Source organism: Cryptomeria japonica, chromosome 5 (genome assembly GCF_030272615.1).
Source record: "Cryptomeria japonica chromosome 5, Sugi_1.0, whole genome shotgun sequence".
In the NCBI taxonomy this organism is placed as follows: Eukaryota; Viridiplantae; Streptophyta; class Pinopsida; order Cupressales; family Cupressaceae; genus Cryptomeria; species Cryptomeria japonica.
Window position 1 is genome coordinate 782,991,143 of NC_081409.1, and position 144,179 is coordinate 783,135,321.

A 144,179-nucleotide genomic window follows, 5' to 3' on the forward strand; every position below is an offset into this window, starting at 1 on the left:
TACATGCATGGATTCAACCTTTGAAATTTTAAAATTTAAAATGGCCCCACGCAGCTCTTTTTCTTATTAAGCATTGTCTACAAAGTTGTGTATAAAATATTCAAATTGTATTCTGGGATGTTATATAAAAATAAACTTATTATATTATTGATGATATTATAATCATTGAGTACATATGATAAAACACAATACATAATCATTTGGCATTTCTTAAATATCATTAAAACACTTAAGTTTGGTCTAAGTTAATGCCAAAGGGGATAAAAAATAATTTGAGCTCAATCACACAATCATCAAAAAATATTATGCATGCCTTTATCTTTATACTCTCCTCTTTAGCACTTGCACCCAACACAAACCTTATAGTGCCATCACACACTACAACACATGACACTATGTCTTGCTTATTGTGTGCTCCCATGTATGATCACATGTAAGATCACATAAACACCAATTGAATTCAAGAACTCTATGCATGGACAACTTTGGCCAAATTATAGGACACCAACTACTAAGTAGTTGAAAGGCCAACAATTTAGAATGATGCATTGCATTTCTATTTATTGTTTTGTAGTTGTAATGCATTGTATTGTATATTTCCATACATCTCTCACATTGAGGACAATGACAAATATTGTATTTGCATAGGAAAACTAGTCTGAAGTGTTGCCCAATTTGGTCACGAGAATCTTCATTCCTTAGCATGACCTTTTTAAACATTCATTGTTGTTGTGAATAGAAGTGTGACACATTTAGTAAAGGCTTCAACTTCAATTGTGCTTTTAATTTATTGTCTTTTGTCTTTCTATTGCATATTCTATACACCCCATCCTTCATAAAAGTGGTTTGTCTTTTGGATTAAATCAAGTGAAATTGTCCCAACCTAATTAAATAAATATTTCTATTTATTTAATTATCCCATTTATTTCTATTAACTTAACGAATCTTTATTTGTTTAATTAATTCACTTATCCCCTTCTAATCTATTTAATATCCCAATTTAATATATATTTTTATTTATTTAAAAAACCCTTTTTCCTAAATTATTTTATTTATGTGGCCCCTCCCTCTATTAATCAAATAAGTTTTTAAATTTATTTAATTAATTCATTTAGCTTTTTCCCCTCATTTATTTTAACCACTCATTTCATTTCATTTTATTATTTCTTCTACCTACCCTTCAATCCTAACTGACCATTTATCTTTCACACCTTTTAATCCTATCCCTTCATTTTTAAGATGTTCTCTATATAAGAGGCTTCTTTTCCTCTCATTTTCCATATAGCAACCTATCAAGGCAACCTATCAAAGGCAAGATCAATGGAGATAGAAGAACGATGAAGATCAAACCCATTGAATGTGTGAATGGTATCATTTGATTTATTTTATGATTTTGCATATTTTATGGTTTTTCATTTATGTTTTGTTGGATTTCACTGTAGATCTAGGGTTTTTTGGTTGAATCTTGTTAGGATTTACAATATTGAGAGTTCAAATTCAACACATACAATCAACATCATTAATTCATATATGAAGATAAATACCAATATAAAGTTTATAGAACACAAATATAAAATTTATAAATAGTCAAGTCCATAAATGTAAAGATGTTTATCAACATCACCAATTCATATATTAAGTTAAATACCAATATGAAATTTCATGTTGAAATATGTAAAAATGACCTTGAGTGAAGGATAATATCAATTTGTTAATTTATATTTTATATTTTATATTTGTAACTCCTTAAAAAAGTCTTAAATAATTTGAAACTTCAATACCATGGTTCCCGCTCGACTGTTTCCCAGATCCTTCCGTTAACAAGTTTCAAATTTCGAAATAGTCAAAATCACGAAGGGAGAGTGTACCAAACTGTCAGAAGCCACAAAAAAAAAAGCGAAAAATGCAAAAAATGCAAAAAATAGAAACGCACGGCAAATTTTTCCTGACACCCGATCATCCTCAAATCCTTAGCATGAATTTTACAAGCTCCTTTTTCGAAGTAGGTGTCTAGGACATATATAAAACCGCAGTCATTGGGATCGTCTGCATTTAATTCCCTGCTTTAAATTATGACGAAAACTGCCTCCAAATTATTCGCCACAAATTTAGTAGGCTCCAAAATAAATTTAATTTTGCCTCGAAATTCTCGGCTCCAAAATCTACGGCGAGAAACGCCGAAAGCTTCCGACAAGTAACATTCCATTACCTGAAATATAGGGATCCGATAACTGAATTAAAATAGAATATAATAAGAGTGTACAGTTAGAGACTAGGAGTCCTAAAAATATCATGCACCGCCAGTAGAAAGTAGAAATAAATAGAGATATTGCATGCATAATTTAGTGGAAGTCTTGCTAGAGTTGTACAGTTTATATTTATAGTAGATTGCTTTTCAGTTAAATTTTTTAAACTTAGGGATGTTTTCTGCTATAAAGAATTGCCGCAGGGGAGCTCAATTCTAAGGTTTGTTTGTAGTTTTTATGCTAAGTCGTGGCGGTTTTTAGGCTGAGATTGTTTGAATTTGAAAAACAGATTTTTTTTTTGAATTTCCATATGCTTTTATAATTTATATTGTTTTAAAGATTTCTGCTAGATAGGGGCTTTCATTTTTTCTCCGAGATTTGAATTTTTATGCTTGCCGTAGGTGGTCATGTCTACGGCTAGTTGTGGCTCAAAAATGGCGCGGAAGAGGGCGGTTAGAGAGGGTAATGACCCGCTAATTGTTTACCCTGCGCGGAATAAGAAGGCGAAGAAGGAAAGTGGAGCGAAGGGGAAGGAGAAGAATTTGATGGAGTCGAAGAAGAAAAATGTGGTGGAAATTGTGGAAGAAGAAGGACAAGAGGAAGTGAAGGTTGCAAGATCGATTCCGGAGACAACAAGAAGGTACACAATGCACACTACTTTGCAGAAATTGAAAATCATAAATATTATATGTTTTTGTGGCTGAATTTTGTAACTGTATATTTGCAGCAGACCTGATTTTTCTAGTACATAAAGATGAGTTGGTATGCTTTTGGAAAATACTATGCCGGTTTTTTCATCAACTTTTCCATATACACTTACCATATCATCAGGACGAGGAAAACAAATGTGTTGGAGTTAAGCAGTTATATTAGTGGTTTCCTTATACATTTGATGAAATATCTTAATCATCAACATAGTTTTACATTTACCTGAGTGATGGACCCTGTTTCCGAGGGATGGAAAATATTTAAGTTGGCACTGATGCGAAAGGATGACCAACAACTCCTAGTCATCCCTATGTAATAAGTCGGATTGAATAGTCTTTTTGGTCATGAAAAACCATGAGCTATTTGGCATCTGTTGCGGATTAATAACAACTTTCATCTCTGTTCCATCATTTGAAACTCGCTGTACAACTCAGGCAGGTGTGCAACCATGCTGCGGATTTAGGATTCATTGCATTGCTGTTGTAGTTATACATCTGATGAATATTTCTTATACAACAACATACTCTCCCTCATATGGACCCTGTTTCTGAGGGATAAGAAAATGTAAAGTGTCACTGATCTGAAAAGATGTCTTCACAGTTCCTAGTCATCCCTATGTAACTTATGTGATTGAATAGTTTTTCGATTGGATTTAAATAAAAGAAGAGCATTTTAGTTACAACAATTTACAATGGATCGGAGGGTGTTTGAATGTATGGCTAGGTTTCTTGGGGTTACATAGGCCTGGAAGTTTGCCTGTGACGACCCTTCCCCTCTTTTTTTCCTTGCAGCGTGTTGGATCTGGTGGTTTCTGTTGTGGGTTTTCTCTGGAGTCTTTTAGTTGCACTTTGTTGCTGTTTGGAGTGTTTTGGATGCGATGGGTGGAGGGCAACGCTACCTTCCTTTGTGCTCTTTTCTTTTAAATCAGTCTTTTTTCACTTTCTTCTGTTGATTTCCTTTCTATAGTGAGCTGGGTGGCATTAGATAGGACTTTGGGGGATCCCCCAACCTCTCCTTTAAATAGATTCTCAATCCGGAGGAAACTTCTAATGTAGGACATGAAAAAGTTGTGTAGTTCCTTTTGCATGCTGAAAATGAGACTAAATATGAGCATTGTGTGCCTAATTGTTCGAACCCTATTTAAGGCAAAGCAAGGATTGCTTGGTGTTAGTTATCGATCTTGAGTCAATTGTGGATTATGTTGTTGGAAATGTTGTTGTCATTGATGTCAAAGGAGGATGGAATATAATCATTGTCATTGAAGGAAATCACATGCCAAAGGCCAATGGTCACTAATTGCCCCATTCATGCGTTTGTTTGTTGGACGACTCACCCTCAAGGCAGCGTTGAAAATTATCAAATTGGCTGATCTTTCTTGTGAAAATAAAATTAATATAATTTGAGTCTTTGTGGCATGGGCGAACCTTCTTGGTGTGGTCAACCAACTTGGGAGAAATCAAAGTAAAATTTATTTATGTGCAAACTTGGCCAATCCCTTTCAAAGGATCACCTCTGTTGAATGAAGAGGCATATTGGAGTGGTATAAATAGATTGGGATGGAGGTTAGAAGGAAAACAATTAATGTAATATCCTTCGTATTTCAAGCAGATTTTGAAGAAGAAAATAAATGTGAAGAAGTTGCAAGCAGATTTTATGAAGGAGACTCAAATGGTCATCATCTATTGAAGAAGCAATATTCAAGGATTTTTTTTGGTTCATTTGGAGGTTGGTGCCTCTCATTAGAAGAGATTGGTGTCTCCTGCTAGGTTGGTGCTTAGTGGTGGGGATTGGTGCCTACAAAGATTTTATGTGTGTAATGTTCCCTTCTTGGGCACTTCAGGCATGGTGGTCGTTTCAACGAGTACCCATCAGCTAACAAGTTAGGGTTAGGGGACTGTTGATGTGTGTTTAGGCACATAATATTCAGAATAAAATACCAAAGCACTTTACCCTCTCTTGAACAAAATCACCTCAGATGCTAAGGGTAAGATCAACTAAAATGATTCCAAGGTTTATACATGTCAGGTCTTGACGAGTGGGTAACTCAATGGTCGATGTGAATTGTTGTTTTCACTCGGGGACTTACACAAATGTTCAAATCAACTTCATAGATCTTGGATATGCGGAATAGGTGTGCTGATAACTTAGGATATGGCAATGTAGCTTTGGACTTAAGACTTACTGAAAAAAAATGGGCAAAAGGAATAGGGTTCAAGAAATCTATTCTAAGCCTGGGAATGTAGGAAATGATGAACAAATTCAGTGGAATCGAACTAGACAAGGTCTCACAAACAGATTTTGACACGAGCTTAGTGCAATCATCTAAGGTATACTTATTGATTTTCAAATTATTATCATCAAACATTGACACCATCCAGGTTGATGCATATCAAGGGATGCACAATAATTGAAGTTAAGCTTGCATAAATTTTCAGTTGACCACACAAGCCGCACTTACCAACGGCAAGGGGCTAGTGTTATGGATTAAGGATTCCACACAAATATACTCAACAAATCTTCCACTCAATCTAACAAACATGGAAACAAATTCTAATCTAAAATTCTAATCTAACTTGGAGGAATTGAGAACTTTGAATGCAAAAAAAACACTTGAAAGACAAAATCACCATCAAGTCCAACAATGATTTATATTCAAATAGCTGCAGCATATACCAACAATTCTACAAAAACTCTCCCTTACAAATGAGAGGCAATGGGGTATATATAGAGGCTCATACAAAACAGATGGCCAAGATTAAAACTAAATCAAGGGCCAAGATCATGCCAACAAAACCCTAGAATTGCCCTAATTAGGGTTTACATAAAAAATGGTGCCACCAACATATGGCCCAATAGAAAGATATCTAGTCATCAAATAGGGAATCTTGTAGAAGATTCCTCCCTGCATCTCTCTCTCCTAGCATACTCCAAGAATCTAGCCAATACAAAATCTAACTCCTTCATGGAAATGCTAGGTAAGGTATCCTACTGTAAATCAATCACGTCCAATGCATCTGAGCAAGCATCCAAAGTGTTCTCCCAATCTGGCATGAACTTTTGCGAACCATGAACATGAATCAACAAAGAGACCAAATCATCCATTTGACTCTTCTTCAAAGAGTCCAACTGACAAAAATACATAAGTTTCATCTTGTCTCTTAATTCGGCTAAGTGTAAACCACTAGCATCACTGACATCAACCCTCAATAACTCCTCTATTGAGGCGAGGATCTTCAACTGAATTGATCGTTCCATCCTTGCACAACTTAGTTGTGTGCTCTCATAAGCTGATTTCTTCATGGCCAATGAACAATACCAGCCATGGAAATCGTATCTATCTCCACAGTGCACAACATTCTCCCTAACCAATGTGGACTTAGGAACCTTCTTCAAAGCTCTGAGGCGTGGAATAGTCTTCTCCTGAATAGGTCTAAAATCTTTCCAAACTCCTCCAAAATACTGGATTCTGAACATGAGCCCTGTTGTTCTGTTGAATGCGTGGACAAACCGAGTAAGTAAATCATCCGCCTGTCTCTTTGTATTCTCAATCCATTTCTCCACCTCCGAGAGTGTATTTCTCGTTGCTTCATAATGTGAATATAGTCCACGATCAACTGCAATAGGGGAAATAAGGGTGGGATTCTCACGCCTTACCCCTGCAATGTACTCTCTAAGTTTGATATTCTCTTCTTCGTACTTCTCCTTTTCTTCAATCTCTCTATTCAATCTCACACTGATTGCCCTAAGGTTTTCACCAACCTCCTGAAATTCCTGCTCTTTTGTAGTACAACCAAGGGCAACTGAAGTAATCTGGAAGTCCATGGGAGTAGCAATGTCTGCCGTCACACTTGCAATGGGAACAACCACTTGCGCAATCTGCAATCCTATCTCATCTCTAGATACGTGTGATAAAATCTCCGCTCTCTTAAGCTCTTCCTCCTTATTGCTCCTAGATAAGTAGTCATCAATGTCATCAATAGGCTGTGCCTCTATTATTTTCTTACTTTTCTCCATACTCTTCATCAACCAATCAGGAATAGCGGCCATCTCCATACCATCATCGAGACACATATCTTGATCAAGCCCTCTCAATGCTGAGACATCATCATCATCATCATCATCATCATTAGAATTATTCCTGGTCAAATCATATACATTCTTTCCCAAGTTAACCTCGAAAAGGATAGTAGGGGATCTCGACCGATCATCATCCTCATTAGGTGGAGCAGATGTCGTTGTGGCATGTAAATCTTGAATATTCTCTGGTAGTATCACTATGTTAGAACATTGCTCGAACTCCCTATTCTGTTTTGGCATTTCAACTTCCTTGATTGATGAGACACTAAGAGGTGGTGAAGGAATGATAGGCGAAGGAATAGTAGTCTTTTGTTTCTTCTTCTTGACCTCCTCAATCTTCTTCCCTCTAGCCTTGACTTCTCCTGGTGTGTTCTTCCTTCTCTTGGGAGCTTGACTCTCCTCATCCGCATGAATCCTGACATCATCGATAGTCCTTTGATCATCCTCAGAAGCAGATTCCTCCTGTTTCATCTTTTCATAAGTGAAGGTAACACCCATATCAACTAACTTATTCATTTGAATATCTACCCATGCTCGGGAGAAACTCAAGACCTCTCTCATCAATACATTCAAATCTATTTCTTCTGATTTTGACCAATCGCCTTCTTCATTTCATTTTCATATTGTGGATGCGTACGATCCCTACCATCTAACACTTGGTCAGGAATGAGAAAAAGTCCACACGTCCTCATGAAATCCATTGACATCCTGGACCACATTCGTCTCTTCACTGCTCGCTCGTCCATCAGGTTGGCCCAATAATTTTCTATGTCTATCTTGTGGATGAGCTTCTTTCCCCTGATCCTTCCAACGTTCTTATCTGGATCAAATCTTTCTCTTTTTTTGTATGTTGCAAGTTGATAGAATGCAAGCTCCTCACTTGTGCTAGTTGCTAAGGCAAATTGGCAAACCTCCAACGTTTTTCCAACTGAAATAGGAAATGTCATGCATGTTCTGTGCTTTTCCTTCTGATAGAATCAAACTCCAGAAGCTGTCTCACCACTTCCAACAAGATCACTCTGTTAGAAGGATACCTAGGAAGCTTGTAGGGTTCATATTGAAACCCATGAATCCTAAGGTATGTGAAAGTGGGAAACTGTATATACCACGATTCATATTTCTCTATCAGCTTTGTTGTCTCCTTGGACAACCTCTTGTGGACTCCACCTTGCAGCATCCATGTGATGTACATTGTGAATACATCATTCACTCTCTTATAATCTTCAATTCTATACATGTTCAGTTGTGGATAACACTCGTAACTCCTGAATTGTCCTTGTCCATTCTGGATTTCACCTCTACAAATCAATCCTTTTTATGTAACAAACTGTGCAAGCAGGTACACCAAATAGGAAGTCATTGCGAATGACTTGGATCGCTCTACATTCCTCAGCTGAAAGTCTAGATTGTCACTTATGATTCTAGACCAATTTATTAATGTTCCTTTTAGACAATCCTAGATGAAATAGAACATCCATCCATCGTATATTGCACCCTGCGGCATCCCCATCATTCGGTTAAACAGGAATACTAAATCACTATATTCTTCTTTGAAGTCTGTGCACATTAGTGTCTTGGGTGCCTTGGAATGATGAGTCCTAGGCTTGATCATCCACTCTTTATTCACCACGGTCTTGCACACATCCACTTTTTTCTTATATTGGTCTTCATATTCATCTTTAGTTATATCCTTCATGTCTACTCCACGTGGAATTCCAAACACCTCAGCAATCGCATCCTCACCAAGGTAGGCAATGATGACACCCTTAGGAGTCTTGATCATTCGGGAGCGAGGATCATAACATCGTGCAAACTCTAGGATAAGCTCATTGCACTGTATGAATTGCGAAAATCCAGCGGCCTGATAAATGCCACTCTTCATAATGTTCACATAGATTGGGGAAGGGATCTAGCTTCCAATTTCGAACATACGTCATCGCATCTAGTTCATGTTCAGGAAATGCATGTTTGTGTTTGTAATCTCCTTCCATCTAGATGACATCTTGGATTCTGGATAGAATCTAGTCTCGAGTATCTTCTGCTGTTCTCTCATTTCCTTGAGTCCGGACTTCGACATCGTACCTGTACAAAGCTAGAAGTTAGAACTTAGGAAAATAAATAATATTTTTGACAAAATTCCTGACTTCTTAATGTTTTAGACTAATTTTGGGTATGGAAATCAGGAAAATAATCCACTCTTGATAGATTTCAACAATTGAATACGAAAATGTGACAAGGTTGGGGTCTAAAACCCTCATTAAGTTCATCAAAAATCAATAACTTTCTGGCCAAAGTCTGAAAACGCCTCCTTATACTTAGAAATTATGTTCAAATTAGAATGCAAAGGAGTATACCGGATCAACAATGACTAAGGAAAAGGTGTGAAAGGTTGTGTTTTCACACAAAACCAAGTTTGAAGACACCTTCCGAAGTCAACAATGGCTGCCAGCAAATCTGAAGACAACCTGCAACTTCACAAATTAATCTCTAAAAAACATGTTGCAATCACCCAAATATGCACAAATTTGATGATGAAAGCAATCATATCCAAGAATGTGGGTATGGCTGGTAAAGGTTTAATTTTCTGACGACAAGTCTGAAAATGGATTACTTCAGACTTACCAGCACTTTGGAAAATTATTAAAATCCCTGAAAACGATCAACAAATGACAAAGGAATGGATTCCAAGCAAAATCGCCAAAGGTGACAGGTGGCTGGAAATGAAAATCTCTGAGGACAGCAGCCAATAATGGAATTTGTAGACCTGCAACAACTCTGAATAACTCTGAAAATGGACTGAAAATGACCTCCAATTAGCCTTTAGACAAAATCACCTAAGGCACAAATGGGCTTGGAACACAATGTAGGTCTGAAAAAATGAATTTTCCAGCCAGCTATGGAGTCACACAAGTCTGAAAATCTGCAACCTCAGGTCTGAGAACAAAACACCAGCAAGCTACAACAATGGCAGCACACACCCAAGGAGGAAAAAATCGCCAAATTTGGAGGTAAGAACCTCCAAACGCAAAAATCGCCTTCTCCACCAAAATTGCCAACTTAAAAAAAACCGCAATCCCTTCAAATTCGTGGCAAATAACATCAATGGCAGCCACCAAGAAAATCGCTAGGTTAGAAAATGACAAAAAAAATGGCAATGAAATTAATCTTCAATCAAGTGTGTCACTTGGACACTTTGCCAAAAATCGCCAGTTGGAGGAAAAATTGCCCTTGCATGAATACACTTGGTAAATATAATGATTAAATAATGCTGGGATCTCCTCCTTTAAACTTGCTATCACCATCAACTTTCACCACACAAGCAATGTGGGATAAAAAAACTTGTTCTTATACTTGCCTGGCAAAAATCGATTTGCTTCAAGAAGGTTAAAAACATTAAATGTTCATTGCAAATCATTAATTGTTATTTTATTTATTGTAAATAATTGTTGCTTTTCATCAAAAAACAATTCAATGAGGCTCATTTATTAAAATATTTCAAAATTTAAATTAAATGGCCAATTGTGGAAAATTGATTTAGGTAGGGATTAAAAAATCCCATTAAAAAAACATTAAAAATGTCAAAATTGTCCCCTTAGGGAAAATCGATCCCAGTAGGGATAAAAATCCCTATCAAAATTCATCAAAGTGCACAAAATTGGGGTCCACAGGAAAATCAATCTTAGTTTGGAATGAAAATTCCACTTAAAATTTCGTCATTCAACACAAAAATGCCCCTGGTGGAAAATCGATCCTAGTCTGGATGTTCATTCGGACATGAAAATATTAAAATAACTCAGAGGAAAATTTTCTTGGGTCTGGAATGAATATCCGCACAAAAATCCTCAAAATCTTGTCACAAAAGGCTTGGTGGAAAATTGATCCAGGTGTGGAGTGTTGAGACATGGACCAGCTAGGACTCGAACCTAGGACCATCCATACAATGCTAGAGTGCTCTATCACTAAGCTACTGGCCCCTCTTGGACCAGTCCATCGTCGGTCCGGGTGTGGCTTATTTCCAACATCAACACCCCCCCTTAAGCCACACCTCTCGTGTGCTTGGGGCTCCTAGCCTGGACCTGGCTCTGATACCATGTTGAGACATGGACCAGCTAGGACTCGAACCTAGGACCTTCCATACGCTGCTGGAGTGCTCTACCACTGAGCTACTGGCCCCTCTTGGACCAGTCCATCGTCGGTCCGGGTGTGGCTTATTTCCAACACCAACATGGAGTCATCACAAACGTCATCCGCAACTTTATCCATACTCCTAGTGGGAAAACGAGGGTAGTTAGGACAAAATACTAACACTTAGTCAAAATTATGGCATCTTGGGGAAAAACGACCCTAGTATGGATTCTCAATGGTGGAAAAATGGGTCAAGTTTGGATTTTAGGGGAAATCCATGTCCAGTCCGGATTTTGAGTGGGGGAAAATCATGGGTAGTCAGGAATATGAGGGGAAAACCACCTCTAGTGTGGAATTTTGACCTTTTAACCCCTAGAATATGGATTTTCATCCGGAAAATGTTGATTTTTCCACTCAAAATCACTAGGAAATTTCAAAACTCAATAAAATTCAATTGGACAATGCAAAATCAATTTGAATAACTTCCTAGGAGTGAGAAAACAACTCCAAAAGGACTTAAAATACCTTAGCACTTTAAAATCATGGACATGGACGTTCAAAAACATGTTAACGCTCAAAAGGTCTACACTTAGACAAAATTAGGATCATTTAAAATCTCAACTTTACGCGCTTGATCCTATAACTTAAAAAAAAACCCTAAACGACACTAGGCATGATCAAAACTCCGAGACTCGGGCACGAGAAACTCAAAATTGCCCACTAAGTTGCCAAAACCCTAAACTAACCAACGTGAGAAGCATGAAAAGAGGGGGTCCCTGTTAGCAATGGGGTGATGTGTGAAAAAGTCACAATAGGGACTCATGGTGATAGTTTGATCCAACTTATTCGACGTTGAGAGGTGTTATATTGATCTTAGTTAATTGAGATTTGCATTTTACCACTTTGTAGAGTGGATTTGGAAAATTTGTTGATATTGTTTGTAGTAAGTTTTAAGGTGGACCATTTACTTAGCTAGTTGGCATTATTTCTATTTTGGGATGTAGGTTGGAGTAAATGATGATGACATTTTAGGTTTTAACATGGTCCAGAGCATTTAATTTAAATAACATTAAGCTATAAAGTTAAATTAAATAACTAACTTTAACATTATTTAATTTATTAATATTTGCCTATATTGGTGCCCAAGGTTAAAATTAAAAGTGTCTTTTGCAATTTTTGAATAAAGTGGCCTTATAGGGTTTGGCACTAACATTGGGAGACATGAGGTGAATTTTAAATTAAATTAAAAGGTAAGCCCAAAAAGGTGGCTCGGGATTTTGGGAGGCTATTTATTTGGTAACAATGGTCAAGGGGATAATTTTATAAACAATAGAAATGCAAATCAGCAAGCAAGGACAATTAATTTCAAATGCCTTATGCGAGTTATCTCACCTAGAGTCCAACCATAGGTTGACAATGAACCCCAAGTTACCGATTTTGCAAAATCAATTTATGTAGGATTGGATAGATGGAGGTCCATATTTTTAGGCTGCTATATCTCTTAGAGATTGCATAGATGTCAAAATGAAGCATAGATCTTGTGTTGGTGGAAGAACGAATAATTATGATGCAAAAAAAGGTTGGGAAACTAACCCTTATTATGACAGGTCAGGGAAGACTTCAGCTAGAGCTTGGGTGTAGAAGGTGGACACTTATTTTCAGCTTAATCCCATGCTTGAAGATGAAGCTATCAAATTTGCTGCTATTCACCTATATGGTATTGCTCACGAGTGGTGGCGGCATGGGATGATCACTATGGGTCATGATTAGGTTACTATTTATGTTGAATTTACAGAGAGGGTTATTGATAGATTTGTGAAGAAGGATCTAGATTATTTCAAAGAGTTGGCTTATTTGAATTAGTGGGGTTCAAGAGATGCATATGTTACTGATTTTTAGAGGTTATCAATGCTGGTTGCAAATATTTTCATAGAGAAGACTCATAGTTTTGTTCATGGATTGTCTATTAGATCCTTTAAGAGGTTGGATTAAAGCACTCATGCTGGTTGCAAATATTTTCATAGAGAAGACTCATAGTTTTGTTCATGGATGGTTTATTAGATCCTTTAAGAGGTTGGATTAAGGCACTCAATCCACCTACATTGCAAGAAGCCATTAAGTAGGCTAGGGACATGGAGACCTCTACCTTTGGAAGCAAATTTCAATTTAAGGGATACTCACAAAAAACAATGAGGACAAAATCAGTCAAGAAATGAATCAAAAGAGGTTCAATAGTGAGTAGTTGAATGAGTTCTGAAAAAAAAATTATTCTTTCATTGTAGGGAGCCATGAAACCCATCTCATTAATGTAGTGTTAAGGCAAAGGCAAAGCAAATAGAATACTTTTCAGCGGAGCAATCAACATCAAGAAAATCAGATCAACAGTTTGATTTAGAGAGCAAAAAGTTTATTAGAAGAGGAGCAAGGAAGTGGTGGTACCATTGCCCAACTCTCTAGCATCCAAAAAGCAATAACATTTAAGTTATAGGTGTACTATATGTGCCACGACTAATAACTCTCATTTGATACAGATGCTACACTTAAGTTTATTGATGAGGGCCTTGTGGCTAGGAGAGGACTTTAGACTGAAGAACATGAAGGCTTCAAGGTGATGGTGGGAGTTGGGTATAAGCTCACTTGTACTCCCAAGATCTCCAATTTGAGCATACAGTGAGGAGAGTATGAGTTGAAGGATGATTTTTATGTAGTGAACCTTGGTGACATTGATGCGGCTTAAGGGATGCATTGGATGGAAACACTTTTGGAGTTCACTTTCAATCTACAAAAGATGGAGATGAAGTTTGAATCAAATGGGAAGAAGATAGTTTTGAGAGGTATGCTAGATGAGGCGTTGAGAGTTGCATCCTTCAAAAGGAGGGAGTGGTTGATTAGACATGATCAGGTGGAGTGAGCAAAAGAGTGTGTCATAATATCCACAATTGTAAATCAACAAAAGATCACTTATCTAGATTTTTCAGAAGTTGCTATCAAAGCATAACAATGTTTTTCAGAGTAGACTACTTGGAGTGCCACCTTAGAGGGGGATTGAGCATGTAATAGAACTGCAAATGGTGCCAACCTAGGAATCACTATGTACAAGCCTATGTACAAGCATCTGAAGAGGCATAAGGATGAGATTGAAAAGGGTATTAAAGAATTATTGGATATGGGGCACATTAGACCTAACAAGAGTCCTTTTGCTTTAGTAGTAGTTTTGGTGAAAAAGGATGGCACAATGCAGATGTGCATTAATCACAGGGCTCTGAACAAAAAGACAATAAGCATGTATCCTATTCCTAGGGTCGATGAGGTGCATGGTGAGGTCAGGTTACCATTATATCAGAATGAGGAAGGAGGATATAGAGAAGACAACTTTTCAATGCCATTTCGGTCACTTCATGTTTTTGGTGATGTCATTCAATTTGACTAATGCACATGCCACTTTCCAATCTCATATGAATTAGGTACTATGGAAGCAATTAAGAAAGTATGTGTTAAATATTTTTGATGATATCTTGATTTAGTAAAACTTTGAAAGAACACTTGAGGCATCTTGAGGAGGGATTGAACATATTAGAGAGTGAGTCCTTGTATGCCAAGGAGTCTCAGTGTGACTTTGGCATGATAGAACTTCTCTAACTTGGTCATATTATCAATTTAGAGAGAGTTAGAGTTGATGCTGAAAAGATCAAGCCTATTGTTGAGTGGCCTACAACCATGAATCTCTCATAGTATAAGAGATTCTCTTGTCCATGTGGGTTCTACAAGAGATTCATTAAGGGGTTCTCATAGATTCCAGCCCCACTAATGGATTTAACAAAGAAGGGAGCTTTTGAGTGGTTTAATGCAGCACAAAAGTGTTTTGATCACTTCAAATAGGTGATGTCTATATGCCTCTTTGCAATTCTAGGTTTCTCTAAGCCTTTTATGTTGGGGTGTGGTGCTTTTGGAGAGGGGATAAAAGTGTTGTATTAATGTAGTAGAAGCATCCCATAGCTTTTGAAAGTAGGAAGTTGAGAGGTGTGGAGAAGATTTATTCTATATATGACATGAAGATGTTGGCTATCATGCATGCGTTGGCCAAATTCAAACCTTATTTGGTAGGGGGCAACTTTATTATCAAAATACTAGAACAACAAAACATAGCATGAAGTGGGTGAGTAGACTTCAGGCCTATGATTTTGATATCGTATATGTTAAGTGACAAAAAATTGTGGTTGCTGATGCACTTTCGAGGAGGCCTCATTTGTGCTCATTAGTTGAGATCGCCGCTGATTGGAGAGATGATTTTAATAGAATATTCTAATGTTTCTTAGGTTGTAGGATTCATAGATGACACTATTCAAGATGATAGGCATACAATGATAAATGAGCTGATTATTTACAAGAAGAGGATTTATTTGGTGCCCAATTCACAACTTAAGGTGAATATATTGAAGACTTTCCATGATACACCTATGGCTGGTCATTCGGGATTCTTCAAGACTTGGAGAGGTACACATGGAAAGGACTTAAAAAGGAAGTCCTTAAGTATGTCATTGAGGACCCCATATGTTAGTAGATAAAAAATGAGCACTCTTATTCAACTGGTTTGCTTTAGCCCTTACCCATTCCCAATTAGAAATGAGAATGCATTTGCATGGACTTCATCACTGGGCTACTTAAGGTACAGGTTAATGACAATATATATTTAGTAGTGGATTGATTGACCATGTTTGCACATTTCCTTGCCTTTTTGTAACATACATTGCAACATAGGTAGCATATTTGTTCTTCAAGAAATTTTTTAGACTTTATGGGATGCCTAGAAGCATAGTAAGTGTTAGGGACAACAAGTTCCTAGGTCTCTTTTAGAAGGAGCATTTCAAATTGAGTGGGATGGACTCACTTCCAATACTAGTTACCACCCACAGAGAGATGGGTAGACGAAGATAGCGAACAAATGGGTGGAAGGGTATCTCAAAGAGTATTGAACAACAAAGAGCATGGGTGAAGTGGCTGATTCTCAAAGGGTATTGTTTATAATTCTACCTATCATGTCAATCAGGATGTCACCATTCATGGAATCGTATGGGTATGGACTATGAAGCACCCAATTTTATTGGTTTTCTCTTTGGGGATAGTCTAGTTCCTTAGGCAAGAGATTTATTATAGGAGAGTCAGAATATTATGAAATCATTGAAGGAAAATTTATAATAGGAACACAATTAGCAAAAGTTGTATGTTGATAAACATTGCATAAAGTGTAGTTTCAAGGTGGTTGACATGGTTTACTTGAAGCTTTGGCCATACATGTAGTTTACTCTCAAGAAGAGTGGGTCAAAGAAGCTTAAGCCCCACTTCTATGGTCCTTTTAGAGTCTCCAAAGGATTGGAGAAGTCGCGTATGAGCTAGAGCTACCAGTTCGCTATAGAGTGTCTAGGTTCAAAAAAGCCTCCGAGTGTTATGTTGTTTATTTATCAGAGTTACTGTTGTTGGATGAGGAGGGGAAGCTAATTTTGATTTAGAATACTTTTATTGACTACAAGGAGCGTACTTTATGGAAGAGGATCATCAAAGTGTGGAATAATTTTTGGTGAGGACGCCATGTTGGAAAATGAGCATATTGTTTAACATCAAGAGTTGGAATTACTTGGGGAAGGGGAGGGCAGATTGCAATGTTCCCTTCCTAAGCATTTCAACATGGTGATCGTTAGCCTACTCAGTGGGTTCTTGTAGGCTATTGAGTTATGATTAGGCGACATGTGGTAATAGTTTGATCCACCTTATTTGGCTTTGATGGGTGTTGTATTGAGGATAGTTAGTTGAGATTTGCATTTTTCTCTATTTTGCAGTGGATTTGGACAATTTGTCCATACAATTTTTAGTGAGTAACTTGGACATCAACTTGTCTAGTTGGTAGTATTTATGTTTTGGGATGTCGGTTGGAGTAGGTGATAATGATATTTTGGTTTTTAATGTGGTCCAAAGCATTTAATTTAAATAACGGTAAGTTATAAAGTTAAATTACATTTTTAACTTTACGTTATTTAAGTATTGATATTTGACCATATGGGCACTTGTGGTTAAAATTAAAAGTGCTTTTGGCAAATTTTAAATAAAGTGGCCTTGTAGTGTTGGGTGCTAACATTGGGAGACATAACGTGTTTTAAATTAAATTAAAAGGTGAACCGAAAAAGGGGGCGTGGGCTTTTGGGACGCTATTTATGCGAATTTGAGCCCATTTCTCAATATGATTGGATGGTAATTTGTAAGTAGATTTGGGTGGATTGAACTTGTTCATTCCTTTGCTTTGTGAGGATGAAAACCCTTGTAAAGGACATTCTCATCAATAGTGAAAGACCTAACTTGGAGAATTTGTGTTGGTTTCTGTTGACGTGTATTTTGTACACTATCAAACACAGAATAAAATACCCAAGGGTACCTTATCCTCTCTTGAGTAAAGCCTCTGATTGCTGAAGATATCGCGAAAAAGGATCAATCAGGATGACTCCAAGGTTCTTCGTTGTAGGATCTCTACGTGTGGATAAGCTCTCTGTGGTATGATGTGATTTGCTGGAATCACAAGGGGACTTACATTTGATGATTGAACGTCTGATCTGCTTTGAATATTGCTGGAACACAAGATTTTACTAGCTTAGATTTGAAAAAAAAGGAAAAAAGATGAGGGTGAGGAAAGGATCTAATCCTAATACTAAGAATGTAGGAGCAATGAATGATCTTTGATGAAATTCTAACTAAGTCTTGTTTTGACATCGCAGGACCATCTCCACAAGGTTAGTGCGATCTTCGAAGGAAAGCTTTATGATGTTCAAATCATCACTGTAGGCATAGACACCATCAGGCTGATGCATATCAATGAAGAAGCGACAATTGAAGTTAAGCTTAGGTTGAACGATTCCAGTTGACTACGCAAGGGAAGTCTGCAATCAACAAACTGCTAGTAGTATGGATATACGAATTTCACCATCAATCAAGCACATTTCTTCCACTCATCTAATAACATGAAATCAAATATGAGAAGTATAGAGACCATGCAGATTGTCGAATCGACCCATAAATTTCACCATTTCTTCAATGAAGTTACAAGTCTTTTACAACAACATCTTGGCAACAATCTTTGCCTTCTCTCTCTACTCTACTCTAATTGCTATTCTAATCACCTTCTAACTACTCTCTATTCACTAACTCCTTTCTATTATTTCTATCTATCTGCTTCTATATCCCTTTACAAATGAAGAGCCGGGGCTTATATAGTGCCCTCAATACAATTCGATGGCTTAGATCAATTTGAGATCAATGGCCAAGATTCAATAATGAAAACCCTAATTAGGGTTTGTTACAACCATTACATAACATTTAATGCTCGACCAATGAAATAATTGTATTGCTTGGACACATGTCCTCTCTGGAAAATTCCACCAATGAATAGCCGGGGTAGGTACATCAAAGTTTGTGCCACCTTCCATGAGTTAGGTACATTGAATCTGGACATGCTGAGGTGGATCAATCTGACTGGAGAAGTGATGACTAGGATGCCACTTCGTCTGACACTTGTAACTTGGTAGATATTCAACTTGATGTTGTTGAGAAGCTAGCTTTAATTAATTCATCTGGAACTATCTGCTTCTTCAACCAACCCTTTGCTCTGACTTCTTGTGTCCTTGATTTGCAGGATGATGATGTACCTCGCCTTGGAACGCTAGATTGGAAGAGGTCGTCCTTGTTGATGTTTGATCGAAGAAAGCCATCCTTGTTGATGCTAGACCGGAGGAGGTCGCCCTTGTCCTTTCTTGATCTTCTTGGAGGAGACCGTCCTTGATTTGGCTTGATTTTCCTTGATGAGATCTCCTTTTGATGCCTACACAACATATTAAAGTTAGTCTTTTGGGCATCAAACCTCAAAGCATGAAATTTAAGACCTTTCAAAGGTAAAACTTAAGATATTAATTTAAAAAAGTCATGATAAGTCAAGAACTATACATTTTCAAATTAATCATGAATGGAAATTGGATTTTCAAGACTTAGATTTTACAAAATTGCAATGGGATCACAATAAGTCCTGAATGAGATCTTCAAAAAAGTAATTCTTCATACGTCCTCCTTTGATTGTTTAACTACAAAACCTTGAAAAATGAAGGAAGAAGACCGGATTTTGATGGACAAGCTTAGATTATAGTCCTCCCTTAGATGAATTACGCCTCCTCTAGCTTGGAAAAGAACTCCACCTTCCACTAGCTTCTTCAAGATCTGGAAATTCGCCATCAAATGTCTTCAAAAATCTGGAAATTATCCTCCAAACTAGCAAGAAATTCGCCTCTCCAATTTGCTCCTTCAATTCGCATTTAACACAATGAATGAATGATTTGCATTTGTCCACAACACTCCTCTCTTATAGAGCGCTCACCTTCCACAACCATGAGGCCGACTTAGCAAATAAAAGGTGAAATAATAAATAAAACCTCAAAAGGAGTAGGCCGACCTAGCAAATAAAGGCAAAATAATGCCTTGTGCGCTCAACTTTTAATTTTTTTTATTTCACAAAAATTAATTTTAAATGCCTTTATAATAGAAATTCGATTTTTTGAGGCCCAAAATTAATTTATTAAATGCCAATTTAATTAATTTTCAAATATCTCGAAGTTGGCAAATTTGGCATCTAATGCGATTTGGAGGATATTAACGCCCAAGTAGAAAATAGTGAATGCCAATAACCTCGCTCTGGTCCCTTGGAGAGGGACAAGAGCGCCTTTTCACTTTTGTCCTCAATCCTTCATTTTTTAATTGCCAATTCACGTTGTGGGGCTAGCAATGATCCCTTTCGTCCCTTCAGTGCATGTTCAACTCGTTTTTTGCAAGGCAAAATTGATGTTCTAGAGATTTTCGCCCTGGTCCTTCAGTGAGGGACAGGAGCGAATTTTGCATTTGGCCTAGGGTCACCAAGTTTTTGGAGTCAAACCTTTGTTCATCATGATTTAGAAAACCTTTCCAATCTTGCTCAACTTTGCCTTAGCATAATCTCGGAGGGAAATTGTTGATTTTATAAAAATCGCCCTGGTCCTTCAGTGAGGGACAGGAGCACTTTTTGAGTCCATTGCGCAAATTCTTGATCATATCAACCTCAAATTACCCTCAAGGCGTAGAACATCATTCCCCACTCCTCCTTGAGTCCTGGAAACAAAAATAGCATTTCAAAATGTTAGGCAACTAGGCATATTTGAAGATTTCGCCCTGGTCCCTTGGTGAGGGACAGGAGCGCTTTAGCCAATTGTCATCGAAATTTGTGGTCCTTGCAACTCCATTCCACCTCGAAGCACCTCAAGTATCATTTCAAATTCACGCCTTGGCTTAGATTTGTCCAAACTTGGCGAGAAAGACTAGATAACATGTTTTTCACCCTGGTCCCTTGGAGAGGGACAGGAGCGATTTTGCAAATCCAAGCTTATCCATCCTTTGTTAGCCTTCCAAATTATATTCAATGGATAAATCATGTTTTCCTTGGTCTCTTCAAATCATAAAATTGTCTTGATCTTGCAAGAACAGTGCAAATTTGAAATTCAAGCTCCGGTCCTTCAGTGAGGGACAAGAGCGAATTTTGTCTTCTAGGCCAAAATGCTTCACTTTTCACCATGAAATGTCTTGGCTAAGGAAGTTATCATCTTGTTACATGCCATGAATAAGAGTTCAAGTCCAAGAAAGGTCTAAAAATGTGTATATAAAGAAAATCGCTCTGGTCCCTTGGTGAGGGACAGGAGCGCTTTTACCTTTCTAGACAAATACTCCATCATTTCATTGTCTTTGATCAAGTCTGGATGCTCTATCATGCTCATTTTGTCCTTCACCATGCCTTTGATGTTTCAATTTGACCAAACAAGGCTAGGAATGACTCAAATAAGCCCTTTCGCCCTGGTCCCTTGGTGAGGGACAGGAGCGCTTCGCCTTGGACCCCTAGAGAGGGACAGGAGCGCTTCGTCTTGGACCCCTGGAGAGGGACAGGAGCGCTTTTCGCTTTGGACCCTCAGTGAAGGACAAGAGCGCTTTTTGACTTTTTGAACTCTCTATCAGGATAATTTTTATGGAATATAACATTTAAGTATAAGTTATACTTTAAGTTATATTCCATATATACATTCAGGATGTTTGAGAGTGGTTTTAGACCTCCAGGAGTTATATAGCAAAATCTAGTTTTTGGAGGTTTTTCAGTTTCCAGACTTAGTCAAATTTCAGGATCAGGACTTTCAGACTTAGCCAAATTTCAGGATTAGGACATCACTTAAGCCGGACTTGCTATCCTATTGATCTCCCCGACAGCACTCAAAATGCAAAGGCTAACTAACAAAACCCTAAAAGACCAAAAAACAAACCCTAAAAAGCAAAAAAGCAAGGGTCCCCATTTGCAATGGGGCGATGTGTGAAGTGGTCACAACAGTTTCATTGAAGAATCACAAATGGGCCTTATTGTTAAAGGTTTTAGTTTGCAATCTCCATTTATAGAGCATATAAGATCAAAATTTATTGCAGAGGCAAGGAGGGAAGCATTGAAGGTCTAATTTGCAGTTCATACCTCTTATTTTGCTTGCTGTACTTCATCATAGCTTGCCATATCCATATAGTCCCTGGCTGTACAAGTTTGAGAGGGGTGGGTGGTATCTAGATTTCTGGGAGATTTGTTGAAGCTATGTTGCCACCTAAGGTCTAACATTTGAGAAATATTTAGTTTGCAGCATTCAAAGCTCATTTTGGGAGGTGGTGTCTAGGATTTATGATGCGAGTTTGTTGCTTTTGTGCTATTTATCAATATTATTTGTAATCAGCAAATGGGTATGTTTGATTTTTATTGTAATGTGATTTCACTATCTTGGTATCTTAGTTTTGATGGTATTTTGTACTTTCAGTTCTGGGTATTTGTTATATTTTATTTGGAGAATTATTTGAGTTGTTTCATTGCTGCAAATAAATCTATTGCTATACCAATTTTCGCATCTTTGTCTATTTTTATAAAACAAATCAAAACAAAAAAGAAAACCAAAAAAAACACAAGGGTGTATATAACAGTGTCCTCATCGATTGGTATCAGAGTGAGTTCCTTCAAGAATAGTCAAGGTCCTCAAAGATTTCCTTCCTTCATCTTGGGAGCACATGTGGCTAGTCAAGAAGGTCCTCAAATAGAGCTCCATTGTTTGATGGAATAAACTATGTATTATGAAGCATAAAGATGCAAACTTATTTAACGGTTGGTTGCTTTGATATTTGGCAATCAATAGTGAATGGTTATGTAGCAATGGATCCAACTGGAAAGAAGGCTAGTGAAAACAATGCAAAAACCATGAATGCTATTTTGTGTGGTCTATGTGAATTTGAGTCTGTCAATGTAATGCATCATTACTTGGCGAAATAAATCTGGGACAAACTTAAGAACATCAATGAAGGTGATGACAAAGTTAAGAAGGCCAAGCTTCAAACCTATAGAAGACAACTTGAGAGCTTGAAGATGGAAGACAAAGAAGAAATTGCAGCCTATCTCTTTCGTGTGAATGAAATCGCAACACCATATTTGAAGACTCATTGAGTACTTGATAAAACTTACTAAACTTGGGAGTTGCTGAGCTTGATGAGCCAAGTCGACCAATAGTTTATAGGAATATGAGATCAACTATATTTGTTTCCTTGTCTTATTGCAACATGGAGTGGCTATTATCTATGAGAAAGTTAGTCAGGTGAATAGTAATCTGAGATCAACTATATTTCTTTCCTTGTTCATTTTTTTGACATTGGTGATGCCTTATTATTAGTTTATTTCAATACCAATTTCTATTGTAGTTGTGCATATTTAATAATGCGTGGAAATGCCATTCTTCTTGTATTTTAAGAAATTTGTCCACTTTTTAATTTCTTAAAGATGATGTTTACATGTGTTTCCTTTTCTGAAATGTTGGCATTCCACAATGTTATTAGATTTGTCAAACATGGGTAGGATCTTTCAAATAAATCTAACACATAGGAGCCATAAGGTTCCATTATGTCAAACTTCTGCCTCCTTTCTGTTGGATTGGATTACAAAAAGAGGTTTTGAAGCATTGTAAGGTAGGAAATTGGCTGAGAGGAATTATAAAAGTGCTTAACAGGTATACTTCTCAAGTTACATGGTTTTTCTTGTAGTATAGGTGGCTCACAAAGACACATTACCAAATTTCTAACTATTTCTACAGAATGATCAACCATCCAAAGAATTTTCATGCATGTCCTTATAGGCCTTCCTATTTTCAACATTTTGATATATATTATGGCAGTCTTTGCCCTTGAACTAAGTTCTTTATCAACTTATTTTAATTTGTTGATAGCTTTTGTTTTCACATGGTCCCTTGTCATATAGGATGTGCTCTATAATATTACAATTCAATAGTTTTGGGTTCACTCTATAGATAGAATCCAGCCTGTAGCATGTATTTAAAAAAAATAAAATAATTAATGTTAGAATTTATTTGAAATTCTGTCTTAATATTGTAACTTACTGTAAATAATTTTTGTTGTCCTAGAATTTTTAGACTGCACATATTTCATACATGTTGCTCAATAATAAGTAGAAATTTGTTTGATTTCAATATCTTCATCACAAGTTTGTTGTCTTGCTTAATGTACAATGATTTAATCATTTAAATAACATTTAATTGATTGTATGTTAAAATTGGAGCCTCCCTTGTCTGTTTTTAGCTAATAAAAAACTTCACAATACAGGTATCAATTGGAAATATTGGATGTAGCTATTAGCAGGAACACAATTGTTGTTTTAGAAACAGGTACTGGGAAAACATTGATTGCAGTGCTTCTTATAAAGCAAATTGCTAATAAGTTAAGGGATGAAGGTGAGAAAGGTATAATTGTATTTCTTGCACCAACAGTTCAATTAGTTGCGCAGGTAATTCTCTTGTGCCAATAATTCGAGTAGTTGCAATATTTGTATTACTTGCAAAAATGTAACTGGAATTTAAATGTCTTATTTGCCGCTAGTCTAAATGAAAAGTTATAGCATTTTTTTTTTGAAATTTCCAGCAATCTGATGTGATTAAATACAATACGGACTTGCAAGTGGGGTGTTATCATGGTGCAAAAGACATCAATATTTGGAATGCTGAAAAATGGAAAAGAGAAGTAGAAACAAATGAGGTATTCACAATGATAAATGCATTGTTTTTTATGCTTTTTACTATTATTTTGAGTTCTCCCTTTCACACTTTCAAAGATATAATTGTTTTGTTAGTGACAAGCGTTAGATTTTTTATGAGTTTTAGATCATTGGGAAAATTTCATTAATGTTAATGTATTTGAACTTGTGAGATTTATCTATGGTAGTAGATGGCCATATCACTTAAGTTTCTAAAGGGAATAAGTTTACTATACATGGGCGAAAGAAGAAAGATTGATAAAATTTGTCAACTCCCAACCATTGATGGTAGCTGCTTTTACGCTGGAACAAGAATTATAAATTAGCCTTTGGTAACTATATTTTCAACATGTCCAACATGGGGAAAGAATATCCATGAGTTACAAGTTCCAATTTCAAACTTTAACATGTACTTTAAAAATGAAATAGGAAAATTCTTCACAAGTTTGGAAAGGCATTATATTCTATTCAAGTGTTATATTGTCGTTCTTTTGGTTGTCATTCAAGGTGATTTTATTTGTTGTAATGCACTAGATTTAATGTAGCCTTCTCTCCCTTAAATTCAACTTCTCTTTGTTCATTAATATCCCTTCTTAAGTCTTCTTTCTCACTATTATCATTTTGGTCAAATTATTTTTTTTGAATCATGAAAGGATTAAGGAATTTCCTCCCTATTGCCTTTTCAACCTTTTTTAATTTTTTAAAAATTTATGAGGTTAATAAACATGTGAAGTCTTGTTTAGAAAGCAAATCATTGAGTTATTTCTTTGAAAGAAAGCCAAGTTCCTTTTGCAGTCCATGATGCATAGCCCTTGGTGCTCCTAATTTTATATAAACTCTAGGGTAGCATACATGATTTGTAACCACCTTGTGCATGTGACAATGCTTAGACTATGCGGTTTACATGCCCTTCCTCTTTCTCGATACAAACCTGTTTCATTTCTTTAATTATATTAAACATCTCTTTATAATTACAAACTTTCATCACTTTATCGACGTACATGATTGTATTTGGGTGCTTTACGTCCTTTCAGTCACAAACTATTTACATTATTTCTTATGGTAAAATTTAAATGATATACCATTCAAAATAGGAGACAAGTCTTACAACTACATAAAGAGATCTGCACATAGTTACATTATTTGGTATTGAAGCAAGAAACATTTCCAAGTAAAATTTTAATTAAAAGCATGCATGTTATTTATAATTGAATAATTAGTTGAGGATCTATTGGTGCTTGTTGATGTGGCTAAAATCATATTGCTACAACTATATCTGACCAACGTAGGATAGAATGTTCTCACTGAGTATCCTATCCTCTCTTGTATAAGGAATCCTTAATGATGTTTTAGTTGATCAAAGGGGACAACCTAAAGGTTCCAAATGTCAGGTCATGATTGCGGGATAACTCAACGGTTGATGTGTTTTGCTGGGAGCACAAGGGGCCTTATGTTTGCAACAAGTTGTTCTGTATCCAATGATGCTGTGATTCTCAAGCTGAGAAATAAAAGTAAAGGAGAAGGGTTTAGGATACCTAAAATTAACAAGATTGGTGTGCGAGTAGACAGATTCGACATAACCAATCCCTGCTTGGCCAGAATAACTCACAACCTCGCAAGAATGATGCAATCTTCAAGGGAGACTTAGAGGATTTTCAGGCTGCAGGTGCATACCTAAGCACCCAATTCTGGCGCACAGCTCAAACGGACACCTGCAATTGAACTAAGCACGATTTTAAAGGCTCAGACTAACCATACATAGGGATACACAATCAACATATCCCCAATGGTATGAACCCGAATCCATCAAATACCTACACACCAAAAAGGATCTATCTAAACCTATTGAAGGAAACCATGCAAACAAAAGAAAACCAAGATAACAAACACCATATCTTCAATGTTCATATATTGATTTTGGCTGTCATTACAACAATTTCTGCAACAGTTCTAGTCCATTCCTAACTACTAAATTCTAACTTTCTACAAAAAAAACTCTAATCTGTTCTAATTGTCTAACTCTAAAAATCTAACCCTTTACAAGAGAAAGGCCTCTGCCTTTTATAGATTTTACAAATTGAACCAGAGGCCAGGATTGATTGCATCCAAAGGCCCTGATCTGCCTTCTAGAACTTGGCAGCTTTCACCCATGCCCATTTAATCATCAGTTATCCTCCCAACCATATTTCTCAACTACAGACCACTATTTGACATCAATTCAGTCAATTTGGTAGTTGGAGATAACTGACCTGTGTCCCTTTGCTTTGAAATATATTAAATAGGGTCCACACGTAGTTATGTACAATAAAGCATTTCAGTTTTGCAAGTGATTTTTTGGAATTAATTCCAGCTATGTGTTTATGAGAATGCATATTTATAGCATTCTGTGTGCTTTTTTGTCTTCAATCTTGTTGGTTCAAGTGGTGGCGCGCTTCCCCATGCTTCATCGCTTCGACCTTGTGCTATGCAGCGTGTTCTTGCATTGGCAACGCTTCCTGGGGTTGATTGTGATCAAGTCCTCAATTTTCGCTATAGATTGATGCTCTAGCTTTTCTAGCGACGTCGTCGACCTGCAAACAATCAATTTTTGCATGGAGTTTCTTGATGAGGGGATGCGGGGATGGGTATTAGGGATGTGTGGGGACCAAGGGCATAACTTTGGAGACGATGTGGGGATGATGGCAAAGTGGTGGTGGTGGTGGTGGTGGTCGGGGGGGGGGGTGCTGATATAAAAATATAGGTGAATTGAAATCTTGAAGACAAAATATGCAATATAACATCTCTGTGAGTACCTATTGACGTGTATTTTGTACACAATCATACACAGAATAAAATACCCAAGGGTACCTTATCCTCTCTTGAATAAAGTCTCTGATTGCTGAAGATGTCGCAAAAAAAGGATCAATCAGGGTGACTCCAATGTTCTTTTATGTAGGGTCTTTACGTGTGGATAAGCACCAGTGGTCGTTGTGATTGCTGTTTCATCAAGGGGCCTTACGTATCCGAATTGCAGGAACAAGATTTCCTAAACTAACAAGTTCTCAAAAAAGATCAAAAGGTTAAGGTTTGCAAGGGATAAATTCTAATCTAATCCTAAGAATGACTCGATGTAGGCTTAGACTTGGCAGGATTCGACCAATTTCAATATTGCCATGAAATAACAACTCAACTGAAATTTATGCGATCTTCTAAGGTAACAAATGATTTTTCAATTCATCAAGGATCAAGGCACATGTCCAAAGCTCAATGACTATTGAAGGTTTAAGTAATTCAAGTCTCTTTAGTTGACCACACAAGGCGTTCCCACAATCAGTAAGAAGCTAGTGGTTTGGAATGTGAATCTCACCAAGGATCAAGCCCAACACTTAGTCCTTCGAACTTAAATACTACTTTGATTGAGAATGATTCAAGAAAGTAAACAACCATGAAGATAGCCACGAGAATTGCAACAAAACACCATAACTTCAATATTTTATTGATCTCAAAGCCAAAATAGACAACAATTGCTTGGAATTCTTTCTTCAAAGCTCAATCTTTCTACAAAATAACTTGCTTCTCCAAAAGCTCTAAACTCTAATTGGAAATCCTCTAATCTCTCTATTTTCTCTAATGACAAAATGAAAATGAATGAGGGTATATATAGCATCCTCAATTACAATGAACAGCTCAGATCAAAAAGAAGATCAATGGTCGAGATTATGACACCTAAACCCTAATCAGGGTTTATTACAAATAGCCCCCTTTTTATTGAACAATATTAAATGCATAGCCAAATATTTAATTTGGCACAAAAATCTAGGAGACAGACCAATGACAATTAAGGTGCCACATCATCTATAACAACCTCTCTTCTAGAATCTTATTTCCTTTCCAATGCTCTTTCTTAGCATATGCAATGAATCTAGACACGATTCCTTCGATCTCAGCAATTGGAATCTCGGGAAGATTCCTCATTCGTTCCTCCAAGTGGATGACCTGATCAAAAGCCTTGAGAAGAGCAGCGTCCCATCTAGGTTCAAGTTCTTTGATTTTCTCAATCAGGAGCATGGTAGCAAACATTTGATCCCGTTGCTCATTTGTAATAACATTCTCATCTTTGCAAAAGATGACCTTGACTCTTTCTTCTAATTCTTGCAAATCCACATCTGTCTCAACTTCGATCCTCCTGCCAAGAATAGTACATAATACTTCAAACACCTTGTCTTGGATCGGATGGATAATCTCTTCAACTTGATTGCATTTGTTACTGATGTCCTCAAAAAGAACTTCCTTCATCTGGAGTAAAGTTGACCACTGGAGTAAACTATGGGGTCCTCCATCCATTATCTTTTCTTGTGCTAGGATCTTCCTTGATGTTTGCCTTATTACTTGCAGGACAGGAATGATAACATCCTTAGTATGAGCGAAAGCAGCTACAGTTATCATTAGGTTGTGGATGATCTCAAGAACCTGGATAGCTCTGTGAATGGTTTGCATCATTCTTGTTGCAAATTCAATAGCAATTGTATGGGATTTGTCAATCCAAGAGCTCATAAGCTGGACCAAACTCTTGACTCTCTCTGCCTCACCAACTGATTCAATGGGAAGTGCCTGCACAGGAGATACTGCCGGATCCTGACGTCCCAAAGGCTGATTGAGAGGCTAAAGCAGCCTCTCCATGCATCGACCTCTCGCTCAAGCTTTCTATTTTTTTCCATTTCTTCTCTGAGCTTATCTTTTAGTGCCTCAAACAAATCGGTTGCCTCATCCAGTGTCTGTTCAGCTGTGAGTGGACCAAGCTCAAATGTTTCTACATCATATTCCTCTGCGAGGATCTCACCTTCTTATTTGTCCACCGCTAGTGTAGCTATCTGCAACTTCCTAGATCCCGTCTCATCTCTGATCATCTTGGACATCTTAGTGGCCTTCCTCTTTTCTGTCACTTCCTGAGAATTTCCAACAAGGCTTTCTAAATCAATCACATTATCTTCGTCTTCGATCACAGTCACCCTTGTTAATCTCTCCTTCAACCAATCTGGAATGGCAGATCTTGTTTCTCTAACTTGTATCTCTTTAGGCAATGTTTCTTCTCCTTGGGAGGGAGATGTCACTTCATCACCATTCTTGTCTTCATGTAGCTCATTGACTTGGAGAGATCGACTTGATGAACGTTGAGGTGCCTGTCCTTCTTCATGTTTATCATTGTGTACCATTGATTCCATAGATTCCTCCATTTCAAGTGTCCTCTTCTCTTGTCGAGAAGATGTGCCAGATGAACGATCTCGATTGGCCTCTTGCTTCTTCTTGGAGGTTTCTCTTTTCTCAGGTCTCTCTTTTCTCTTTGAGCCTCTAGGATGAGGATTGCCTTCACTTGCGCTTCGAAGGTTGCCTTCGCTCGTGCTTCTGGGATGAGGATTACCTTCACTTACACTTGCTCCTCCTTCTCCTGGTCTTTCCTCCAAAGTAAAAGTCATAGATATGTTTTGTTCTCTCAACTTTTGATGTTGCACATCAACCCATCTGTGAGTACAAGACAAAACTGGAGCCATCAAAGCATCTAGATCCAAAATCTCAGGTTCATTCCAATCTATCTTCACTGCTTTGCTTTCTCGGTCATAGGATGATTGGAGATGTCTGCCACTGTCTTGAGCTTGGTCGGCCACTCTGTAAATTTTGCATTTCCTGATGAAGTCTAAAGGCAATCTAGAATGCATTTTTCTTTTTACTTCAAAATCATCTGAGAGATTTATCCAGAAGTCCTCTACCTGAAACTCGTGCTTGTACTTTCTACCTACTGTCTCTTCTATATACCCATAAGGATCAAAACTCTCTCTCAAGGCAAAGAATGAAAATGAATATAAGGCCAACTCCTTCTCTGCGTCATCCATGGCTAGAGCATTAGGACATACCTCAACTGAATTTCCTAGTATGATAGGCACAGGAACTCCATTTCCATGCCTGTGTCTGAATGCCTTCGCATAAGCTGCCAACTGTCTAGTCACCTCAAGTAACACTATTCTGTCTGTCGGATATCTCGGCAACATGTAGGGAGGTGAAGGACATCCATGAACTCTAATATAAGTAAATTTTTGAAATTGGATGAACCAAGCACCATACCTCTTTACAAGCTCTTGTGCATCTTGAGATAGTCGATTGTGAATCCCGCCTTGCAATGTCCTGGTGATATTCATCGTGAAGGTATCATTGACTAACTTGTAGTCATTTCCTGGTGGATGATGCAAATGAATATAGGAATCACAAACTCTGACTTCCCCGGGCCCTTTTCCGATCACTCCTTTGTGAGGTAGTCTTGCATATTCAAAACTCCTGATCAAGGCATACATGATGTACGAGCTCATGTGGAATGACTTGGTAGCCTTCAGTCTTCTTAACTGCATGTCCAAGCAATGGCTAATCATTCGAGCCCAATGAATTGTTCCTTTTCCTTGAACTATCACTTGGATGAAGTAAAACATCCACTTCTCAAAATAGAAGGCTTGAGGAGCCCCTGTGACTCGGTTGAGTAATGTTATCAAATCTTTGTACTCCTCCTGGAAGTCGATCCTATGTGGTGTGTTTGGGATCTTGCTCAGGCGAGGACGACTCTTGAGTAACCAATTCTTGTTGATGATGCTCAAGCAAGTGTCTAGATCATCTTCGTACATGGACCTGGCTCCTTCTAAGCTTTTATAAATCATATCTTTGTGCTCCGGAAGATGGAGAGCCTCACTTATAGCCTCCTCTGGAAGATAAGCCAAAGTGTTTCCTTCCTTGGTTACGATAGATCTCGACTATGGGTCGTAATGGCAGGGACACTCGATCATCAACTCATGGCATTGGATTGCTGGAGGGAAGCCGACCGCCTTGATAATGCCACTTTCAATTATTCTCCTCGCTACAGGTGATGTCTTGCCAATGTAAGGGACCTCTTGAAACTTCTTCACATTGAAGTTTCCCAAGTTGGTATCTCCAATGTTGCTCCACTTCGAAACGATCTTGGTCTCCAATTCTTCATTCTTTTGATCCTCCTTCATGAGGGCTGGACGACTGGTGGATGCTCCTGCCTTTGGGGTCGCCATCGTGATACCTACACAACATTTCATAATGAGCAATAGATTTCGCAATGTAAAAATATAGACTAGATTAAAGTTTAAATTTAGGAAACTTCATGATAAATCTTTGAATTATCATTTCCTAAATATAACGATGCAATTTGGAATTCAAAATTCAAAATTCAAGATTGAGACTAGGACGATTCAAAATTCAAAATTTGGACAAGGGAGATCTTGCCATACCTCTCTTGAGAACTAACTCTAAAAAAGGATGCAAAATTAAGCAAGTTTGCTAGGCAAAATGTGGATCGAAGTCCTCTAGCAAATGTGCCTCCTTCAACAAAATGGTCTTCCTCTAGTCTTCACAAGCATTAACTTTACCACCCTTTGGGTCTTCAACGCCTTGAGGAAAATTCGCTCCTCCTCTAACCTCCAACAAAGTTCGCACTCCTCCTTGGATTAAAATTCGCACTTCTCCCTTGATGAGATTTCGCTCCTTCTATTGCTTCTCCAAATCGTATGTAAACAATGATTGAATGATGGATTAAAATGCCTCAAAGTACCTCCCATATATAGGCGCTCACCATTGTAATCTCCCATAGGCCGACTTTTGGAAATAAGACCAATAATAAACAAAATTTAAATAAAAGGAGAGGCCGACTTTTATAAAAACATTAAAAAAGTATCCCCAAGCGCTCCATTTATTTAATTTAATAATAATTAAATGCCTTTGCAATTAAAATTTTGATTTTTTTAAAAGGCTAAATTAATTATTAAATGCTTTATGCGAACTTATTAAATGCCAATTTTAATTAAAAATATTTCAAAGTTTTAGCGGATTTAGCATTCAATGCAATTCAAAAAGTATTGGCGCCTAAGCATGGGAGATATTTAGGACATCAATAATATCGCTCTAGTCCCTGGGTGAGGGATAGGAGTGCCTCATGCATTTTAACCTTGTATTTCTTGTTTTCCACGTTCAAAGTCCCATCTTGGACGTCCAAAATAGCATTTTAATTGGGAATCTTGAGCTTAATTTATTCCTTTTGTGGAAGGAGTGTGCCTTAAAGTACTTTCGCCTTGGTCCCTTGGTGAGGGACAGGGGCGAACTTGTCTTTTATCCTCGATCCTTGTCTCTTTAATCGTCAATTCATGTTACAGGGCAAGTGATGATTTCATCCATCCATTCCATACGTGCTTAACTTGTTCTTTGCAAGGCAAACTCGATATTCTAGGGATTTTTCGCCCTGGTCCCTTGGTGAGGGACAGGAGCGAACTTTACCTTTTGCCTTTGGTCTTTGTCTCTTTAATTGCCAAATCGAGTTGAGAGGTAGGCAATGATCTTTATTGTTTGCTTCATGCATGTCCAATTCGCTTTCTCGAGGCTAAATGAGCTCCTCCAAGGATTATCGCCCTGGTCCTCCAGTGAAGGACAGGAGCGAATTTCATACTTGAGCCAAAAATTGTCATTTCTTGTGGATGTTTCCTTTTCCATCGTTTTCCAAAAGGCGTTTCTCATTTCGTAAAACCTTGCCTTGGCGTGATTCTGGAGAGAGATGCTTGATTTTATAGAAATCGCCCTGGTCCTCCAGTGAAGGACAGGAGCGATTTTTAATCCATGGTACAAATCTTCAATCATATCAATATCAAATTATCTTCAAGGCGTAAAACGTTGTTCCTTATTCCATCTTGAGTCTTGCAAACGGAAGTAGCACTCCAAAATGTTAGGCAATCAGGCAAATTTGAAGATTTCGCTCTGGTCCCTTGGAGAGGGATAGGGGCGCCTTAGCCCGTTTTCATTGAATTTGGTGGTCTTTATTACCTTGTTCTTCCTTAAAGCATTCCAAATGTCATCTTGACCTTGTGTCTTGACTTGGACTCGTCCAAACTTGGAAGGGAAGACTTGATAATGCATTTTTCGTCCTGGTCCCTGGGTGAGGGACAGGAGCGCCTTGGCCAATATAGGCTTCACTTGTGTTTTGCCAACTTTCAAAATTGTCTTCAACGGGGTGATCAAGCCTTCCTTCCATCATCTCAAACTTAAAACTCGCTTTTCCTTTGCCAAAAACTTGTCTTGAGGGAAAATCGCTCTGGTCCCTTGGAGAGGGACAGGAGCTTCCCTTAAAATTCGCCTTGGTCCTTGAGAGAGGGACAGGAGCGCCTTAGCCAATTTGGATTGATTTTTTTCATTGTGGTCTATTCAAGTTATATTCAATGAGCAAAACGTACTTTCCTTGATCTCTTCCAAATCGCGAGATCATTTAAATCTTGCAAGGATAAGGCAAACTTGGAATTCAAGCTCCGGTCCTTCAGTGAGGGACAGGAGCGATTTTGTCAATTTAGCATATTTCCTTGTTTGCCAATTACTCAAATTATATTCAATGGACAAAACATGCCCTCCTTGATCTCTTCCAATCAAAAAATTGTCCTGGTCCTGCAAGGACAGTGCAACTTTGAAAAACAAGCTTCGGTCCTTCAGTGAGGGACAGGAGCGATTTTGGTCCTTTAGGTCAAATCCTCATAATTTTCATCTCAAATTTCCTTTGCTGGGGAAGATACCATCATTTCGCAAGTTATGAACAAAAGTCCAAATCCAAAAAATGTCCAAGAAGGTGTGTTTGAAGAAAATCGCTCTGGTCCCTGGGTGAGGGACAGGAGCGAACTTGTCTTGCTAGGCCAAAAGTTCAATCTTTCATTGCTAACGACTAAGTCTGGATACTCCTTCGTGCTCATTTCATCCTTCATTGCGTCCTTGATGCTTCAGTTCGATCAACTAAGGCCCAAAATGATCTAAGTAGGCCATTTCGCCTTGGTCCTTCAGTGAAGGACAAGAGCGATTTGGTCTTAATCCTTAAAAACTTGTCATTTTTGAGTCTGCAAAATCTTCAAAACCTTCAATTTACGTTCGATTGCATCCCTTGGCGACCCTGCACAAAATAATTAAGACAAGTCAATAACCAAGATGCACAAAATATCAATTTCGCCCTGGTCCCTGGGAGAGGGACAGGAGCGATTTTGCCCTTAGAGGCCAATATATCAAAAATTTAGGTCTTTAGGTCACTTCATCATGCAGGGTTAGGTCGTCTCCAAGTCCAGGAATCAGTTACCTTGCTTCCAAAATTTGGTCAAATTTACCTACACAAAATGTATAATTTAATCATTAAAATGCTAACACTTTAGACCTAACTTGAATTTGCCCTCTAAATCCTGACTGGACCCATCCTGAGACACACTTGATTTCCTGGCAGGCTCATCTTATTTCAAAATTGCAATCTACGGGAGGAGGCTTAATAGTCTTTCAAAATTAGACTGGACTCGACTTAAAAATATCAAAAGGAAACCATAAGGCTTAACCCTAGTCCAGACGACTCACTCACTTACTCAAAACCCTAAAAGCAGAGAGAAGAACAGGCAAAGCCGAGCAAAAAAGGAGGGGGTCCCCATTTTAATGGGGCGATGTGTGAAATGGTCACAACAGTACCCCATGAAAGGCCAACTAGTTTTCAGTAAGTGAAAGGTTGCAATCAATATGTAATGGGATGTGCCTTATAGCAAGCAACATGGCAGCGTCCTCTGTTAAGGTAGTGAAGGTGGTGCTGTGGGGCGACATTTCCGCCAAGTCCCAAACTCTCGAAAAAAAAGGGAAACAGTTTTTTTTGGGGGGATGTGTACCCATGGATCATTGTTTTTAATTGATTTACAAGTTGCTACTTGATCTACTTTTTCCTTCTCACTAATGAATGGTATGGATACACTACTCTTTACTAGGCAAGCTTTGATGTCTTGTATATGGGTGCCATATACATGGGACTTCTCTTGAATAAATGAGCTTGAATACTTGATACATACCCATTACAAATTATCATGTCCCTTCCTTGGTCGTTGTATATATCCTGAATAAAGTAATTATTATAATAATTTCCAATGAATGATTATTAGAAATTTATTTATTAAATATTATTATTACTAGTAATATTCATGAGATATTCAAATGAAAAATAAATTAATAATATAAACATAATTTACATATCCGTAATTGCATCTCAAAGATTGGAGAAGATCGATACACAACATAAATATCGATCTGCTTCATACATAACTGACGATGATGGTGAGTAGCAATTGAGGATCCCATAAAGATAACCATAGCAGGACATAGCGATGGTCCATCACTATTGAATAGACAGTACAATCAATCCTCATCGATATCCAATAAAGGAAGATGCTACAAACTATATCAATAGATTACGGATTAAGAAGCTACAGATTATTTCCATTACGAATAGGCAATCAATCACCATTGGGGAACCAATTATATCAATGGAGGCAATTGCCGTCATGAAACTCATTTTCTACATTCATCGTTGTATGAAAGGATAGGAAAGAAAAGTGATTAAATTAAGACACATAATGATGACGTAAGGAGGACGATTAGTTTATGGGTGCGATTTGAATCCTAAATGGAGTTGCCAATAACTAATTAATTACTACGAAGTGATGCGATTCATAGTGTTAAGGAGTCCCGAACAAGGAGGTGTGTCTCGTCGATAAGAAGAGATGCAACCCCTTTCATTGGTAAGATATAAGATAGCCGTGGGGGAAGATGGTTCATATCAGAAGAGAAATGTTATTAAGTTACGGGCAGGTTCGTCCTTGTTCTTGGTGGTATGCACGATGATATGCTCGGTATGACTGCTTAATATATGAAGCCTGATAATGTTCTTATGCAGAATTTGATAGTGATATAAATATAGTTAATAATGATAATATATAACAAATCATATATATATATATATATATATATATATATATATATATATATCATAATCTGAGAATAAGTATCTGAGAATAAATATCTGAGAATAATAATCTGAGAAGAAATATTTGAGAATAAAGTTATTCTGAGAATCTGCAGTAATATAACATCTGAGAATAAATAACGTATAAAAAATATATAAAGATATAATTATTTATATTAATAATAAATATTAGAATATAAATCAGATAGAATCCTTAAGTTAGTATCAGAAAGAAGCTTATGTTTCTCTGTTATCCCTGTTTGGATTCATGTGAAGATAGTTTGGTCTCTGAAAGATCCCTGATGGATCTCTTTTGCTAATCTGCTGTAATTTTTATTATTTTAAATTGATTTTTCCCGTTTATTAATATTTTCTTTCAGAAATAGACAAAAGTTGCAAAAGGGTTGGATTCTTTTTGTGTTTTGATGAAGTTTCAACAAGTAATAAATGAAGTACAAGTACATGAACAAAGTACTGAAAATGAAGTTCATATACAGCCAAAACAAATTCGATTCAAGTCAGATTTCTGAATATAAAATCAAATATTTGACCAGATGAAAATTTCCAATAATTTCAGGAAGATTACAATCAGGAATGAACCCAACTTGGATGTTGAAAGAGTAATATAACCAGGAATGAACCTGTTGCAAGATTCCAGCCCTCCAAGTGTTGCATGTGGGAAGGAAAGTGGCTGCCAAGTACAACCGTACGGCTGCCAAGTACACCCAACTGGATAGAAACCCCCAAACCCCACGCTGAACTCTGTCAGAATCACTGAAACCTCCAAAAAGTGTGCCGTACAATCTCTAAGATGCTAATAACTGCAAGCAAATCCAAACCACTGTATTGGGGGCTACGTCCTAAACAGGCAAGGCATTGGGGTTGGCGTCCCAGATGCTGAAAAGCTCTTCCAGAGCCAAAATCTCAAATCCAATATGTAAAATGTGTAGAAGATACCCAAGAATGAGGTCTCAACTTCCTTATAACACCTTCCCACTTAGCTCGAACCCTAAAAGTGACTCAATGTGGCGTTTAGGGTTAAAATGTTATATTTCTCATTTTAAGTTGCCAAGTGCATAGAAAACGACCCTTTTTCAAATATAAAGAAATCCGTTCACAGAAAGGATTTGAGTCAAGAGAGAAATATTTAGAAAAGTCCAAGACCTTTCCAACGAGCTATTACACCAAGGGATACGCATCCAGATGAGGCCAAAAACCCCTTATTACTCCAAAATGGCTATAAACATAGCCTTATTTAAATAATAAACGCTAACTTAGGAAATATTAAAAATATAACCCAAATAGCTGCAAAATGCTGAAATGACACCACAAACCATAAAGTCAACCTGCCACCTGTCTGTGACTGAAGTCGGAAATCAAGGATCCATTGGTAATCTCATCCCTAAAATCTAGGGATGCTCCTAGAAACTAGGAAACAAACCCAAATCCTCTGAAACTGAACCCAAGGAATAATCTCAAGGAGACCCAACCCTGGGTATGGTCATAACCTCCTAAATAGTAGGGATATCCTCCATAAACGTAGGATCTACCTCCTAAAAATAAGGAACTGCTCCAAACTGATCAACTACTGCCAGAACACCAAGTCCCAAACACTGTATAACCACACTGAGTCTCTATCCATCACTGTCAGCCTACAAGACCCCATAATAAGCTGACTCACATGTCTCTGCTAGACAGAGCTAAAGAGGGGACATGACACTCGTAATCAATTTAGTTTAAATCATAAGTATGTTGAGATGGATTAATTATGGTTAAAATAGGCTAAATCCTAGTAGGGGACATTACACAAATCCAAATATGACTCCCACATTCAAAACCTATTGTACCATTTGAACGTATTGCCATAGGGGAGAATTTGGGTTTTTGTTGAAGTGAGGTTGTGTTGACGTGTATTTTATACACCATCATACACAGAATAAAATACCAATAGGCATCTTATCCTCTCTTGAGAAAAAGCCTCTAACTGCTGAAGATTCGCATAAAGGATCAGTTAGGATGACTCCAAGGTTCTGGTTAGTAGGGTCTCTACGTGTGGACAAGCTTCCAGCGGTATGATGTGATTTGCTGTATCCTTCAAGGGGTCTTACGCTTCCGAAAGTTCAGGATTTTAACTAAACTAAAGAAACTTTTCAAGAAATAACAAAAGAGTAGGGTTTGAAAGAGGTCTAATCTAGCCTAACCCTAAGAATGACTTAGTATGGACAAGACTTGGCAAGATTCAACCAACTTCAATTTTGCCATAAGATAACAACTCAATTGAAATTGATGCGATCTTCTAAGGTAATAAAATGATATTCAATACATCAAAGATCAAAGACACTACCACGAAAGTACATATCCAAGATACAATAATGATTGAAGATTAAGGGATTCAAGGTATTCTCCAGTCGACCACGCAAGGCGTTCCTACAATCAGCAAGAAGCTAGTGGTTTGGATTACGAATCCTACCAAAGATCAAGTCTCACACTATGTCCTTCAAATTAACACACTACTTTGATTGAGCATGATTCAAGTAAAATCGAACAACCATGAAGATAACCAAGAAAGTTGCAACAAAACACCATAACTTCAATATTTCATTGATTTCAAAGTCATCATGTACAACAATTGCTTGAATTTCTCTCTTCAAACTCAATCTTGCTACAAAAATAAAATTGCTTCTAACTCTAATCTCTCTAATACAACAAACTCTCTCAAATCTAACTATTACAAATGAAATGAAAAATGAGGGTATAAATAGCATCCTCAATTACAATGAAAGGCTCAGATTGAAAGTAGATCAACGGTCAAGATCATGACACCTAAACCCTAATTAGGGTTTGTTACAAATGGCCTCCTTTTTACTGAACAATATTAAATGCATAGCCAAATATTAAATTTGGCACAAAAACCTAGGAGACATAAACCAATGACAAATAAGATGCCATGTCATCTATAACAACCTTTCATCTAGAATCTTATTCCCTTTCCAATGTTCTTTTTTAGCATATGCAATGAATCTTGATACGATTCCTTCGATTTCTGCAATTGAAATCTCGGGAAGATTCTTCATACTCTCTTCCAAGTGGATGACCTGATCGAATGCATCTAGAAGAGTTGCGTCCCATGAAGGTTCAAGTTCCTTTGTTCTTTCAATCAGGAGCATGGTGGCAAACATTTGATCATATTGCTCGTCTGTAACATTTGCGTCCTTGCAAAAGATGGCTTTGATTCTATCCTCTAATTCCTGCATATCCACATCTGTCTCGACCTCGATCCTTGTGCCAAGAATGGTACGAAGTACCTCAAATACTCTGTCTTGGATCGGATTGATCACCTCCTCAACTTGGCCACATCTAACACTGATGTCCTCGAAAAGAACACTCTTCATATGGAGTAAGGTTGACCATTGAAGCAAACTGTGAGGTCCTCCATCGATGATCTTTTCCTGTGCTAAGACCTTCCTTGATGTGTGTCTTATTACTTTCAAGACAGGGATGATAACATCTTTGGTATGAGCAAATGCGGCTACTGTTATCATCAAATTGTGGATTATCTCAAGAACCTGGATAGCTTGATGAATAATCTTCATCATCCTTGTTACAAATTCTATAGCCACTGTATGAGATTTATCCATCCAATTACTTGTACGTTAGACCATGTTCCTGAATCTTTTTGCCTCATTGATTGATTGAAGTGGAAGTGCCTGTACTGGTGATCTAGCTGGATCCTGACGTCCCAAAGGTTCATTGAGATGACTGAAATATGTCCTCCATGCACCTCTCTCTCTCTCAAGCTTTCTATTCTTCTCCATTTCTTCTCTAAGCTTGTCTTTCAATGCTTCAAATGAATCGGTGGCATCATCTAAAGTCTGCTCTGCTGTGGATGGTCCTAACTCAAAAGTCTGTATATCATATTCTTCTGCTAGGATCTCACCTTCATATTTGTCTACTGCCGGTGTAGCTATTTGCAGTTTTCTGGATCCAGTCTCATCTCAAATCATCTTGGACATCTTGGTAGCCTTCCTCTTCTCTGTTACTTCGTGTGAGCGTCCAACAAGGCTCTCTAAATCAATCGCATTGTCTTCGTCCTCTACTACGATCACCTTAGTTAATCTTTCCTTCAACCAATCTGGGATAGCTGATCTTGTTTCCTGAACTTGTATTTCTTTATGTACTATTTCTTCTTCTCTGGGAGGAGATGTCATTTCATTGTCCTCTTTGTCTTCATCTAGCTCATAATCTTGGAGAGATCCATCTGGTGACCCTTGCTGCGCCTGTACTTCTTCTTGCCTATCGTTTTGTACCATAGACTCCATGGATTCTTCCACTTGAAGTGTTCTCTTCTCTGGTCTAGAAGAAGTACCGGATGATAGATCTCTGTTGGCCCCTTGCTTCTTCTTGGAAGATTCTTTCTTTTCTGACCTTTCTTTCCTCTTCGAACCTCTTGGATGGAGATTGCCCTCACTGGCACATCGAAGGTTATCTTCACTTGAATTTCTAGGATTAGGATTGCCTTCACTCACACTAGCTCCACCTTCGGCTGGTTTCTCTTCCAAAGTGAAAGTCATGGCTATGCCTTGTTCTCTCAACTTCTGATGCTGTACGTCAACCCATCTGCGAGTACAAGACAAGACTGGTGCCATCAAAGTATCTAGATCCACGACCTCGGGCTCATTCCAATCCAACCTTATTGTTTTGCTTTCTCGATCATAGGATGACTGGATATGTCTGCCACTGTCCTGAGCTTGGTCGGCCACTCTGTAAATCCTGCATTTCGTGATGAAATCCAAAGGCAATCTAGAATGCATTTTTCGTTTCACTTCAAGATCATCTAAGAGATTCATCATAAAATCTTCTATTTGGTACTCATGTTTAAATTTCCTACCGACCGTCTCCTCTAAATGTCCATGTGGATCAAAGCTTTCTCTCAAAGCAAAAGATGAAAAAGAATACAAGGCTAACTCCTTCTCTGCGTCATCCATGGCTAAAGCATTAGGACATACCTCAACTGAATTGCCCAAAATGATAGGTACTGGAACTCCATTCTGATGTCTGTGTCTGAATGCCTTCGCATATGCTGCCAACTGTCTTGTTACTTCAAGTAACACAATTCTGTCTGTCGGATATCTCGGCAACATGTATGGAGGTAAAGGACATCCATGCACTCTAATATAAGTGAACTTGGGAAACTGAATAAACCAAGCACCGTACCTCTTGATTAATTCCTGTACATCCTGAGATAATCTGTTGTGAATCCCACCTTGCAACGTCCTTGTAATGTTCATCGTGAAGGTATCATTAACTAACTTGTAGTTACTCCCTGGTGGATGATGCAAGTAGGCATAGGAATCACAATCTCTGACCTCGCCGGGTCCTCTTCCAATCACTCCTCTGTGAGGTAGTCCTGCGTACTCAACACTCCTAATCAAGGCATAGATGACGTATGAACTCATGTGGAAGGACCTAGTAGCCTTGAGTCTTCTCAACTGTACGTCCAAGCAATGGCTAATCATCCTAGTCCAATGTATCATGCCTTTCCCTTGAACGATCACCTGGATGAAGTAGAACATCCACTTCTCAAAATAGAAGGGATGAGGGGCTCCTGTAACTCGGTTGAGCATGGTAATCAAATCTCTATACTCCTCCTGGAAATCAATCCTGTGCGGTGTGTTCGGGATCTTGCTTAGACGGGGACGACTCTTGAGTAGCCAGTTCTTGTTAATTATGTTTAGGCAAGCATCTGGATCATCATCGTACATTGATCTGGCTCCTTCTATGCTCTTGTATATCATGTCCCTGTGCTCTGGAAGATGGAAAGCTTCACTTATAGCTTCCTCTGAAAGGTACGCTAAAGTGTTTCCCTCATTGGACACGATCGTCCTGGACTGTGGATCATAGTGACGAGCACACTCGATCATCAACTCATGGCATTGAATAGCTGGAGGAAAGCCGGCCGCCTTAATGATGCCACTCTCGATTATTCTCTGGGCGACAGGTGATGGCTTGCCAATGTAAGGGACCTCTCGAAACTTCTTCGTGCTAAAGTTACCCAAGTTGGTATCTCCAATGTGGCTCCACTTCGACACGATCTTGGTCTCCACTTCTTCGGTCTTCTGATCTTCTTTCATGAGAGCTGAATGACTGGTGGATGCTCCCGCCTTCGGGGTTGCCATACCTACACAACATTTCATAATGAGAGACTAAATTTTGCAATGAACAACATAGATTAGAGAATAATTTTTTTAGGAAACATCATGATAAGTCTTAGAGTTATCATTTCCTAAAAACGATTGAGCTAGGAATTCAAAATTCAAAATTCAAAATTTAAGCTATGACGATCAACGATTCAAAATTTAAAACTATAAAACCAAAATCGCCATACCTCAGAAGAGAACTAACTCTAGAATGCAAAATGAATAAAATCGCCTAGGCAAAATTGACGTTAGATGGTCTTCAACGTGATCTCTTCTTCAAAATAGCAATTTCGCCACCTTTGATATGTCCTTGACGTGATCTTCAAAGCAACGTTCCTCTTGTCAATTTCACCACCCTTCAAGTCTTTGACGTGATCTCCAAGTTCGCTCAAATGTAAACTTCAAGTTCGCACCACTTTTGACAATCTTAGGGCCACCTTGCTTGAACTAAAATTCGCACCACCTTTGAAACACAACTCGCACCTCTCCTTTGTCTTCCTCAAATCGCACTTGAATGATGAAATGGTAATGTGAAAATGACGATCTTCACCACCCTCCTTTATAAGCGTTTACCTCAATTACCACCTTAGGCCGACTTTTGTAAAAAATAAAGCAATTTAAATGATTTTTAATAAATAACAAGGCCGACTTTTATAAACCAAGCGCTCCCTTTGATTTTTTTTTATTAATTTAATAATTAATTATCAAATGCCATCGTTTTTAATTTAACAAATTCGATTTTCACAAGGCAAAAAATAATTAATAAATACCAAGCGCAAATTTTAAATGCCATTTAATTGAATTTCAAAAATTATCGATTTATCATTTAAAATAAATTCAAAAATATTTGTTTGAGCGCCAAATTTTGAAGATGAAAGATACGTACCTCATCGCCCTGGTCCCAGACTGAGGGACAGGAGCGATCCATCATCTTGGTCTTGATTTTTGCATTTTTGACGTCCAAAGTCTTCATTCTTACGTTGAATTTGGCATTTTGGCTAGGTCCTTCGAGCTTGATTGACTTGTTTGTGTGAACTAGTGTTCTTTTAAGGTGACATCGCCCTGGTCCCTTGGAGAGGGACAGGAGCGAACTTCATGCTTTCTCCTTGATTTTGCATCTTCGATCTCCAATTTCCATCATGAGGTGAATAATAACATTGTTTCTTTACTCGACACTTGTTTCACTTAACTTTTACAAGGCGCATTTGGTGTTAGGAGAAATATCGCCCTGGTCCCTTGGAGAGGGACAGGAGCGATCCTTGTCTTCTAGCTTGAAATTCATCGTTTTTGATTCTAACTCCTCGTTCATTGCCTTCCAAATGGCGTTTTAGACCCTTTGCAACTTGTTTTGTTATGATCTTCGAAGGATAATAGGTGTTTTGGCAAATATCGCCCTGGTCCCTTGGAGAGGGACAGGAGCGATCCTTGTGTCCTGGCTCAAATTTGCAAACTTTTGATCTTTGTTCTTCGTTCATTGTCTTCCAAAGGACGTCCTTGATCTTGCCTATCCTTGCCTTGTCTTGGTTTTGACGGGACATGAGTGTTTTGATGAAAATCGCTTTGGTCCTTGTCCAAAGGACAGGAGCGATATAGGCTCTTTATACAAATTGGTGGCATTTTGACGTTCAAAACTCTTGCATATCATCTTCAAAAGACACCTTAGACCTTGTATGACCTTGCACAACATTGACTTAACGTGATTTTTGCATGAATTGGCCAATATATTCAATATGGCTCTGGTCCCTTCCTGAGGGACAGGAGCGAACTTCAACATTTTGAGCTTGTCCTTGCTTCAACCAACTTGTAATTACTTTCAACGCGTGAAATGAAGTCCCTTGATCCTCCTTGGTCGCTTGAAACATGATCAACTTTAAAAATCTAGGCCTTTATGAGAATTTCGCTCTGGTCCCTTGGAGAGGGACAGGAGCGAACTGGGTATTTTAGTGCAAATCCTTCAATTTGATGATCTTTGTAACTTTGTGCTTGATTAGGATGTCTTAAGATGTCCTTGCCACCTTGTTCTTCGACTTGGAGCGATTTGAATTTGAAGAAAAGGCAATATAATCATTATATCGCTCTGGTCCCTTGGAGAGGGACAGGAGCGATCCTAGTCCTGTAGGCTTCATTTCAATTTATCATCTTCAAAACTTATCTTCAACGGATTCATAATGTACCTTTTCACTCATCCATGCCTTGGAATCGATTGTAACTCAGCAAGAAATTTGTCTAAAACAAAAATTGCTCTGGTCCCTTCCTGAGGGACAGGAGCGAACTGGGTATTTTGGGTCCCTTGTTGACGTTTGGTAATCTTCAATTTGTCTTCAACGGGTTCAACTCATCTCCTTTCTTGCCTTCAAACATAAAACTTGCTTGATCTTCGTCCAGAACATGCCCTATGAAGGATTTCGCTCTGGTCCCTGGGAGAGGGATGGGAGCTACAAAGAACTTCGCCCTGGTCCCTGACTGAGGGACAGGAGCGATTTTTGCATTCTAGGTCATTCTTCTTCATGACGGCACTTCAAGTTATATTCATTTGATAAAACACATCTCCTTGGACCTTTTCAAATCATCAAGTCGTTAAAATCCTACAAGGACAAAGCAATATTCGATTTGTAGCTCCGGTCCTTCACTGAGGGACAGGAGCGATTTTGCTCCTACAGGCCAAAATATCAGGATTTTACACATTTAATCACTTCACAAGGCAAAAACAAATCATTCCCCAAGCCCAGGATCAAAAATCAAAAAAGTCAAAATTTGGTCAAAATTACTCAATTGGACAAAATTCACGTTTCATCATCAACACTTAGAAAAATTTAGACTCTGCATTCAAAAATTCCAATTGAAAATAGACCATTTTGGCGAATGCATTTCATTCAAAATTTACATCCAAAAGCTCTCAAAACTGACTGGATTCTGGCCTGAAAGACGGTAACTAAAACCCTAAGGCTTGACCCTAAATCCAGACAACTGACAAACTAACAAAACCCTAAAAACGGAAAACGAAAAGCGAGCGAAAACGAGCAAAAAGAGGGGGTCCCCATTTGCAATGGGGCGATGTGTGAAATGGTCACAACAGGTTGGCCCATAGCATTATAATTGGTTGCCATTATGGCAACAAGTTCGTTATACAACACATTCGAAACACTTTGAAATAAAAAAAGCTATTTAGAACCTAACTCATTGAAATTTTTTAAGCAAATGCCATAGATTCATATAAGACTGAAAACAAAACAAGAATTTCAGATCATAACAAGGGAGCTCATTTATAATAGAAAAATGCAGGGAAAACAACCAAAAAATAAAAAAAGCCATCTCTATTACAAAAGTACTCCTCTATGATGTTGTTGGTAGTGAATGGTCTATTGCTTGTGTAGCAATAGGAAGCCAATCACTTTGGAACCTTGTTGATCATTTTTCAACTCTACTTTGGTTATGGTGTGTGAATGAAATTTCAGCAAGAATTAATGAATTTTGTCTTTTGCACGTGCAATGTGGTAAACTACTTTGAGTTTCTATTTCAAATGCCTTAGAATGCACTTTTTAGAATTTAAGTGCGTGTTTATGCATACAAGTGAAAGCCAAATTTGTAAAACAATTAAAAAAAGCCAAAACAATTATAAAATCCATCCTTTTAGCTGTATTTGCCATAGCTGCCTTCAAATTTGCCTAGGTTTTGATTCCCCTGTATTTATCCGGGATAGATCCACAGGTTAAAAAGCAACCATTGGCCGCAACATTGCCAGCACTGAACCAAGATCAGTATGGAGAATGGATTGTACTGTATCCTCCTAGGTAATAGGGATGAATCGGTAAAACGGATGTATATGTGTGTGTGTGTATAACTATATATACATGTATTAGATATTCAAGTGTATATAAATATTTAGGACAAGAGTATATTTGAGTATAAACCCACCTGTGAACTGTTTGTGAAAGTTTCACACACTTCATGTTCTGAATGTTCCTTGAAATTTGTGCTATTGATTGCAGGTCAGATGCACATTTCCAATTTTCAGAGCAGATTTAATATAAATTTTAAAATTTAACAATAATTGTAGAATGAAGTGATATAAATGTATGGTATTTTTCTGCTTATGCCATGAGTGGGAGATGTTTCTGTTTAGAAACAAGGTGTAAGTAATCATTAACATTTCCTCAAGTAACAAATGAAATTTTAAGGTTATAAATTTTAATAAATACCAAAATCTAAATTCAATCTGATTAATCCACCCTGTTGTACCCATTCCACATATAGGAGAATGGAAGTTTATTGAAGATACATTTAAAAAATATATGAAATGCACATGTAAATTCTGTCTGTATTTCTATGTGGCTTAAAGTTTCTTGGATTTTTTTTTTTGTATCTGAAGTTTATATTAATATATAGTCTATATAGTGTAGAATAAACTTGGGGTTTTCTAACTTATACTAGAAATTATCATAATTGATTCCCATTGACTGTTACTGCTCTGTTCCATGTTTAAGCAAAAGATTGCACAAGACCCTGCTCAAAGTGTTTATTTAACCTGGTTTGAGAATTGGGGGGGGGGTGTGTGGAACTGATCTGCCTGAGTATTCTGGATTAGTGCTGAATGTTTTGAGTTAACAATATGAACGATTTTGTAGGTACTTGTGATGACTCCTCAAATTTTATTGGATGGCCTGCGTCTCAATTTATTAAAGCTAGACATGGTTCACCTGCTAATCTTTGATGAGTGCCATCATGCATGTGGGCACCATCCATATGCGAAAATAATGAAAGTATGTATGGGTTTTTCATACCGGATTCTGTGTGAAAAATAATATTTAATTCTTTGTTATTTGTCTCTTCTCAATTTATAAACTCATTCGGACCATATTTTCTTGTTGAAGGAGTCTTATTATGGATCTCAGCACAAACCAAAAATATTTGGAATGACTGCATCACCTGTCATGCGGAAGGGTGAGTTCGGTTTTCAATATAAGAATAAGTATATAAAATATGCACTAGTAGCAGATATGTAAATATGGTTTGGTTCAACTTGGGATGTAATGGCTTGTATGTGTTTCATATTGTAATAACATGTATTTCTAGCCATTGTGTGTCTGTAATCACATAAAATAGTGCCAATTGTTATACACTAATCTGTCGAAGGTATTATTTGTGCTGTTGATATAAAAGTTATGCAGTTGGAACCCATTTTGTAATTGTGCCTTCGTTGCATTGTGTATTTCAATTTTGTATTTGTTTAAAATAATGGCATAGATATTTTTCTAATTTCCTCCATTTTGTTTTCCTTTGACAATGAACATTCAGAATACTTCCTGTCTAATATGGTGAAAACAACTGCCAATTGTATAGTAATAATAAATGTTATGAAGTCCATGTATAGCTTGGATGAACTTGGATAGATCTGTTTTGGATCTTGCTTCGGTCTCGTCAAGGTGTGGTGTAGACTATTCATTTGGTCCAAGTATTTGTGGTTATGTCACAGACTTATTGAGATGTAATTGGGCTGTACGTTGAGGACTACACCAGACCTTGGGTGAAACAAGGGTAAATCTAGAGGGTTTCTTAAAAAAAAATACTAAACATACCTTTACTAACCACTAAAAGTGAACTTTTGGAAGATTTTGTATCTTAGTTAGAAGTGATGAAGTTATTAAAAGTGAGATATGTAATAAAAGTTCCATTGACTTCAATGCCTTAGTTTGAAATTGATGGTGCCTAGCCTTCAGTTTGCTTTTAAAAGAAAACCAAAAAAATTGTTTTGGGCTTGTGCTTGTTGGAAAACCAAAATTTTTCCCCAAATAAATCCTAAGTAATTTAATTTTTTTTCATTTACCAAGTCAATTCCGATTCTAGTAATGCTACTGTAATCATAAATAAAATATTTTGATTTGTCTTTGATAGAGATGATTTTAACAATTTGCATTGAATTATCAGTGTATGTTTATGCCATAGTTACATGACTCAGGTTTAGCTCAGACTCGAAAAGCTGGACTTGGACTCGATACCTAGAGTCGAGAAATTGAAAAACCTAAGAAATTTAGAGATTTTTAAGGATTCAAAACTTGTTTCATGCACCCTTCAATAAATAAACCTTAAAGACACAATAAATATTAAACTCATGGAATATGAAATCCATGGCATCAAAACAAATATCAAAACTAAAATTATAAGTCTATGACATAGAGGAGCTTGCATTACTGGATCCCAACATCACAAGTCATTCATTGGCATCTAAGATAGGTCTTGGATGATGTAGCCATGATATTTGCTTGTGTCTCAGTGAGTGGTGTGTATGCAAGTGGGGAATTTATTATTAATTTTTTCTTGAAGCTTTCTAAATTTCATATTTTTTTGTCAAGCTCATTAACTAAGAGGAATGGTTGAGTAAAAATATGAATGGTTATGTTCTATTATGACCTTAGCTAGGGTACTAATAAATGGGATTGTTCAATGAGTTGTCTATTTAAGGCATGATTGGTACATTTTGCATTATGAAAATGGCATTTCTTGCCAACTTTGACTTAATTTGTATTTAGCAATACAATGATTAGCATGCAAACTTTTCCTATGGTGGTCCTTGTATACTAAACATGTTGTCCAATGTATGAAACAAGATAATCCTTGATTGTGGCTTTGATTGTGAAGATGTAGAGATTTGCAACAAGGGATATGTATTTTCTAGATTTTTATGATCACAATTCATCATTGGCCTATTTCTTGCTTAGACTTATAGTTTGATGGGCATTTGGGGGCAACATCGAAATGGGTTTGAGGGGTAGTGTCCCTCATGGGGGTGTAGGGGCATGTCATAAACCAAATAAGCATTGAAATTTTGTAAGTTTATTTTTAATCAAATTAATTTGATTGGTGAGTCTTTGGGTTGAGATTTGGCTAGACTTAGCGAGTTTGGTGATTCCACTATACTCGATGAGTTTGGCGGTACTTGTGTACCGAGTCTCCCAAACTTGACTAGGGTGGGTTGTGTTGATGGGAAAATTCAGCACTTCCGTCAATGCAAAATAAAATGCATCGAGTACATCCTACTGTCTCTTAAATAAGGGAACTTTGTATGCCTTCAGACTGTCCAAACAAAGTAATCTCAAGGTTCCTAATGTTAGGTCATGATTGTGCTTAGGATAACTTAGTGTTGATGTGATTTGTTGGTATCACAAGGGGACTTACTCATCTGACAAGCTGGCCTGGATTTGATATAGTATGATGATTGATGCTTTAGTTCTCAAGCTAATTGAAATAAAGAGAAAAAGGATAGGTTTTAGAGAACCTAGGAAGAATGATGATAATAGCTGGTGCTATGGATAGACATATTTCACATAAAAACTAGTTCCTACTTAACCGGAGATAAACTCACAACTCCACATAAATAGTGCAATCTACAAAGGGAATAAAAGGATTTCAGACCATGAACATTCATTAAATACCCAATTTGGGCGCAACTTAGATGAACATTCACAGTTGAACTAACAACAGTAGAAGGCTCAAACTAAGCATGCACAAAGACCTATAGTCAACAAGCCTCCAATGGTATGAACTTGAAATCAATCTGATACCCTCACACTTCACCATTAAAATCACTGAATATCAACTATCTTAATGATAAGAAGCAATGCAAACAAGAGAAGAAAACTGGAAAAACACCATATTTCAATGTGTTATTGATTTGCTTCAACTGCCATTGCAACACGTTTTGTTCAACAATTTCTACTCTACTTTATTTCTAACTTTATTTCTAACTACTATTCCTAATTCTACTAGCTTCTTTGTAACACCTTACAATGAGAGGCATTGGCCTTTAATCGATTTCACATTCTGAATCAATTCCCAGGATTCAATCCATTTAATGGGCTAGATTTGCTCTCTAGAAACCCTAACAACATTCAATCAATAGCCTCAACAACTCCCAACCACCTTTCAATTACTTTCCAGCTGCTTTCAATTAACCCCACTAAAAGACAAATGCACAGGGCTCAAGACACAAAAAGATAAACTTGGTAGTTGAGTGAACAACTAACTTTTGACCCCCCTCTTGAATTGCATTAAATTGGGCCCAAAAGTTATCATTTTACAATAAAATAATTGCAATTACAACAATTTCTAATTCTTGTCATCTCCAACTCAGACCCAACTTTCAACTTTCTAGTTTTGCATGTCTCCTGTAGCATTCTTGTGTCTTGTCACTGTTTTCGAGAGGTTTGGAAATGGCATCATCCGGCCTTCTGCAATGTGGTAGTGGTCTTTAGCTCCTCATGATCACATCTTCAATTGGGCTCTGCAGCACGCTCTTCATTGGTGCAGCTCTGTGATCCTTCCTTCAATCTTGTGCCCTGGATTTCATCAGTCCTTTAGCTTGGTGGGTGGTCTTCATCTCTTGGGCTCCTTTTGTCTCTCGGGCTCCTTTTGTATCACCTATCCGCTATGGACAAACAAGCTCAAGAATCAATCACATTTTCATGGTACTCAATGCTCACTCTCACATTCATTCTCCAGATGTCAATCATTCCTTGAAGGAACTCAAATTGATTAGTGTAATGACTCCACTTTGAAATAGAATTTAATAGTAAATAATAATAATAGAATTAAAATTCAAAAGAATAAAAATAAATTTTAAATTAAAATGTAAAAGAATATAATTAAATATAATTAAAATTTAATTAAGCTAATGAATGGTCAAAAGACACGGAATGAAAAGTTGTGACTCCCTCAAACATATGATATAAAAGGGAGAAAAGAATCTCATTTGGGAATTTGAAGTGCAGATCTGATTTAAATAAGAAGTGCAGATCTGATTGTCAAAGGTTGTGCCCCTTTCAAAGGGCAGAAATAATGAAGAGTTTCACTCTTTCAAAGGGGGTTAATGGTGAAAGGGTGTGTCTCTAGCCAAAGGGCATGCATGGTGAAGAGGTGTGACCTCCATCACATTGATAGATATAAAGGAAAGGAATCAAAGCAGCCAGTGACATCACCATGGATCAGATCAAACTGTAATTAAGTTACAGGCAGTAACATCTTTGTTCTTGGTGGTATGCATGGGGATGAGCTTAATATATGACGCCTGATAATGTTCTTATGCAGAATTTAATAGTAATATTAATATAGACTGCAATATGTATGACAATGTAATAATGCCTTTCTATTACTAACTGTTCATATGATGATTAAGTAAATTATATGATGGAGTCTGTAATACCTTTCAATCTCACCATCCAATCATGAATGGAGAATACAAGTAAGCAAGAGCACTAGGCTCCAGCAGGCACACCAACCCCAAGTGTGGGCCAGGAGGCCAAGTTGACGAGGTCCTTGGTGCTCTTGGGCTTGTTGGAGAGGGATAGACTCGAGGCGCCTTGTGTGATTCTCCTTGAGCTCCATAATGGGGACAGGTGTAGGGAGAGAAAAGGTTGTTGAATCCTTCATATACACACTGCATTGTTTGCAATATATTAAGAATGACGAATATATGTTCTATTATGAAATAATGGAAATGTTGTCTAATTTGTTGTGCAGCTTCTAGACGAAGCTTTAGTTGACAATAGTGGTCCTCTATTGTATTTACTATGCACTAAAATTGTGATTTTAGGACAGAATTTAAGAGGGTCCCATTAGGGGACATTACAATTAGCCGCCTATGATGCAACTTTTCATCTTATTGAGCATTATTCTGTAATCATGTCCTAGAGGATCCTTTTGGACTTGGGAAAGTAATCCAAGAAGAGACAAGGGTCAAACTCGGCACAAGGAAGTCCTTTAAAAACAACACCTAAACTGACCCTGCATGCTACCACCAAAATTAGTGAAAAAAATCCAAACTTCGGATCTAACCTCGGGGTTAGGAAGGCTCTTTGGATTAAGAGCTGTTCAGTTTTATAGTGCCATCACCAAATTTCGGACTTTGGAACAGAACTTCAGGCTGAAGTTCGGGGTTAGGAACTCCTTTAGGAACTATGAATATTCTGGTTTTGGTTGAAAATACCAAACTTCAAGCCAAAGGAAGAAATTTGGGCTGAATCTCGGCAAAAGGAAGCCCTTTAGGAGTAAATCTAAGTCTTATTTCACCTGCTACCACTGAACTTTATGAGTGAAAGGTGAAAGTTTAGTGAAAACTTCTGCACTAGGTCAGGTTTTGGGATAAAGGCTTAATCCCTTTTCTCGTGCTACAACCTAACCTTGGACTGCAACTCAGGTTTCAAGGAACTCATACCTTGTTTGCAATTCATTCTCTTTGGCCTCTAGCCCTCTTGCACATAGATCTGATATCACCTTATGTTGTTCATCATTCCTTTGCAACTTTGTTGTCAATGTTTATGACCTGAATCTTATTGTTTGTGACTGCAAAATCTGATCTTAGAAGCAAACTCAGGATAAACCTTGGTCTAAGGAAGATCTTTTGGAATAGGCCAATTCCCACTTACTGTGACATCACCAAACTTTAAGAGCAGTGTCAGAATTTCAGCCAAAACCTCAGCACTATGTACCTTTTAAGGATTAAAACTTATTTCAACTTACCCCTCAACCATTGAACTTTAGGACGAACTTAAGTTTTTAGGGGAAAAGTTCGGTGTTAGGAATGTTTTTAGAATAAGGTCTAAGTCCGATTTTAAGTGATATCACTGAGTTTGCCCTTTAGAACTTAGGCACAACAACATTCTTCGGGTTCTTTAGAGTCCTTCTCCATGCTAAGATTGGAGCAAACCTAGTACAAGGAAGGTTTTGGATGAAAGGCCAATTCCAACCTTGACTAAAAATACCAAATTTTGGAGGTGTGAGACTGGATGACTTTCTGGAGAGGTTTTTAATATAGCTGTAGGTTCTGTAGTATACCAGTAGGAGTTTCAGACATTAAACCCTCATTCCAGCGGCTGCCACCTCAATTGGGGGATCCGTACAACCTTTCTTTCCCAACAACCATCATCTGAGGTAGTTGTCGTACGATATTCAAGGAGTTTTGTATGCTGAAACATCATTTCCATTCTGCATGTGATCTGATCCATCTGTAAAACAGTGTTTAATTTCATATCAGCCTTTTCGGTATGAATTTGTGAGAGTATTTTGCATCGAACAAACTAATATTTTGGTATCCAGTTTCATATCTACTTATTGTTTTTATATATTCTCTTTTTGCTGATTATTTATTGCTTTCTTCAGTAATTATTGTCATGAATATCAGTTCTGCCCTATCAAACAATTAATTATTCATGATAAGGTGCATTTAAGGGCTTGATACATTTTGACCAGCTGTTACTCATCAGATCTGCTCATATATTTATCCTATTTCTGTCATTTGGGAGATCCAAAAATCATATCAGCTTGTGAGTTATTGGATTTGCTGTTTGTAGTTTAAGTATATTCATTTTGTTTGAAAGGGTTTTGCAAGTTTGTTGGTTTAATTATATTGCTGATCAGCTTTATTTTCAGTAGGATTTGGTGTGTCTATATTTTGTATTTTACATATGTTTCAGCTTGTGCACATCAGGAAAATTTTCTATTTTCTTAGGTTGCATAATTGGGTACATTACACATAAGAACTGAATGAACCAAAGAGTTAAGACTTTTGTGACCTTTGTTGTTTTAATCTAAGTCACCAGGTTCAAATTCGAATTCGAAGTTTGACAGCTTTGAAATTCGAATGAAGTTTGATGAGGAAAAAATTCGAAATGTATAAAATTCAAATTAAATTCGCCATATGTAATTTTTTTAAATTTTTAATAAATATATGTAATATATCTATAAAATTGCCTAAATAGTTTAACATTGATAAATAGATTTGAAATCATTACAAAAAGATGACACATTTATAAAATATAAACCATAGGAAACATATGCTTTCACAATTGCAAAGATGTTCTTTTGTCAAAAAGGTACAATAACAGTCAAAAACTTTAGAACTTTAAAATAACTCTAAGTCATCAAGAGCACTTGGCTGGGATGCCAAATCATCATCATCTGTATCACTACTTAGTTCATCATCTGCAAAGTCAGGCTCATCAGCATCTGGCATTGCTATGCCTTCAAGAGTTTGTTCTAAAGAAGTCTTCTTTGCTGATTTGTTCATCAACAATTTCAAATTGCTACGAACATAGACAAGATCTCCCAACTTTCCAGTCAGCAATTTGTTCCTTTTTTTGGAATGGATGTGGTCAAAGCAACTCCAGTTCCTCTCACAAGCTGATGAACTTGCTCCTTGACTCAAATTTCGAATAGCAAACTCTTGCAGTTCAGGAGCTGATGATCCATAAGGGATCCACCATCTATATCCAGGCATTCGTGGCGAGCCATATTTGGCTTCTGCCCCTCCAAACATCCCTTCTCCTCTCTTGTATTGCCAACTTTGATCTCTGATTAGTGCTGCAATTTTTGGATCTGGTACATACCTGCTAATGGCTTGGTAAAGCCTTGCCATGATTTCATCTTCTATCAATAGAAAACAACTTAGGCTCCAAAAAGCAAGCTGCTGCATGTAAAGGTGTGTGCATTATTTTCCATCTACAATCAATTGTCTCCCATATCTGCATATATTTTGCTTATTCATTATTTAGTGCCTTTTGAATAGATTCCTTACATCGGTCCATGCTTTCATAAAGAATGCCAAGGCAAGGAGTGTCACCATCAACCATACGAAGCACATCAACAATTGGTTCACATACAAGCAAAACTTTTGCTGCACTTTCCAAAAAATTGCTGTTGAGGATGATTTGCTCATGTTCTTCCCCTTAGGGCCTTTAGAAAGCATTGGACTTTCCCACTGATTGGAACAAATAATAGATCTCAAAGCTGCTTTTTCTTCAACCACTCTTTTCAAAGTGATATAATACGAAGCAAATCTTGTTTCACAAGGCCTCAACAATTCCTTTGATGCATGCTGCCTATAAATACTCAATGTGAGACGATGATTCCGTATGAAATTTGTAATTGCTCTCCCTTTATGAATAACTTCATTTACCCATGGGAATTTAGCCAAGTCATGAAGCAACAAATCGAGACAATGGGCTGCAGATGGGCTCCAATATATCTGTGGGTACTTCTCTACAATCAGCCTCCCAGCTCCCACACAATTTGCTGCACTATCAGTTACCACTTGAACCACATTTTCCACTCCTACTTCAAGAATGGCTTCTTCTAATATTTGAAAAATATACTCTGAAGTTTTCTTGTGGTTCATGGTGTCAATGACTTTAAAAAACACAACACCTTCAGGACAAGACACCAAAACATTAATCAATGGCCTTTGACACATATCTGACCATCCATCACTCAATATAGTGCAACCTGTTTCCTTCCAAGTGGCTTTGACATCAGCTAATTTTTCAGTCACTCTGTCTTTTGACCTCTGCAAAAGAGTTGTCCTAATAGCCTCTGAACCTGGGGGTGTGTACCCTTTGTCAAACTTTGCAATTTTCTGAACTGCATTACGGAAATGAGGATTTCTCGCAACATTGAATGGAATAGCACTTGTGTAAAACAAATCAGCAACTGCATCATCCACCTGTTGTTTCTCTACTGGTTTCCAAAAGTTGTTCAGTGTTCCACTTTGTTTTGATACACTCACCAGTTTGGATTGCACAGAAGAGGAAGACATGACAGATGTGAATCTAGATATATCTCCTTCAATTCTCTGTTTCTTTTGTGCCTTCTTCATTTTGCCTACCGTTGAAGCAACCAACTCTTTTTCTAGAATAGCTTTAAGTTCTGGAGTCGCACCTATACATGCTTTAATTCCTTTTTTTTTTAATAATAGCCATTTGTGACCTTAATTGGGAAATTCAGCTGCATCACTGTATTATTTCTTGCATGACACTTATTATGTCTTGAGATCCAAGAGCTAAAAAATAATGAAGACTCAGACTATGTGAATACTTTGGAGTAGTGCAAAGGAATTAGGATTATATGAGAAAGCAAGGTTTTGTGCATAGGTAATGGAAGAAATTTGTATCTTGTTGTACGATGTACTGTGGTCAACTATACTTGACCACTACACATGTCACTATGTTCTTAGCTTCTGCTTTATTTTACTTAAAAACTTTCAGTCTCTTTAATATGGACTTGTCATAGTTTGTAATATGATGCCAATTGTAGTACGATGTTGTGGTTATTGATATTTTGAATTAAATTTGCAGGTGTTTCTTCAAGTGTGGATTGTGAGGACCAAATTGCTAGACTTGAAGACATCCTGGATTCAAAGGTAGTTGCAAGGTGGTTTTGGAGTATAATTTTCATTTGTTTACAAGTGCGACCATTAAATACTCTTACGGTTACCTTTCGCCTCCAGAGCTTTATTTTGATTACACTGATATAGCATATCCACACAGGTATATACATTGAAGGATAGGGCCGAACTTGATTTGTTTGTGCCCACTCCAAAACAAGTAACTAAATTTTATCGTAAGCATCATTTGCAGGATGATTCCCTGCGACTAAAACTGGCTTCTCTGAGAGAAAAGGTGATAAATTCTCCAATATATTTTTGATATCTATCTTGAGTTGTATAATTATGATGTTCCAATCAGTTGTTTGTATCTCTGCAGAATATTCAAAGTGAATTGTTTCCTTATCAGTTCAAGGATGAAGAAAATTTTATGAAGAAAATGAGGAAAAGAATTTGGAATCTCCATGGAAATATTGAATATTGTCTTGAGAATTTGGGATTGTATGGTGCTTATAAGGTATGATGTGCATTATGATTTGGTTTTGAAATAAACTTACTTAAATGATTTTGAAACATAATCTGTATACTTCACTTTGTTTTATTAGATTTTTTTAAATAAACATTGTCCTTTTTTCTTTTTTGTTACTAGATTTCTGATTTAGACTATGTATTAATAAACTAGCATACATGATTCCAAAACATGATTTCGGGTTTTGAAATAAACTAGCATACATGACTCTGAAACATGATCTGTATACTTCAGTTTGTTTTAATTAACATTGTTCTTTTATTTTGTTACTAGATTTTGTTTTAATTGACGTTTTTTTTTTTTTCGAATTAGTGACTTTGTATTAATAAATTATTATCTTTTGTCTTTTGAGTTATTTGTTTTGCTCCTTTTATTATGATTGTTCTTTTGTTGTTCCATAGTTGTTCTTTGGGGTTAGTCCTTATGTTATTTTAAAATCATTAATTTATTCGATTATTAAGTTATTGACTCATTAATAAATTTTTTTTTGTTTTTTTTAATTGTTTTTCACTTTCTATTTTTTATTATTTTATTTCTTCTCTTTTTCTATCCCTCATTATTATTTTGTTGTTCCTTCTTTTTTACTCTAATTGTAGTAGTGTTTTTGTTTTTGACTCATTATTAATAAATTAATTTTGTATTTTTGGTAGTTTTTCACTTTTCGCTTTTTATTATTTTCTTTCTTCTCTTTTTTTATTTATTTCCCTCATCATTTTTTGTTCTCTCTTTTTACTCTAAGTGTACTAGTGTTTTTGGTTTTGTTGAACCTTTTCAGTTGTTTGGTAGCCTTTTCTTTTTCATCTTTAAATTTCTTCTTTTTCTATGCCCGCTCATTTAGTCTTTTCTAATTTTTTTCTCCTTTTCTTTATTTTATCTTTCTCTTTTAATCATTATTATTTATAATCTATCTTTTGTCTTGTTTATGTAATATTTTATTATTTTATTTATTTATTTTTCCTTTTTTTTTTCATTTTATTACTAAATTATTAACAATCTTAAGTCAATAATTTATTTTTTGTCCATTGTCTCCTATTTATTTATTTGTTTTTATTGTGTGTTAGGAGTTTTTATTTCTTATTTTGTTTCTTCGTTTTTCTTTTCTTTGTCATTTCATTTAGTCCCCCCTTTGGTTTTTGGTTTTTGGTTTTTTCCTTGGTTTGCTCTTTTTTTGATCTCTCTTAGTAAGTATGATATTGTATTTTATTTTTCCTCTTGGACATTTTTCTTCTTTTGCATTTTTTTTCGTATTTTCCACCCTCAAACGTTGTGCCACCTTTTCTCAATTTATGTTCATCAGCTCTCTTATGTCCTGATGATGGATCACGTAGTGTGATCTGAAATGTTGATGGTAACCAAAAATCTAGTAACAAATCAATTATGGATTGTGGAAATCTGATATCATTGATTGTTCTTTCTTTTTGTAATCAATTTCAGTAGAGATAATTTTAGAGTATTATATTTGCAGCTGTTTATACACTATGACTCATAAGGATGGTAAATGAGAGCTAAACAGTTTGGGATTCATTTCTATTTTTTCTTGTAGGTGGACATCTTTTTAATAGTCAGAGTCAGACTACCCACATATGACATGTGGAATTGATTTTATTTGGCGAGTTCTGTGTATATATTGTACATGACAAACTTTTTTATTATTATGCTTAATGTCTAAACAAGATTCCCTTTTTTCCTAATATTAGCATGATTTTAAACTCCTGGTTTATTAACTAATTTATCTCTACAATAACCACTTTATGGGTTTTAATGGTATCATTTGATTTATTTCTAAGCACAGTTCATGTTTACCTGTTACAGAATTAAGAATATTGTTATTGATATTAAATAATGAATAATTTAATCCAAAAAAAGATTAGTTTTCATACATGATCTGTGTCCCTGTTTTTCTTGTGAAGGCTACTCAACTATACCTTGCTAAAGACAGCAGACACAATGTATGTGATATAGATACAATAGCTGTAGAAAATGTGCAAGAATCGAGGGATGCATTTCTATATGATGTCTTGGAGCTTCTAGAGGAGGCACTTCCAGCTGGTATGTGTGTTCATTACATTTACATGAGTGAAATTAGGATAAAAGTCTCATTACCCTGTTAGATAAGTTAGCTGTTGATTTGAAACTTTTCTCTTCTGAAAGTATTTCAAAGGTCAGTATTTCCATTCTGAATATAGCAGATTGTAAAGTAGGAAAAAGGAATTATCAATTTATCAGTGAAAAACAATGTTAATTTTGTAACATGGGCTTTAAATTTTTCAAGGTTTATTAATGAATATAAAAAATTATGTGAGTACTGTTAGTTTTTAGCAATTGGATTAGCAGTATAGAACAGAAAATCAGAATGCAAAGTAAATCACCCTGGGAAAACCTCTCTCTTGGAGGAAAAACCCAGCAACCAAAGATCTCAGATCTGATTAGATTAGATATAGCCGCAGATTACAATACTGCCCTTCTAGGGCATACAAAGAACTTATATGAATCACAGTTCAGGTCAGACTTGAACAATCGCCCAGATTGTTGATTGCAGATCATGTGAGGGAGTTCACTTACCCTAGAACAAATGTAGCACAGCCTGAAGTAGGTTCAGCAGCATTGGAGCAGGATCGGCAGCCTTGGGGCAGGCTTGGCAGACCTAGGAATAGGTTCGACAGACCTAGGAAGATGTTCATCCAGCTAGAAGACAATTTCGGTGACTGAAAAAACTAGATTCGGCAGCCCTGACAGGCTTGTAACATGATTCGCCTTGCTTGGAATATATATCGCTCAATGCATAGGGGATTTGCTTCACCAAGGAGATCAGATTCGCTGCTTATCTTGTGCAGACCACAATTACATAATTCGCATATGTAGCAGAGATGTGACGCTAGACTTGGATATATTTGTAACCTCAAGTCGCTCCCCTTTTATATGCCTTAAAACACTTGAAGATCTAGGTCGGCTTTTGAGAGATTGGCGCCAAGTTACATAATTAAATTGCAAATTACATAGGGCTTGCCCCAAGTTACAAGTTACACATTCAATAGGTCCTGACCTATTGAATTACAAGTTACATTAACCCATACGCCTAATTAGGGCCACACGTTGCATGAAGTCCTTTACATGTTGCATAGGAATTTACTTTACCTGCTCAAATAGGGCCCAATACAAAGGCAAATTGCTAAGGCCGAAGGCCCATTAGTAATTCGGCTGACTAGGTTGGCCCACCCATGGGATCCAGCCTAGCTATACATCAATAAGTACAACCTACAATCAAACAAGAAAAATTATGTGAGTACAGTATACAATCAAAAAAGAAAAACTATGTGAATACAACCCACAATCTTTCATAAACACAAATGATATGATGAACTGAGATGTTTCATTCATCTTTGGTATCCTTAATTTATTTATTCTTTTTTGAGGACACTTTATCCAATTTGAGTGTTTATGCTGACTACTACTCATGAAGAGGTATCCTCAATAGGAAGTTTCTCCCCTTTCCCTGCATGGAATGATATATAAATTTGTGCACATGGTCTGAAATGAAGGTGCACCATTTCTATACTAATTATTTTATTTATGTTAAAGTTATTTTATTGTTAAATCAATAAAAATCTATAAAAAAATAAATTTAAAAATAAAAGAATTTTAACATTAACAAAATAAATACTACAGGGTTAGAATTTTTCACCAATACAATTTCTGCAGCAAACTTTTCAAACATAAAATTATTTATTTAGGCTTTTAAAGAATTCTTATCTAAATAAATAAAATGAATTTGCATAAATCTTACAAATTTCTTTATGTAAAAGATATTTTATTTTTAAAATAAATAAATAATTATAAATAAAATAAATTTAAAAGTAAAAATAAATTTAAAAATAAAATAACTTAAAGAGTACTAAAATAAATACTATAGGTTAACATAATTTCTGCAGCAAACTTTTCAAACATAAAATTACTTTTTTAGGTTTTTAAAGTTCTCATTTAAATAAATAAAATAAATACTATAGGTTAACAGGATTTCTGCAGCAAACTTTTCAAACATAAAATTACTTTTTTAGATTTTTTAAAGTTCTCATTTAAATAAATAAAATAAATTTAAATAAATAACCTAATAATTTCTACAGCGAAATTTATAATAAATAATTTATGTAGTGAATTTATAATAATATAAATTATAATAAAATGACTTTTACATAAATTCTATATTAATTATTTTATTTATGTATGAGCTATTTTATTGTTAAATTAATAAAAAAATATAAATAAAATAACTTTGACATTAATGAAAATATATACTATGGGGTTGAATTTTTTATTTAATATTAATAGGATTTCTACAGCGAACTTTACAAAGACAAATAAAATTATTATTTTTTTTTGGCAGCAAATGTTACAAAGACAAATAAAATTAATTTCTTTTTCAGAAATAAAATAAATACATATGGCATATTATATCAAAATAAAAAAGTATGGAGCGTGGGAACAAAGCGAAACACAAGAGTTGCAAGGAGCAAGAGCGGAATGACAATAGCGAGCAGAATAATGGCACCAACAAGGTTGAATCCCAACAGACAATTGAGGTGATAGCCACAGGCGTCCATGGAATGGAGAAACTAACTACAACAGTTGGAGTGAAGAAGTCGGGAAAGATATCTCCATGGAAGATCTACTCAGTCGGGCAAAAAATAATATGGAAAACCTTAAACATGGATGGATGGCGAATTATAACACACAATGGGTATGTTAAGGTGGACAGTGGATTGACAAATGTGATCAGGCTTTAAACATGGAAAATCAATATACAATAAGGGCCAATTATCAAGTGAACCTGAAGGGGAAATGGCCAACACATAGACAGACTGACATATACAGTTACAAAGGCAATGGCAGAATCACTCAAAGAATCAGAATAGGTTACCCAACCAGAGGTAGTATCGACACTTTGGGTAAAAAAATAGACTATTGGAAATCTTTAACAGAAAAGGGTTCAGAAAGGAATGGGTGGTCCAAGAAAAATGACACGATAAATGCGGATACTTCTAATAATTGGAGAAACAAGGGTAAGTTTGCGCTCGGGCAAGATGGCGAGACTCGAGACCTTGGAAGGGCAACACCAACCAACCCAGTGAGAGGGCACACCGAATCCCAATCCAATAAAAAATGGTACATGTCTCTAACTCATTCAAATCAATGAGGCTAAAATAAATCACGATAGGGAAAGGCTTCAAAATGTAGGCATTCTTATTAAATGGGGTGGAGGACTTATGGATGCGGGTAGAATAGAAAACTGGTGTTATCAGAATTGGGGTCCTCAGACTGGTGTTTATCAAAAAAAGAAAAAAGCCCTAAATAGTGGGCCACATTGCTTTGAAAGCGCTGGAATGCACCTAATAGAATGGTATCCACATTTCAATCCATGGAAACATAAGATCAATAAAGGTCCAATATGGATCAGATTATACAACATCCCTGTGGAATACTGGAACATTGAGATACTGAGAAATATTGGTAAGGATTTGGGTAATTTAATATGTGGATCCAATTTTAGAAGATAGGGTTTGGGGAGCCTGTGCTAGAATGTTAATAGACATACTCTCCCATCAAAAGGTACCTTTGGAAATAGAATTGCATTCAAAGAATGGAATTTGGATACAATGTGGAGATAGAAGATTTTGAGATTCTTTGATCCAAATGCAAATCCATATTGCATGACAGGCTAGATTATAATGGTACGGTCGAAACTAACAAGGCCAACTAATATGATTAGAAACTGTTTCAATGTATGTTAGAAAAGGTAGGCAGCCTAAGTAACAATTGGTATACAAGGCTGAATGGAGAGTTGGATTTGATGTTGGATCTTTTAAACAAAGAAGAGAACAAGATGTCTTCCCCAAACTACTTTTCCTTGGAAGAAATGTGTTGCTTCCAAACTGATCAAGTTAATAAGAAGCACACTCTGACCTATGAAGAGCCTTTTGATGACAACAGTGGAAAGGAAGTAAACTTTATCAAAATGCAAGAGGAAGATGTTGGAATTCAGGAATCTGAGATTGAGAAGGAAACTCAAACAAGAACTGATCATGCCGCTCTTGAGGTGGGAAGCAGTTATGAGTTAAAACTGTATCTAGAACAGTGTGATGATGCAATATCAAAGAATCCCATTATGGAGACAGGAGACCTACCAACAACTCCTATATGTGAAGGGGAGAATGAGAATAAACTAAGTGTTGATAATGAAGATGTAGAGCAAGATGAGGGTGAACCTGATATTGAGGATTCCAAATCTGAGATTGAAATGTGTTATGAGAATGGCTTTGTGAACATAATGGTTGAACGGAGTATAATGCAAACTCAATCCAACATAAAGTAATCGATTATTGAAGGGAAAAAATAGAGAGGGCAAAAGTCCAACAAGGTAAAGTTAGGAATGGAACATAGGAGATACCCCTTCCTATGGAGCCATGAAGCTCATTACATGGAATGCTAGGGGCTTAAATGCCCTTCGCAAATGGTGCCTAATTCGGCGTCAAATTGATACATGACATTACACAATTTCTCAGATTGGGCAATAACATCATGGCAAAAGTGATAGTTGTAAGTTTTGCAAATTCATCCTTGAATTCATAGAAGTAGGCTCTCACAAGGCAGTTCTCATATTCAATCAACTCCTCACGCAAGATAAGCAATTGGGGTAACTCATTAGGTTCGTGATTTATCCAAATGCAAGTTGTTTTCCCATAACCCCCATAGTCAAAGTCAAAATTGCTTTCAGAACTAGGATTAAGGAAAGAGACAACTTGGCATGTTTTGGGCTCGAGTAGAAACTCTTGGTCGCCATCCCGCCGTACATTGCAAGAAGAGAGATCATCAACTGCTTCCAGAGGTCGCCACTTGTGATGGATCATTCCATGGGCATCCACAACATGTTGATTTTCAATTGTAAGTTCTTGAATCCTTTGGATTGGAGCTAGCGTAACCTCGAATTGCTCTTCATTCTTCACTTCCATGGTGACGACGGGCTTAATATCTTGCATGAACCACGCATCCTTGTGATTCTTGATGAACATATCTTCAAAGATTAGAGTTTCCTTGAGTGATTGATCTTCAAAAATTTCCTCTAGTGGTTGTTTAAATATTGATATTGATGGAAACGCCAACTCGAAGTTTCTTTCACTCGCTAGCTCCATTTGTTCACCTTTAGGGACACCTGAAAGTTCTTCCTTTAGGATGACTTGACATCCTTCATTTGATTCTCCTTCTTGTGGTAAGGATGGATGCTCACCAAGGATGTCATCATCTTGAATAGTATAACACTTAGTTCCTTGTTTTTGGGATGATGAAGCATCGAACATCTGATAATCGCTTGAGTCATCTATGCCTTCCACATCGTTTTCCTTCTCAATCTCTTGATGATCCTCACTAGTATCCATGTTTTGTAGAGCTTCATGCATGCCCTTTTCATTTGTTGAATCGGAATTTCTAATGCGAATTTAACATGTTTTCTGCAGTTTCATTTGAAAAAAAAAATGTTGACGGGGAGTCAACAATTTTTGGCATTTTTGGGGAAGGGAATCGGCATGCTCCGCGATTTTTTTAAAAATCGCTATTTTGGTGAGTTTTTGCCATTTATTGCTTCTATGATTGGAAGTTAAAATGAAAGGTAGTGAAGGTGACGTGCATAATGGTCTTGAGGTATTGTGTTGCACATAAGACAAAGTCTGGAGAAAAAAATTGTCGGTTTTTCGACAACTCTGGAGGACTCAGCTTAAGATGAATTTTCCCTGTAGATTTACTGGTGAGTTCTCACAACTTTGTAAACTATGATCTGGAGACACAATTGTATACACATGCTATATAGTGATACAACATAAAGAATATGCAAATTTTTTATTTCTGGGTTCAGGAGTGTAAGTTGTTTCAGTCCTGGGAGTAGGTTTGGTTGAAAATGAAATATGGACTGTTAAAATAGAAAAAATAATAAGAACGCACAAAACACTTTGGGCTGAGCTGGAACTTTTTAAAAATCTGGATCTGAAAGGATTCATGCGATATCTTGAAGGATTTTGTAAATATGACTAACATATGCCTAATTTAGAATCAAACTTCTAGCATAGTGCTATGATAAAACCTGAGTAAAAGATCACATAACTTGTATTCTTAGTAAAAGCAGAAATTTTTTCGTGAGCATTATTAAGATACTTGGATAGCCTGTGCATAAAATATATAACAAAAGCAAACGTGAGCAAATTATCTTGCAGAAATTTTCATATTGTCCTGTTGAGCATTTGCAGAGAGACATTTTGAAGCCTAAAATTTGGATTAAAAAAGTACAGTGCATTAAGATTTTGATGGTGGGCTACAGAGAGAAGTTTGACTATCAATTCAAAATTTCAATCTGGTACCACTGCAATTATTCCCTAAGCTTATTTCCTAGGCCGAGAAGATTAGGTTGTTTCAGTCCTGGGGTGTAGTTTTGGAAGAACATGAAATATTAATTTTTTAGAATGGAAAAAACAAAAATAGTGCTGGAATCAAATTCAGTTAATCTGAAACATCTGGATCTGGCAAGAATTAGTAAATATGGATAACGTTTGCCTCATTCAGAATCAAACTTCTAGCATAATGCTATTATAGAATGCAGAATATATAGCACACTACCTTTATACAAAGTAATTTGAGAGACTGTAAAAATAGAAATGTTGCAAAAAGTTTGGATTATGTACTATGGAGCATTTCCGAAAAGAAAATAAAAATTCTGACCATAAAATTTTGATAGAAAATATTCAGTTATGGGCTGGAAGGAGAATCCTGAAACAACAAAAATATTTTATCCAAGTTTGTTTGTAGATTTTTCATGTGTGTATAAAGCTTAGGGTACGATAAGTAATAAATTTAAAATGTGAAAATGGCAAATTACATTGAGTTATGATTGTTCACATGAATTAACCATTACCGTTTGTCCATTGAAATGATTCAAAGTATATAGTATTTGCTGAGTGTGATTTCAATTTTGAATTTCAGATGTAGATAAATTATTTAAAGAGCCTACAGGCATTACTGTTGCTGTTGAAAGAGGGATTTTATCTCAGAAAGTGCAACGATTAGTGCAACTTCTTCTTCAACATAAGTATGCGATTACAGTAATTGGATAACATGATACCTTTTTTTTCTTTATTTCTTTCTATTTGTTGCATTGAAGAAAATTAATAATTAGTTTTAACATATGCAGGAATGCTGAAGAGATGCACTGTATAATTTTTGTGGAACGAGTGATTGTGGCTGCAGTAATGTCAAGTTTGATGCAGCAAATTGATTGTCTCTCATTTGTCATCAGTGATTATTTATCTAGCGCAACTCCAGTATTGGGTAGAAAAAAGCAGCAAAAGACTCTAGACCTTTTTTCTGCTGGCACGGTGGTTTTAGTCTTCCTAAGTTATATTTATATTTGTCTCTTTAAAATACTGTTGATTATACTGAAATGTCGAGCTTTTTGGGAATATTATTGTGCAGATCAATGTTCTAGTTGCAACTGATGTTGTTGAAGAAGGTATTGATGTGCAAGGTTGTCGTTGCGTTATTCGTTTTGATTTACCAAAAACAGTACGCAGCTTTATTCAATCTCGTGGCCGTGCTCGTCAAAGTGGATCATATTTTATCTTACTTGTTGAGAGGTAGGTAGCCATAAATATGTGAAAATGAAAACAATAACTGCTTTACTAGTTCATTCTGCTTTTGAAGTTATTTAGATTAAAATATGTTTCTGATAAAAGAGTTAATAATATTGGAAACCCTATATTAATTTGAGATGGAATGAATGTATAATTTTCTTCAATCATTGGTTTTGGTCTTGGTATCAGATTTGTAGTCCAAGCATTTACTAGTGGCTTTTGCAGTCTGTGGTTTAGATATTATGGTCATATAGAAGCACATTTGACCAAAATCTTTGAGATCTTGTCTCTGCTAAAGGTGCCAAGAAATTCAAGAAAATATCATGATATTTTGATAAAAAGCAGTTAAACAATATTTGACTGAAATTCTATAGAATATGGAGAAAATTGAAGAAATTCCAAGAATATACAAGAAGATCCATTAAATAGTAATGTTTGGGTGATATATTTGTTTCTTACTCTATTAATGCTTGTGTACTTTAATTTTTAATTCCTTCTTACCCTATCGCGCTTTTAGGGTTTTTCTGTTTTGGGGTGTGCTTTCACTTTCAGCAAATCTTTGAGGCTTCCATTGCAATTTAATGGAACATTGATCATATCTGTTACATCACTTCTAAAATCAGAAGATATATTTTTATCTTCTGTAATGCCAAAAAAATTGTGAGAAAGATATTTTCTTTTTTACCATAAATTTGCATTACTAGCATAAAGTTTATGCCTTATGATTTGTAATGTCCCCTTCTAGGACCAAGTCCTCTGTTGTTTCCCATTGTCCTATTGTTGGGTTCCTATATTAAAATTGGTGGTGGTTAGGGGACTCTAGCTTTCGTGGAGAGATCAATTTTAAATTTCTTGGCTTTCAACCTAAGTCACAACATTCAGTGAATTTCCTGGTTGAAATTCGAATTTTGGTGAATTTCAAATATTTATAAAAAATACGTTGAAGTTTGGCTATTTATTCGTATGGAGACAACGTCAATTTTTTTCGTTGAAGTAAAAGTTTAGTAAGTGCTTTTTACTGTTTTTGGAATGTTTCCAACCAATTCTTTTTATAAAATGCTGCGCTCCTGCCCGAGGATACACAACTCAGTCTTGAATGATAAATTTAATTTGGAGCTGGAAGTGAAACTGGCAACAGTTGAGTGCTGAGACTAGTTGAGAATTTCATTACCCGACCTTGTGGCGGATTGAGGGAGAGGTTTGAACTACTACTGCTGCCGCTGCCATGTCCAAGAGAGACGATTTCATAGCACTCTCGAGCTCTTGCCACCGTTATGTCTGTTTTAGAATTTGATATACTTTATATTCTACATTTATTGATATATTTTATAAAACTTATAAATTATATTGATATATTAAAATTTTTAATAATATAATTATATAATTTTTAAAATGTTATACTTAATTTTTATTTTGATCGGGAAGGTACCAAAGCCATAAATGGCTTTTGATTGGAGCCATGAACCAGTGAGGCCACATTTTGAGGGACCTCATCCTTAGAGCTGTTTGGCATTAACACCCTTATATCTCATTTTTGGCATAGTCCGCTCCTTATCTCTCCGCTTTGCTCCTTATCTCTCTTTACTGCAACCTACATCCATAGGGCTTAGATGCAGGCCTACACAGGCTTATATGGATTCGAACCGTGGTTGCCATATCAACACGGCTTGCAACTAACCGTTGCATTGTGGAGTCATCCCCTATAATGTTATATTTAATTAGGCATATATTGTTATCGAAAAAAAATATTTATAAACACACACACACAGATATATATATATTGTTATCGAAAAAAAATATTTATAAACACACACACAGATATATATATAGATATTTATTTTTTTATTTTTTATTTTCGTTTTATAACCAAAGTCTTGACTTTTGATTTGCAATCATGATTTTACATGTTTCTTATGGTTTATATTTTACAAATGCGTCATCTTTTTATAATGATTTCAAATCTATTTAGCAATGTTATACTATTTTGATAATTTATTGGATATATCTGTTATATTTTAAAATATATAGAAATTATATAAGGAGAATTTAATGTTTGAGTTCTTTTCCGAATTTTTACCTTTGCCAAACTTCGTCCGAATTTTATGGTTGCTGAACTTGAATTTGAATTTTGTGACTTGGCTTTCAACAACAATGTGGATGTTCAGTTGGAATTTCAAATGTAATTTATCTTGTAGTTTTTGTTTTTGTTTTTGGATGTCGTTTCAACAAATCTTCGAGGCTTTCATTGTAACTTGAGTGAACATTGATCATATATATTACATCACTTCTAAAATTTGAAGATATATTCAATCTTTTAGAATGCCTAAAAAATTCCCGAGAAAGATATGTTCTTTTTTTCCACAAAATTGCATTACTAGCATAGAGTTTATGCCTTATCATTTGTAATGTCCCCTTCTTGGATCTAGTCAGCTGTAGGCTAATTGGTGGTCATTAGGGGACTCCAGCTTTCTCGAAGAGCTCAATTTCAAATTTCTTGGCTTCCAACGATATTGTGGGTGTTCAATTGGTATTTTAGTTGGTGGCAATACCCTTTGCAATGTTTTGGCCTTATGGATTTTTCTCCTTGGTTCTTTGTCATGTCCCCTCTTTAGTTTGTCTAGTAGAGACATGTGAGTTAGCCTATTATGGGAGTCTCATAGGTTGGCAGTGGTGGATAGAGACTCACACGGGGTATTCAATATCTGGAGTTGGTGTTTTAGGCAGTTTGTGGGCCATTGGGAGCAGTTCCTTGATTTTAGGGAGATTCCCTACTTTTTAGGAGGTTGTGGCAGTTTCCATATTTGAGATTCCACGGGACCATACCATGGTTTCAATTTCAGGAAGATTGGGCGTGTTTCCTAGTTTCTAGGAGCATCCCTAGATTTTAGGGATGGGACTGCTAGCGGCCCATCTTGTCCGACGTTAGTGACAGACAAGTGACAAAGTCAGATTCATGTTTGGTTGGTTATTTTGGGCTATTATTGGATCTATGGAAATATTTTAATATATTGAAATATTTCCTAAGTTAGCGATTAAATAAATTAAAATAAGGCTATGTATATAGCCATTTCAGGGGTTTATGGCTTCATTTGGTTTGATATGCCTATGTGTTATAGCTCGTTGGAAAGGTCTTGAACTTTGCTACATGATTCTCACCTCCCGTAGTCTTTTTAGATGCTTGAAGCTATTTATTCGCAATAAAGTGATATTTTTCTATAGTTTGATGCCTTAATTTGGAAAGTCACTTGAATTATAAAGCGCAAGCTTTATTATTCTTTAGGGTTCGACTTGCAAAGGGAAAGGAGTTATAAGGAGATGAAAACCTAATTGATAGAATCTTTGATCATTTTGAAACTTGCGAATTTGGGAATTGCTCTGGAAGAGTGATTTTGGTCTGGGACGCAAACCCTAGGTTTGAGCTTGCTAGGACGTAGCCCTCAGCAGGCGTTGACAATGGATTTATCCAGGATTGCATAGGGATTGTTAGAGGTAGAAGACACATCTTCTTGGCTTGAAGATTCAACGTGCATATTGGGGGTTTCAACAGGGCGACTGGTCTATTTCAGCTGGCACGTGATTTGCAGCAGCTTCCACGCCTCCTTTGAAACCACGCCCTGTTTGTATGTTGGCTTGAAGGGTTGTATTCAGTTTATTTGGTCTTCCTTGTTCGTTGCCAATAGTATTCCTCCATCTGGCATCAATCCAGATTGAGAACAGCTCCAAATAAATGTATGGATTCTTGCTGAATACAAAACTAGGTTATTTGCCTAGTATGATTTGCAGTATTTTCAGATTGCTTAAGTGTTCTTACATATGAACATTGTTTACTGTTTTATTTCACAGTTGTTGCTATTTATCAATTACTTTACTTATAACTTCAAAACCCAAAAAGAAACAATCCCTTTCTGCAACTTCTGTCTATTCTATAAGATCACTGGAAAATTACAAAAATATAGTATGTTTAATTAAGAATTTACAGCAGCAACAGCAAAAGGATCCATTTGGGATCTTTCATTCTTGGAGGACATTCCAATTTTATTAAGTGTCTGACACCCAACATCATTCTTTAGCTTTAGTTATGCCTCGGCTTGATCAGTTTCAGTTTCAGTTTCTAGTTCCTTGGTTGGGATTATTTTTAATTGTTGCACTAAAGTTATAAAGTACATTTTTCAGTTCAAAATCTTTGGGGCTTATTGTAGCTGCAGTTATTCATATACATATACATATACATACATACATATATATATATGTGTGTGTGTGTGTGTGTGTGTGTGTGTGTGTGTATACATATTATATGCAAAAATTTAAAGAAATATACAAAATTACAAAGAAATATACAAAATTACAAATCTAAATATATTTAATAGTATGCTACTTCGTCATTGATCAATGCCAAATGCCAATTCAATTGATAGTTCAGGTTTTTGCTTTAAAAAGGCAAAAAAATAATAATTTTTAATGTTAAAAGTCACTTTGATGTGACTTAACCGAGCTGGTCGCTTGGGTTCACCCAAGTTCGCGTTCGAGTTCATCGTGGGTCCGGCCAGGGTTCATCGCAGGGACCCTGGGGTGAACCATAGTCGGACCCACGACGAACCCAACATGGACCCGGTTCATACTAGGAGGCCAAAAGCCACAAACCCGACAACTTAGGTTGGCTCCAAGAACTTACAGCCACCATCATTATTTCTCTTTTTAAACAAGTGCTCTCCAAGAATGTTGAAATTCAAAAAACGGGGCATTACACTCGTGCAACTCAATAAATAGAGCCGCTACCTTTTGCAACAAAGACCACTTCAAATTGTGTTAGTGTAATGACCTCTTTGATTTTAAGTTTAGACCATATTACTTTCAAAACATGTTGTAGTTTAGTATTGCAAATATCGTAAAATTCATTGGTGACATACAAGATTTTTATGCTCTTACCTTTGAGCTAAAAGATAGGTTTTCTTTGAGTAATTTCTTTCAGCAAAACATCAAAGAACAAATTGTGTAGTCTATATAGTAGCTCAAAGTTTGATAATAAATTTTGTCTCAAACTTTGTTGTTGTAGTGACATGATTGCTGGTTAATTCTAAAGAGTGACGATATTTAGCTTCTCCTATATTTAAGATAACAACTGCTTAGTGTTCAAAGATGAAGTCTATTGGAAGATTACATTATGTAAAATGTCATGTTTATGATAGTTTCGTATTTAGGGCTTATTGTGTGTGAAATTATTTTATTTTTGTGTAGAACATCAATAGTTTCATTTTATATTTATCATTAATAGATTGCATTGCATTTGCAGGGAAACCCTTGTGAGTACTTTTGAGTAAGCGCTTTATGCTCTTAGATTTGAGTCAGTAGTAATTTTATGCCTACTTGCTATTGAAATTATTGTTCAGCCTACTTGTGTGTTGATTTGGCAAACTGAATTGGTATTAGTCGTTAGTGTAGGGTTTGTATTGCAACCTTTATTGATGTGGATGTTGTGGCTTTATATGCAAGTTGCAATATTGTCATTTAAAAAATCTTGTTTATAAGTTTTGATCCAATTTTCATGCACACAATCTTTCTAGTGTTTGCTTTTTAGCTAGAAAGTGTATGTGTTGAAATGTAATAGGTTAGGCTGTTTGTCAATGTCATAAAATATAAAATCCTTTTGTTTGTTTGTGTGGAAAAACTATTGTGGCCTTGTGCTCTTATGCAAGAACCAAAAGGTAGGGTAGTTTTAGTTTGTGGGCATTGCATGAGCAAAACATAGAAAATATTTTGTGCATAATATGAAAAATTAAAGTCATCTACATTGTTAGAGTTTCAAGGTTTTAGTTTGGTTTTCATGACAAGGGAGCTTCCTAGGCACAAGAAGAAATTTTTGAAGCTGAAATGGTCATTGTCTATACCTATTCACAAAAATCCAGGTCTTTGTATTACAATTATTACGTTCCATTTCAATTATACCTCCCTCGTTGAAGAAGCTTTTGGTTCCAAAAAGGCGTTCATTTGGGACATATGAAATTTCATCCCATTTTTGAGATCTCTATGTATTAGCTTGTGTAGAGAATCCAATAGATAGAACTCTTGTGATTCTGGGAGCATGCTACGATTGATGCTATGGGTTAGTAATAATTAATAATTTGTGCTTGCTTGCTACACAAAAGAAGTGATACAATTTTGTTACATGCTATAGTGAATTTCTCTTGCTTTATTGAGGTGGAATCAGCCTTTCTGAACATTGTCAAATTGATATAAATTCTTGAGGTTTAATCAAATGCATAAACAAGTGACAACAATTCAATAATATTTCCCTTTTGCAAATCCAATAGTATTTTTTCTGCAGCACCATAAATCCCAATGGTTTTTGGTTTGCCCTAATACCAAATTATTGTAAATTGAGAACAAAGAAAGTGCACAAAGCTCTAACACCACAAATTAGTCATTCATCTTCTACATCCTATTTTTACATTCAACAACCTTACATCACAACTTTCAACTACCCAACAACTATCTAACAACTAACTAATAATTAATAACTAACTAGAAAGTAATATATAATAATTTAACATTAACATGGAGTATTATTTATCATATTATTGTATGCCATCCCCTAATAATTCCTAATACGCCCCTTTAGTGCTGACCCTGACTTCATTCTGGTGCTACAGTATAACAATCAACTTTTGTTATATTTGGTTTCTACTGATAATGTATCCAATTACAATGTGCAACTAAAAATTTATTACACGCTTATGGCTTCAAAATCCTTATACAAAATGAAAAATATAAATTAAACTGGTTGTAACCATTTAAATATATTTGTCTTTGGATTTGGAGCTATGAACCAGTGAGGTCACAATTGTAATGTCCTGTTCCTGAACATTGACAACTTGGTGACTATTAGCCTATTCAGTGGGTTCTTGTAGGCTAATGAGTTTTGGTTAGCGAACTCTTGGTAACTGTTCAATCTAGCTACTCACAAGTGAAAGCAACAAACACAAAGGACAATCTTTATTCATCAATTTTAGATAACGACCCTGACTTTAAGGCATGCACAATCATGCAGTGCTATTGATCATCACATATAAACAACCTCTAACACCTCTGTATCTGTTAAAACCAGCTGAGAAGGATGGACTTAATTTATACTGTCCAACGTATTCTATACATCTTTTACTTTCTGAGACAAAATATTTGTCTGTTGGAGCAATGCACTCAGGTAGAAGAACAGTTGCCTCTTATTAAGCTTGGTTGTTCATACTTGATAGGGTTTTAACAATGGAAATCATTGTGTTTGTGTTGCATTTTTTTATTACAGCTCTTTAACTTCTTTGCAATTTCATTGAGATTTGGAAATCCAAGTAGGACACTAGATGATTTTACTTTTTCCATAGTTTCTGATTTGTTTTGGCTGATATTATGGATCAATATATCAGAAAGCAGATTTGGAAATTTTCTATCAATTGTTGTGTCAATGTAGCGAATGTTAGACATTGAAATTACATGCGTTCAAATATAATGGCTAAGGAAAATGCAGCATATTTTTATACACTTTTGGCAGTGCTTGTATACTGGTATTTGATTTTGATAAATATTCCCTTGAGATGTGGCTTGTGTACTTCTGATATATCTCATGAAATATTTGCCTATACAACTTTATGAGCAATGGTTCTTTCTTGTTTATTATGAATCACACGAGAAATTTCTATCAACTGTTTTGTTGACATAACCAGTGGAAGGTATTGTAATTACTTCTGTTTTAGTTTGGTAGCCAGTTTAGATATTGACATGCAACATATCTTTTTGTGGGATGCAAAGTGATAACGAGAAACAACAGCAGCTTTTATTTGATATAATCAAAAGTGAGGAGTCGCTGAGGGAGATGGCTATGGATAGAAATCATACTCCTCGTATTCAAGATCATATAACAATTGAGACAGATGTGTATTTTGTTGAATCTACTGGTGCTACAATTAATTGTGATGCAAGTATCAGTTTCATATATAAGTATTGTGCGAAATTGCCTGGAGATACGTAAGTAACTATCATCATCATGATGCAGCCTATATTTCAGTTTACTTGCAATATTCCAGATTAGTCTTATCTCATTATTAAATTGAGCTAATACTAGAATTTAGTTTTAGTGTATGAATTACAGCTCATGATGTAAAGTTTTGTGGCTATAGTACATGCTGAAGTGTTTGGTATTCTACTAACTCTGAGATAATTGGTTCAGCTATTATTCACCTAGACCAGAGTTTATTTCTAGAAAGGTGGAGGGCTTGTACCAGTGTATATTGAAGTTGCCACCTAATGCACCTTTTCATGAGGTAATTAGTCCGCTGAGTGCAAAACTTCTACATGCAAAGCAACTTGCATGCTTGGAGGCATGCAAAAGTTTACATAAAGTTGGAGCTGTCAATGATTATCTTCAGCCAGTTACAGAAGTGCTGCCTGAAGAAGAAGACATCATGAATTCATACCAAAAAATATGTACAGATGCAGGTAAGAAATGCTTAATTATTTTGTTTTATTGCAAAACAAGAATTCTGTGATAATTTATCTACTACTTGTAGCTAATGAAGCAGGGAAAATTTTACTTTTACATTCAAGTTCTCTAAACTGCTACATGGTTTCTTTTCTTCTCTTTTGTTTTTGAATATTTTTAGACCCCTTTAATTTTTGTGGAAGTTATGGAACAGCTTGAATTAGATGTCAAATTAAATGTGGCATTGAAGGTAATTGAATGTGTCACCTTCAATAGAGTTACATGGTATCAACAACATGCCAATAATTTACAGATTTTTTTGGCATGGTATGCTGTTATGTTTAGCAGGCCCATTGAGTTTTATTAAGAGGATTTACACTTTTATTATCAATTCCTGTTCTTTGTATCTTTCCAGATCTTTAACCCCATACTTTTATTTATTTTAAAATTCTTCACAAGAGGCTGAATATTATGTTTATATTCTTCTTTAACCACAGCACACACCTGCAAGCTGAATGAAATTGTACATTCCCTTACCTGCTCAAGTTTAAGCTCAACCAGACCATCCAATCAATACAATGCTGGATCTGGTGTGAGCATGGTAAGTGAGGGCCTTCTCTTTATGTCAAACCCATAGATTCAATTTGATGGTTTTAGAAATTGTTAGAAGACAACAGGCAACATTACAAGTGATGATGACGTGACTATAACAGTAAGTGATTAAGACTTGAGACTTTATGTAAGTGGAATGCACTGCGACAAATATTGGAATGATCTTATGCAAGTGCCATAGTTTTTCCATGTGTTGATGTGGAAGGGTGAATGATGACTGATGAGTGATCCTTGGTGACAGATAGACATGATGGTACTACCTTAATGATTGGTGGATTAGGAATCAATTGCCTTATGAAATTTCCTAGGAGGTGATGTCCTTCTATTCTTGACTTAGATGCACAATTTAATGTTTTACTTTTAGCATATGAAACAATGAATGATGGCAAGTGCAAAATGGTTAGCATGGATTGGGGGTGAAATTTAAGTTCTGAACAAGGCAGTTAGTGAGGATTTTACTTGGGATGGGACCTTATGGTCTAAAAGCCAGAGTGTGTTTCTAAAACTCAGTTTGAGAATGTGTCGAAGGGCGTACCCAATTAATCAAAACTATGTGCCAAGACCAAATACTTAGAATATCTGCACAAAGTAGCATGAAAAGCTAGAAGTCTAGAGTGTGCACTTTTCATCATTACAATTTGCCCCAATTTGTGCATATGAGTCAATATACTAATGCGGAAAATAAAAGACAAACCAATTGGAGGCAAAATAATTCAAGTCATTATCCAAAGTCAACCCGTGAACTGCACATGTAGTTGAAAGCAATTAACAGTATTATCTCGTTTTAAAGGAGAAAGGTAAGGCATCACAATGTGATAATGGTTATATGGAAAGTAAGCATGAGCATGATAAACATAATAGAGAGCATGATCGACCTAAAGGAGATCATGAATATAATAAATTGAATTTGGTATATCTTGCATGTGAAAATAGAAGGTGAAATATGCACCAACTTTTGGGCAATTATTTATGCATGTAGCTTACAAAAACAAATTAAGCCTTGAGGTGCCAATATCAAATGAAAAGCATGGAGATGCATGTTGTAATGTCCCCTTTCGGGATGTTCCTAAATATCGCCCTAAAAATCACAAGTTTAATTAAAATAAGAAATATAGCTCATTAAGATACAACTTACCAATTAGCAATTTCCTTTCCAACATAAACTTTGGTTTAAACCCTGCAATAATGTTAGTCAACTTTTGAAATGTAATGCATAAGGCCAATTATTTCCTAAGGGTTAGGGTTCCAATAACTTATAAATGCATATATGATCAATTGCACTAATAATTAAATGGAATTCTTTATTCAAATAGAAGATTAAGATTTTCATGATGTATAGGGTTTCCAGAGATGGAGAACGTGGCAAGTCCATTGGAATGTTTACTTTCAGATCTAAGTTAGAGTTTGTCATGCTTTTGAGCAAGATTTTTTTCATTTTAGCTTTTATTGTTGAAAGTGTTGCACTTAAGCAGGTTCTTAATCAAAATTCAGTTACCATAATGCTGATGTGTCTTTTGTACACGACCAAACACGGAATAAAATACCAAGGTATCTTATCCTCTCTTGAACAAAGTTTCCTTGAATGCTAAAGATTTCACCTAAGGATCAATCGAGGCAACTCCAAGGTTCTTGTATATAGGGTCTCTACATGTGGATAAGCTTAGTTGGTCAGATGTGATTTTGCTGGAATCACAAGGGGACTTACGTTTGATGACCTGAGCATTTGATTTACTTTGGATATCATTGGAACGTGGGCCTTTACTGATCCTTGATTTTTAAAAAAAGGAAAAAAAGGATAAGGGTTGGAGAGGAACCTAACTCTAACACTAAGAATGTAGGAGCAATGGATGACCTTTGATGAAACTCTAACTAAGTCTTGCTTTGACATGCTATGATCATCTCCACAAGGTAGTGCGATCTTCTAAGGATAGCTTTATGAGGTTCAGATCACCACTACAAGCATAGACACCTTTAGGTTGATGCATATCAATGAAGAAGCAATAATTGAAGTTAAGCTTAAGTTGAATGATTCCAGTTGACTACGCAAGGCAAGTTTGTAATCAACAAACCGCTAGTAGTATGGATATACAAATTTCACCATTGATCATACAAATTTCTTCCATTCATCTAATAACATGAAATTAAATTTGAGAAGTATAGAGACCATGCAAATTGTAGAATCGACACATAGAATTCACCATTCCTTCAATAAAGTTTACGTGTCTTTTGCAACAATGTCTTGACAACAATCTTTGCCTTCTCTTTCTACTCTACTCTAAAATGCTATCTACTATTGAGCTACTAATTATTGACATCTCTCTTTTGCTAACTCCTAATTACTCTCTAACTATTAACCTTTACAAATGAAGAGCCATGGCTTTATATAGAGAGCCCTTTATAAATTGATGGCTTTGATTGACTTAGAATCTTCAATCTTAGTTCACCCTGATCCACACTTGGCTTTACACAAAATTGAGAGAAAAAGGAGATTTTGGAAATTTCGCTCTGGACCCTTTGGAAGGGTCAGGAGCGAAATTCATGTCTTGAGCTCATTTCTTCATTTTTTCAACTCCAATCCACCTCAAAATGCAAGGACACATCAGTTCACTTCCATCCACGCCATAAGAACCAAGGTCTTGACCTCATCTAAGGGACAAATAGGTGTTTTCAAGAATTTCGCTTTGGTCCCTTTGGAAGGGTCAGGAGCGAAATTCACGATTTAGGACAAAATCCTTCACTCCTCCACTTCTAATCATTTCCTAAGGCAAAAACATGTCAATCCACTTCCAAATATGCCCAAAGAACTAAGATGTTGGCCAAAACAATGAAGGAATGAGGTTTATGGAGAATTTCGCTTTGGACCCTTTGGAAGGGTTAGGAGCGAAATTCACATTCTAGGTTGATTTCACACTTCTTTGATCCAATCCAACTTCAAACTTGATCACACTCACCTCTCCTTACCACTGTCAAGTCTATTTGCCATCTACTTAGCTCAAAATCCTCACTTTTCAATGCCTTAGGCCAAATAGGGGGTCAAATTGAGGATTTCGCTCTAGACCCTTTGGAAGGGTCAGGAGCGAAATTCACCTTTTGGCTCAAATCCTGACTTCATTTTCACATTTCTTCATCCAAACAAGTGAATTGCCTTCAATAATACTTGGGACATAGATTAGTTCATAGTTTTAATCAATGTAGAGTGTCCTATAGAGGAATTCACTCTAGACCCTTTGGAAGGGTCATGAGCGAAATTCCTATTCTAGACTCAATTCACCTTGGATTCGACTGGACTTTGCCTTAGACTCAACCCTTTGATGCATTTCCTTTCATAACTTTGCAAATTCGCTCAACCACTCACTGACTTAGGTGAAATCTTAGGTCCTTTGTGAAATTTCGCTCTGAACCCTTTGGAAGGGTCAGGAGTGAAATTTGACATTTTAGCCTCTTCGTCAGGATTCATATATACTTAATACTTTAAGAAAGATATAAGGAAATGTCACTTATACTTTAAGTTATATTCCATATATATTGTCAGGATGTTTGAGATTGGTTTCGGACCCCTACAGGAGTTATAATGCAAAATCTAGCTTTTGGAGGATTCTTCAATTTTCCAAACTTAGTCAAATTTCAGGATCAGGATGACATTCCAGACTTAGCCAAATTTTAGGACATTTGAAGATCAGGATGACATTCCAGACTTCTCAAGGTGAATTCGCTCTAGCCTTGATGTAAGGGATGGGACCTAGGAGGACATTATGCATTCAACCAAGGTTTGATTTAGCAACTTGAAGTGCGATCAGATAGTACACAAAAACACTAGGAATGATCTAAATTACCCCTAATCACTCAATTGACCCGACTTCTTGAGTAGATCCACCTGACCAAGCAGACCCTGCTATCCTAATGAGCCCCTTGGCGACCCTCCAAATGCAAAAGGTCAATAGACAAGAACCTAGAAGACCAAGAAAACTAACCCTAGAAAGCAAAAGGTAGGGGTCCTCATTTGCAATGGGGGGATGTGTGAATACGTCACAACACATAATCATGCATGTTCACTGTTGTTGGTAAATTAATTAAATAGATCCATTTGCTAATTAGTTTTTGAGTTTTGTTTCGTTAAACTCTTTGCCCATCACGGATCATTACGCTACAAGTATTTCTAGCATGATGGATCACAAAAATAGAGTCAGGTGACTGCGTGATTCACTGTTTGTTGCACTTTGCATTTTACCATGCATGTAGAAATTTTATATTACAGATTTTTGTTGTATATTTTGTACAAATATGTGTTCCTGGAGCTTTAGGACCGAGTTGGTGCAAATTGTATTCTTATATTTAAACAATATTCATAAATTTTTATCTACCAAAATTGGATAACTATAATCATGTAGATATTGATGTTTGGTAGTTAGTTTGTGGATGTTTACTGTAACAAAATATACAGATTTTCATTTTTATGGTTTAAGAATTTGGCATAAATTAAAAAATGTCTATTTTTCTGACAATCCAAGTTAGTTCTGAATATGGGACTTAAGACTATGGTCTAGTTGAATTAAATATCTTTTGATGACAACCAAATAACACCAACTGTTGGCCTTTGATTCAAGCTTAATTCAATTCTTCGACCTAACTATTTTTAGCAAAAATAAATTACATGGATGTTTTTGGACATGTAAGAGTAAATTTAGTAAAATATTCTTTTTCTTTTAGCTTTTGCTATATCTAAAAAATCTGTCGGGCAGTTTGCTTCATCTTGAGAGAATTGAAGGAATGGTTGCTTCTAGATCACAGTAATTAGGATTCTGGTCTAAATTCTATATTTCAATCAGTCAATCATAAACTATGGAGGTACAATGTTGCAATTTTCACATATCATATTTAACTTTAAAAAGTTCCAGTTTCAGAACAGTGTGAAGTTCCATTCCTTGTACAGTGAGCTTCAGTCATTTTATAATTAAGCACTGTTTAGAAGATTGACTATAACAAAGCAGACACAAAACAGTCTCGTAAAAACGGGATATATGTGAATCCTATTTGAGCAAGTAGTTATTTTAGTATCTCTGTCATTGCTTTGTCTTTATATATTCGCAGTTATCAGTGCCATAACATATGTGAATAAGATTGAGAATATATTCCATGACACTAATAATTTTTTTATTTGAACATTTATTTACCTTTTAGTATCTGTGATATAAGGTACAACAAAAAGAAAAGAGTTGCATTCTACCGTTGAAGCAAACACATTGTTTGGTAGCTGGGGTGAAGAACAGAATGTGGTAACTTTGCAAGTCTACAAGCTTGTCTTTTCATCAGACTTCAATAATGAGGAAACATATACCAACTTTGCACTTCTAATCGAAGCGGTTCTAGATGATGACGTTGCAACTGCAGAGATAGATTTGCATCTAACTGCAGGTAGAGTTGTTAAATCAAAATTAGTGCGAAGTGGAGAGGTTAAAATGGACCAAGGTCAGGTATGGACAAGATAACACTTTAGTTTCAAACTTTCAAGTTTTAATACATATTCGGGATATTTTTTTGTAACTAACACAATCTTTTAACTTATCATATGTGGCTGGATTTCGCTTGTTATATTCTATCACAGCTGAAGGATGCAAAGGCTTTCCAGGAAATTCTGTGCAATGGAGTATTTGGTAAGCTTATGCGCCGGAATAAAGGTTCAAAAGGATCAAATATCCTGAAGGAACATAATTTAAAGATCATTGAAATGAAAGACCTATGGTCGAGTTCTGAAATGTACCTCCTCCTTCCACTTGAATCAGAGAAAAGTGGATTTAGTGAAAGTGTGGCAAGCATTGACTGGAAATGCATTAGAAATTGTGCCTCAGGAGCAAGATTATTTAAATTATTATGTACTATTTCTGAGAAGGATAATAATATAAGGGAAGCTCTACAGGACATTTTGATGGAGAGGACAACTCTGTTGCAGTGTGCAGCGGGTAAATCAGAACTTATTAGTTTGGCAAGTGGAACTTGTGGAGCTTCCGAGCTGATAGATAAAGTGGTTATTACTGTTCACAGCGGAAAAATATACTCCATTGTAGAAGTTATTCATGACAAAACTGTCATGAGTCCTTTCCCTGGGTATAGGAATCACAAAGCAGATAACTATGGTAGCTACTGTGATTATTTCAATAAAAAGTAAGTATTTCTAATTTTTTGGTGACTTAACACTCTTGCAATGAAGTTTATTTGAAATTTTCTAAACGTGGTATTGTGTGATGAATTTATAGATACGGAAAGAAGTTGAAACATTTGAATCAACCACTTTTACGGGTGAAGCAAACTCATCGGCCTCACAATCTTCTTACCCATCAGTCAGAAAAGTTAAAAGGTTTGAGAATTCCTTGCTAAGAAAACTCTATTTCTTTTTTGTTTTTTTTCTTTCTCAAGATAGAGGTTGTTACATAAATTGCTGTGATTGGATTGGATGCAAGCCAGCCACTTGAAATTTGTTAGTCAGAGCTTATTTATGCAAGCAGACAATGTTAACAACATAATTATGTTTTTGTCGTCTCTTCTTATTAATCTATTTTTAAGTTTGTGTTAGGTTTGCAGCACGCTGCTGTTTGATTTATGATGCATTATTTTATATTAATCTATTGTATGGTTGATTGTTCTTTTGTTTTGATTAAATGTCTTTAGTTTTATCTGTTTGTGTGAATTGTGTGCTTATTCAATATCAAAATTTGAAATGCGTGCTTTATGTCTGAAATCTCTATGTTATGAGGATACATATGCATGGATGGAAGTGGAACGTTGTTCTGAATACTCAGTATCTTTGTGAAAGTTGGACAGTGATAAACAGAAGTAAATAAGGTAGTAAAGCTTTCTTAAAGATTGAAGTCAAATAAGGGCACAAGAAGCAGATTGCTTTTAGAATCTTAGAATTTTATGTACCAAAAGGGTTGCCAAGAAATTTCCAACATAGACTGCATTGATAATGGAGTGCATATACCATTTGAAGTCAAATAAATTTATATAAAAAAATTAATATCCTGAAAGTGAGTGGTTCCAATTTAAGATGCTGAATCTTCTAAGTGAAGATACTGAAAAAGCGAGACAATCTGAAATGTCCCCTACTAGGTTTAGGCCTGTTTTAACCATAATTAGCCTATTTCTATGTGCTTATAACTTAAACTAATTAATTAGGAGACAATTCTATCTTAACATGAATCAAATCAGTGATATTCCATACTTCAATCAATTAATTTATTAATAAGTAAATTGTTCATCTATCTTACATCCATAGTTCTTAATGCAAGTGTCAAACCAATTGTAATGCTCCTTATTAGGATCATCTCCTTTCCAACTTAACAGGAAAACATATTCTTTTTCCTGATATTAACTTAAGAATTCTTTAGATTTATATTCTAATATGTATTTGTCAGATCAAAGCATTATTTCTATATATATATATCTCTATATTTATTTATATATGTATTTATATTTTTATATATATTCATATATTTCCTTCTATTTTCAGATATTATTAATGACTGCAGACTAGTTACTCGATAGTATTGTAATAATTTATAATTATTATATCATTATTAATGTTCATAATATTATTAAAATTCTGCATAGGAACATCAGCGGCCTTCTATATTAATCATCCATACTAAGCACGTCCCTATGCATACCTCTAAGGACGAGGAGGACACTGCCTCTAACTTAATAACAGTTCTGATCTGATTCCATCCATTCGATGGTTGCAGATCCTATATATTCATTCTTCCTTCCCTTACTGAGCATCTAACTAACACTGGGCTTTTTCCTATCCTTGCTGGATGCCTAATAATATTAGTTATTAGTAATAACTGTGGCTGTAAAGGCAGACAGATCTGACATGCGTCGGATCTGGTCTGCCATTATATGTAAAATGAAATATGACTCATACTTATTGCAGTCTATATTAATATTACTATTAGATTCAGCATACCAACATTATCGGGCTTCATATATATGGCATACGTATTAAGCACATCCCCTAGGCATACCCCGAGAACAAAGATGTTACTGCCCGTCCCTTCCTGTTCGATTGGACAAAGTCTCATGGCACAATTTATTATTTATTTAGATAAATTGTCTCTAGTAAATTTCAATGCTCTTTCTGATTTGGAATACCTTTAAATCATGCGTCCCTACTTGGCTAGATTTGTAGCTCGTCTGAGCACCACAGATCTATATTCAATATTGAAAACAAAATCTTCTATGCCTCTCTAGGATTGACGTCCTCTTCCTCTTAATATGTTGCGGAATGTTCTTCATCAGTAGACGTGTCTTTTAATACTCATCGGTTGCTTCCTTTTCATTATAATCATTTCTCCCTAATTCGTTTTTAAATAGCTGTGGAAAATTTTATTTCAAATGTTTCTACAGAAGCTAGTGCAAATTAGGCATAATTTTGAACCCATACATTTGCAGTGGTTTATTGAAGTCAACTTCCCTTTGGCCCCATATCTTTGTGTGGCAGCAAGTTTATCTTGGATATTTATTGGAGCTATTAAGTTTATAGGGTCAAATTAGTGAAAACCTGTTGCTGTACACAAAGCAACTTCTTAATATACACTTTGTAGATGACACAACTTTAATACTCAAGCTTAAGCAACAATCAATTGATAGTACATTTCTTTGTTTGGAAACTATTTATATAGTATTCGTTGTAGTGGTTAATGAGGTGAAAATAGAAGCACCCATGACTGAACCCTTGAGCTGGATTATTAGATAATGGAAGATTTTGAAACTAGGTTAAATTGTTTTCTGTTTAGGTATTTCTTTTGGTTTACATGCTTGTGTAGGTGATTGATGGAGATGGATAGTGCCTAAAGTTGTGACAAAATGACAATTTTGGCTCGGCCTTTTGTGAAAATTATGGTTTTTTGATGAAATCCTAGTAGTAGGGTGCATATTCTATTCTTCTTTACGAATCATTTAAAAATACCCTAGAAATCATTAGAAAGGATTCCAATGAAATTGATTTGGTATAATTATGGAGGGGAGAAGGAATTGATTTCTTTTTGTTGGCACAAGGTGTATGTATTGTTCCTTGGTAACAAGGAGGCTTGGGCTACCATATAATAAGGCTCATAGATCTTTGTAAGCATATTGCTAAAAGTTGTGGCATGGGTAACTTCTTCGCACATATTTCTTTTTCAACAATTCCTTACAGCATGTCACATTCAAAGATCTGTGGACCTTTTTCACCTTTCTAATATTGTTTGCAATGCCAATTTGTGGCTTTCTCATTTTCTTGGTTGGCAGTTCGAGGTGTATATGATGCATGGGACTTTGGCTCAATGTCTATCAGGACCCATTACTCACTTTGCGGGCAAGTTGAACTCTTACCCATTATTTCAGATAAGGGATTCGAAAGAAAGAAAGATTTCATTAGGGAGACCTATGGAATTACTGGCTACAAAAGTGGCACCATTCTTGTGAGCTCAAAAGAGTTTGAACGCTCACTATGACACATAAATTAGCATTTTAAGAAATGTGAAGATGCCTGAATTTGTTTTTAAAAATCCTAATTTACTGGTTGGGTACATGGTTTGGTATGGGAGGCCACTACCATTTTTATCTAGGTTTAACATGACTTGGTATGTCCATACTATATAAAAAAAAGTAATGCTAAAACCACAAAAAATCAGCCTTAATTGGCATAGTATGCTCAATTAAATATGGAATAGAGCTGATAATTTATAAATAAACATAAATGTTGAAGATGAACCAAAACAGTTTATGTATGTTTAAAATACAACAATGCTGTAACAAGCTTCCTTATTTACCCCTTAAATTTTTTCCTTTCCTATTAACGTCTCAATGGTTTAACACTCCCAGATATTGTCTAACACTGGGCACCTTTACTGAATGCAATCTCCAACATGCCATTTTAACAACTAATTTGCAGGTTCCTTCCTTGTCAGTAGTATAAATTTTGCAAGATGTTTATGTTTGTTGTAGGTGAATGTTTTGCAATTAAACATGTTTGTCACAATCCTTTGAAAGCTTGACACATGGCTCAAACAAGGAAAAACTCAACACATACAACTCAAACCAAATATTTCATTAAATCTGGAGAGATTACAGAGCATAGGTAGTTTTTTCTAACCTTCTCATAATGCTGAGATTAATAACAGAATGGTTGCATCAAATCTGAAAAATAACAAGAAATCAGGACAGCTGCTCAAGCTTAACTGAAATAAGTGATTCTCTACGAGCAATGAGGGACTCTTTGATGAAGACCAGAAATCACCATGGCCCACTTGAGCAGTCCCAACTCTTGGCACAGGTCTGAACGATGCAGAGTCAGCAACAGTAGTAAAAGGTGGCTGGAAATTGGCGTGTATGATGAGTTCTGCCCCACAATATTATATTTTCTGCTCCAACAATAATTCCCAAGTTCCCATGGCTTCTCCTTAGGGGCGGTCAACACATATGACTGAGAATTAGACTACAACCCAAATGCTCTCATTACCAACTATCCAGTGACCCATGCATCCAGCTATTTCTTTCTTTTGTCTTTCTTGTGCTTGTCTTGTTTGACAGAGACAGTTGAGCCGATATTTCCAGTACTTAAATTAAATCTTTCACATAATAAATAATCTCCAACGTGAAGGTATGCAATAATGGAATGACCCAGCTTGACCTCTATCGTATTCGACCTATTTGCCTTTGTCCTCCAGCTGTCCTCAAGGAGCTCGACCTCTCCCAAAAAATCACCCTACAATCTGAAGATGCAAAGAAATAATCCACTGCCGAAGACCCTTTATCGATGATTATAATCGTAATAATTTCCATCCAAATCGCATTCCATAATATAAGAACCACAAACACTTAAACTGAGAAATTAGCACACCAAAATCGTGGTATTTATTTCACAAATTTTCTGTAATTTAAATCCAAAATCTGCCTCCAACTGAGACAAGCAAACCACCGCCCTGCGATGATCTTTCACACCCGAAGACAATGACCTCCAAGGAAAATAAGCTCTCATAGAGCTCTGCAACTTGAAACCTTGATTCCTTAAGCCATCTCTTCTCTTGTACCCGATAATGCTTCCATCGCCCCCAAAAAACTATTTCTTTTCCCTCCTTTACACACCAAACCCAACTATCGCATTGATATGGCCTCCCATACACACGCCATACATAAGGAGGAATTACTATTATTTCTTTTAATTTTGATGGGGTCCACATATTGCAAGAGGGAAATGAAATAATATCGAACTCCCCTTATGATGCTTAAAAACATAATTCCCTTACAAAATAACAACATTAATAGATATTAACATATTTCATCTATTTTGAATTTGGATTGTTAATTTTAAGCAATCAGATATTAATTTGAATAATCAAGTTATAACAGAACAGTAACAGCAATAAAAACACAAGACAAGACACACCAATACCCTGGGAAAACCTCCCTCTTAAAGTTGAAAAACCTGTTGACGTGTATTTTGTACATTGTCGAACACAGAATAAAATACCCAAGGGTACCTTATCCTCTCTTGAATAAAGCCTCTGATTGCTGAAGATGTCGTGAAAAAGGATCAATCAGGATGACTCCAAGGTTTTTTGATGTAGGATCTCTACGTGTGGATAAGCTCTCTGTGGTATGATGTGATTTGCTGGAATCACAAGGGGACTTACATTTGATGATTGAACGTCTGATCTGCTTTGAATATTGCTGGAACATAGGCTCTTACTAGCTTTGACTTGAAAAAAAAGGAAAAAGACGAGGGCGAGGAAAGGATCTACTTCTAATACTAAGAATGTAGGAGCAATGAATGATCTTTGATGAAATTCTAACTAAGTCTTGTTTTGACATCGCAGGACCATCTCCACAAGGTTAGTGCGATCTTCGAAGGAAAGCTTTATGATGTTCAAATCATCACTGCAGGCATAGACACCATCAGGTTGATGCATATCAATGAAGAAGCGACAATTGAAGTTAATCTTAAGCTGAATGATTCCAGTTGACTACACAAGGCAAGTCTGCAAACAACAAACTGCTAGTAGTATGGATATACGAATTTCACCATCAATCAAGCACATTTCTTCCATTCATCTAATCATCTACCATCTAGGATTGAAGATTCAACAAGAAACGACACACTTCACCATTACTTCAATGAAAATGGAGTTTGTTTACAATCAATGGCAACAATTTCTTGCCTTGTCCTCCTATTCTATTCTAATTGCTATTCTATCAACTAGCTAACTACTCTCTATCTACTAACTGCTTCCAACTCTCTCTCTATTCTATCTTTCTTCTTTAGAAATGAAATGCCAGGGCTTATATAGTGCCCTCAATACAATTCGATGGCTTAGATCGATTTGAGATCAATGGCCAAGATTCAACAATGAAAACCCTAATTAGGGTTTGTTACAACCATTACATAACATTTAATGCTTGACCAATGATAAAATTGTATTGCTTGGACACATGTCCTCTCTGGAAAATTCCACCAATGAATAGCCGGGGTAGGTACATAGAAGTTTTTGCCACCTCCCATGAGTTAGGTACATTGAATCTGGACATGCTGAGGTGGACCACACTGACTGGAGAAGTGATGACTAGGATGCCACCTCATTTGACACTTGGTTGATACTCAATTTGGTAATGTTGAGAAGTTAGCCTTAATTAATTCTTCTGGAACTATCTGCTTCTTCAACGAACCCTTTGCTTTGACTTCTTGTGTCCTTGATTTGCAGGATGATGATGTACCTCGCCTTGGAACGCTGGATTGGAAGAGGTCGTCCTTGTTGATGTTTGATTGAAGAAAGCCATCCTTGTCGATGCTAGGCTGGAGGAGGTCGCCCTTATCCTTGCTTGATCTTCTTGGAGGAGGCCGTCCTTGATCTGGCTTGATTTTCCAACTCTGGGATCTCCATTTGATGCCTACACAAAATATTAAAGTTAGTCTTTTGAGCATCAAACCTTAAAGTATGAAATTTAAGACCTTTCAAAGGTAAAACTTAAGATATTAATCTGAAAAAAGCCATGATGAATCAAGAATTACACATTAATAATGAATGGAATTTGGATCTTCAAGACTTAGATTTTACGAAATTGCAATGGGATCACAATAAGTCTTGAATAAGAACTTCAAAAATGATTCTTCATACCTCCTCTTTGATTGCTTAACTACAAAACCTTGAAAAATGAAGGAAGAAGACCGGATTTTGATGGACAAGCTTAGATTACAGTCGTCCCTTGGATGAAGTACGCCTCCTCTAGTTTGAAAAAGAATAAACTCCACTAGCCTCTTCAAAAATCTGGAAATTCGCCTTCAAATGTCTTCAAAAAATCTGGAAATTGTCCTCCAATCTAGCAAGAAATTCGCCTCTCCAATAGCCTTCAAGATGGATTTCACCCTCCTTAGTCTCCACACTTTCGCACTTTAGAAGGGATGAATGAATGATTTGAACTTGAAACAATGCCCCCCCTATTATATAGAGCACTCACCTTCCTTCCTCCAAGAGGCCGACCTAGCAAATAAGCCTTAAAATAAAATATAAAAAAAAACACTAAGAAGAAGGCTGACTTGATAAATAAAGACAAAATAATGCCTTGTGCGCTCAACTTTTAATTTTTTATATTTCACAAAAATTTAATTTTAAATGCCTTTATAGAAATTCGATTTTTTGAGGCCCAAAATTAATTTATTAAATGCCAATTTAATTAATTTTTTCAAATATTTCGAAGTTGGCAAATTTGGCATCTAATGCGATTTGGAGGATATTAACGCCCAAGTAGAAAATAGTGAATGCCAATAACTTCGCTCTGGTCCCTTGGAGAGGGATAGGAGCGCCTTTTCACTTTTGTCCTCAATCCTTCATTTTTTAATTGCCAATTCACATTGTGGGGCTAGCAATGATCCCTTTCATCCCTTCAATGCATGTTCAACTCGTTTTTTGCAAGGCAAAATTGATGTTCTAGAGATTTTCGCCCAGGTCCTTCAGTGAGGGACAGGAGCGCCTTTTGCATTTGGCCCAGGATCATCAAGTTTTTGGAGTCAAACCTTTGTTCATCATGATTTAGAAGACCTTTCCAATCTTGCTCAACTTTGCCTTAGCATAATCTCGGAGGGAAATTGTTGATTTTATAAAAATTGCCCTGGTCCTTCAGTGAGGGACAGGAGCACTTTTGAGTCCATTGCGCAAATTCTTGATCATATCAACCTCAAATTACCCTCAAGGCGTAGAACATCATTCCCCACTCCTCCTTGAGTCCTGGAAACAAAAATAGCATTTCAAAATGTTAGGTAAATGGGCATATTTGGAAATTGCGCCCTGGTCCCTTGGTGAGGGACGGGAGCACTTTTGCCAGTTGTCGTCAAAATTTGCAATTCTCTCATCTCAATTCCACCTCAAGGCATTTTAAACATCATTTCAAATTCGCGCCTTGGCTTAGATTTGTCCAAACTTGGCGAGAAGGACTGGATATTAGGTTTTTCGCCCTGGTCCCTTGGAGAGGGACAAGAGCGATTTTGCAAATCCAAGCTTATCCGTCCTTTGTTAGCCTTCCAAATTATATTCAATGGATAAATCATGTTTTCCTTGGTCTCTTCAAATCATAAAATTGTCTTGATCCTGCAAGAACAGTGCAAATTTGAAATTCAAGCTCCAGTCCTTCAGTGAGGGACAGGAGCGAATTTTGTCTTCTAGGCCAAAATGCTTCACTTTTCACCATGAAATGTCTTGGCTAAGGAAGATATCATCTTGTTACACGCCATGAATAAGAGTTCAAGTCCAAGAAAGGTCTAAAAATGTGTATATAAAGAAAATCGCTCTGGTCCCTTGGTGAGGGACAGGAGTGCTTTTACCTTTCTAGACAAATACTCCATCATTTCATTGTCTTTGATCAAGTCTGGATACTCTATCATGCTCATTTTGTCCTCCATCATGCCTTTGATGTCTCAATTTGTCCAAACAAGGTCAGGAATGGCTCCACTAAGCCTTTTCGCTCTGGACCCTTGGTGAGGGACAGGAGCGATTCGCCTTGGACCCTTGGAGAGGGACAGGAGCGCTTTTCGCTATGGATCCTCAGTGAAGGACAGGAGCGAAATTTGACTTTTTGAACTCTCTATCAGGATAATTTTTATGGAATATAACATTTAAGTATAAGTGACATTTCCTTCTATCTTATACTTTAAGTTATATTCCATATATACTTTCAGGATGTTTGAGAGTGGTTTCAGACCTCTAGGAGTTATATTGCAAAATCTAGTTTTTTGAGGTTTTTCAGTTTCCAGACTTAGTCAAATTTCAGGATCAGGACTTTCAGACTTAGTCGAATTTCAGGATCAGGACATCACTCAAGCCGGACTTGCTTATCCATGTGATCCCCTGGGCGACACTCAAAATGCAAAGGCTAACTAACAAAACCCTAAAAGACCAAAAAAACCAAACCCTAAAAAGCAAAAAAGCAAGGGTCCCCATTTGCAATGGGGCGATGTGTGAAAACGTCACAACAAAACCCAGCCACAAAGTACAATATGTATTATCTCAAATGTAGGCAATTACAAGGCAAGTGTGCTTATCTCAGGTTGCTGTTCAACCAGCAAGTTAGCAGATCAGAATTCCTCTTATATGATAATGGAGATTGCAGCCCTTATCATCAACATCTAATTCGCACAAGGCAAGTCTTCATTAACTTCGCAAGATCTTGATAGCATCACCTAACAGACAACCTTCACACAATGGATGAGGAGCAAGTTCACACGAGAGAGGGAGAGAGATCGCCAAATATTGGAGAACAGATTACAAGTGTTGATGATGATTACAATAACTTCATTTGCTGTTGGTTTTATATCCAACTTTTAGCGCTTAATACATGAAGTCGGCTTGCTTGTTTATTTATTTAAATTGCATTGATATTTTACAATTTACATTTTACTTGCCTCCACGTTACATTTTTGGGTCCAACCCAAAAGTGCCTCCACGTTACACGTTTGGGTCCAGCCCATTTATTTGCCACCACGTTACATGAGAGATAATACATTTGACTTTAACAATATTAAAGTGCCATAGTCAGGTATCCGAACTAGCTATTATTTTCAACACTCCCTCTTAGCTAGAGTGGAGAACTGCCACTTGTCATGATCCATTCATGACTCTCATCTTGCATTGCCTGCAAGGATGAATGTATAAGCTTCATAGGGTATACTTGCAAGAAAACACATAAATATCATGAACTCATTTCATGATGTCCATCTTCCATTGCTCGCAGAGGATGGATCCACCTTGCATTGCCCGCAAAGGGTGGAGGAGGTCTTACACCTTATTCTTCTCCCAGAGAAGGATACAATGTCACCTTGCATTGCCCGCAGAGGGTGGAGGATGTAAACTAAATTGCATCACTAAGATTGAGACTCCTTCTCAATCAATGTCATCAGTGCTAGAGGCTTGGTGAGAACATTTGAAACCTGTTCATCAGTGCTGATATATTTCAGCTAGATGGCACCTCTTTGTGCCATATCACGATCATAGTGATAATGAATTTCCACATGTTTTGACCTGTCATGAAACAGGAGATTATTAGACATTTTAATACAACTCTGATTATCATAATAAATAACAGTGAATTCCCAAGGTTGTCCAAACAACCTAGCAAGAAGCTTGCGAAGCCAAACATCTTCTTTAGTTGCCACACTTGAAGCAATGTATTCAGCTTCTGTAGTACTTAATGCAACTGAGGACTATTTCCTACTGGCCCAAGAGATCATAGCAGAACCCAAGCCAAAACAAATTCTTGATGTGCTTTTCCTGTTAGTAATGCTTCCAACCCAATCAGAATCAGAGTAGCCTTCCAAATTGATTACTGTGTTGATTGGATACTTTAGTCCATGGCCAACTGTTCCATGCACGTATCTCAGGATGTGCTTGGCTGCCACCAAGTGGACATGCTTTGGCTGGTTCATGAATTGGCTAAGTGCACTCACTGCATAGCAAATATCTGGTCTAGTGTTGACTAGATACATCAAGGATCCAATCAACTGCCTGTACTCCGAAGGATATGCAAAATCAGAGTTAGATGCAAAAATACTCAACTTCTTCAAGTTAGTTTTCATAGGAGTAGACATAGGTTTACAATCCATCATACTGAATCTTTTCAATATATCAATAGTATATTTACTTTGACTTAGAATAATTTCATTATGTCTTTGCCACACTTCTAACCCTAGAAAGTAATGCATTAGACCTAGATCCTTAATTTCAAATTCAGTAGCTAATTCTTTCTTACACCTAATGATGAGACTATCTTCACCACTTAGAAATAAATCATCCACATATAAAACTAGAATTAGCATTTCACCATTAAATACTTTAAAGTAAATGTTAGGATCAACATCATTTTTATAAAACCCTAAACTAACTAAGTACTTATCAATTCTTTCATACCAAGCTCTAGGAGCTTGCATGAGGCCGTAGAGAGCTTTCTTCAGTCTGCACACATGAGTTCCTCTATTATGAATCTCATAACCTTCAGGTTGTTCAATATAGATTTCTTCTTCAATAACACCATTAAGGAAAGTAGTCTTTGCATCCATCTGATGTAACTTCCAACCTTTGGCTGCAGCGATAGCTATAATAGTTCTAATGGAAGTATGTCTAACAGTAGGAGCAAATGTTTCTTCATAATTTATGCCTTCCTTTTGAGAAAAACCACGAGCTACAAATCTAGCTTTATATTTCTCTATACTACCATCAGCAGCATGTTTAATTTTAAACAACCATTTGGAAGAAACAACAGACTTCCCTTTAGGTCTAGGTACAATATCCCAGACATCATTCTTGATGATGGATTGATACTCTTCGTCCATAGCTAACTTCCATGTTTGTTGGCTCATAGCTTCTTCTATGCTAGATGGTTCAGCCTCAATGATGTTGCACATCATTGCAACATAGTTGGAGAGTTTCTGAGGTCTCTTACTTTCTTTGAAAGTGCCACTAGGAGCTGCAAACTTTTTTGCATCTTGAATTGTTCTTCTAACCCAAAGTGGTGTCTTTTCTTGCTAACTGCAATATCTCTAGGTCTATCAGTTGGAACCAGAGGCTTAGGAGAATCATCATGCTCAATAGGTTCAGGAGGCTCAATAGACTCCCTCTGAATCTCAGGGTTAGTATCAATATCCATATTTTGAATATCATTGACTTTTATCATTATCAATAAGAGAACCTTTAGATTTAGATTTCTTGAAAGCAATATTTTCTTCAAAGGTAACAACCCTACTTACCTCAATATATCTTTGACCGGGAATGTTGATACGAAATGCCTTGGAAGATTCACTCTATCCAACAAGGATACCCTTCTTCCCGAAAGGCTCTAACTTAGTCCTCTTTTCCTTTGGCACATGAACATAGACAGGACTTCCAAAGATCCTTAGGTGGCTAATATCTGGTTTGACTCCAATGAAAGCTTCCTCGGGAGTTATGTTCCTTAGGACACGATGAGGGCATCTATTCTGAATGTACACTGCAGTCTTGGATGCTTCAACCCATAAGAAGGTCTGCAAGTCCTGATCGTGAATCATAGCTTTGACAGCTTCAACAATGGCTCTATTCTTTTGTTCAACTACACCATTTTGCTGAGGATTGTAGGGAACGCATAACTCCCTCTTAATTCCTGTTTCTACACAAAAGTCATTGAAGCCACTTGAGGTGTATTCACCTCCATTGCCAGATCTTAACACTTTAATCCTTTTACCAGACATATCTTCAACTAGAGCTTTAAATTCTTTAAACCTACTTAACATTTCATCAGATTCTTTAGATTTTAGAAAGTAAATCCAAGTCTTTCTAGAAAAATCATCTATAAATGTAACATAGTATAGAAATCCGCTAGGTGAAGGAACAGGCATGGGTCCACATAGATCAAAATGAACAAGTGCTAATTTTTCCTTAGCTTAACTTTCACTTTTATTAAATGGACTTTTAGTGTTCTTACCTAGTGCACAACCTTTGCAAGCATCATCATGAAATTGATTAAGTTTAAGCATACCTTTAACCATCTTTTCAAGTCAAGGAAGTGCCTGATAGTGAAGATGGTCGAGCCTTCTATGCCATAGTTTGCTAGATGGTTGAGCTTCATGAATGAGTGCTCGAATAGGGTTAGCTGAAAGCTTATACAAACTATCATATCTATTTCCAATAACACGAGCAGATTTAATACTAGATTTGTTAGGCCATGCAAGTACTTTACCCTCAAAAAATGCTATTTGATAACCTTTATCTTCTAGGGCAGAAATAGAAATTAAATTCCTCTTAATTCTAGGAACAAATAAAATATCACTAAGATACAAGGACATGCCAGATTCTAAATTTAAAGAAGTGCTACCAAAACCTCTTACCGAATACTGAGCATCATCATCAATTACCACATGAAGGTTGGACTCTTTCTCCATCAAGTTTGAGAGATGCTCTTGATATCTCGTGATGTGTCTAGATGCACCATTGTCTATCAACCAAGTGTTACTATCGGTTGGCACATTACTAGACAAGGCAAAAATGAAGAGATAGTTTTCATTATCCTCTGAGTTTGCAACTTTATTCAGGTTGGCCTCTCCTTGCATGGGCGGATTTTGACATTCTTTGGCATAATGTCCAAACTTGTCGCATATGAAGCAACGGACACGTGAAAGATCCCTTGGCTTCTTCCTTGAATCGTAAGCAGGAGTTTTGAAGTCTTTATCTCTTTTGAAGTTCTTCTTCTTCCAATGGCCTCCCTTTCTTCTAACATGTTGAGATGCAAGCACATGTTGATCTGCTCCATGAGTGCCTTTATGCATTCCTCTGGCAGCAAGGCGTGACTCCTCTTGAATGCAATTTGACCGGAGGCGATCGAAGGAAGGGAATTTAGCTCTTCCACTTATGCTTTGAATGAAAGGATCCCAAGAGTCAGGAAAACCATTCAAGGCAATCATGACAATATCCTTGTCCACAACTTCGCTTCCAATGGCGCTGAGTTGGTCCTTCAATTTAGAAATCTTCATGAAGGACATGACTGAATCTCCTTTTCTCATTTTGACTTGAAGAAGTTGCTACCTCAATGTAAGCATTCGACTGATGTTGTTGATCTCATATATCCTTCAGTTTGGAGATAACTGGAACAAGATGATCCTTCACGGGATCAATAAAGAACTTCTTTGCCTTGAGAGCATTCGTCTTGAATTGATTTAGTTCTACTGGATCCGAAGGTTCAGTCAGATCCTTGTTTTCCACAAACTGTAACAGCTCTAATTCTTCAAGAGCAAGGAGGACACGAACCTTCCATGATGTAAAATTGAGGGCACCTTCAAGTCTGTCCTCTACTTTCAGACCTGTAACCATCTTGCGAAACTAAAACAACAAACTGCAAGTGAAGGACAACTAATAATCTGATTATTTTGAATGAACCTAAAGCTTTGATACCATGTTAATTTTAAGCAATCAGATATTAATTTGAATAATCAAGTTATAACAGAACAGTAACAACAATAAAAACACAAGACAAGACACACCAATACCTTGGAAAAACCTCCCTCTTGGAGGTGAAAAACCCAGCCACAAAGTACAATATGTATTATCTCAAATGTAGGCAATTACAAGGCAAGTGTGCTTATCTCAGGTTGCTGTTCAAGCAGCAAGTTAGTAGATCTGAATTCCTCTTATATGATAATGGAGATTGCAGCCCTTATCATCAACATCTAATTTGCACAAGGCAAGTCTTCATTAACTTCGCAAGATCTTGATAGCATCACCTAACAGCCAGCCTTCACACAATGGATGAGGAGCAAGTTCGCACAAAGAGAGGGAGAGAGATCGCCAAATATTGGAGAGCAGATTACAAGTTTTGATGATGATTACAATAACTTCATTTGTTGTTGGTTTTATATCCAACTTTTGGTGCTTAATACATGAAGTCGGCTTGCTTGTTTATTTATTTAAATTGCATTGATATTTTACAATTTACATTTTACTTGCCTCCATGTTACATGTTTGGGTCCAGATCATTTATTTGCCACCAAGTTACATGAGAGATGATACATTTGACTTTAACAATATTAAAGTGCCATAGTCAGGTATCCGAACTAGCTATTATTTTCAACATGGATGCCCCCAAAAAGTTCAAAATAATTAATTAAATGCGTTTAAATGTGACTTTAGAGTTTTTGAATTTAATTAATTAATTATTCCAACCTCCCCCCCAGTATTTACATTAGTCTACGGAGGACCAAAATTGGCTAACGTCATTTGGCGGCTAAGGATTAGTTAAGGGACATTATAAATACTTAGTGGACAAGTTTGCAACTAATGTGAAAAGATAATTCTTTCATATTGATCAAATGGTTTAGTGTTTTTCAAGGTTATCAAGAGACGGGGGTACTTGGAGATTTCAGAGATTGGGACCAGTACTAGTGCAACTAATTTTCAGAAATAGGAGACAAGGGTACTTGGAGACGCCAATTTTTTTAATATAATTTAATGATTTCGAAAAAATATCATGATGGAGAACTTTGAAAACAAGATTAGTGGTGAAGTTTAACATTAACTTTGAAATTGAACAAAAATTAAAATTAAAATTGCTTATACTGGCGGTACCATAACTAGTCTAAATGGTTTAGTGAAAGTAAGGTAATATAGGTGTTGAGCACACTCAATATTGTCAACTACATAGTAAATACAATTTCTCTTTAGACCATTACAAAGACAAGAAATCAATCATACAACTATTTATGACCCTCTCAAAAAATCTACACTGTTAGTAGATCTGATCACCATAACTTTGCATGGATTTTTGTCTTCATGTGACATGGTTTCCTTATTAATTATTTCCCTATGGCTTTGCTTTGGTGCAGGCTTATTTTATTTATTTGCTTTCCTTTTTCACCTTTTACTTCATTTTGCCCTAAGTTTTCTAGTAGGAGAATCAATTTCTGGTTCAAAGACTTCAGAGATGGTAGGAGATAGCAACTATAAGCACCATGTGTCAAGAAGTTTCCAGAGACATCTCCAGTATTGGAGCCGCGTCTCCCTCATCGAGACGTGTCTCCAAGGGTAGGGGATGGGTCTCTTGGTAAAATGGATGTTTTGATTTTAAACTTTTTTTTCATTGTTTATTTTTACTTTTTGTGGGGTTTGAGTATAGCTTCGTTGTGTGCACGTTATGACCATTGATTGAGTGTTTTGATGCAATGACAACCCTAGATAGGATTGAAAATTTGCACACATTTTTTTAAAACATGGTAATGAAAGACATTTAGTGGCAACAATACATAATATTCTCTAGCAATGTAAATTCTCCTAGATCATAGATCATGTATGTACTATATGTTATCTACAATTTTACAAATTGATTACATCATAAGATAAAATAGTGCTAATAGTTAATGTTACCTAAAACATACCATAATTGGTCATGTAGATTCGTCTTAATCTGCCATGCTTTGACTCGAGGGGTGCAATATCAACCCTCCAATGTGAACACAATCCCTATCCACCCCTAAAAACATTCAAATTATGTTGAAGTGCATAGTGGTAACCTTTTAAAAACTAGTTATGTAAGGTGTTCCTCCTATTGGTAAACTAGGATAACAATTCCATGTCACTACTACATAGTGATGCTTGATATGTTACCTACTTATGCTTAATTAGAAATTCTCTTTCTTGCAATCTATCGAACAACTACTTGATTATATTGTCACTAATGTCAAAGGTGTGTTGAAAAGAGAATTGAAATGAAATACTAATCAAGCTTCTAATTATTCATCAGATTTTTATCAGCTACCTGGTTGTGTGCTTGAGCTACTTGGCTACCTTGTTGAGCTATTGGTTGTGTGCTTAAGCTACTTGACTACTTGGTTGTGTACTTTAGTTACTTGGCTACCTGATTGACTCTTCCAAATGTGTCGATAAAAAGAGGCCCGATTACTTCATTTATGGACTGTAGTCTCTTGAAAACGGTGGCTATTTTTAGTTTGTCTTCATCTCATATGCATCAAAAATAAAGTTATATTTGGTGCTTTTAATTAAAATGATTCCTCTTAGTGCGACGATGGTTGTAAGTGGGGCAGCTTCATGCCTTTATATGTAATGTTTCTTTTCTTTATGAAGAATATGGTATTCGCTGATTGGTGTGCATGTGTGGAAGAAGATTCTCACGTTTTTTGTCATCACTGTTTCAAAATGTGTCGTGCTGATTTTCATTTTATTATTTTTTGGTGAGACTACTTTGATGTATATATGGTAATTCGCTAATGGTACATGATTTGATTAGTATTGCATTTTTTAGTTTGTGCTAGGAGAAGACCTATATGTGGACATAGATAAAGGAAATACTTGGAGCTTAATGTAGCCTCATAGTTGCTGCTGTATGATTTTTGACTATTACATTCTCAATGTCAGATTATTATTTGTAAGTTCTGAGCAATATTCAAGCTAGCATAGAGTAGTTTTTGCAAGCGAAGTGGAGACTTCATGGAGAATATATGTGATTGTAGTGAAAATACGGATTGATGGGGATAGGCTACAATTGGTGCATGGTCTTCAAGTGACAGTGTGGAGGAATAAGTTTTTCAGAACCTTTAGTTGCCTCATGTTACAAAGTAGCTGAGTAGTTGCTGTAGTATCAAAGAAATAATACTGCCTTTGAACCAATACTTTTTCAACATGCTGAAGATAAGAACTCAAGAATCATTTTAGGGAGTGTTGCGTAATTTTTATTTGATGTTTGAAGTGCTAAGTGGATTCTAAAAAGTTATTTTTTAGTTGCTCATTTGAGTTGGTGCTCAACTGAAGTTGGTGCTTCAGCTGGGCAGAGTTGGTGCTCACTTGTGTAATTTGGGTTGGTGCCTATTTTGTGTGCTGTGGTTTTTTAATTAAAAGGATTTTCTACGTAAAATTTGATATTTGCATCTTGATGTTTACTCTCTCTATGTTTTATGTGATTTCTAGTTTTAAAAAAATTTAAAATACTAATTCACCACCCCCTCTCAGTTCTGTCCACTTTTCACAACTAAGCAAACATGGTGGTTCATCACTTGCATGCTACTGGCCTTAAGGTCCATGTTGCTACTAGTAGAAAATCATGCAACCCTCTAGTGTCCAGTAGACATCCATTGCTGACATGCGGCTGGCCCCATGGCGCACATGCTCTTGGTGGACACTGTTCAAGCCGTCAAAGTACTACGGGGTATGCATTGATGGCATGCTATTGGCATTATTGGTGTTTTGGGTTAAATCTGCAGGTTTTCCTCCGTCATGGCATTGCCATGCCTCTTAAGAAATGGCTGACCTCTGTCCATCCACGCCCTTTGCCATTCACATCAAATGCAGGTTGTTTCTAGCCATGTGAAGTGCAGACCTCCATTAATTTAAGTTTTTGTTCCAAATTGACGCCCTCCTGTTCACGCCTATGTCTTCTCCCATGAAAATGCTCTCTATTTCTTCTTATTCACTTTGTTTTATGTCCCCCAACTTAGGCATCAATAGATAATATTTTGCTTGTTATTTTTATATATATGTAGTGCCCTCTTTCAAAGTTTCTTCATTTATTTATAAATGCTTTCATTTATGATTTTTATTGAATGAAACTAGTCTTTTTATATAGGTATTCAAATAATTTTATTTATACTTATAATTTAATTATTTAGCCATCTGCAACTATACATGTATATTTTATTTATTCAATCAAATATTCTTGAAGATTCCACTAATATTTTATTATTATTATTACTAAATGCCCATAATTGGTCAAAATTTAATTAAATTATTATCTGTTTGGTAGAGACATAGTTGGAAACCAATAAATAATGGTGATTAGATGAATGTCTAGGGTCCTAGGGTAAACAATAGCTCCAAAACAAGTCCCTCTAGATTCGGTTATTCACCCAAGGAATTTAATAAATATTGCAAGTTCATTTCAAATGGTGTAAAAATTTAAGTTTTTTGAAAAGGTTAATAAAGTTCTTCACACAAGGATTGCACTAACTACATGTCTCTTACTAAAGGAACCACAAAATTCGCTTCATACTGGACCTTGATACCTGCACCCAACGACAAACTTCACAAAAGTCAACAAACACATTATTAGTCTGGACTAGTCTAGAAGAATAAACACATTAATTACCAAATAACATAATAATGATAATAGTTACATTCAAGAATATTAGAAACAAGGTTCACAACTGACAGACACTCTCTCTCACACATCCATATAACAAAATCCAATGCTACAGCTGTATTCCAAATAACATTGTGGTTAGGGTCATTTAAGGGAATTAACGAGGTTTATAGTGTATATGACATTTGGTTGAGTGATTCCAACCATTGATGCAGCATGGGTATGTGTAGTACCCAGTAATACAGTTGAAATCGTGTTTTCTAGGGTTTGTCCCCTAGAGGCATTGAAACTAAAATTATTTTAATAATTATATGACAAAAGATTTGTATGGTACTGTGAAGCACAGCTCAGCCATATCATCCAGATTGAACAAACATTGGCTTGCCATAGAATTTGAAGTGAGATAGAAATGGAGGTTTCACTCTGTACAAAAATTGAGTAAGTTTTTGGGAACTGAAGGTATTGAGATGGTAATTTCAAAATCATGTTTTAGAAGTTAGAAAATGGTTGTATTTCAAGTTGTTTATGCGTAGTTGTTAAAACGAGTGGCAGTTATTCACTTCTGAAGATAGACTGCTGCAAGGACACTCTAGAGTTGCGTATGTGCCCAGTTTGATATTATTTCTATTATACTGTTATCCTGGTCAAATCCTCTTCAAAATGACTTTTGGTTATGTGAGCTATTAGATATCCTTGTATAAGGAGGTGTAAGGAAACATTTTGGGCGGACACTTATATTGGCATGGGATGAATGGAAACTTTCAGGCACTCCATAGAAATGCAAGTTAAATATTAAGGATAAGTGGAGGATGCAAAAGGATGATCATTGCTATTTGGTTACAAGGCCTAGATACTTTCTTTTGTTGTGTGCAGGGGGAAGTTTTTCTATTGTTAACATGATGTAGCCTTAATGGAATTTATTGTGAATTTGAAATTCTTTTTAGTAATATAAGGTGCATTTCTTCTAAAAACTTAAAACAGCACTAACTCAATTCAATACATGGACAGTAATGCACAATAGAGTAGATTTTATATAAAGTGGTTGTATGAAGCCAAAAGTACCAATTAAAGAAGAGATCCTTCAATGTGGTAAACTCGAGAAAGCAAAAATTATAATAATGAAAAGATTATTCCGGGATTGATATTATCTACTAAGCTAGCAAGTGTATTAAATTTGTAATTATAAAATCAACCGTCAACTATTTATAGATTATGTGTGTCAGATGTCTGATTACATATGATAAGAGAACAGCTATGGGCATGCCGCCGCATAACAAACATAAGCATGCTTGGAAGTAGAAGGTAGCTTGTTTGCTTTCAATAATATAATTACATACTTTCCCTGTGAATGTTAATCCAAGGGCATATGGTTTGCCTCTCTATTAGACAATCTGAGAAGCCTGAACATTATACTTCGATAAATAGAATTGGATAAGGGAGTTAAAATGTGTAAAATAAGAATATCAAAATAGTAAAATATTTTTTTGTAAAGAAATGCCAGCAACTATACCGTTTTAGAATAGGAGATTAAACAAATTTCTTTTGGAAGCTTGGAATTGTATGTACAGACACATGAGGAAGGTTTGCTACGTCAGATAGCTTGGATAATGCTATGGAAAAAAATTAATAAGCTTGATGTTTGCTTTCCATAGCCTGGTTGCTTCTTTCTGATTCAAAGGTATTGTGTATTTTGATGATTTGACAACTGCAAATGCAATCATCTTAAATTAGTTACGGATATCAGTTTTTTTATTCTGATCTACTTCGTGTTGTCAAATCCCTTCGTTTTGATTTGAGAGCTGTTGAGTTTTTTAGGTTGGTATGTCTGTCGTGTGATAAGAACATTTAATTGATGTCATTTTTTATAGTAGAATGAGCAATGGATTGCCATTTGATATGAACAGAGAGAAGTCTTAACTCAAAAGTTGATGAAGTCAATTATGTTGAGCTTCCGCCTGAACTATGTTTGGACTTGGGCATCCAAACTTCTGTGATTAAATCCCTGTATTTTCTTCCCTCTGTGATGCATCGTCTGAGTTCCCTGATGCTTGCTAGCCAGCTGCGCAAAACAATTAGGGAAGATTTGCCGAAATGCCCTATTGTACCTGCTGCACTGGTAACTCTTATTACTAATTATATTAAAATGATTTGCGTGTTATTTTTGTATGTTATAGATGATTTTCTTTTGGTTTTATTACAATGCCTATCTTGTAGTGTTAGTAACATCTTACTTTGTTGTTCTGGTAGATCATGGAAGCAGTGACTACAGCTAGATGCTTAGAAAGCTTTTCCTATGAGCGCTTGGAGTTACTGGGTGATTCATTTTTAAAATATAGCATCAGTCGCTATCTATTTTTGAAATATGAAAAGAACCATGAAGGGCAGTTGTCAGCACACAGATCCCGAGCTATTAGCAATGCAACCCTTCATCGTCTAGCAATTTTCCGTGATTTACCGGTATTAAGATATTCTATTATTTGCTTTAATAACCAAGTATAGTAAAATAGTTTTAATAATTAATTACATTTCTTATTTAAGGTTCTCTCAAAATAGGTTGCTTGTGTGGTTTTTAACTTTTTTAACATATGTTTGGGAAATTTATCTGTTTTTGTTTTTCAATTTGTCAGTTTCAAATTTAGACATTTTTCACTATATCTAGAGCTTTTCTTTTGGTGCTGATGGGACAAGTGGAAAAATACTTTCAACTCAGTGCATTAGATTATACTGGATAAGATATATGATCCTATCACAGTTTGGAAATATGAATACAAGGATTGACTTAGACTATCTATTTAAGTGACAAAGGCATACTTAGACAGGGTTTATAATGAATCAACAAGCATTCCTGTTATCTAGTTCTTAACTAATTATTTAATTGTTTTTGGAATTAGTATATATATAAGATGCTTTTTTCCAAAAAACAATTAAATAATTAGTTAAGAACTAGATAACAGGAATGCTTGTTGATTATATATATATATATATATGTGTGTGTGTGTGTGTGTGTGTGTGTGTGTGTGTGTGTGTAAACTAAACTTTACACTAGCTGATTGAAAGAATTACAAGGAAATTATTCCCTAAGACAGCAACAAATGAGAGCACTTAGGTGCTCAAAGTCCCAATTGGATAAGAATCGACATTTAATGAAATAACACTAACTTTGCTTTTGAAGTATAGCTGACTATTTCATAAGAAAAATTATTCTTTCCAAAGTGTGGATGCATCAAAATGAAAAGTTCTTCTAAATGTAAAATAATATTGAGGTCAAAATTTTAATATTTACTTGTAAAGATAGAATTAAAGTTCTGGAAAAACACTACGTTTACAGATTTAATGCATTTCTATAAATTTGACTATGATTTATTACATTGTATTTCTATATGATTGTTGCAACCTAATGAAACTTTTAATATTGTTAGCATTTGAATTCACACTTTCCAATCAAACACAAAATGGAACAGGTGTACGGTAATATTTGTTTTCAAATGAGGAGGAGCACCTTGTAAATTAAAAAATAATCTAAAATTGAACAATATGTACTTGCAATTTACAATCTTTACAATGACTTTTGGGTTGGTTTATGTTCGTGTTAAATAAAACTTAAATGTGCTTTTAAAGTTTTGCCCAAGGTAGAAGGCTAAGATACTCTTTCAACATTGGGCAAACGATTTTATGTTTTTCTACCTTATTTATTTATATTTATGAGAATAGGTGTAAGCTGCCAAGTCAAAAACAAAGATCAAGCGTGGCAAGGGCAAATAGAGTTTTGAATAGGCTAACACATAAACATGAATGCTATGTAGGCCATGGTACAAAGCCATAAGCTACACCATTGAGTTCATCTACTTCACAAAGCTTGCAAATTCACATAAGCAATTCAACTCTTATCGCACATAATGAAACATCTTATTAAACATATATAAATAAGATATGCTGATTCGGGTATGGGTGCGGGTACAATGGTATATACATAAACTTCAAAATTATAAATTCTAATTATAAGAATGATACTCATAAATCCATAATTGCCAATAAGCAATTTTTTTAAATACCTCATAATGTTCATAGATTGCAAAAATGATAATGTTTAAGTCTCAAGATGTCATTAAACAATGATAATTCAAATTGCAATCAATATTTAATACTCATATTCATCTTCGTTAGAAGCATCAAGGTTAACATTTGGTTCAACTTCATTTGAACCACAATCCATTAGATTGCCACTCCCCTTATCTGTGTTTCTGTCAAATGCAAGAGCTACTATTGAGAATTAAACAAGTTGAGCAATTGTAGTATCTAAATCAGCACACTCAGGGGCTAGATCTTTGTAATATATATTATTATTTTGTTGCTTCCATTTATGGACATTTTTTTTTCAATACATTCTGAAATTGCAGGGAATAAAATTAGTTTATGCTTCTTTGGATTACATTCTTAATTGACATTACGCTAGTAATTTGTTGTTGTTTGCTGTTTCATCGAGTTTTGCAATAAATCTTGATTGAAAATAAGGGGTTGCAACACCTGATTTTGTGATTTTATTGTGTATGAAGAAATATATTCAAGATGAACCATTTGATGCTTGTCGTTGGGTTGCTCCTGGTATGCTATGCTGGAAATCTGTTCCTTGCCATTGCAATCCAAAAAAATTTGAAAGTAATGAAAATCCTTCTATTGAGAAGGAAAATAAAGTGGTCAGAATTGGCAAAGCTTGTGACGAAGGGCATCGATGGATGTGCTCGAAAACAATATCAGATGTTGTGGAGTCACTTATTGGTGCATATTTAGTTGGAGGTGGTCCAATCGCTGCTCTTGAAGTTATGAAGTGGATGAATATGGAAGTTGAAGTTGAAGCCGAGTTACTAGAGGCAGCATTTGATCGCGCTTTCGTTTATCCTTGTGTCCTACGGAGTACAAATTTACATGGCTTGGAGGTGTTATTAAGATATGAATTCAAGAACAAGGCCCTTCTAGTGGAAGCGCTCACACACGCTTCGCAACAAGATCCTGAAGGAGGAGGTTGCTACCAGGTAATCCTATAATGAAAAGGTTATGGATATAAAAATGAGCTTATATAGTGAAAGGTTTTCTTACTTGGTATCGTTTTTTCATGTGCTTTTGTCAATCATAATACTTCTAAGAAAAAAGATGGCAAGACAACAAGTTAAACTGTTTTTTTTTTCAACTACCAAAGGAAGTTATTCTTAGAAAGTAGAAGTTTTGGTTTATTTTTGTCAGATTTAAGTGTCATTAGTTTAGAGATATGCCCTTGTCTCTCATATATTTACAGTTAATTTCATTTCTTGCAGTTTGGCAGTTGGATACAGGCATGCTGTTAATGTTTTTATATTTGATTTAGGTTACACAATAAAAATAGTATTTTTGAAATGAAGTTTATTTTTCTTAGTGTGCAATAAGAAAAATATTTATGATGAAACTGTGACATACAGAAGAGTTAATGTTAATATAAAATCTATATTTGTACAGCGCTTAGAATTCCTTGGGGACTCTCTTCTTGATTTTCTCATCACATTTCATCTCTACTCAACATACCCAAGACTCTCACCTGGAATTTTAACAAATCTGCGCTCAGCAGCTGTTAACAATCAGAATTTTGCTCGGGTTGCTGTGAAACAAAATATTCAGAAATATCTCCGTCATGGTTCAGGCACTCTTTTGAATCAAATAACAGATTTTGTCAAGGATGTTGGAGAATGTAAAGTGGGGCAACACAGGTTCATCTCATTTGGAGGAGGAATAGGAGGTCCCAAGGCAAGTAATATCTTATAATAATGTGATTTACTTTAATTGAATCATTATGTGATGCCTATTTTCCAGAACTGTTTTGTTGCTTTTTTTCTTTAAATGATATGGAAGACTTTTGTTATAACAAAAAACATGAGAGGTAATTAAACATTGCAATGAGTAATTTCGTAACTGTTTCTTATTTTATTACAAAGCATATTATGGGAATCTGGTAGACAGCTCGGTTCAATTCACACCATCCTTTTTTTGAATGCAGGTATTAGGGGACCTAGTCGAAAGCATTGCAGGTGCAATCTTAGTGGATACCAAATTCAATTTAGCATGTGTATGGGAGATAATGAAACCTATCTTGTCTCCAATTGTTACACCTGAAACTCTAGACTTGCATCCACTGCGAGAGTTGCAAGAACTCTGCTGTCAACACGGGTTTTCTCTAAAATGGAAATTTGTTAAACGAGGGAAATTAACTGTGGCCACTGCAGAAGTCCAACTTGAAGAATCACTTATAGTTGCAACAGGCTCAAAGATGAACAAGAAGACTGCAAAGATGGTAGCTTCCCAGCAGATGTTGACACTTTTGGAGGTGAGTTGAAGCAAATTTGTCTGAGCACCGAACTAAGAACCATAATAATTAAAGGAATATCATATATACTCTGAGAATCTGAATTATTTTCTTGTTCTATCTATGTTTAATATGATACATGTGAACAAGCATGATTGTAGTTTAACATTTCTATTGGTAATACTGCTTTTTGGGCGAATAGGAAAGAGGCTTGAAACATGACAATCAATGGCAGATGTCAATGGACTTGGCCTCCAAAGTGGTTCCAGAGAAAGGATCAAATCCTATTACTTGTGGAGAAAAGATTTCTGTTTCAGAAAATAATGATTTTAAAAAATCCGAAGATAAGTTTTCTAATCAGGTTCTGGCTACAGATAATGGAATTGATATCTTAAAGATAGAGCAGACAACTGCTGGCACTACACATCTGGATACAGGAGAATTGGACATGGATGTCATAGAAGATCAATGTTGGAGAAGAAACCTAGATCAAGAGGATGAAATGCACAGATTGGAAGAGGGTATTAGTCTATATGAAAATGCAGGTAGTTATAGAATGGATCAAGAAAGTGATCTAAATCAAGAACCCTCGAAAAAGAGACAAAAGCTTTTGGAAACATCAGCAGATTCCAGAAAATGTGAAGAATGTATTAGTGGAGAAAAGAATGACAATATGATATGTAATATCAAAGACAGCTCTAACCAGAACTGGTGTCCTGATGGTAGGTTGTTTTGAATAACTTAAGTTTTAAGCTACCTCTTGATTTTATATAATGATGATATGCAGCAAGATATTTATTGTGCAATTCTAATTAATTAACTGTGCCAATAAGACTTAAACTGTAAAGTAGTGAAGTAGCCTTGATTATTTGGAGCATGTTACAATATCAGCCTTTCTGAATCCCCTTATTATTAGCTAACTTCTCTCAGACATCATTGGGTTCAGACATGGGAATAAGTTTCTCATTAACAATAGTGACATAAAATTATGGGAGGATCTTCATCGACAAAAACAAATTGTGTATGGACATTCTTGTACTGCATGGTTAGATTTTGTCTTGTTAGGGATGAAAGCTGAATAGCATTACATACCATCTGCAAAGGGACATGGATAGGATAAATTGAATGCCTTTTTTATTGCAGTGTTCCACAGAGATGTGTCCCCCCTAAAAAAACCCGCATCCCTTGTAGGGGGACATTTTGGAGACTTGGGGACTTGGGGGAAACATCCTCCCACAGCACCACCACTTCCACCACCTCTGCCAGGGGTGCCGCTGGGTCACTTGCTATATCTCATATGCCATTTCATACTGATTGCATCGTTTAACTTCGTGAAAACTAGTTGGCCTTTCCTAGGACACTCACAGAGATGTTATATTGCAGTTTTTGCCTTAAAGATTTCAATTCACCTCTATTTTTATATCAGCACCGCCCCTCCACCACCGCTCCACTGCCCTTCCCCCCGCCGTCTCCTTGCCGTCCCCAAATTTAGGCCCTTGGCACCCCAAGTTTATAGATTTTCCTTATTTTATTTCATAAATTCAGACTTCTTATTTTTCTTTTTGAATTAATACAGATGGATTGACAAGCTCATCTAAAGTAGATGGAGGAAGCAATATTCTTGAGGCTTGGAACAGCAGCGCAACAGATAGCGACTTAGTGTCACTGGAGAATGTGGGTGCCAAACCAGGTATGCCACATTTTTTAAAGTGCTGCCAAATATTTGTTGAATGCTTTGATTCACAAGTATTTTATGAGTTACTTGGTCAGTCTCTATTGAGAATCATTTGGATTCTGCAGTCCAACAAGAGAACCTGGCCGCTTCATAAAACCCCTATTTTTTGTCAATTTTGTCATTGTTTTCTTCTGCAATTTAAACCTCAGGCACATGAATTGATTGTCAAGTGACTAGAAGGATTTCTAATGGTTGGAAATTGATAAGAAAATTGGCGTGTTGCATCAATTTTCCTGCTGCCCTTAAATACTGCATAAAAATTTTTTTGGTCTGCACCAGATGGAAAAGCAGATTTTTCCCCATTTTTTGAATTGCAATAATGAAAACAGTGTTGTTTTGCCTTTTCTATGGATTTTCAGTTTTCTTAGTTTGCCAATTAAATCCCAAGTAATTGAAATCCATATCTAGTTTTGGTTTGCCAAGTAAATTCCAAATCTGAGTAATACTACTATGATCAAAACAGGCTCAGCTGTTATCTAAATTCATTCTTGTGCATGTTGTTGATTGAGTAAATTTTTGTGTATCTTTGTAGTTTTTTTCCCTGTCTGCATCCAAGTCTTGCAAGTTGAGTTAGACTGGTTTCTGTGAATATTCTATCTATTCAATGGCATAGTTTGTGAGGGATCTCCAAAATGTTGAGCCTTGAATAGAGTCTATAGAGTCTAGACCATTAAAATATTACTGTTATAAACTTATATGTGATTTAAGAATAATGGAATCCATGCTGATCTAGATTCTTATAAAATATTTGAAAACTATAAAATATAACAAAACTCTGAGAATTCGGATCATATATGAACTCTGAATATATACGTTTTCTTTATTTTAAATCAACTATATATATGTTTTACAGATTAGTCATCCTTATTTTCTCTTTTTGTAATGCTTTATATCTTGTTAGAGATCTCTGGAAATATTGACATTCGTTGTGCTCACTGGAAGAAGCCAACTGTAAGAAATCTTTCAGTTTTACAGCTAGTTTACTATCCTCAAATAATATTTCTGCTCATAACTTTATTTTTGAACTGCCATTTATTAATTTATTTTATCTTTATTGTTCATATTTGATTTAGGGCTCAGCAAGTCTTCCAATCACTACACAAAGTACTAATTTGTTACAATTGCTCATTGAGGAGCTACCTGATTTGTGGCAAAGTTAATAGGAATTCGTTTTGAACTTGTGCAGGAGGACAGACATTTTCAACGCTTAATTTAACAAGAGGCACAACTATATGACACTTCCACTGTACTTCTATCTAGCAACTTGTATCCATCTGTGGGATGAAGCTTGTTATATTCTCTTCTCATCATAGTTCCACGGAGTTGCTTGATTGGGGGACAGGTTTCGGGAATGGAGGAACCAAGTTCTTAAGTTTGGGAACGATGGTGGGGTGTTGGTGGGGGCACGATGAAATACATATAGTACTTTAAAAAATAGTTATAAAAAGATGTTTATGAAACAATTATAAGAATTACAAATGAAACTTAAGCAAATTAGTAAAATTACTTAGTAAACTTTAAACTTTAAACTAAAGTTGTAAGCACATTGAACATTTGAATTTTGAGGTGAACATTAACGATGAAAATGTCAAGTTCGAAATTTATATTATATTTAAACTTTCGTAATGATTATTACAATGACAAATATTTAAAATAACAAAATGGAGTGAAGTGAGGATGCTAATCATCCCCAAACTCATCACTATAATTGTTGGACTCCACATTCTCGAGCTCCTCCAAATTAATATTAATGAGCCTAGTTTGTATAGCGTCATCATCAACCTATGTTTGTTCCTCCCACTTTATATCCCAATGCAATGCTAGACTCTCCTTGTATGTAAGTGTCTTGTAGTCAATGAGATGCAAGTCACTATGTACATCCACAACCTTCTTTGCTCTCCTTGAGGTAGCCTTTTCCTTTTAAGGGAGTGGATGAAGATATACGTAGATCAGTTCCTCTTAGTAGTAGAAGAACTAGAAACCTTAGATAGCAAATGAATGGCTAGAGTGGTAGTCAAAGAAGTCAGCTCATGCATAGTCCACGACAAAATTGGGTCCTCATGTGCCATAGTTTTCCTATCCATCCAAGGCCTCGTCTAAATAACCCTTAAGAGGCAAATTTTTTCCACTAAATATGGATGATGCTGGCCTTTATGGAATCATGCATCTTTTGGATGGCTTTCTTTGAACTTTGCACACCACTTGGGGTTTAATCTATGTTACCCCGAGTTTTTGGGACGAGGGGATGGGGGGACAGGGAAACGTGTTTTCGGGACGTTTTTTTTCTTCCTTGGATCAGGGGATGACAAGGGACAGCTATAGATATGGAAATCTGAAATTTATATAACATTGTAACACAGTAAACATTCCCTTCAAAGTTCAATTTCCTTCTTGTTGCTTCTTAAATTTCTTCTTTTCTTCAAAGTTCAAACCCTAGGTTAAGTCTTGAGTCTGTGGCCTGTGCCTGAGCAATATATCACACTTCACAGTCTTCATTGCTCAGATGGAAAAGAAGAAACACTTCACCAGTTCACACTGAGTCTTTCTCTTCCTTGTTTGCCTCTATCTCTCTTCCCTGCAGCGTTGCTGTGAGTCTTCACCACAACGTTCGTAATAATAAATTGTGAAGTTCCCTTTATTTCTTTAAAAATTAAAACTGACTTTTAAGTTTAAACTTTAAACTATGATAAATAATATCAATATCATATGAATGTCAATATAAAAAAATAAAAAGCATTTTGATTTAATCGCTTGCTTTCCTTTTCGATATTAATTATTATTGATAAAAAAATTTTAATCGCTTTCTTTTCAAATATTTCATTACAAAAATTTTAATTGCTTTCCTTGTTCCAGCGATTCATTCAAATAAAAATATAATAATAAATATAAAATGTCGGCATTTTTTTTTTTTATAAATATTATTTGTTTTTTAAGTGTCTATCGCTGGAAACGCCAATTTGTCCCTGGAACGGCTTGCACATCCCCAGCCGTCTCGGGGACAGTCAACTGTCCCCCAAAAAAAGTTGACTGTTTTTGAGTTTCTAGAATGGTTTTTGAAAATTTTGAGGGATTGGGGACGGCTTGGAAATGTTTCCGGCCATCCCCAATTCCTCGAAATAGTTTCCCTTTCCAGAACGTGTTGCTTTAGGCCAGAAACGCATTTTCGGGTAACACTGGGTTTAATGCATAGGCAACCGTGTGCAAAGGACTATTGAGTTTCTCCCATCTATAATGAATTCCGTTTCCGGAACATGTTCCTTTAGGCTGGAAACGCATTTTCGGGTAACACTAGGTTTAATGCATCAACCATGTGCAAGAGACTATTGAGTTTCTCCCATTTCTAATGAATGATTGGCTGAATATGTTCATTGTAGAATTGCAATGTGGGAGTCCTTTCGCATGACAACTTTCATTTGTTCAAGCATAGAATTAGTGCACTCATAAACTTGTCCAAGAGTAGGTGCATTGGCATCCCCATATCTAATCACTTTGAAGACTAGAGTAATGATGGAGATAGTGTATCTTCCACAATCCCAAAGAATATCCTTCATCCTCTTCCCCTACTTTGTTTGGAATTGAGCAATCAATTCCGTTTTGCTATTATAACCAAAGTTCCCAGACTCCGACTTGACAAGGCTGACTTGACTCGTGACTCGGCAAAATTAAAAAACCCTTGAAATTTAGAGATTTTTAATGATTTAAAACTTGTTTCATGCACCCATTATTGAATAAAGCTTAAAGACACTATAACATCATCAAATAGAAGCTAATTTGATCACATACATAAACATACATCCATCACATTCGTAGAAATGTAAATTGTAGCTGAAGGAAATAGAAAACATAGATATATAGAGTTATAAATGTGGTCAAATGTATATAAAATCCATGACATCAAATGTTCCCAAACATATATGTAACTGTAAACCAAAAACAAGTCTATGGCTCAGGCTCTAGCTCATCCTCAACCTTAGCTTCAGAGTTGTATGTTTGCCTCCTACAAAGGCGTCTAAGGTAGGTCTTGGATGATTGAGTAGCCATAGTCTCCTCCTGTGAGGTGCCACAATGACCAACATTAGTTGTGCCTATGTCGGATCGTGCTCTATCCTCCTCCTCTGCCATAGCCACAACCTCAGCCTCTCTGTCTGACATGTCGCGACACGAGTCCTGGAGCTCGGACTCTGCGAGTTTTACCATAACTCGCCTGACTCGCCCAAGTTAGGCGAGTTATGAGCAAAACTTGTCGAGTCCGAGTCACGAGTTGTCAAAACTTGTCGAGCTTGGCTTGACTTGCCAACTCGGCAAACTCGCTCGACTCGCGGTGAGTTTTGATACTTTGATTATAACCATTAGTTACATTGCCTCTTGCAACTCATGCGTCCTCTCCAAGAGAACGAAATATGATGCATATCTAGTCTCTATAGGTTTTAAGAATTCCTTTTAAGAGGTGGCCCAAACATAGCATGTGAAGTGCGGTGCTTTCTCTCACTCTCACACTCACTACTATCAACTCATTCATTATTTTTTGTGAGTTGAAATCAGATAAGAAGGCAGATTTATAGCATTTTGAGGGTTTGGATGTAGGCCATAGGCCATTAGGGTTTAGGTTTTGCACACAAGATTCAAGAAAATTTACCGAACCGCAAGCAATGTCTAGGCATACTTGAGATGTTCGGTAGACTCTTGCTAGATCTGCAAATGTTTTGAGGACATCATGTAATCTCTTATAATCGTCAAAAAGGAGACTTTTCAAAAACATCTCATTTGAGAAGGGGATGTCTTGGGAATAGCAATACATGTGGTGGGATGATAGGGGGATGCCCTTGTCCTGAAAACACAAGATTTTGGAGGACAGGGAGGGGGAGCGGATGCGTTCCTATGGAACATTGCTTCTCATATAGTTATCAAGGAAATTGATTATTCTCCATTGCTACCATATTTAAAAGATCTTTGCCATCGTTATCATAAGTCACCATGCACTTCTCGATGTTTAGACATATAACACATAGTGAAGAAATTTTTTGGGAGACTCCATCTCTTGTACAATAGGCTCCTGTTGTGAACTAGTGTTTGGATCACCATATCAGTACTTTACTACCTTCTATAGCGTTTGCATCAATATGTAGTGCTATCAATATCACTCTCTATGATTCCAATCCACATTTCTTTAATCTCTCCCATGTGCGTTAAGGGGCTTGCTCAAATTTTTTATACATGTTAATCACTCTATCTGCAAGATCGCTAGAAAGGATCGTAGACATTCTTTTATCATCTTCCTCATTTGTTGCCTAGATTGTTTCTCAAGTCTTATAGTGCCTAACAAGATCCTCCAATCCATTGCCTTATAAATAACAAATTTTTCTTTTCTCCACTAGGGCTTATCATGATTTTATTTTGGTACAAACCTAGCACTTAGAACCTCCTTGCTAGGGAGTTTTGGTTTGGACATTTTGGTGTTCCATTGCAACCTTGACCACATAGGAATCCTCAACTCTTCTCCCAGCTTCAACCTTCTGCACACTTGTTTCGCCTTCATATTTCTTTTATACACCATTGGTTCGGCTTCATGTCCTTCGATTGACAATATTTCAATTACTCAAAGACTACTCTTGTACAATTCTATGAAGGGACATAACTTTGTCTCCCAGCTTCACTTGTCTAAAGAAGATTGTCTTGACTTTTCAACTTGATTGCATTCTTGAGAAGGGCTTTTACTTGGGAATTGTACGATTATATTTTCCTTAAGTGTTTCTTGTAATTTTCTCCTTCGTTCTCTTTGCTCAATGGTTCTCAAAGATTGCTTGATCTCATGATTTTGACAGCCTTGTGGCTCCTCTCCTTTGTCGGGATCGAAGAGCATGAATTGCTCAAATTTGACCCGACTTCTTTTAAGACAATGATGCCAAATGTTTATTGAATTATATGATTAAATGAATGTGTAAATTGTTAATAGAGATGACAATGCATACTAGATACATAAGTAAAATATTGATACATGAAATTATTACAAAAAAAGACCCTTGTCAATACACAATCTATTTAAATGACTTGATGATTGCCTAGAGGAAAACAACCGTTGACCAATTGATGTTATAACTACCCAAAGCTAGCAAATAATAAATACATAGATGGATAACCAATATGATCAAAATATGATAACAGGGATATAGGTTACAAAGGAAAAAAGAAACATCTTGAGCAAGGTTTAAAGGTGCAATTGGAGATAACAAAATTAGGGCAAAATATTGATACATGAAATTATTACAAAAAAAGACCCTTGTCAATACACAATCTATTTAAATGACCTGATGATTGCCTAGAGGAAAACAACCATTGACCAATTGATGTTATAACTACCCAAAGCTAGCAAATAATAAATACATAGATGGATAACCAATATGATCAAAATATAATAACAAGCATATAGGTTACAAAGGAAAAAAGAAACATCTTGAGCAAGGTTTAAAGGTGCAATTGGAGATAACAAAATTAGGGCAACATTATAGAGTAGTGAGAAGTGAGATAGCAAAAGCAGTAGTGAAGATGAATTGACTCCTTCGTTTGTTTCATTTTGAATTTTTTTTTTCATAATTCTATGGAAGAGTTTTTGGATTTTATTTTTATTCAATTTTTAGTTTGCATTTGCATACTTTTTTTACTAAACAAAATGAGCAATAACAATACTAGTACTGAACACGAAATGGAAAAAATAAGTGGAGTTTTAGCCCTAGTCAGGAGTTCATTAGGGCATGGGTGTGTTGTGGGTGAAGGAAAATAACTACATAATTTGTTTTAAGTTTATGCAAAGGGACCTTTAATTCCCAAAATCCTCTTCTTTAATTTGTCACATCTTTGGATAAAGACAAGAAAAAATTCAAAGGGGTAGTAGAATATGGTTGTACTGTTTTGCAATGAAGGTTTTGGAGGGAGCTATACTAGGGCAGATTGTCATTTCTTAGAAGACAAGCAGTTAATGTTTGTCTAGTTATAAAGGAAAATGAGAAGGTATAGGTTGATAGATTGCATATGGAGGTGGAAGCAAGGTCTAAATACAACCAACTATACTTGTCATCCATGCTTGCTACTGGTAGTTTTTGATGTTTCCATAAGAGGAAAGAGAAAGGCTACTGGTAGTGGTAATGCTTCCATAAGAGGAAAGAGAAAGTTTAATAGTAGTGATAGGTCAGGGATAATTGCAATTATGTTCAATGTACAAGTATTTGATGTGGCAAAATTTTCCATTGCCAAATTTTCTATGCCTATGTCATCCCATTTCATATAGCATGTTTTCCTTCAAACAATTGTTCAAAGATAATGTTTTTTGTTGGTTTTTCGTTTATCCCTCGGAGAAAGTAAACTATGCAGTACCTGTAAAGACCAGTGCCAAATACTATGCCAATTTTTGACTTGTCCCAATGCTCATAGATAGGTATTTTTGTCAAACAGTTTGGGTGTATACTTTTTATAAAGAGTTTTTATGATTCAGATTAAACCTGAATTTCATTCAACATTTATAGAAATTGCAAGACATTATGTACCAAATATATTAATCCATCCAAAGACTAAAATGAATCAATAAAGGATTTAAATTAGCTGTCCACATTTACAAAATGCAAATAATGTACATTTCTGACCTATGTAATAACAAGTAATAATAGTTAATGCTGAGCATGAACAACCAAGATTTTCAGAAACAAAGAGTCCTCCAAACTCCAGCAATAACCTTGAAATGGCTCAGCAACCCTTCCAATTGTTGATGCCAACCTTTTTAGTCTGCTATCTCTTATCTCATGCCAATCCTTATAAATTTTCCAACGAGCGAATAAGAATGGTGTCTTACCAAAATCACATGCCTTGCTTGAATGTCACATAACCCCCCCCCATGCCTACCTATATAGTTTCATGTCCAACTTATATTTGTTTGCCAATATTATTAAATCCAAACACCCAATATCGATTGAAGATTGCACCTATTAACAATGGAATATCCATGACCTGTACCATATAACCACACCAAGCTCATACTATGATTGCAACTAGAAATAACTAACAATTGCTCCAACAACAGCCAAAATCTTGTTGTCCAACAAGAGTATATTAATGACTGCTAGAATGAGACTCAATTGCCCAATAAACAGTCAACATTACCATCGCCCAGCTCATTGAATGGCTAGGTGCCCAAAATTAGAAGTTAAAATTGTGACACCAAGCTGATATCTCATGCCCAAACTAGTTGTCGCTTATTAATAATTTGTCTTGTGTGCAAGATTTCACAAATTATTTGATCTCCTTCCAAATAAGCTCTTGCATGAAACCTATATGATTCCATTTGCAAATTGGCTAGGGTAGATCTCACAAACTCTTCATGGTTTAACATTCAATAAATTAGACATGAAGATAGATAGAGCTACATTAGCTCAAACCAACCCTATTGGATGGCAGACATGGCACAGGAAAGATGCATCATAGTTGAGGATGCTTGTCATTCATCTCCTTTCAAAGTTTACTAGTTTCTCTATTGTAGAGAGGAATTGGTCCACATATGGCTTTATCCACTGCACAGTGCTCTTCGACTTCAATATTGAAGACGTTGTTCAAGTTGATGAAAAGGAGAGGAGGCACTAGAGGGATTGGTTGGGATTCCTTTGATGAGGCATTAGAGTACTCTGATTTGATACAATGTTGAGAGATGAAGAAAGGGGCAACATTGTACTTTCTTTTTTTTTTTTGTATTTTCATATTGTAATTTAAAATGAAACTTGTAGCCTTCAGAATTTTTTGGTAATTTGTATACTATGAAATTTAATATCATATGCATATGCCGCATTGACAATGAATTATAAAAGCAATTTAAATTAAGTTTTGAATTTGTCACATTTGCTAATTTGTTTGACTTTTGCTCTCTTGTGAACTCTCAATTTACTACAAATGCTATGTATTAATGTTCTATATGTATATATAAATGCTTTATCAATGTTATCGTATGAATATTTCAAATTTCCATATATATTTAAAATTTTCCCTATTTTTATGTAGCTGTCCCTTTTGCCATCCCTTTCTATCCCCAAAAATGGCCCAAACAATCAGGTACTCCAAAACACATCCCCCTATCCCATGGTGTCCTGTATCGGAAACTTGGGGTAGCATAGGTTAATTTTGAATGCACCATCCAAATTGATCAGGGGGCACAATAGGATGAGGTAGTCTCTCATAGTGGTAGTTGATTAAGGGGAGGAAAACATGTTCAATGCTTTTTTTTTCTTTCTGTAGTTGAAACTGGCAACCTTTTTTTTTTTTTTTTTTTCGTATTTTTAATTTCATACAATATATATGCCATTGAGAATTTAACCAATTAGATTTTGACATTTGTTAATTTGATCTACTCTCATATTAACTCTTAATTCTACTGTAATGTTATGTATTAAAGATCTATAATGTATATGATAAATGCTTTATCAATGTTATTATATGGATATTTGAACATTTTAAAAAAAAATCTCTATTTTCTGAATAGCCACCTCCTTGCTATCCGGTAAAATGGTCTCCAAAAGTTTCCAAAATATGACCCCTTGTCCCATCCCTGAAATTTGGTGCAACATTTGTATTAAATCCACATAGGGTTTTCAGCATATGATTATTTGTAGTCTGTATGCATTCTATGCTTAATTAGATAACATTATTTTCTGGCTCGGCTGTAAGATGGGTCCATATTCTAGAATTCGTCTTTCAAAATTAGAGAGGGGAAATGATTAGAATATGTAGCGTAGTACTTGAATTATAAGTATTTACCAACTATCTGTGTGCAAGTGGGTGGGTAGAATTGAATCAAGAGAAAGGCAGCTGGACAACTGGAAGAGTTGGAAAGGGTAGATAAGAATGAATTGAAAGTGGCTGGGCAGCAGGAAAGTTAAAATTGTAGGGATAAATTACAAAAAGTTAAAGACGGCTAAAAGTTTCATATTAATGTCGTTGAAAGATTTTTATCCTATACATATTGGCTTCTCTTAGGTAAACAGACATTTAGAAATAGGACACAGAAACAGGCATATCACTCTACTAAGTTACAGTGCCGAAGAATCATTACAGGCACATGGAAAAATATAATAAAATGTGTGCCTGTTTCCATGTCCTGAGATTTAGTGCTGGATCCTCAAATGAGGGATATTATTATACCGAACATGAGAGTAACAGGGGTGCGACATGGATGTAGATTGGAATGGAAGGAATAGAGTTGATTACAATGGACAATGTACTCTGCATTAGCAGATTTTATACACATAATTTTTTGATTGGACACTACACTTGTAGCAGCAGATATTTAAGATAGAAATTAAGTTGGACATTGCACTTTTAATGAGAAATTCTGAACGTGAGATTTTTGATGGTGCTTTCAACACTAATTAGTTGAGGATGCTTTCAATAAGTGTATATCCCACAAGAACTTGTCTCCCAATTTTTAATTTTTTTTCTCTTGTTCAGCTTTCATCCAAAAGTTACAGGTTAAAGGAGTTGCACGTAATTTGTTGTATCATCTATGCCTGAAAAAAAGGTGGCCAGCAGCTGCATATCATTTGATTGAGGAAATTGGTTTGCCTCACATAAGAAGGTGCGTGCACTTATTTCCCTGAATTTCTTGTGCTTACAAAGATAAAGTAATAGTCTGAAGTATTCTTTGTTTCTTCTTTTGCAGTTTCATGTTTGATGTGCATATCCCTCAACATGAACTAGGACACATCAAAATTCAGGGAGAAGCAAAATCTGACAAGAAGAGTGCAAAGGATTCGGCTTCACTGATGATGTTACATGAGCTTGAGAAGCAGGGACTCTGTGTTGTAGATGATTTAATTAAACAAACTTAAGCTCTAAAATGATGTAGAGTTACTTCCATTGCAACATGAAATATTTTTTCAAACATGTTACAAACACATACTGAAGATACTGGAAATGTATTGGCAGTCACAGATCAATGACTGCCATAGAGCAATGACACTAACATATTTTAATCAGCAATTATTTGAAACTTTGTAGTGTCCCTTCTGGAAATTTTTAGAAACATGATTTTTTTAATTTTTTTTGATCGGTAAAGGCAGAGCCGAGATTCATATTATTTTTGAATTAGTTACAATATTGACATAGCTGAGTGGTATAGCATAAAAACCCTTCTCAGCATTCCCAACGAAAAGTGGTTTCCAAGCAGACAGAAAACCATAAGCACCATGATTTATACTTTTAAAAACCTAACAAAATTGTGCAGTCTAGAATAATAAAGCTAAAAAGAGTTTAGATGGCAGAATCTCAACTGCCTAGATAACAGAGGTTTTAAACATAAGTATGAAGCCAAAATAAACTATAGACAGAGTCTTGGATTAAGCTTCAAAAAAGATTTTTCATAGAACCAGATTAGAGAACCTAGCTTGCACTGGAGGGTTCAGATTGAGATGGTTCATTTCTCACTCTCCCACTGCCTCTACACGCAGGGGGGCCACGGCCAGGACCAAAACCCCAATGGCCCCTCCTTGCTCCACCTCGGCAATCTTGTTCGACTTGAGGCTCTTCGTCTGCAGCTTTAAGGGCAGGATTCCATTAAGTCTTGCAAATTGGAAGAGGTCTTCCTCTGTTTCTTGGACCTCCGGATTTTCCCCTAGGAATTGCCATTTGAGGTAGCCCAGACCAACTCCAGCAAAAACCCAGTGTTTGTCCAAGTCTTTCTCTTTCAAGTCCAGCAAAAAGGGATAATACTTGATGAGCTCTCCGTGGGCATTGAAAAGTATCTGGTCGCTTGGCCGAGGAGCCCTTGAGTCATGGAGGGCCTTATTCAAAATCTCTTGAAATTCTTGAAGGATTTCCTCAGGAAAGAGCTCTTTAGTGAGGCTCCAAACGGCTTGCTTAGGTAATTTTTGATCCAACAGAGAAGCCACGAATCTGGAGGAGATATTGGTGTTGCCTCGCGGATACTCATCCCTATTCAAATGGTTGCTTTCCAGTATCATTTTTACTATGAGAAGAACAGGAGGGTCCAAGTGAATGAGGAGACGCTTCAATCTCAAATCTGTGATCCTTTTGAAGGATACTTGGTGCGTAGAGGCTGAGAAGGAAATGGGAGTGTCTGCTCCAAAGCATGAGGAAGGCCTTGTATAAACACTCATAATGAAACCATGCGGAGCCTCAATTGACATGGTTGACAATAGAAGGAAATCGACAAGAGAGAAAGACCAAAATGAACTATGAAATGGTTTTAGCAAGATAGGAATGAAAGCAACTTGCAGAAAACGCTAAGACAAGATCATCAGGCGTGCTCTTCAACACCTAATAATGTGGAGCGGGTTTGCATTAATATCTCTAGCTAAGGTGGCGGAGAATATTTGTCTTGGGGAAGCCAAATCTCGCAGGCGCAGTTAAAAAGGATAACATGCATACCTTAGGTACAAGATGACGGCTTTAACCAGTTGGAGCTTCGGGAAGCGAGGTTAAGAGAAAGCTTAGATAGGTTAAGCATTTGGTTGACAAAAATTGATTCGGGCCCACCACTAAACTCGAGGTAAAGTGGAAATTAGATTCAAAAAATCTATAGCCGTTTCCCCAAGACCGCCAAAGGTATGTGTTTAGACAATTGCTTTACAATTAAAAATCAACTATAATCTACCCTCCTCTTTCAAGTTGATCTAGTGCATTTTTCAAAGAACTTAATGGGACTAATCTTGTTGATAGATCTGATTTGCTTTACCACTTGACCAATCACTCTGATCCCACTAGTGAATGAAAGTTCCTTGGGTTGCTAATTTTGATAGGGCATCTGCCATTTCATTTGCTTCCCTGTAGATATGTTTAGCTTCATAGTGCTCAATTCTGTTCAAGTTTTCTACTATTTTATCCAAAATTGCTTGAAGTCTCTAGTTTGGAGTGTTTTTCTTCCTAATTGCATTAATTGCTATCTCTGAGTCTCTTTCCACTGAGACATTTCTATTTATACAAATTTCCATACAGCTGAAACAAGTACTGAAATAAATACAAAAACTATGCTATCAACCCTAAGTTGAACTTTGTATTCATTTTGAATTTTTATATAATTTATGAAGGGCGAAGTTTATCTTACCCTGGTGTTGATATGAAATGCAAATTTTTATCAATAGCTAGAGCAGTGAACACTTGTGATAAGTGTGTGATTTACAGAGTTAATTACATAATTTAGAAACAAAAAGTTATTTTTAGATTGCTAAAAATAACAATGCACTAGCACATAAATAAAATGCCAATTCAATGCAAAAAAGAATAGCGATTCACATCTTCTTTAATGAAAATATGCAACGAATATATGATTACATACTGCGGCTAATAGGAATGATTGTAGTTACCAGGGCACGTCAACATTGCAAATGATTTGCCAAAATTATTTCGCTATTATCGATATACCCACAATTGATTAATTTTTTCTCTAATCTATCTTATATGATTGCACTTAGTATAGGGGAGTCTGTTAATTTTGTAACGTCGGTCATACTATTTCATGCTTCATATATATATATATATTATGTTAACGTTAACTAATGATAAATAAAACCAAAGTTAACTTATCGCATTTGACCAACGGTTACATCGTTCATGGTATCGGGTGGTAAAGCGATTCTCAAACAAGTTGCACTCCTTCCGATCGGGTAAGTAAATAGTGACTAGTTTATATACTGTGGTGAGAGGTATGCAAGGAAGAGATGTGTCTTCCACATGGAAAGACACATCTCTTCACTACGTAACCCCTCATCCATTTATATAGCATGCTTACATTGAGGAGGATGTATACACTGAAATTGATAAGTGTGGCGTATCTTTAAAACACGCTATAGAAGATAAAATACAACTTTCAAATCATATCTCCATCTTTTCTATTTTGATCACAAAATTTTGAAAGAACTTAACATGGTATCAAAGTGAAGTTAAGGAAGATCATATTAAAATTCTGTAACGATCTCATAAACTTTCACCAAGCTTTTACTAAGATCACATTCTCATAATCCTAATGGCAATCAGAGTTAGGTTTGAAGATAGATTAGATGAAGCATCAAATTTTGTATCTTGGAAATTCAGGATCATGCTTGTTTTGAAAGAAAATAAAATTGACTAAAAGTGAAATTCCTGAACCCTCTGATGATATAGAGAAAATTCAGTGGAGCAAGGACAATGAGAAGGCCCTTAAGATAATTGTGGATTCAGTAAGAGACCACATTGTACCAGTTATTTATAAATATGAGACGACCTTTCAGATGTTCAAAGCACTAGCTAACATTTATGAAATCAACAACACTAGCAGGGCTCACCCTAAAGAATCAACTACACCATATAAAGATGAATAAAGGAGAAATAGTTACATCCTATTTCTTGAGGATCACTGAGCTTAGGGATCAACTATCCACTATTGGACATCTAGTAGACAACAAAGAACTTGCTATGATGGCCCTAAATGGACTTCCTACCTCATGGGAATCGTTGATTCAAGGAATCAGTGCTCGTTCTAAATTTCCTAAGTTTGATAGATTGAAAACCGATTGCATTCAAGAGGAATCTCGGCTTGTCACAAAAGGAATAAAACAAAACAATGGTAATGAAGATATTCAAGTTCTAAACTCTAATTCCCACAAGAAAGGAAAGAATAAGAACTTTAAGAGAAAGAGGGACAACAACTCAAATGGGAAGAGGTCTTCAAAGAAGAAGATAGACATTTCTAAAGTACAATGTTTCAGATGTGACCAATATGGGCACTATGCAATGAAGTGTCCAGATAGGATCAAACAACAAGCTTCAATGGCAGAAATTAAGAAAGGGAGTAATTCCGAGAAGCTAGTCTTCTACTCAGCCCTCTCTAGTCAAGTCACCTCTAGTTTCAACACATGGGTGATTGACAGCGGAGCATCTCGACACATCACTGGATTTCGTGAGCACCTACATACACTTGTGGAAAGTTCAAATGAAGAAGTGACAATTGGTGATGACTCAAATTATCTAGTTATGGGAATAGGAATTTGCAATATCAACCTAAAGTCAGGCATATCCCTACAGCTGATTAGAGTTCTATTTGTACCTGGTATAAAGAGAAACCTTGTCTCAGTTTCTACACTTGAAGATAAGGGTTACAAATTAACCTTTATGGAAGGAAAGGTACTTGCTTGGCCAAAGAACTCCACCATCAAGAAAGCCCACACCATTGGAGTAAGACAAGGGAGCCTCTACAGACTTTGCACCACTCCACCTCTAGCCTTGATTCATGAGACTCTAGATTCGAATGAACTTTGGCACATAAGATTAGGGCACCTTCATTTCCATGCCCCACCTAAGATAGAGAAGATGGTGATCGGCTTACCCAAGCTAAGTCAAAAATCTGAAGGAGCCTGCAAAGGGTGTGCCTTGGGAAAGAATACTAAAGGGCTTTTAATTCTAGCAACAGTAAATCCAAAAATATATTAGAATTAATTCATTTTGATTTATGTGGACCCATATTTGTACCCTCATTAGGGGGATTTTTATATTATGTAATATTTGTAGATGATTATTCTAGGAAGACCTGGATATATTTTTTGAGGTACAAAGAGTCTGAAGAAATCCTTTTTAAATTTAAGGAATTCAAAGTTCTTGCAGAAAATATGGCAGGTAAGAAAATCATAACCTTAAGAACAGACAATGGGGGGGAATACACTTTTGATATGTTTAAAGATTATTGTATAAATGTTGGGATTAAGAGGGAGTTAACTGTACCTTATAACCCACAACAAAATGGGGTTGCTGAAAGAAAGAATAGGACTATAGTAGAAGCTGCTAGGGCTATGTTGTTTGACCAAAATATAGAAACCTCATTTTGGGCTGAAGCATCTAGGACAACTGTGTACATTCAAAAGAGATGTCCTCATTCTCTTCTTGACAATAAAACCCCTAAAGAAGCCTTTATTGGCAACAAACCTGACATAAGTCATTTCTGGATCTTTTGGTGTCTAGTCTATATTCATGTCCCCAAAGAAAAGAGGTCAAAGTTAGAACCTTCTGGAAAGAAAGGAGTATTTGTTGGGTACAATGAAACCTCTAAAGCCTACAAAATATACATACTTGGTCAAAGACAAATTGAACTAAGCAGAGATGTCATCTTTGAGGAAGACATGGCATTCAGGAGGTCCAAAAGCTCAAATGAATTAGAACACCAAGATCCTCCTACAAGCTTGGATGAGGATTCCACCCCTGAGATTCAGAGGGAGACCCTTGAAGATGTTGAGCATGAAGTTCAAGGCTTACCTTTAGAAGAAAATTATCCCGAAACTAGGAAGAGACTACTTTGTGCTAAAAAGATGCTTCAAGAAGTTGAAAATTATGCTGCTCCAAAGGGAAACTTCAGAGAAAGTAAGAGACCTAACCTATTTTCTAGTTATATTGCCTTGATGAATGAGATCATTGATGTAGAACCTTCTTGTGTTGAAGATGCGCTCAAGCATCAAGTTTGGAAAGATGCTATGTCAGAAGAGTATCAGTCAATTCTGAAAAATGATGTCTGGGATATTGTGCCTAGGCCTAAAGGCAAATCTATGGTATCTTCTAAATGGCTCTTCAAAATCAAACACGCAACAGATGGCAACATTGAGAAACACAAAGCAAGGTTTGTTGTCAGAGGTTTCTCACAGAAAGAAGGTATTGACTATGAAGAGACATTTGCTCTTGTTGCTAGATACACTTTTGTCCAAGCAATTTTGGCTATTGCAGCATCTAAAGGATGGAAAGTCCATCAAATGGATGTCAAGATTGCTTTTCTGAATGGTAAGATTGAAGAAGTTTATTTGGAGCAACCTGAAGGTTTTGTGATTCATAAGGCTGAATCACATGTCTGCATATTAAAGAAAGCTCTTTATGGACTGAATCAAGCCCCCAAAGCATGGTATGAAAGAATTGATCACTATCTCTTGGAATTAGGGTTTTTCAAGAATGAAGCAGATCCAAATCTCTACTACAAGGTAATCAATGGTGAATTATTAATTCTTATTATTTATGTTGATGATCTACTAATCATAGGAGAGGATAATTGTATTTCTCGATGTAAGAAAGAATTAGCCTCTAAGTTTGATATGAAAGATTTAGGAATTCTTCACTACTTCCTTGGATTGGAAGTTTGGCAGCAAGCAGATGGTATAATCCTTAATCAAGGAAAATACACCATTGATATACTCAAGAGATTTAGAATGTTGGATTTTGGATCCATGATTACACCTATGGAGACAAATATGCACAAGCTAGAGGAAACAACTGCAGAATTGCAAACTACACTCTACAGACAGATTATTGGATCTATGATGTATTTGGTAAACACAAGACTTGATATATGTTATGTTGTAAATGCACTAAGTCAGTTCATGTGTGAACCCAGGGAAATACATCTTGTTGCTGCAAAAAATATTCTGAGATATCTTCAAGGAACTATTGGTTTTGGTTTGAAATATAAATATGTAGGATTTGACTTACATGGATTCACTTATTCTAATTGGGCTAGAAGCATAGTTGACAAGAAAAGCACATCAGGATGTTGCTTCAGTTTAGGATTAGGAATGATCTCATGGATATGTAGAAAACAATCTTCAGTTGCTCAGAGTTCTACAGAAGCTGAATACATTGCAGACTCCATGGGAGCAAGAGAAGTTGTATGGCTTCGAAAAATTGCTTGTAGGACTGTATGGTCAGCGCTTAAATCCTACTGTCATCTACTGTGACAATCAAAGTTGCATCAAGCTTTCAATGAATCCAGTATTTCATGACAGGTCTAAATAGATTTTGATTCTTTATCACTATCTTCGAGATATGGTGGAAAGGAATGTGATCCGATTGAATTATATTAGTATAGGTGATCAGATTGCAGACATTCTTACCAAGCCTCTCTGTAGGATCAAAATTGAACACTTTAGAGATAAACTTGGTATGGCTGAAAATATTTTTTAATTTCGAGTTAGTCTCATTTATTTTGATATACTAATATATTTAAAGATGTTTAGTGTGTAAACCCTTTTATTTGTCCTGTGTGTGACTCCATGACTACATGGGCCTTCTGTGAACATTATTGAAGGGTGACAACTTTTCAATAATGAACACTTGTTTCAAATTGATATTGTAAGGTGACGATTTTACAATTATTAATTTAACTATCTTGATGGATATCATGTGACTTGATATCTGTGGACATGTCATGATAGTATATATATCTCTGAGACATTATGTTAGATATCTGTTGGTTGATATCATTAAATAAACCATAATTATGATAGAGATCTTCATGGTGAATATTATGAACATAATATTTGTGGACATTCCATGAAATCATTATTAGTATGGTAGGCATCATCTGACTTGATGCCAGTGCACATACCTTATTTGATAACTATGAGTTATGGTGAGTATCTTGAGACTTGATATTCATTGTTGAACCATATCTCTGAATATCACTATGGTGTCATGTCTCCTCTCTTCACAATCAACGAATGAATTGTGATGTTTTTTCTAACATGAAATGTGTCCTCCCTAGTTAAGAGTGAGTGTTAATTTTGTAACGTCCATCATACTATTTCATGCTTCGGATATATATATATATATATATATATATATATATATATATATATATATATATATATATATATATATATATATATATATATATATATATATATATATATATATTCGATTACATATACTAATATGTTAACGTTAACTAATGATAAATAAAACCAAAGTTAACTTATCGTGTTTGACCAATGGTTGCACCGTTCATGGTATTGGGTGGTAAAGCGATTCTCAAACAAGTCGCACTCCTTCCGATCAGGTAAGTAAACAGTGACTAGTTTATATACTATGGTGAGAGGCATGTAGGGAAGAGATGTGTCTTCCCATGTGGGAAGACATATCTCTTCACTACGTAACCCCTCATCCACTTATATAGCATGCTTACATTGAGGAGGATGTACACACTGAAATTGATAAGTGTGGTGCATCTTTAAAACACGCTATAGCAGATAAAATACAACTTTCAGATCTTATCTCCATCTCTTCTATTTTGATCACAAATTTTTTGAAAGAACTTAACAGAGTTGAGGGTTTTATATATAGAGGGGTTATTGTCCTCTATATCATGTCACCTAGAGTTTCTCTTCAAAAAGTTCTAATTGAAAATGCAGTTCATAAAAATAATAATTTGGATGCAAAATGAGGGTTTTAAATTTATTTTCTTGTAATAATTCAAACTAAAAAGAAATTTAATATTACTTTTTTACATAATAAAAATGAATTATTTTGAGTGTCCAAGTAAACCAATACTTGAGCCCAAAAGAATCTTTTGTTGACTCCTTAGGAAACAGACACCATTAAAGAAGATCATTACTTAATTTATCAATCTCGAGGATGTGGTATCTATGTTTGATCGTCTTTATTGAGAGCCCTATAGTCAATAGACAATTTTCATGGTGGCATCTTTCATTAAAACCATAGAGGAGGTGAAATAGCAAGAGCACAAGCTAATATGATCCATATTTAACAATTATTTAAGGGCCTTATGTATCTCCTTATACTCATGTGGGTGGTATGGTGTTGTATTATTTGGTTTAAACCTTGCCTCAAGTTTTATTATGTGTTGAAAGCATTTGTCTAGAGGCAAACTTGGGGAACATCACATATTATGCTATGTTTGTCCAAAATTATTTAGACATTAATATGATAGGATTTCTCAAGTCATGGGTGATTCAATGTTTCTTAGTAGACAATAATGAGTTACAAACTTGGTACATCTTGATTTTTGCTTGAAATCACATTTTTCAGAAAATATAATGATTTGCCTTGAGATGTCCCATCTGAAGGAATTAATTAACAAGGCTTAGATCAAACCCCCTTGTATAGAACCCTTCTAGTCTTACGTTTTAAATCATATCTACAATGGAATCTCCTCGTTTCAACACTAAAAGAAGTTAATCAAATGCATACAAAAAAAGTTATGCATGACAACATATATCTCTATTTAAATTACAATTACTTTGACTTAGAAAATTGACTAAAAAAGATATATGCAACAAAAAATTATGAAAAAATATCCATAAGCTACATGTTAGTGTGACAAATATATATTTTAAAAATTAGTATTTTATTCTTTCTATAAAAATGGTATGCATGATGACATAAATGTCATTTCTGAAAAATGTTGATTACTATTTAAAAAAAAAAGTTAATAAAGTTACATGAAACATAATTTATTTCTAATTTAAAAATTATATTTAACATCTACACTAAAAGTCCTTCAAATCAATAGTTTTTTTCATCTTCAAATTCTTAATAGTTTAGTTGCAAAATTCGGAGCAAAATGTTGATTTCAATGTCAAGTTTGACCAAAAAGTGTAACCTATTATTATAGGATTACCCTTGCCTCTAGTGAAAGGATCTTTTTGTTGTTAGTGGAGATGACCTTAGGGGTTCCATTTGAAAGCCCTCAAAACATGATATCCTTAATGTTTGATTTAAGCTAAAACTCTTTTATTTGATAGTTTTGTGCGAAACCCCTAAGGAAATGCAACCATTGTACTCTTAGGACCATGTTTGCATATCGTAGCCCCATTGTGTAAAAGTCATTGTGAACTGGGTGCCCTGAAGGATATATCTATTCATGACATCCTTTCATTACAAGGGATGGTAAAATTATCACTAAATCTTTTTTAGTTTTTGTCCCTAGATCTCCCCTAAATACCAATTTCTCATGTATGAAATTGTATCTCCCTTATTAGTTTAAATGATGTTTTTTCTCCTTTGAGAGTTCCTTGAACTTGGAAAGGATTACACAAAGGGACCCTTGATAGTATGGCTAAATGACTCATGAGTGTTTCTTCCCTAGTCTTATGTTCTTCAACGTTGATCTCAGGTTAAGGCTCCTTGTTTTTTTTCGTTGGATATAACTTTGTTGTAATGCATTTGTGATCTACTAAGGCAAGGCACCAATGATTTAATTCATGGGGTTTTTTCACAAAAGAAACATAATTTATTTAACCTAAGTTCATTCCTAGACTCATCCTCTTTGAAACTTTTTTCATATTGTTAAATTGCAACAACTTTTCCCTTTTAAATGGTTTCTTTTGAGATTCATAGGCAAGTGCCTTTGTTTGGTAGTTATTTGGAGGTTGATTTTAAATTTAAATAGCTCTTAATAGTTTTTGTAGAGATTGTGGCTAGAGAGCTTTGATCAAGCCTTTAAGGGGTTTAATCAAACCTTCTATAAAGAGTATATAAGTCTTATTTTCGATACACTGAAAACCATGCCTACAAGCATTTAAAATTTTGTAAAATAATTGTCAATGCTCTTGTTTATTTAGGTTGTGTTAACTCCCTAAAGTGAACTTGGGATTGATTTTGTCAAAACTCTCACTCATTATTTGGTTGAAGTCTTCTAAGGTGTTTTTGCAATTATGTACTTGGGTTATTAAATCATGGCGCCTCCAGTTGTGTGTCACACATTTCAAGTGGAGGGTGTTGAATTTAATAACTTTGTCTTCATACATAGATTTAATTGGGAAAATGTATTATTTTTTTGCAATCTTGACTTAGTGGAGCATTTGTTGGTCTCATCAAAATAAAGTAGGGTAATCTTACCCACTTAATAGTGTATGTCTTTTTGGGGTTGATCTTGATGGTATCCTTCCCCTTTTAGGCTCATTTCTTGAATTCATATTATAGTATTCAATAAAATATAGATCATTATGAATTACTTGGCTAGGAGCATTATATTCCTCATGATACTTGGCCACATTATATTTTCATGATAGGTTGTAATTGTAGTTCCGACTTCGCTTGAAAGGTTTAGGAGTTGATTTAATCGAAAACTTATCATTCATTGTGTTACATCCCTTCACAATATTCTAGTTTGGCCTAGATGTACTCAAATAGTGATTCACTTTGATTAGAACATGAACTATTTCTAACATGGACTCTCTTATGTTAGTTTGGATCTCCTTGGCTAACATTCTATTACAATAGTTGCAAACCTCTTGGAAGTTTGTTTTCTCTCCATTATTTTGGTTACCCATGGTTTCTTCTCTAGTCCCTTTGATTGTTGTTGTGTAGCTAGGTCAGATCCCTTCTAGGGCCGACCTAGTGCACAAAATGCCAAGTGGCCTGTTGGCCTTAGCATTTGGATATCTCAGTTGTATGAGTCTAATTTGGGGCAGGCCCTATTTAGGCGAATCAATTATGGGTAGCGCGTGATTAAGTTAAATATAACTTGCAACTAAGGGAGACTCATATGTAACTTGTAATATATAGATATGACCCTATCCTTGGTGCCAAAAGTATATGACCGACTTGAGGTCTATTAGGAAGTATTGATTCATATATATGCAAGTTCATGATTGCATCAATGACATGAATTCAATAACTTGAAGGACATGTAGTGTGCTCAGGGGTGATGATAAGAGCTTATCGTCTATAGTTGGGAAGGCAACAGATCTGATGTTTGCCTGTGGTTAACGAGCACTACCATAAAATCAACATGGTATCAGAGCGGGTTCCTTCTATAGAGTCTAACCACTTGAAGGAAGATCCTGTGTTTTTTAGGGAGTTCAATACACCACACAAAGGAGAGGCAAGGGGAAAACCAAAACTAGAGTAGAAAGAAGATTTTTTGGTCAAGCGAGGAAACATGGTGGAAGCATTGGTACTATGTGGCACAATGGAGGGGCACTCAAACCAGGTGATGGCCATTGCAACGCCCCTTGACAATTCGAACATGATTGTGTCTGCTTCGCTTGAAAAATCCATCCTATTGTGGCAATTGACCAAAGACACGACCTATGGCGTGCCGAGGCGTCACCTCATGGGCCACTCTCACTTCGTACAGGATGTGGTGTTCTCATTAGATGGGCAGTTCGCTCTGTCAGGGTCGTGGAATAGTGAGTTGAGGCTCTGGGATCTCAACACTGGCCTCACCACCCCGCGCTTCATGGGGCACTCCAAGGATGTCCTCAATGTGGCCTTCTTCATTGACAATCATTAGATTGTGTCCACCTCGCATGACTGCAGAATTAAGTTTTGGAACACTCCAGGCGAGTGCAAGTACACGATCCAACATTCTATATTTGAATTCATGATTCGGGAAGGAGAATGAAATATTTGGATTCATGAAAGGCCTTGGTAGTTTTAGCAGTTTTAGAATTATTATTAGGAAGAGGAGTAGTTGAATGCATGGTGAAGAAGGCATTCAGATGCGATCCAGGGCACCTACAGTGGCATCACAGTGCCTTCCAAGATATCTTTGACCTAAGGTCCGAAGTGCATGAAATGCTTCATTCTTCCACATCTGAGGTTCCTTTTTGGGTTCCACTTGAAATAAATATTATGTTGGTTGGATTCAATGGTGATGGTGGTGTTGATATGTGGCGACTGATCAGCAAAGTACTGTACACTCAGCACGTATCTGCATATAATTGTTAGTTCATATTTGCTTCGGATCTGCTAGAAACCCTAACAATTGGTATCAGAGCGAGGTTTTCTGTAAATTGGCAGGACTTTCAGATTTGAGTGGGAGCAATGGAGGATTCCAAATCCAAGGTTGAAAAGTTTAACGGCCAAAATTATCAGTTATGGAAAATGCAGATGGAGGATTACCTGTATCAAAAGGATTTGTGGCTGCTATTGGAAGGAAAGGTAAATAAAACGACCACAATGTTAGATGAAGAGTGAGACATTTTAGATAGAAAGGCACTGGGATCCATTCGATTGTGCCTTGCACCGTCTGTAGCATTCAATATAACAGAAGCAAAAACAACTGTAGATTTGATGGCGACATTGGCTAAGTTGTATGAGAAACCCTCGGCTTCGAATAAGGTATTTCTTATGAAGCGTTTGTTTAATTTGAAAATGAGTGAGGGAGGATCTGTAGCGGAGCACTTAAATGAATTTAATACAATTACTAGTCAATTGTCTTCGATAAAAATTACCTTTGCAGAAGAGGTTAGGGCTCTCTTGATTTTATGTTCTTTGCCAGAAAGCTGGAATAGCTTGGTTATGGTTGTGAGTAACTCTGTCTCTGGTAAAAATAGTTTCGTATTTGATGATATTGTTGGTGTTATCCTAAGCGAGGAAATGCGAAGGAAAAGCACAGGTGAGACTCCAACATCATCAAGTAGTGTTTTGAATGTGGAGAATAGAGGAAGATCAAAGGAAAGAGGAAAAGACCCTTGGAATGAGAAGTCACAAGGGAAGTCAAAGAAAGGACGCTCTCAATCTAGAGGAAAGAAAGATTTTTGGTACTATGGAAAGCCTGGTCATCTAAAGAAAGATTGTTGGTCTCAGAAAAACAAAGAAGGAGACAAAAATGAAAATGACAGTAAGAAAGCTAATATTGCAAGTAATACTTTACAAGATGCTTTAATCTTATGTTGGATAATGTTAATGATTCTTGGGTAATAGATTATGGGGCTTCATTTCATGCTACACTCCATAGAAAATATTTTCTAGATTATGTTCAAGGTGATTTTGGACAGGTATATTTGGGTGATGATGAGCCCTATCAAATTGTTGGAAAAGGAAAGATAAAGATCAAGTTGTAGAATGGAAATGATTGGTTTCTGCAGGAGGTGAGACATGTTCCTAATTTAAGAAGAAATTTAATTTCTGCAGGGCAACTAGGTAGTGAAGGTTGCATAGTTACCTTCTCAGTCAGTATCTAGAAGGTCAGTAAAGGATCATTAGTAGTAGCTAAAGGTGCGAAGGTAGGAATATTATATCTATGTAATGATAACACTTACTCTACCCTAGCTGCTACAGATAAAGTTATTGCAGGGACAACAACAATAGATGTTGCAAGAACAGATTCGATAATGTCGCACCATAGGCTTGGGCACATGAGTGAGAAAGGGATGAAAATCCTTCACTTCAAAAATCTATTGCCAGGACTAAAGAAGATTGATTTAGAGTTCTGTGAAAACTGTGTTTATGGTAAACATAAAAGAGTCAGATTTCTCCAGGTTGGGAAAGAGAAGAAGAGTGAGAAGTTAGATCTTGTGCATTCAGATGTATGGGGACTGGCGCAAGTATCATCTCTTGGTGGCTCTTGTTATTATGTTATTTTTATTGATGACTCAACCAGAAAAACATGGGTATATTTCTTAAAACAAAAATCAGATGTTTTTGAAACTTTTAAGAAATGGAAAGCTTTGGTTGAGAATGAGACAGGAAAAAAGTTGAAGTGTCTCAGATCGGATAATGAAGGTGAGTATTGCAGCAAAGAATTTGAAGATTACTGCTCCTTAAATGGGATTCAAACACAGAAGACAGTTCCAGGAACTCCACAAGAAAATGGTGTGTCGGAGAGAATGAATAAGTCTATCATGGAACGCACGAGGAGCATGAAATTGCATGATGGATTGCCCTTACATTTTTGGGCAGATGTTGTATATATTGTTGTCTATTTGATAAATAGAGGACCTTCGACCCCTTTAGATGGTGGTATTCCAGAGGAGGCATGGACTGGTAAAAAGGTAAATTATTCTTTTTCTGAAAACCTTTGGTTGTGAAGCTTTTGTCCATATTGATAAAGAAAATAGAACTAGGCTTGATGCTAAATCTCAAAAATGTGCCTTCATTGGATATGGGATAGATGAATATGGCTATCGGTTATGGGATTTTTAAAATAAGAAAATAATTAGAAGTAGAGATGTTATATTCAATGAGAAGGTTATGTATAAAGAATAGATGCGGAAAAAGAAGCATGAACATGACAAACAAGAATATGTGGTGTTGGATGAGATTCCTGAAAATGAAATGCCACATGTACCTGATGCTTAGCAACAACAGATTGTCCCAAAAACTCCTGCAAGTGTTAGACGTTCTAAGAGGTCAAGTAGACCCCTTGAAAGATTTTCTCCTTCTTTGTATTCTATTTTATTAATTGATTCTGGTGAACCAGAAGAATATGAAGAAGCAATGCAGGTGGATGCCAAACAATAGTGGGAGCTAGGCATGAAAGAGGAGATTGAGTCCTTGATGAAAAATAAGACTTGGGACGTAGTCCCTTTACCTGCAGAAAAAAGTGTCTTGCCTAGCAAATGGATTTATCGACTAAAGGAGGAGGAAGAAGGTCAGAAAAGATATAAGGCCAGACTTGTGGTAAAAGGTTTTGCACAGAAAAAGGGTATAGATTATGATGAAATATTTTCTCCAGTTTTAAAAATGACTTCAATTAAAACTGCACTTAGTCTTGCGGCTGCAGATGATTTACATCTTGAACAATTAGATGTCAATACAACTTTTCTCCATGGAGATTTGGAGGAGGAAATTTACATGTTGCAACCACAGGGATATGAGGTCAAAGGTAAGGAGAACTTGGTGTACAGGTTGAAGAAAAGTTTATATGGCCTAAAGCAAGAACCCCGAAAATGGTATTTAAAATTTGATAGTTTCATGGTTGAACAAGGTTATCATAGATGTCATTCTGATCATTGTGTATATTTTAAGAGATTGGATAATGGCAGTTATATTATCCTGTTGCTTTATGTTGATGAGATGCTTGTTGTTGGGTCTAACATGCAACATATAAATGATCTTAAACAGAAATTAGCTAGGTCATTTGCTAAGAAGGATTTGGGTGCAGCTAAGAAATTTCTCGGTATGAGGATTACACGGGATAGAAAAAATAGAACCTTGATTTTTGTCCCAAAACAAATATATAAAGAAGGTGTTGAAAAGATTTAACATGCAGGATGCAAAAGCAGTTAGTACACCTTTGACTAGTCATTTCAAATTGACTAAGGAGATGTGCCCAAAGGCATGGGAAGAGGTAAAAAAAATGTCTAACATCTCGTATTCATCAGCTGTTGGCATTCTGATGTATGCAATGGTTTGCACAAGGCCAGATATTGCACATGCAGTGGGAGTTGTGAGCAGGTTTATGAGTAATCCGGGTATGGAACATTGGAATGTTGTGAAATGGATTCTTCAGTATTTGAAAGGAACCACTACAAAGGCATTATGTTTCAAAGGATCTAATGTTGCTCTGAGTGGATTCATTGACTCTGATCTGGCAGGCGATAATGATTCACGGAGGAGTACTGTAGGGTATGTTTTTACTATAGGGGGAACCGCAGTCAGTCGGATTTCTAGGCTACAAAAGGTTGTTGCACTTTCAACCACTGAAGCTAAGTATGTTGCTACTACAGAAGCCAACAAGGAGATGATTTGGTTACAATATTTTTTGGAGGAATTGGGTCAGACATAGGAGGGTCGCCCATTGTATACCGATAGCCAGAGTGCCATTCATCTTGCAAACAACTCTGCTTTTCATTCAAGGACAAAGCATATTTAGCTCGGGTACCATTTCATCCGGATTGTTTTGGAGGAGGGTCATTTACGGCTTGAGAAGATTCACACAAGTGAGAATCCTGCTGATATGTTCATGAAGGCAGTTCCACATGAGAAGTTGATTTCTTCATCAGTTTCTATTGGTCTTCTTGACTGATAAGTGTGGAATTTATACCAGTCAAGTCCAAGTGTTTTATCTAGTGGATGCTACAAATACAGTGGTGTTGTCTTGTATCAGTCTCCAAGTAGAAGATTGTTTGGTGTGGAGCCTGATCAGTCTCCAAGTGGGAGATTGTTGATATGTGGTGAGTGATCAGCAAAGTGCTATACACTCAGCACGTATCCTCGTCGGGGTCTACGATCGGGTTGGGCCCCGGGAAAGCATGCGAAGCCCGCTGCGGGGGTTCGGGGGCGGTAGCCCCCGAGAAAAAAAAAATTTGCCATTTTTTGTTGATGAAAATCAACATTGTAATAAAACCCTAAAAAGGCCGACTTTGTTTGTTGCCCTAAAAACACATGTTATAAGTGGTTGGGATGCTTAAGGCATTGTAAGGTTGATGTACTGTTTTGCTAGATAATAAGAAAGATTGGATGACTGTGTATGGTGGACGTAACCCATTCTTGGTGAACCACGTTAAATCTTTGTGTTATCTGTGTCCTGTTTTATTCTTTTATCTTTTGTATTTAAATCTACATATAATTGTTTGTTCATATTTGCTTCGGATCTGCTAGAAATCCTAACATGTGGCTATAGGTATTCTTTGGATGCTTGCAAGCTGGAGGATTTTATGAAACAAAGCTTTCCATCGCACCATCCTGAATGTTTGGAGACTGGTTTACCATTGGACATTGAGCATGATCTTCATTATAATGTTATTCTTGTTGGGCAACCAGAGTTGATAGCTTTGGAGCAAGCGATGAGGAGTGCAATGGCACCTGTAGGTTCATCAAGGCAAAATGTGTATGAAAAAGAAGTACCACTAATAGAGATTGAAGCAAAAACCATTGAGCCAATTTTTCAAAGACTTTACACCTACTTGTTTGGTGTTGAAGAAGATTATTTTGCTGTAGAGATCAATGGGCTAGTGCCAAATGCAATTTTCATTCCAAATTTTGACAAAATTGAAGGACTTACCACTGAGCAAATGATGTAGCAAGAGGGGAATTATATTTATCGGTATCATTATAATGAAGGAGGAGCATCACAAATGTGGTTGAGCTCAGGCAGATATGTTGTCATAGACCTTTCTACAGGTCCATGCACATATGGAAAGATAGAAACAAAGGAAAGTAGTGTAAGGTACCGAACAGTTCCAAGGTTGTTAAATATACTTTTTCAAGAGGTCAAGATCTTATTAATGCAAGTTCCACGCATGAACTAGTTACTGGACAACTCTCGACTCTTATATCTATAACTATCAAGCATGTTATAGCTCCATATGTCCAGTTTGAGACTGTTGATTTGGCCACACAGATACTTGTTCCTGTAATAATATTACAAAACCATAATCATTACAAAACCATAATCATTACAATCTCTTTGAAAGAGGCCATAATTACAGCATTGATATGCTTGCCATTGAGACAGAGGTCTAATCAGATATTGCATTCAAGGAAGGAAGATTGCTTGCATTTCTTTGCAAAGGAAGAATTGACATTCAGAGGGAGTCTGACTTATTGTCAGAAGTAACCTTGGATGAAGAGATCATAAGGTTGATATTTGCCTCAAAGGGAGCCTGACATTTTCAGCTTTAGAGGGAGCTTGACATTTCAGCTTCAGAGGGAGCCTGACTTTTCAGCTTCAGAGGGAGCCTGAACTTTTAGCTTTAGAGGGAGCTTGACATTTCAGCTTCAGAGGGAGCCATGATATCATGAAGATTTGGTTAATGCATTATTCTCTGTGAGGGAGAAGTTTGAGGTGCAATCCCTTGTTAATGAGTTCTTCTCTATGAGGGAGAATTTCGAGGTGCAATCCCTTGTTAATGAGTTCTTCTCTGTGAGGGATAAGTTTGAGGTGCAATCCCTTGTTAATGCATTCTTCTCTAGGAGAAGTTTGAGGTGAAAGCCCTCGTTCCACCCTCTGCGAGTAGGAATGGTGGAGATGCATTCTTCTCTGGGAGAAGCCCGAGGTTAGAGCCCTCGTTCCACCCTTTGCAAGTAGGCATGGTGGAGCCACCGTCTACGAGTAGGCATGGTGGTAATGCACCCTTCTCTGGGAGAAGGTTGAGGTGAAAGCCCTCTTCCACCCTCTGTGAGTAGGCATGGTGAGCCCACCCTTTGCGAGTAGGTATGGTGGGTAGCATGGAAGAAATTTCATGATGTGCTTGTTCCCCTCTGGGAGTAGCTATGGTGAACATATTATTCATGGGAGTAGTCATGGTAGTAGTCACTATATGACTTGGTTATTCAGAAGGGATCCTCCCTAGCTAAGAGGGAGTGTTGTTGTAGCCAGGTCGGATCCCTTCTAGGGCCGACCTAGTGCACAAAATGCCAAGTGGCCTGTCAGCCTTGGCATTTGGATATCTCAGTTGTATGAGTCTAATTTGGGGCAGACCCTACTTGGGCAAACCAATTATGGGTAACTTGTGATTAATTTAAATGTAACTTGCAACTAAGGGAGACTCATATGTAACTTCTAATATATAGATCTGACCCTATCCATGGCGCCAAAAGTATATGACCGACTTGAGGTATATTAGGAAGTATTGATTCATATATATGCAAGGTCATGATTGCATCAATGACATGAATTCAATAACTTGAAGGACATGTAGTGTGCTTAGGGGTGACGATAAGAGCTTATCGTCTTTGGTTGGGAAGGCAACAGATCTGATGTTTGCCTGTGGTTAACAAGCACTACCATAAAATCAACATGGTATCAGAGCGGGTTTCTTCAATCCTTTTACTTTTGTTGCCAAATTTAAAAATAAAAAAGTATTATAGCTTGAAGGAACATAATTAGTCACAATATGTTCCAACTAATTGTAGTACACACATTTAAAAAACAAGATTTTAAAATTGAAACTTTAAGTTGACGAAAATTTAGAAGAGATATTTATTTGAAATGGAATTTTTTTTTAAAGAGATCAACCAAAACATAAGTTGTTACAAGCTTCCTTTTAGAATTTCTAGAATTCTTATCATCATCAAATTTTAAAAAATTGTCAATAATCTAAAATAACTACTAATAAGACTAGGACCCCATACAACCAAAGGTAAGTTATCTACTTTTAAGCATAAAGGAGAAAAATGGGAGTTGTAGGTTTAAATAAAAGAGACTATGGACAAACAAACAATATTAGATTTTTCCATTAACCATTCTACCTAATATAATCATGGTTATCAGTGGATTTAAAAAGAAGAAACCATTATCCAATGATGATAAAAATTATTTCACTACTTTTCTCTATCATCTAAAGGTTTTTGAGTGAAAATGTCTTCCCACATATATCTAAAAATTAGAGCTTAATATTCAATTCCTGCTTAAGAATAGCAACATCTTTTGGACATAAATTTGGAGGAGAATAGTATGTGATTGGGAAGACATGGCCACCCTTAGCTTGCCCAATTGAATCACAAGCATAGGATGAATAGTTTTACTTAAAAGATATCAAATTTAATTATTAGAAGAGTATCCACTTTTGCCATCCCAAAGTCATATTTTTCTTAGGGTATTAGAATTTGGAACAAAGTGTAGCTCACAAATAGATTGCAATGCAAGTAGAGAGGTCCACATGAATCGAAAGAGTTTGATGTGTTCGTATAATGCATATAAATCTTTTCATTATTAGAATATTCTTTCAATTGAATATTTTTATCGTGCAATGATTATTTTTCTATACTTATTTTCACTTTAAGAAACCTATGTTACACATTTTTTATTTTTTTTGTTTCAACCATTAAAGTATATTGTTTATTTTTATTTCTTTTTCTAAATTTACTTTTAATATCACTTAAGGAGTTAGTTTCTAGTTATTATTGATTTTTCATTTCACTCTAATATTAAATGGTTTTTATTAAGGCAAAAATAGATTTTGAAGGGACCTAAAATCCTTTACAACTAGATTTTGAATGATTCTGGAACCGTTAACCAGAATGTTGTCATAGCAAAAGGAACATGAAAGCATTAGACAACCATGGATTATTTTGGCTCCCATAGTCATATACATGGGTTTTAAAAATAGGCTCCCGCAACCTAAAACAAAAGTTGTAAGAAGAACAACCAACAACTAGCCTAAAACCAACCCCAACTAAGAACCATCAAGATTTACATTTAGAGCTACTCTTGTGGGAGCAAAGAGTCATGTCAAAAGAGGGCTTAGAGAACTTAGCTTTCTTACCCTTAATAGAAATCCAACCCTCTTCCACTTACGTTGCCTTATCATGCCAAGTTTACGAAAGACCGCCATTACTCTAATACTAAATGTTAAAAAGCATAGTTCTATAGCATTAGCAACCTCTAAAAAACTCTTTAATAATTCACGTTTGACTTTACAAATGAGTACTAGTAGTAGTGATGACAATTCAATATAAGCAGCGAAGAAGTAAATTAAAGGAAAGTTGAAGGGAGTGTTGGAGGTGTCCATTCCTTTAAAAGTTCACATGTAAATTTTCTTAGAAAAACATCAAGGGATTGTTTAGCATGTCTTATATTTCCACTTTATTAATTTGCAAAAGATTCTTCCAACTTTAAAAAGTTCTTGTTACAATTTGTTGTAAATTTAAACAATAATAAGGTAAAAATATAGGGGCAATAAGAATTGGTTGTGTTTTGTTTTAAATTTTTTTATGGGATTATAATAGGGTTGGACATTGTTATTTGGTGAGAGTAGATATGGGGTTAGAGTTTGAGGATATATATTGTTGGAACAAAGGGTTGAAAGAGTGAAGTTGGTTGAGAAGAGAGACAAAAATTTGTTTCTAGTAATAACATAAGTCTATCCACATAATTTCCATATATGGATGAGTATTAGAATATATTAGTTGAACACGGTTATGATAAAAGAAAGATGAAACCCTTTGTCTCTTTTCCTAATGCTTGAAAATTTTGATATTTAACAAGTATTTATCAATACCTTATGAGTCAAAATACAATGATTTTGTAATTTTTTTATTATGATTTTATAATTGAAACCATGAACAATTATTTTCAAACCCTAAATAGTTAATTTGAAACCCTTAACAAATTTTTTATACCCTAAATAGTTTCATTGAAACCCTAAAATGGTGTTTTTGAAACCCAAAACAACTATTTTAAAACCTCAAAATCTTCAATTTAAACCCTAAATAGTCATTTTAAAATCCTAAAATTTTCAATGCAAACCCTAAACAACTACTTTGAAACCCTAAACTCTTCAATTTAAACCCTAAATAGACATTTTAAAATCTTAAAATTTTCAATTCAAACCCTAAACAACTAGTTTGAAACCGTAAACTCTTCAATTCAAAACCTAAATGGTTAGGTTGAAACCCTAAAATGTTCAATTTTAGAACCCTAAAATATTTAATTGGAACCCTAAATGACTACTTTCCTTAATATTGACTAAAATATTTTGTTATTACAATTGATCTCTATTTCCTACAAGGAAAAATACATGTTATATATCATATCGCCAAACTTTGTAAGTATACATAACCCTTCATATTGACATTACACATTCGCATGCTACTAATGTTTAAATCTCATGGTCTATTATTGAAATATTTATTGATAATAATAGTTGTAGTCTTGTGCCTTATTTTGATGTGGTTAATGAATCTTCATTAAGATCCACTTTATTATAAACATTCTTTTATAGCACTCATGGTAGATTAATTTAATCATATTAAGGATTATGAAAAATTATATGTTGCATAATTCTTATCTCCATATTATCTTTCTATGCATATCGATGATAATTTAATTTATGTATTTGATGATACCTTGTTTATAATTTTCTATAGAATGGTTTCATTCATGCCATCATCATTAAACATCTTTTCATGTGATTTTTCATGATTTCTTATCTATGGATTAAACATTACGCTTAAGTGCATAGAGCATGTTTCACTCATGATTATAACCATTATTTTACTTGTAGTGGGCCTTAGTGGGACTTATTGATTTTACTAAGAAATATTATGATATACTACAAGTTTTAATGAAACCTTGCTTTGAATACATTTATGCTTTTAAAATTGAACATTTAGTGTCCCCCACTACATCTTATAAATAACTTATACTAGAATGGAAAAGAACTATAGGATTCAAGATTGGGGAAATTGTTGTTAAGGTCAACCAAATTACTATTCAAAATAGTGTTGAAGGGCTCTGTGTTCTTAATAATAAGATTAAAATTTTGAATAATATGGATTGGACTAGTAAACCCAATAATGTTGTTGATGTTGATAAAGAAATTAAGGATAGAAAGGCTTCTTTTGAGGTGAAAGATTCGTTGGCTTCTACCTATATCCATACTAAGGCTATGTAGGATCAAGAAACAATGAGTGAGGAGGTGGTCGGTTTTCATGATCGCCTAATACAAAAGGACAATAAAGTTGCTCATATTCTGAAGGAGTTACAATAGTTTTTTATGTTTCCTCATTTTTCGTTTTGTTTGACGTAGGTTTGCTAATGGTTGGTTGTTGGTTCTCTATGGTTATCTTGTAGGCAACATTTTGTTGTAAAGGGTTCCAGGTCCCCTTAAAAACCTGTTTTACCTTTAATAATAATAATAATAATAATAATAATAATAAAAGATTAGGGGGTCTTATCTAACTACCCAATCTTGTACCCTTAACATGTCATCCAATCCAAAATATGGAAATAAAATCTGAAAAAAATCTTTAATTCAACCTTTATATATACATTCATACAATAAAATTGCTTAAGAATAATAACATATATGAAGGATTTCAACAATAAACACAAGTCAAAAAATTTACAAACATTCTAAACACGTCATGTTTGCAAGTCTTGACATCCTCATGTGTTTCCACCTTCTTGACATCTCTCATCTTTTTAAATCTCATTTTCTCCTTCATATTAAATTCACCATGGCTGCATTAAACATGTACAAAACACTTGTAATTTTCTCTTCTCTTACATTCTATTCTTTTCCTCTTGGCAAGCTATTTCCTTATGCTCTTTCTTATGCAATTCTTTGGAGCGTCCTGCAAGTTCTTTCTCCAACCTTGTTTTTATTGATTTCTACCTCTAAACACCATTAAAGACTAAGTTTAATGGATTTCAAAACCTTTGTGTTGCATAAAATAGAGGCACACAAGTTTCTTCTTTCATTTACCTCTAATTATCCTTTGAGATTTGTTCATAAAAAGAAGGGAAATATAGTTTTTGCTTTGAAAATATGGAATAGATGTTTCTACACCATATCCAATGCCTTTCTATTGTAAATTTATTTGAAAATGAATAAAATCATGAACCAATCACGCTCCATTGGAAATCGAAGTCATTAAAATTTTTCAAAAATTCTCTAGCATTTCCCTCCATTTTAGGCACTTAAATGTAAGAATAAGACAAGAATGGAATGCCCATGATCACTTGACTTATGAACACTTCCCTAGGTATACAAATGAACTAAAATGAACTAATTTTCAATTTATTTTCCTTTACAAGTTTCCTTTAGCATGCCAATGGTCTCTTTTAAACCCAAAAATATTGAAATTGTGTAATATAACATAAAACAACCTAGTTGTCTTTGAAATTTGAAATGGAAGAGAAATCTTGATGAATAGAGACTTTATAATTGTAACACTTTACAAGATACTCTTGAGGTTCAAACCTACACAAAAAGTGCAAAACATGAACATAAAAAAGAAAAAATATTTTGGGTGATGTGGGATTGCTTGTGAGCTTGAATATACTCCTACATCAAGAACAAAATGAGGATG

General features: G+C 35.9%; 1 protein-coding gene and 1 pseudogene across 3 annotated transcripts; both read left to right on the forward strand.

Annotated features, from left to right (window-relative positions):
• The first annotated feature begins 2,042 nt into the window (after positions 1–2,042).
• On the forward strand, positions 2,043–119,976 carry LOC131049201 (endoribonuclease Dicer homolog 3b). Of its 3 annotated transcripts, none has more exons than XM_057983245.2 (27): positions 2,043–2,194; positions 2,648–2,886; positions 23,892–24,072; positions 24,207–24,320; positions 46,972–47,106; positions 47,218–47,287; positions 56,467–56,531; positions 56,659–56,790; positions 56,875–57,012; positions 58,935–59,073; positions 66,043–66,148; positions 66,251–66,434; positions 66,532–66,692; positions 74,487–74,702; positions 74,905–75,173; positions 80,962–81,239; positions 81,371–81,927; positions 82,020–82,120; positions 102,798–103,009; positions 103,141–103,350; positions 105,447–105,923; positions 106,381–106,665; positions 106,916–107,242; positions 107,424–107,943; positions 108,798–108,911; positions 119,436–119,562; positions 119,647–119,976. In XM_057983245.2, the coding sequence occupies exons 2-27, from the start codon at positions 2,654–2,656 to the stop codon at positions 119,813–119,815; spliced, it is 5,520 nt and encodes a 1,839-aa protein (XP_057839228.2). In that variant the 5' UTR covers positions 2,043–2,194; positions 2,648–2,653; the 3' UTR covers positions 119,816–119,976. The 3 variants fall into 3 exon arrangements, with proteins under 3 accessions (XP_057839228.2, XP_057839227.2, XP_057839229.2); XM_057983244.2 differs by lacking the exon at positions 2,043–2,194 and adding an exon at positions 2,329–2,466; XM_057983246.2 differs by lacking the exon at positions 2,043–2,194 and adding an exon at positions 2,329–2,466 and having other exon boundaries at positions 107,457–107,943.
• Positions 119,977–123,791: 3,815 nt separating this feature from the next.
• Positions 123,792–137,885, forward strand: LOC131049195 (uncharacterized; annotated as a pseudogene).
• The last annotated feature ends 6,294 nt before the right edge of the window (positions 137,886–144,179 follow it).

Bases quoted from the DNA above. Each gene is read 5' to 3' on its own strand.
- LOC131049201 (XM_057983245.2), top strand. From the start codon at position 2,654: ATGTCTACGGCTAGTTGTGGCTCAAAAATGGCGCGGAAGAGGGCGGTT. The intron at 56,791-56,874 runs GTGATAAATTCT...GTATCTCTGCAG, and splicing joins TGGCTTCTCTGAGAGAAAAG to AATATTCAAAGTGAATTGTT. The intron at 108,912-119,435 runs GTATGCCACATT...TCTCTTGTTCAG, and splicing joins GAATGTGGGTGCCAAACCAG to CTTTCATCCAAAAGTTACAG.